The sequence below is a fragment of the Emydura macquarii genome, unplaced genomic scaffold, assembly GCF_026122565.2.
Source record: "Emydura macquarii macquarii isolate MOO-44397 ecotype Brisbane River unplaced genomic scaffold, CSIRO-AGI_Emac_v2 contig_839, whole genome shotgun sequence".
NCBI classification, from domain to species: domain Eukaryota; kingdom Metazoa; phylum Chordata; order Testudines; family Chelidae; genus Emydura; species Emydura macquarii.
The window spans coordinates 1642135-1757468 of NW_027130976.1; the positions used below are offsets into that span (position 1 = coordinate 1642135).

The 115334-nt window shown below is 45.8% G+C and overlaps 3 protein-coding genes across 3 annotated transcripts; 2 read left to right on the plus strand and 1 right to left on the minus strand.

Annotated features, from left to right (window-relative positions):
* Nucleotides 1–432: 432 nt before the first annotated feature.
* Nucleotides 433–107366, plus strand: PHLPP2 (PH domain and leucine rich repeat protein phosphatase 2). Its single transcript, XM_067543414.1, is given in 20 exon segments — nucleotides 433–601; nucleotides 4678–4925; nucleotides 30250–30383; nucleotides 38986–39176; nucleotides 39804–39929; nucleotides 43400–43554; nucleotides 46586–46732; nucleotides 54726–54956; nucleotides 55807–56009; nucleotides 58056–58116; nucleotides 69435–69532; nucleotides 75033–75186; nucleotides 78051–78251; nucleotides 80334–80496; nucleotides 81319–81449; nucleotides 86685–86795; nucleotides 87411–87605; nucleotides 88012–88243; nucleotides 101517–102054; nucleotides 102057–107366. Coding segments are annotated over 20 exon segments (4017 nt in total). The 5' UTR covers nucleotides 433–502; the 3' UTR covers nucleotides 102656–107366.
* On the plus strand, nucleotides 63275–67214 carry LOC137149805 (zinc finger and SCAN domain-containing protein 29-like). The gene is made up of 2 exons (XM_067543413.1): nucleotides 63275–66018; nucleotides 66668–67214. Exons 1-2 carry the CDS (start codon nucleotides 65328–65330, stop codon nucleotides 66751–66753), a joined length of 777 nt encoding a protein of 258 aa, XP_067399514.1. The 5' UTR covers nucleotides 63275–65327; the 3' UTR covers nucleotides 66754–67214.
* A 2246-nt stretch (nucleotides 107367–109612) lies between the features above and the next one.
* MARVELD3 (MARVEL domain containing 3) lies at nucleotides 109613–115103 on the minus strand. The gene is made up of 3 exons (XM_067543417.1): nucleotides 114959–115103; nucleotides 114579–114706; nucleotides 109613–111235 (listed from the first exon to the last, which is right to left on the minus strand). The coding sequence occupies exons 1-3, from the start codon at nucleotides 115096–115098 to the stop codon at nucleotides 110625–110627; spliced, it is 879 nt and encodes a 292-aa protein (XP_067399518.1). The 5' UTR covers nucleotides 115099–115103; the 3' UTR covers nucleotides 109613–110624.
* Nucleotides 115104–115334: the final 231 nt, after the last annotated feature.

Genomic DNA, 115334 nt, shown 5'->3' on the forward strand with positions numbered 1-115334 from the left:
ACCTAGGAACCCCCACTCTTCTCCCCCTGCCCTGCCCCGCCCCCATCCTCTCCTTGCCCCCTAGCTAGGACCCCCCCCACTCCTCTCCCCCTGCCCCGCCCTGCCCCCACTCCTCTCTCCCTGTCCCCTAGCTAGGAACCCCCCAGCCCTCTCCTCCGGCCCCCAGTCCTCTCCCTGCCCCCTACCTAGGAACCCCCACTCCTCTCTCCCTGCCCCGCCCCCATCCTCTCCCTGCCCCCTAGCTAGGAACCCCCCAGCCCTCTCCTCCGGCCCCCAGTCCTCTCCCTGCCCCCTACCTAGGAACCCCCCAGTCCTCTCCTCCGGCCCCCCCTGCCCTGGCCCGCAGAAGCAGCTGTGGGGGCCCCTCCCAGGCCTAACGGTTCCCAACCGCCCTGGCCGGCGCGCGGGGTGCCGTTATGCTAATGAGCCCGTGGGCGCGGCTGACTCCGGAGCCCCGCCCGGCGCCGCGGCTGAAGGGGGAGGCTGGGGCCGAGCCGGGCCCATGGAGGCAGCGGAGCTGGAGGAGGATGAGGCGGCGGCGGGAGCCGGCAGCGGCCGGGGAGGCCGGGCCGGGAGCTGCGCGGGCATCCGGGTGCTGAAGGTGAGAGGCCGGGCGGGTCCCCCCTGCCCGGGGAACGTCGCCCCCGCCCGCGAAGGGCCTGTTCCCCAGCCCAGCCCTCGGGCGGCGCGCTCTGAACAGCCCCCTCGGCGGGGCTGGGGTCCCGGCCCGAGGTGCAGGGCGGGGCCCGCTGCAGCGCTCCGGGGGCCGGCGGGGCGAGGCGGCTCTGAGGCGGCCGGGGCCCCGCGTGCCGCGGGACCGGCACCGGCACCTCTGTTCCCCGGCGGCTGGGGCGGGGGCCGCCTGCCTAGGGAGAGGGCGCTGCGGGCTCCAGCCTGGAGGGCCCGGGCGTGGGTCTGGGGGCGAGGCCTTCGTCGGCGGAGGGGCAGGCCGGCGCCTGGATGGGCTGTGGGCTGAGGAGGGCAGGTACTGGCGAGTGCCCCCAGCCGCCCATCTACATCACTTCTCCGTCCCTGGCTTGAGCTGGGGCAGCACCTCTTCATCCATCTGCTGCTCTCACGCGCTGGGGCATCTTGGGGATGGAGGCTGCACCGGGGAGAAGATGCTGTCCAGCTGTCATCATCTGTGGATGGGTAGCAGAAGAATCCGTAGCATCTGTCTCCCGAAGCAGGCTACAGATATTAGAAGAAGGGAATCGACCCTGCCGCAGCCCAGGGGTGGAATTTGGATTATGTGAATTTCTCCCCTAAGACCTCTGAAGAGAGAACCCCAACAAACTTCTAATGAAGCCATATGTTGGTTACACTGGTTCCTTAATCATGCTGTGGTCAAACGTTCACAGTGATTACCGCAGTATTGGCAGGACTTAACTATAACTATGACATTCATTGCCCCAGAGGTTGAGAAACAGGTTGAGAAACACTGATCTAGCTAGCTTTCTGTCCACCTTATAGTCCATTCATCCAACTCATACTCCTGTAACTTGCTGGCAAGAATACTGTGGGAGACTGTATCAAAAGCTTTGCTAAAGTCAAGGTATATCATGTCTACTGCTTTCCCCACATCCACAGAGCCAGTCATCTCATCATAGAAGGCAATCAGGTTGGTCAGGCATGACTCGCCCTTGATGAATCAGTGTTGACTGTTCCTGATCACCTTCCTCTCCTACAAGTGTCTCAAAACTGTAGCCCAAATTGTTAAAATTTGGCAAAGTTATAGGCAGTGGAAACAAGGTCTTATAATGAGAAATGTTAGGCAACCTTAATAGACAGTGCTACCACTCCTGCATTTAATACAAACAGGTTCTGTTTTTCAGTCAGGGAATACAGAAGTTTTTTCTTAGTGATACTAACCTGGCCACATTGTGCATCACTGAAAACTATAGAAAAAATTGTGCTTAGACTTCTTGAAAATAAATACAAATAAAGTCCTGGCTTGGTCATAACCAAGAGAGCAAAGTTTTCAGCTACAAAAGAGAATTTTTGAGCTTGTGAAAATGGGAGGGTTGTAATGAAAGTCCCAATGTGTAACCTTAATTATAGTGATGCTTCTAAGCACCTGCTATAGTAACTTGCTGAAATGTCAGCTTTTATCAAGAAGTAGTTTCAGGACACAGCTACACCTCGATTACAGCCCATGTTCTCTATGCTGCTTTCCATCTAAAATAATAGTATGTCCAAGAGGCAGACTTGATGTGGTGAGTAACTTGCAAGTCAGTGATGTGAGGGAGGGTTGAAAGCACAAAGAGTATGTAGAAAGTCTATTTAATAAAGAAGGATGATAACCTAGACTTCACATCTTGAAGGATCTCTCAGTGCTTTTGAGATTGAGCGTGAGGATCACTTCATCAGCACTGAAAAGCAGCCACTTCTGATGAAAACACAGCAGCGGTCTAACGATGTATATCTACGTAAGAATTTAGGGCAGGCAATGAAGTAGCCTGTCATAACAATTTGAAATTAAGGAGGCTAATGTAATTTCTCAAGTTGGACTGTGAAGAGAGTGAGTATTTTCAAGATCCATCTTTCTTGCATTGGCAAAGGAGGATTGAATGTTGAGGCTGGGTTAGAATTTGTGGTGGGAAGAACTTTTGGTGGATTTCTGGATTATGCAAGTGGACTGTGAAGAAAGGACTGACTTGGTTATGTATTTTGCCTGATCTCTGCTGATTCCCCAACCTTGATATCTTTGGGGCAAGGATTGTCTCCTATTTGGGCCCTGATTCTGGATAGAACCGAGGTGCATTGCCCCAGCTGGGAACTAACTTGTAAGAATGTTATAGATAGCCCTATTTTGCCCCCAACCTTTCACCCCTTGTCTGTCATAGGTATGAAAAGGGTATAGAAAGGAGTGGGGAGTGGCTGGAATGGCTGTTCCCCTGCTATTCTGGGATGGCAGATTGGCTCACAGGCAGCTGTTCAAAGCTGCCATTGGTAAGAACAGCTGGGGACTGGGCTCAGAATCCTAGAGGTAAAAAGTTGTCTTAAAGCCATATTTGCATCACCCTGCCCCACTTCTTTTTCCAGGGTATATCTTCTGAGATGCAGAACAAAGAATTGGAGCCTAAGTTTCTGTACAGTGCCAGCACAGTGAGGTCCTGCAATAGAAATATAAACTCAGAAGATATTGGTTTAGTTGATGTTCCTGTCATTTTGAAGCATTTCCCTGCGTGTATCTTCTTCTGCTGTGAGATAATTGGTTGCTGTGTCCTGAGAAGGATCTTAATTGTTTCCTCTCAGTGTGGAGGCCCAGCAGCTTCTAGAGAAGGAGTTCTCAATATTTTCCTTTCCAAGGCGCCGCCGCCGTCCGTCGTCGTCGTCCGTGTCCCCCCCCCCCCCCTGCTATAAAAACTCCATGGCCCATCTGTGCCACAACTGTTTTCTGCATATAAAAGCCAGGGCCAGCATTAGGGGGTAGCAAGCCGGGCAATTGTCCAGGGCCCTGCGAAGCTCAGTTGCTCAGGCTCTGGGGCTTCAGCCCCAGCCCCATGAATCTGATGCCAGCCCTGCTAGGCAGATCCCCTGAAACCTGTTTGCAACTGCTGTTCTGGAGGATGAAGTGCTGCATTGCTTGTGAGGTGACAGATGCTCATGGGAGTCTGGCACCACCATCTGGAAGCAGAGCAAACCTTAGAAGGATTTTTTAGGTACCATGATGAATCTGTCCCTCACCTAATAGAGGAAAATCTAGTTGGTAGCTAAACTGTTGCTGACTGCTAAAGTGACCAATGATTGTAAAAATTACTTTATGTGGAATATGCATCTGGCACTTTGGGACTCTGAGGCAGGGCGAGGAAACCAATGTAATATTGTCTTGGCTAACACTTTATTATGGTAGGCTTATGGTATATTCCTTTGTAGCAGTGGCCTTCAGTCTTCACAGATGATGAGTTTGAACACCTGCTGTGGAATGAGCAGTTAGCATAGTGAGATTTGAATCAACCCATGTTGCTTTTTATGGCACTAGCTTGTTAGTTGCAGTGGTAGAGCCAGGCCCATCAAGAGAAATTTGGAGCCCCAGTACATAATGTTCACCCCTGCAATTTCACTTTATTTACACAGACATTAGACATTTTGGGAGGGCCCTGGGCTTGGGGCCCTGATACAATGTCTCCTTGTCTCTCCCCCCCCTTTGTCAGCCCCGGGTAGAGCTTTATCTCTAGGCAAAAAGGAATGAGCATGACTATGTCTGTCATTAAGGAGACAATTCCATATTCTAGTGAGTCCTTGTTTTTGAATCATCAAAACATCAAACCAGTCAGCTGGGACAGAGGATTTGGTTCCATCTCTCGTTTAATTTTCCTGTTAATTGTATGCTTCTCTTTAGTAAATGGGTGAGACCCAAAGAGGTGAAGAAAGTTTCCAGATTATAGAGATACAGGGTGTTGCAGATGCTTTCCCAGCACAATCCAGGGACCATTCCCAGTCTTACCTTAGTTTTATGCAATCTACCCACCTGTCTTGTCCAGTGCTGTTTACAGGATGACTGCAGCCCATAAGGGATGGGGGAATTTAGGGAAGCAGAAAGAGTGGTTGGTGAGGGGTGGAAATTGCATTTGGCTGGTCACTGGAGTTGACAGAGACGGAAAGCAGGAGGGCAATCTGTTGGATTTCAGTCTTAGTGCCAGCAACTAACCATCTGCTTTTGATGTCCTTTAGAGGAACATGAAGCGCAATGGGAGCAGAAACTGCTTGAACAGGAGGAGTCAGTTTGGCTCCCATGAGAGAGACTGGCTGAAAGAGGATGTTGGGCGAGGCTGTGTATACATTTATGGAGCAGACTCTACAAGTACCACCTCTTCTGACCTGCACTTGGTCCTCTGTACAGTGGATACCCTGGCATCTGAGATCTGTGATGGAGAGGGTAGGGAGAACCTCTATTTGCAGCTCCAAGGAGACCTGGTCAGGTAAGGACAGAAGGAAAAGGTAAATCCCATTCCAGAAATGAACGGAGGGCAGTGCTGTCTGACTATATGCAAAAGGGAGCGAGTGAGTAGGGTTGATTTGAAGTAGGCAGGTATAGCCTTATAATTAATTTGGGGTGCAAGATGTACTAGTCACTCATAATAGGTTTGGTCTTTGGTGGCTACTTAGAGATTAATTAAGATGATGAGATCCTGCTGAGGGTGAGGTTTGAGTCCCTTTTTATGCACCTATTCCTTACACATGCCTGTTTCTGAGACCATATTTAATTGAGTGTTGGCCTCTTGTCCATATTTGTCTTTCCTGCTACCCGTTTTTCAGGTTCTGATAATTGTCGTAAGCATTTGTGCGGATAGAAGTTTCTCTGTGTAAAGCGGTTAGAGTGGTCCATCTAAATAAAGACTGTCTAGACTATAAAATCTATTACAAGATTATATATCTACTGGAAAATCTTCTGACCCAAGGTTACTTACTAATGCTAACTTTTTTATTAGGCCTAATGTGGCTTTATGCTAACTATTACTGCCACTTGGCCTCAAGCTGAATACTAGGCTTCAGGCTCACTGCAAAGCCCATTTTAAAATGATCTTTGTTTCTTTTATTATTCTTACTTGCATCATAGCTTTAGTTTAATTTGCACTAATTAAGCAAGCATATTATCTTTTTCTAAAATATAAGTGGTTACTTACCTGATCAGCTGAGCTCAGGTCATGGATCAGCAAAGGGGTTCTGTATAGCAGATGGACTCATCTCTGAATATATAATGCTATAATTCATGGACAGAAGCTGTTATGCTCAGATAGGAAACACTCATTGGTATTTTGGCTGGGAGGATTTGACAGGCTGTTCCATTAGAAGCACCTCCTCTGAGTGTATCTTCTGACTGTGTTAAAAGCCTGTTCCACTTCTAGTTGGACATGGAATATGCCCTGACGTAAGAGAGATCCCTGTTTATAAAATACTGCATCTTTTTCTATATAAAGGGCTAAATTTTACTCCCAGTATATGCTACTTAAAAAACACTATCCTTTATTCATCTTTATAAAACTGGTATCCTAAATTATAGCATATTTGTTAGACAAATTATTCAAATATATTCACCAGAAAAAGACCATAGAGAAAAGGGTCAGAGTTAAGGTCATGGGAATGTCTAATGTGAATGTTCACAAGTGTAGATTTTCTTGAGAATGCATAGCTCTGAGTTATCTTCTGTGATCATTTCTGTACCTTAACATCTACATTTTATTAACTGAAATGATCTTGGTATGTACTTTTGTAATGGTTGTGACTGAGCAACTTTATAAGTTAATGCTTTTTTGCTGGGAGTATCCTTTTTTAAAAAAATGAATTGCAAAGTAAGCTTGTCTATTTATACCTTTAGCAATAAAGTTTTATGTACAGAAAACTTGGACTTTAGTGCATAAAGTGTTTTGCCTTAGGCCATTATGCACTGAAAAGAGACTTCAGCTCATAAAGTTTAATGTGCACAAACTTTGTGTTGAGAAGGTCATGGATTCTTCATAGCTTTACAAGCCATAGACTCCTTTCAGATTTAGACTCTGTGTCGCCACCAGTGAACTTTGGATTTCAGCACGTTAAAGCTGCCACTCCTTTTCCCAGACAAAGCTAAAACCAGTGTCTGTAATCCACTGTTTTTTCTTCACAATAAGGTAGAGATGTATAAAACTGTGTACACTGAATTATTTATTGTATAATGTCTTCATGAGCTGAAGGGTACCTGATCCTTCTAATTGCCTCAGACCAACAGTAAATCCATGTTCCTTGTTCCACACTCTTTCATAGACTCTCAGCAGGGATTAATCCTCAAGCCAGCATAGCTCACTCAGCATAGGTTGGGTGTACTGAACATCTGAGTTCCTGAGATTCCAGACATGGTTTTATCTAGGGAGAAGTGTGGGAGCAAGAAGGAGGCTAGAACTGTGATACGGTGGCTGATAAAATTTTATGTGCAAGTTTTGCAGGGACCAAACTCCATTCAAATTCACTGCACTAGAAACTTTCCCTGCACAAATTGCTCATTTGGAATGCTTAAAAAACTGGAGTCTTGAAGTTTTAAAAGTTTAATAGAAAATTTTTCTGCTGCAGTGTTGGGATTCCCTTTGCAACCTTTTCCACTCAGCTTATCCAGAATACCTTGTCCAGTTCTTGGAAGACACTTTATCTGGTTTTCTGGGATCCAAAAAACTGAATTCAACTCCAGATTTTGTCACTCAGGTTCCTTTATTTGGCAAACAGCAAAACTATGCTGATCAGACTCAAATGTGGAGGTGGGCATAGGGTGCACCACAAATCCAGAGTAACACAGAAAAACCTCTTCCTTTACATACATTTACACTTTATATTGCTTATATTACTTTGCAGGAACCAATCCCTATGTGGCATGCTCTGTCCATGCATGCATTGTCTACAGTCAACCTAGTCTTTACCTCATCTCTACATTCTAACTGTTTTGTCCATTGTTAGTAAATGGTTCCCTGGGTGTTCTCCATCTTATTTTAGCTGGGTCAAACATTCTGTTTTTTTCAATTTAATAATCTGTTTAGCTCCCTAATTCTGTTATCCAAGAAATGAGGCCTCCCTCCAGATGTTAACTACTCATGTCAGGCCAGGTCTCCACTACATGTAGTCTGCTCACAAATCTTGTTGTGGTTTTGGCATAGAAAGTTTCATACAGAGGAATTCATGATGGAATTTTATAAACTCTGGCTTGTACGGTTTGCAAACATGTAACTCGATTTAAAAAAAAAATTATTAGCTGTCTTCAGATTATATTTCATTGACTCTCAGTTGCTGCCTCCCTTTTCAATACTGTAAGCAAGTGCAATTTCAGTGAATTCAGTGATGTTGCACTCCCTTTTGCAAGGTCTGCATTTGGCTCTCAGATTTTTCTGCTGTTGTGCATTGGGTGCTGAGCGTGCAGAATTCAAGCAATGCTGCAAATTCTGCATGCTCAGCACCCAATGCACATCGATACAGGAAAAGGAAAACAGTGCCATCCCCTTCTGTATTCAGTGAGGCAAGTAAGACGCAGCTTATAGTGGAGTTTTCCCTTCACTTACAGGGTTTCTCTTGTAGGTGTGTCTGAGTTGCAGGAACCAGGTCTAGGTCAGTTACAGTAAGGATAAATATAGCTGTTGGCATGAATTCAGCTGATAAACTGTGTTCATTGGGTGAAATGTTTATAGGAAAATGGTTCATTACTGAGTTCTTTAGTGATCTTTCAGTGCTCAGAGAAAAGCACAGACCCTTTACTACAGAGCCCTGGTAAAGTTAGGCTTCAGAGATGCATTTGTGGAGCAGTTGTAAGATTGTGTTTTAATTCCTCTTTTGAACTTTTGTTCCAGCCTCTCTCTCCTTGTTTTTTGCAGCATTACTTCCCTTTGATTTGTGGCTTATTGAACAGCTAAGTTAATTGGTCTTGTGAATGATACTTTGAAACCCAAACCTGAGCTGTAAACAGATTGCTGCACGTCCCACTTCCACACTTGCTACCCTCTCAGTGCCTTTAGCAACTCAACAGGCTTGATCTTGAAATTCAGTTCTTTAACTATTGCATGTCTTGTGCAAAATTCTGAATGTACATGGAGCGAGAAGGTCCTCTAAATGCACCTCAAAGGGAGAAGTCTCCATAGAGATACAGGAAGGATAAAATTCTCCTAAGTAGTCATCTGGTCAATTCTGTTGAGGAAGATGACACAATATTTAAGGTCTCATCATTCCCAAGGTCTCTCAAATGCCCTATTGAGATAATTCCATTTAGCATACTATCTGCTGATCTAAGTGGTCACTTGAATGTGAACACAAATAATCCAGTCAAGCATCTGATTTAATTTATACTCCAGATATGTTGGACCCCCAGTAACTCTTAATTCTCCACCATTTGAATCCTCGTAGGTGGATTTTGCCCACCTCTCCTGAGTCAAGCATCCACATATTGCTCACCCTTTTGGGGCAGGAATGGGGGCAGGAGAGGCTCCCCATGTATTTATCCTGAACTTCTAGGAGTGTTCTTGTGGTGTTACTCCTCAGTTGAATTAGGTCCTCCCTCAGTTGAATTAGGTCCTCCCTCAGGCTCTGTGATCCCCATTAAGTGCATACATATTTCAGGATATGGACCCTGGACTTCAGAAAAGTGGACAAAAACAGCAGGATATGAATGCTGGACTTCAGAAAAGCACACTTCGACTCCCTCAGAGAACTGATGGGCTGGATCCCCTGGAAGGCTAATATGAGGGGGTAAGGAGTCCAAGAGACCCGGCTGTATTTTAGAGAAACCTTATTGAGAGTGCAAGAACAAACCATCCCGATATGCACAAAGAATAGCAAATATGGCAGGCAACCAGCTTGGCTTAACAAAGAAATCTTCAGTGAGCTTAAACCCAAAAAAGAAGCTCACAAGAAGTGGAAGCTTGGTCAGATGACCAGGGAGGAGTAAAAAAATACTGCTTAAGCATGCAGGAGTGAAATCAGGAAGGCCAAAGCACAATTGGAGTTGCAACTAGCAAGGGACTAGAAGGGTAACAAGAAGGGTTTCTACAGGTATGTTAGCAACAAGGAGGTGGTCAGGGAAAGTGTGGGTCCTTTACTGAATGGGGGAGGCAACCTAGTGACAGATAATGTGGAAAAAAGCTGAAGTACTCAATGCTTTTTTTTGCCTCTGTCTTCACAGACAAGATCAGCTCCCAGACTACTGCACTGGGCAGCACAAAATGGAGAGGAGTTGAGCAGCCCTCAGTGCTCAAAGAACAGGTTCAAGACTATTTAGAAAGGCTGGACATGCACGAGTATATAGGGCTGGATGCAAAGCATCTCAGGGTACTGAGGGAGTTGGCTGATGTGATTGCAGAGCCATTGGCCATTATCTATGAAAACTTGTGAGGATTTTCAAAAAAGGGAAGAAGGAGAACCAGGGAACGACAGACCGGTCAGCCTCACCTCAGTCCCTGGAAAAATCCTGGAGCAGGTCCTCAAGGAATCCATTTTGAGTCACATGGAAGAGAGGAAGGTGATCAGGAACAGTCAGCATGGATTCACCAAGGGCATGTCATGCCTGACCAACCTGATTGCCTTCTCTGGTGGGATGACTGGCTCTGTGGACATGGGAAAAGTGGTGGACATGATATATCTTGACTTTTGCTAAACTTTTTATAGGGTCTACCACTGTATTCTTATCAGGAAGTTAAAGAAGTATGGGTTGGATGAATGGTAGATAAGATGAATAGAAAGCTGACTAGATCATCTGGCTCAATGGGTAGTGATCAATGGCTCAATGTCTAGTTGGCAGCTGGTAACAAGGGGAGTGCCCCAGGTGTCGGTCCTGGGGCTAGTTTTGTTCAACATCTTCATTAATGATCTGGAGAATGGGGTGGATTGCACCCTCAGCAAGTTTGCAGATCAGACTAAGCTGGGGGGGAGTGGCAGATACGTTGGAGGATAGGGATAGGATACAGAGTGACTTAGACAAATTAGAGGATTGGGCCAAAAAGAATCAGATGAAGTTCAACAAGGACAAGTGCTGCACTTAGGACAGAAGAATCCCATGCACTGCTACGGACTGGAGACCGACGGGCTAGGTAGCAGTTCTGCAGAAAAGATCCTGTGGTTTACAATGGACAAGAAGCTGGATATGAGTCAACCGTGTGTTCTGGTTGCCAAGAAGGCTAATGGCATATTGGGCTGCATTAGTAGGAGCATTGCCAGCAGATTGAGAGAAGTGATTATTCTCCTCTATTCGGCACTGGTGAGGCTACATCTGGAGTATTGTGTCCTGTTTTGTGCCCCCCACTACAGAAAGAATGTGGACAAATTGGAAAGAGTCCAGCGGAGGGCAACAAAGATGATTAGGGAGCTGGAACACATGACTTATGAGGAGAGGCTGAGGGAACTAGGCTTGTTTAATCTGCAGAAGAGAAGAATGAGGGGGGATTTGATAGCAGCCTTCAGCTACCTGAAAGGGATTCCAGGGAGGATGGAGCTAGGCTCTTCTCAGTGTCTGTAGATGACAGAACTAGGTCTCAGGTTGCAGTGGGGGAGGTCTAGGTTGAATATTAGGAAAAACTTTTTCACTAGGAGGGTGGTGAAGCATTGGTTACCTTGGGAGGTGGTGGACTCTCTGTCCTTACAGGTTTTTAAGGTGTAGCTTAACAAAACCCTGACTGGGATGATTTAGTTGGGGTTGGTCCTGCTTTGAGCGGGGGGTTGGACTAGATGACCTCGTGAGGTCCCTTCCAACCCTAATCTATGATTTCACTAAGTTTCCCCTGAGCGTTTACCTCTATAAACTGTATGGTCTAAGCTCTTCAACCTCTTTCTAGCTAAGAACCTCTGTTCCTTAGAATCTCTTTGAAATTTCTTCAAAATTTATAACTCTCAACAAAGGGCAGGTTCCCAAAACTATAGGGACAAAACTCTTTTCTGTACGGATGACCGAGGTAATCATAGGCTCGTCTCACGTTGATTCCAGGCAAGATAATGGAGTTGCTGATGTGTAACTTGATTAATAAAGAATTAAAGAATAGTAATCTAAATAATGTCAACGAACATGGGATAATGGAAAATAAATCCTGTGAATTAAATGGATATGTTTTTGATGAGATTACAAAGTTGGTTGGTAAAAATAATAGTGTTACTGTAATATACCTAGTTTTCTATAAGGAATTTGATGTGGTACTGCATGACATTTTGATTAAAAATCTAGAATGATACAAAATTAACACGGCACACATTAAATGGATTAAAAATTGGATATCTCATAAATCTCAAAATGTAATTGTAAACGGTGAATCATCAAGTGGGTGTGTATCTAGTAGGGCCCACAGGGATTGCTTCATAGCCAGACGCTATTTAACATTTTTATCAATGGCCTAAAAGAGAACATAAAATCATCACTGATAAAGTTTGCACATGATACAAAAATTGAGGGAGTGGTAAATAATGAAGAGGATAGGTCTCTGATCGAGAGTGATCTGGGTTGCTCTGTTAAGTTGAACACAAGCAAATAATATGCATTTTTAATATGGTTAAATGTAAATGTGTACATCTGGGAACAAAAATGTGGACCATACTTACAGGATGCTGCACTTTCCTCCACATGGTTAGCATAACAAGTCTCTAGGAAAACAACTCTAGAAAGGCAGACATATCTTATCATATCCATAGTGTACCCACAAAACTTGAATTTGATTTAAAATGCTCCACTTTTGTAGATGCATTCAGCGCTTTTTTGGATTCCCATGCTACAGTTTTCACTGAAACTGAATTTTCCACAGCCTCTTCAGGCTCTGATAGTAAGTACTTTGTATTGGCACACTGTATACACCATAGACTAGCCTGTTGTAAAGAATCTAATTTAACAGCATCAAATTCACAATGTTGGGCAAGCCTGTCAGATTGCCATAAGTTGCAAAATAAAAAAGAAAGTCCCTTTCTCTTGCTTTCTTTTGTGAAACAACAAACAGGGTACTCTATCCTGGGAAGCAATGACTTTGAAAACAATTTGGGGTCATGGTGGATAACCAGCTGATCATGAGCTCCCCATTTGATAGTGCAGCCAAAAGGGTCAATGTGATTAGATGCATAAAAAGGAATCTTGAGTATGAGTGTAGAGATTATTTTATCTTGTATTTGGCACTTGTACAATTGCTGCTGGAATACTGTGTCCAGTTTTGGACCCAGTTCAAGACGGATGGTGATAAATTGGAGAGGATTCAGAGAAGAGCCACGAGAATGATTAAAGGATCGGAAAACATGCCTTATAGTGATACTCAAGTAGCTTAATCTATTTAGCTTAACAAAGAGAAGTTTAAGGAGTGACTTGATTACAGTCTATCAAATATTTGTTCCCCACATAGGTACATGTAATAGTGTTTTTTAAGAATGGTGTTTTTAAAAAAAAAATCTATGCCCTAGGAATTATTTTGGGAAAGTTCTGTGGCCAGTGTTATACAAAAGGTCAGACTAGATGATCACAATGTCGCTTCTGGCCTTGGAATCTATGGATACATAAAAACTGGCTGCTATGCATGGGCATTAACTAAAGTTACATTAGTGTCTGTGAAGTTATTGTTGCTCTCTGCTGGCCTCCTGTTCCCTTCCATGGTTTTTTCTTACCGTGATCTGATAGTGCGCTCTCACTGGCCTAGCTGAAGTAACCAGTCCTTAGTATGTAATGCTGAAGACACTAGACTGGAGGGTTTGACCCAACAAAAAGGAGAGGAAGTGTTCTCAGTGAATTGCTGGTATATTTCCCAACAATGCTAACCCTCAGTATGTACTGTACTATGTGTAGGAAAGACCATGCCCAAGTACAGTCTCTTCAGTTGCATGTGTCTGAATGTGATTGCTTTCAGGTTTAGTATGTTTACAGATTGCACTGCTTTGTGTTGGGGGAAGTTGCACATTTTCTGTATTCAGTTCAAGGATGAAAGGATGTATCGTGTAATGCACTGTCTTCACAGATACCATCTATTTAGATCCTGCATCTTGTGTTCACTAGTTCTGTACAGGCTGAACTCCTCAAGTCCTCACATTTTTTACCCTTAAGGGCAACATTAATAGGTCAAGTTGCAAGTGCCTTCACTTTCTGTTGGTTTTGCACCACCCAGGACTCGAACCATTGCCCTTGAAACCTTCCAGTCAGTTCCTCTTTGACTAGGGTTTGTAAAGGAATTTCTTGTAGGAGCTGTGCTGCACCAGCAACTTACTTGCTTTGGTATCTTTTTTGGTTTGAAGACACTTGGAGCACATACCACACTCCAAGGTACCACTGATGGAGTTAGGGGCTTCAGGCACCTTTTTGTCCAGACACCAGGCATCAATTTCCCTTTCTCAGCCACAGCCAGAAAGCTTAAATGATAGGGTGTGTGTGGGGACCTGTAGAAGTCATGCCAACACACTCAAAGTCTGCCTTGAAGTCTACAGTGATGCCTTGGTGCTTCCCTCTCACCCTGAGTTTGGAGTCTTTGAATCATTTGGTGCAGTCAGAGCATTTTGCAGCAATATTAATACCATCCCTGAGTGGGCTCTTTGTGCCTCTTGCTCCATGATTCTCAGCACAGTGAATGTCTCTGCCTCCCAAAGTATTGTTGATGTTCCAGGCTACCCCATCATTTTGCTAACTCCAAGTGCTTGTGTGGAGACAATGGGGCTGATTAGGACAATGAGGTGATTGAGGAGTCCGGGGAACTTTTTGATGCTAAATACATCTCCATGGTGAAAGAGCAGCAGGATGAGGGTTTTTTTTTTTTTTTTTTTTTGGAATCCAACTTGCCTACAGTTGTTTTAAAAAAAAAAAAAAAAAAGCTGCAAAGTTGCCAGTCCAGGAAAGTGCAGAAGCCACGATTGAGAGATGCACAGGCCAGGCGCCCAGTGCCTTTCTTTCGCCAACTGGAGAAGGGTGGCAGACAACCCCCTTTCCCTCCCATGCACACCTATTGGGGCATAGTTGACCAGAGGAAAAACCAGACAAATTCAGTGTAATGTGCCTCAGAACCTTGAGCTTCAACACTAGGCTCCCTTTGGATGAAGCATTTGCCATTTTGTATCTAGAGCCCTTTGTTGTAGACTACCAGGCCTCATTCACTCAAGAACAGGTCAAGTTTTGGAAAACGATCTTTGTCCTGGCTAAGTCTCTTCCTGAAGGTGAATGTTAGTGAGCAAAGGCATGGTCTGACTGGGCATCAGGTCCAGGCAGCCTTTGATGAAAATTATGCAGTCAATAATCTGTGTTATGGGTGGACACCTGTAGATCTACTCTAGCTCTGGGCTTCCAAGTCCCATCAGCAGGTCCAAAAAAAAGATGAGAACCTACCCTGCATTGGAGAGAACCTCTTTTGGACTCAGAAATCTCTCTACAGAAAGCAAAGCAGTCAATAGCTCTGCACTCTTTTGGGCCTGTCTCCTTTCTTGGGTCCCTTTCACGAAGGAAAGGAAAGCATCTACTTTTTTTTTTTTTTTTTTTTTTTTTAAAAGCCCTCTTTCATGATGACTGTAGAGGTTACTTGGACTTAGCAGCAGGAGATGCCAGAGGATCTTATACTCTCATACCAAAAAAGCCAAAGGGTGTTTAAAGGATTCCTAAGCATATAATCAGCCAACACTTTATGCAGCTTTCTTGTTGGAGGCAGGAAGGAACCTGATGGACCCAAGTTCATCTTGAACACATGATTCTTCTTTGAGTGCTTGCTCATGTTGATTCCATGTTAGGTGGGTGCATCCCCACATGCATGGCTGCCGGAAATTTTTTTTGGCTTAGTGGTATCCGTAGGACCAGCTCTGGTGCCCTCTGGAGCCCTGTGTGCATGCAGCGGTATAGGAGGTGCCGCCAGCCCCATGCCTTCTCAGTTCCTTCTTTCCACCAGTGACAGTTGCAGGAGCTACTTTCTCCCTTCCTATAGCAAGTGCTTTAGTAATTGTTTATCTTCTATAAACTATTGTGTATAGTTCTCGTAGTTACATAGTAGTTGAGTAAGTTAGAAATAGGGACATTTGCCCAGGGACGGGGCATACCCTAGTCCCCGGGTTTCAAACCATGTTCCATGTGTCACAAACCCTTTCCACTTAATGACCCTCATGATAGTTGCAACTGCCTGGATGTGCCTCAAACTACTAGGCCACATGGCAGCTTGTACTTATGTGATCTATGACTCTGGCCCCTGCAGTCATGGCTAGCATCGGTCTACACCCCCGGCAGGCACAATTTATACATTGTGGTCATAGTTCCCCCACATGTCCTGTGATTCCTAACCTGGTGGACAAACCCACATTCTGTATTGGAAAGGATGCCTTTTAAGGAGCTATTCCCCTCAATGACATTGGTTTCCAACGCTTCAGATTTGGGGTTGGAAGCCTACCTCAACAATCTCAGCACGCAGGGGTACTGGTCTCAGGAAGATCGCTCCCTCCATATAAATATCAAGGAGCTCAAGGCAGTACATCTGGTTTGTCAGGCGTTCCACCCCTACCTGTCGGTCAGAATTATCCAAATCCTAACAAACAACACTGAGGTGATGATCAACAAGCAAGGCAGAGCCCGTTTGTCAGCCTTGTGCCAAGAAGCCCTCTGCTTGTGGGATGTTTGTATGCAGAACGACATTCATATCATGGCTTTCCATTTCCCAGGTCTCCCATTTCTCATGGCACCAGGAATGGACTGGTGGATCTCCTCGGCAGATCCTTCTGATCTCACCACAAATGGTCTCTTCACCTAAAGGCTGCTGCCATGATCTTTCAAAGATGGGGCACTCCTGAAGTGAACCTGTTCACATCCAGACAGAACAGGAATTGCCTTCGGTTTTGCTCACGCCATGGGCTTGCCAAGGGCTCTCTATCTGATGCCTTTCTGCTCCCATGGGAAGGGGCACTGCTATATGCCTTCCCATCAATAGCATTGGTTCACACTGAAGATCAAGCGGAACAAGGCGAACGCGATCTGATAGCCCCCGTGTGGCCACGACAGCACTGGTTTGGCATGTTATTGGAGCTTTCATCAGCACCCCATGGAAGCTTCCACTCTACCAGGACCTCCTCTCCCAGGACCACAGCCGGTTACTGCACCTGGACCTGGCATCCCTAAATTTTGACAGTGTGGCTGCTTCGTGGTTGAATACACAAGAGTGGGCTTGCTTGATGCAGTTTCAGCGGGTCCTAATGGGGAGCAGAAAACCGTCCACCAGAGCAACATACTTGGCCAAATGGAAGAGGTCTTTCCTGTTGGGCCTTGGATCGCAACCTTCAGGTCTCAATACAGGACATATTGGACTACCTATTACTTCTCAAGCAGCAAGGCTCAGCCCTCTCGTCACTGAAAGTTCACCTGGTGGCTATTTCAGCTTTCCATCTTCTGGTCCAAAGTAAATTAGTTTTTTTTCACATTATATGATGATCAGGTCCCTGAAAGGCCTGGAGAGGCTGTACCCCTCAGGTCAGGGATCTGGTATCTCCTTGGGACCTGAACCTAGTACTATCAAGGCTCATGGGTCCTTCCTTTTAGCCGTTGGCTTCCTGCTCTCTTTTGTTCCTTTCGTGGAAGGTTTCCTTGCTGGTGGCAGTTCCTTCAGCATGAAGAGTTTCCGAGATTAGGGTGCTCACCTTGGAACCAGTTTACATGGTGTTCTATAAAGATAAAAGTCCAGCTGCATCCCGACCCAGTCTTCTCACCAAAGGTAGTGTCACAGTTCCCCAATAACCAGGATATATTTCTTCCAATGTTCTTCCCGAAACCGCACTGTTCCAGTGAGGAGCGTAGGTTGCACACCCTGGATATTAGACAAGTCTTGGCCTTCTACATCTAAAGGACTGAATTATTCCATAGGTCGACGCAGCTCTTTGTCGCAGTAGCAGACAGAATGAAAGCCTACCAGTCTTCTCCCAGAGGATCTCCTTGTGGATAACTACCTGCATTAAGTTCTGCTATGAGCAAGCAAATGTGCCTCCACCAGTGATTGTAATAGCCCACTCTGCCAGTGCTTGTCAGCAGCCTTCCTGGTACAGGTGCCAATCCAAGACATCTGCAGGGCTGCTATTTGGTCGTCTGGCCATACCTTCGTGACTCATTACACCTTCACCCAGCAGACCAGTATAGCAAATGGCACATCCGTGAACTCTGAGCCCATCTCCAGGCATACTGCTTGTGAGTCACCTAACATGGAATCGACATGAGCAAACACTCAAAGAAAGAACGGTTACTAACCTTTTGTAACTGTTGTTCTTTGAGATGTGTCGCTCTTGTCCATTCCATGATCCGCCCTGTGTCCCCGCCATCTGAGTTGACAGCAAGAAGGAAACGCGGAGTTGCGGGGCTGACAGTGCCTCATAATGTTGCCACATGAGCACGAGGCTCCAGAAGGCGCCGGAACCAGCTGTACAGATACCACTAGGGCAAAAAAATCTCCAGCAGCTGTGTGTCAGCGTGCGCACACTTAACATGGTATGGACATGAGCAATACATCTCGAAGAACAACAGTTACGAAAGATTAGTGATAGTTCTGTCCTGAGCATTGCTCAGAGGGCCTACAAAATATTTCAGAAAACCCTTCATCTTCTCTAAGAATGTTTTTGGGGTCCTCAGCATAAGGAAATTTTGCTACATAAAATCCAGTTCCTCCTGACAGAAATAGCCATTGAGCCAGTGCCACAAGACAAAACAGGAAAGGGAATTTCATTCCAGATACTTCCTGATAAAAATGCAGACAGCTTTTGACCCATCCTGAATCATGGAAACTGAATCAATATCTGATCAAAATTCCAGAAGGTCACCCTGGGAAGAATCATGCCTCTTTTGGAGGAAGGCAGCTACATGCTCTAGACCTTATGGATGCTTAAATGCGCACAAACACTTCTCATGCACTTAGGATAGCCAAGATTAGCCATAGTGGAAGAGCACTGTCAATTCTGTCTCTTGCTATTTGGTCTGGTGTCAGCTTCAGGTATTTTCTTGAGGTGCTGCATGGTAGTCCTGGCCAACCTGTACCATCTGGAAGTGCACAAGTTCCTTTCTTGGACAATTAAAGATGATACTTGTATTGTGAGAGGATTAGTCTGTGTCATCACCAGGATGTTGGCATGTCTGGGGCTCATGACAATCTACCCAAAGTCTCAACTTGTCTCCAGCAGACAGCTGAAAGGCAGAGTAGCTCTGCTAGACTCAGCTCAAACCTTCTGTCCTCAGGACAGCATCCAAGACTTCAGTCTGGCAGAAAGGATAAGTCAGAGTCAGCAGGAGATGGCTTAGACCACACTACAAATGTTGGGTCCCGTATTTACACTATAGTTGTAGTACCCGTGACAGGTCTCCATATGGGACCATCTCAGTGGACCCTGAGCTCCCAGTGGAAGAGAACATTAGGGGATGTGCATTGCATACAAGTGTCACATGCCCTCCAGGTAGGGTGGTTAGATAGCAGATGTGAAAAATCAGGATGGGGATGGGGGGCAATAGATGCCCATAAAAGAAAAAGCCCTCAATATCGGGACTGTCCCTATAAAATTGGGACATGTGGTCACCCTACTTCCAGGCCTCTTTGCCACTGCAATGCCATTAGGATAAACTGCACTTAAGAATGGACTTATAGCAACTCCTTTCTCAGTTAAACATAGCATAAGAATGGCCATACATGGTCAGACCAAAGGGCTATCTATACCAGTATCTTGTCCCTGAGAGTTGCCAGTGCCAGATGCTTCTGGTAGTTGGAAGCGTAGAGACACCCTGAGCATGGGTGCCATGATGTCCCTATCCTCCATGAACTTATCTAGTTCTTATTTTGAACTCAGTTGGGCTTTTGGCCTTCACAACATCCCATGTCAATGAGTTCCACAGGTTGACTGTGTTGTGTGAAGAAGTACTTCCTTGTGTTCGTATTAAACCTGCTGCATGTAGGTGCGCGTGCGCTGTGTGCACCACTGCCAGAAGCTTTTTCCTAGTGGTATGTGCTGGGTTGGCTCTGATGCCCTCTGGAGTGGTGCCTTCATGGTGTGGTATATAGGCAACTTGCCACCCCATCTGTTTCCTTCGGTGATGGACGCTGGAATGCTACTCCTCTCTTGCTCTGCAAGCAGTATCTTTAGTGGTTGTGCCTGTAATTAAACTGTAAATAGGTAGTATTGTAGTGTGAATAGTTAAGTACCTTAGATTAGATTAGTTAAGCGTCTTCCTCCACTGGGGGCATGCCTTGGTCTCAGGGCTTCAAGTGGTGTGCGACCTGCCCCAAGAAGATTCCAGTGAGCGATCTGCATGAGAATTGCCCGAAGTGCCTGGGAGAGGGATGTGTCCCAGCGAAGTGCAGAATCTGTAAGAACTTCAGGCCCAGAACTAAAAAGGACAGGGACAGCAGACTGAAGTTCCTCCTCATGGAGGCTGCACTTCGCCTGGCATCAAAGTGCCAGCTAGACTTGGTGCCGAGCACTTCTTTGGTGAGAAGCGCTCCACTGTCCATTAGGGAGCCACAAAGGGGCAGAGAGTCTCTAGCACCAAAAGCTCCCTGGCACTGTGACCATTTCATGATGGCTGGAACATTGCCGCCATTGGTGTGACACCAATCAACATCTCCGGTGCCAAGGAAGAGGTCTAGGAAAATGGACTGCAGACGCTTCCCAATGAGGAGGAGCGCAGAGAGGGAGAGGACATCAGCGGCCACCTCCCAGGCAGCAGTCTGCCAGCCAGCACCGTTGACTCCGGCCCAACAAGGGGTACCATCAAGTCCGATGCACGTGCACTCCCTGTTAAGTGTGAGCTAGGAGGGAGATGTGACCCTGGGAGAGCCATTGACGCTGGAAACGTATGAGGCAGCGACGTGTCTCTTGACCCTCCTGGTGCCTCCTTCTCCCCTGTGCTGGGGCCCACGGGACGTGGCCCAGTACCTCAAGACCACCTTGCAAAGACCGTCCTCTACTCTGGGCAAGCTGGCAATGATGGTGAGACACTGGTCTCTGTCTTGCCCGGACTTGCAAGCACCGATGCTGTGACAACATTCACCGGGGTGGTGCAGATCACCTTGGCATCTTAGTACTGATCATGGTTGCCACGACGCTCTGAATCACACCACTGTTTCAGAGCGCGACACCATTCTGGTTTGGGATGCCTATCGCCATCTCGATGCCGCTCACCATCTCGGTCCCGGTCATTGTCTCAGTGCTGATCAACATCTCAACACTGAGGGCCATCTTGGCACCAGTCACAGACCTGGCACTAGTCACTGCAACAAGATCGATCTATATCATGGTACCGAGCCTTATCACAGTACCGTTCCACATCTCTGCACCATTCTGCTTCATGGCCCCGGTATATAGCATCATGGGGCACAGCAATTCCATTGTCACCCAGAAGTGACTCTTTGGGCTCAGGACCCGTGGCTAATTCCCAGGGATCATGGTGGAACCAACAGAGACCAGCCAAAGGGTACGAGGCATCTCACGGCCTGGCCATTGCAACATGGACCCCAGCCCAATGGCAAATGCCGGCATTATGGTTATTGTGGGCACCGTGGATGTCCCAAGCGTTCCCGGGCTCCCATGTGGGTAGGTTCTACTCGGTTCCTTCAAAAGCTACAGCTCATCCTCCTCTTCCTCCCCATCAGAGAGGGGCTCTGAACCGGGAGCAGAGGGCACGAAAGCCCATGGAACCCCGGCAAGGGACCCGCCAGTGCCAGAGGAACCCCAGACCCCAAGATGGCCCTAGCGATTTCGTCATCCTCCCCAGACGAGGCAGTGGCTGGGATGGCCATCAGCCCCATACAGGACCATTACATACAAGGCTCACCAGGAGTTCTTGAAAAGGATGGTCCAAAATCTCCGCCTCAAATCGGAGGAAATTGAGAACTCTGCCCCGGCTTAGGTGGAAATTTAACATCTCCCAGCTCATCTAGGGAGGCATTACCACTCAATGAGGCAATCTCAAAGCCAATAAAGGCATTGTGGCAGACCCTGCATCCCTCCAATCCACAATCAAATGGGTTGAGAGAAAGTACTTTGTTCCCCCTAAGGGGTACGAGCGCCTATATACACACCCACCCTTGGGCTCCTTGGTGGTAGCCAAAGCCATTGAGTGGGAGAGGCAGAGGCAGCAGGGCCCATCTCCCAAGCCTGAAGATGCCAAGAACTGGACTTCCTAGGGAGAAAGGTCTACTTGATGGCGGGGCCTCCAGCTGATATCTAATCACCAGATCCTTCTCAGACTATATGACTTCAACTCCTGGTTGGCTATGTCCAAATTAAAGGAACTCCTCCAATCAGAGTCAAGGGCAGAGTTCGAAGCCTTAGTGGAGGAGGGCAGAGCCATAGCTAAAGGGTCTCTCCAAGCCTCCCTGGATGGTGCAGATGCAGCAGCCCGTGTCTTGGCCATGGCAGTGGTAATGAAGCGTAGCTCCTGACTCCAATCTTCAGGCCTCCCCTATAAGGTACAGATGATGATGCAAGATCTACCATTTGAAGGGGGTTCCCTCTTCTCCGACCAAACAGACGCTTGTCTGCACAGCTTGAAATACTCTTGAGCCGCTTTGAAGTTGATAAGTCTCCACACGCCGGCCCTGTGGCAGAGACATTTTAAGCCTGAACCTCTGGGCCATCTTCCACAATAGAGACAGGACCTTTGGAGACAACGCAACAGGAGCCTTAGGAGGCACATGCACCACTCCTCGTCAGCTCTCACAGTTGCACCCTCTTGGCAGACTTCGAGACAGAATTTTTGATGGTGCTGTCGAGGACAATGCACCAGTTTGGATCCTGGATCTGAACCTGACATTTGAAAATACTCTCTCCCATTTTTACCAGGCACGGGTCAGCATTACATCTGACTGTAGGGTGCTTTGCACGGTGGAAGTGGGATACACCCTACAGCTTATCTCCTCCCCACTCTCTCATCTCATCTCCCCATCCTCCTTCAAGGATCCTTCTCACGAGAGAGGTACAATCCCTATTAAGGGTAGGAAGTGGAAGAAGTTCCATAGGACCTAAGGGGCACAGGATTCTATTCCTGCTGCTTCTTGATCCTGAATCCAACAGGGACCTCAGACCTATATTAGACCTGCGAAACCTCAACAAGTTCATGAAGAAACTAAAGTTCCGCATGGTCTCCCTCTCCTCTATCATCCCTTCTTTAGATCCAGGGAACTAGTATGCTGCCCTTGACCTAAAGAACGCATATTTCCATGTAGCGGTTCTTTGGAGCCACAGGAAGTTTCTTCCATTTACAGTTCACGGTACTACCCTTCAGCCTATTGGCAGTGCTGGCGGCCTCCTTAAGGAAAGCAGGGGTACAGGTCTATCCATACCTGGACAATTGGCTGATCAAGGGTCACTACAGGGAGCTGGTGGAAAGGCACATAAGACTCGCTCAGTCCACTTTCTCAAACCTGGGACTTCTGATAAGCCAACAGAAGTCAATTTTCTTCCCAGTGCAGAGGATAGAGTTTATAGGGGCTGTCCTCGACTCAACCCAGACAAGCGCCTATCTTCCAGAGAGTCGTTTCAGAGGCATCATAGCCCTCAGAAAGGGTCTAAGAGCCTTTCCTGTCACCACAGTGCAGAATTGCCTGAAATTACTAGGCCAGACGGCATCCTGTACCTATTTGGTGCAGCATGCCTATCTCAAACCTAGACTCCTCCAGACATGGTTGGCATCTGTATACACGCCAGGCTGTCACCCCTTGAGGAAGGTGGTCACAGTGACTCTCGCTGTGACTCTTGCCCTGCATTGGTGGCTCGACCAGGACACAGTGTGCGAGGGTGTCCCGTTTTCGAAACCAGTTCTGTCAATGTCATTAGTCTCCAATACCTCAGATATGGGCTGGGGAGCCCGTTTGGGAACTCTTAGGACACAAGATTTGGGTGCCAGATGAGCTGACTCTTCATATCAATGTCAGGGAGCTAAGAGCGATCTGCTTAGGCGTTTCAACCCCATCTACAGGGCAGATGCATATCCATACTCCGAGACAACACCATGGCTATGTTCTACATAAACAGACAAGAGGGAGCCTGTTCATTCTCTCTCTGTCAGGAGGCAGTGCACCTGTCGGACTGTGGCATAGCCCAGTCCATTTACCTGGAGACTTTTTCTATCTACTAGGCTCAGAGAACAAACTAGCAGACTACTTGAGCATGTTATTTGCCAACCATCACGAATGGTCCATCTGTCTGGACATTCTCAGAGTCATTTTCCAGAGGTTGGAGTTTCCCCAAGTAGACTTATTCACCACCAGGGCCAACAGGAAGTGCCCTCAATTCTGCTCAGACGTGGGGCACAGCCCGGGATCCCTCAGGGATGCCTTTCTCTGCCCCTGGGGAGGAGGTCTGATGTATGCATTCCCTCCAACGGCTCTGATACACAGGGTGTTTCTCAGTCAGGAGGGACAAAGCAAGAATGATCCTTATAGCCCCAGTGTGGCCCCAGCAGCATTGGTTCTCAACTCTTCTGCACCTGTCAGAGGACAAACCCATTACCCTGCCATTGCTCCCGGACCTGATCTCACAGGAACACGGCCGCCTAATTCACCTGAATCTTGACTCCCTGCATCTGACCGCTTAGAAGCGCCATGGTTGAGTGAGGTGGAGTGAAACTGCTCAGCCCTGGTCCAGATGGTCCTTATGACTAGCAGAAATCCATCAACCAGATTGGCATACGTGGCTAAATGCAAGAGGTTTTCATTGTGGGCATCATAAAAAGGGCTCGAGGGTGAGGCACCCCACCACTTATTCTGGACTATTTACACTATTTAAAGAATGAAGGCCTTTTGATATCGTCCATATGAGTTCACCTGGCTGCAATTTCAGCCTTGCATCTGCCAGTCTTGGGCAGATCAGTTTTCACTAAGCCACTTTGCTCCTGGTTTCTGAAAGGCCTGGAGCGATTGTACTTCTGGGTACTTCAGCCTCTGCTACCCTGGAACCTCAGCCTGTTTCTGTCAAGGCTTACGGGGTCTCCATTTGCGCCTATGGCAACGTGCTCCTTGCTGCATGTTTCATGGAAAGTAGTCATCTTAGTTGCTATCATCTCGGTGAGAAGAGTCTCGGAAATCAGGGTCCTCACCGCCACCTTATATAGTCTTCTTTAAGGACCAGGTGAGACTCCATCCGCACCTGGCCTTCCTGCCAAAGATGGTCTTACGTTTTCACAGCAACCAGGACATTTTTCCCGGTCTTTTGCCCAAAGCCTCCTGCTAACAGGGAGGAACAAAGGCTTCACTCATTGGATGTCAGGTGGGCTTTAGCTTTATATATAGAAAGGACCAGGCAGTTTTGAAAGACCACTCAGTTCTTCGTGGCTATTGCAGAAAGAATGAAGAGGAATCCGGTGTCTGAGGATCTCCTCATGGATCACATCATGCATACGCATGTGCTATGATCTGACAAAAGTCCTGCCTCCTCACCTGACAGCTCGTTCCACAGGGTCACAGGCTGCTTCGGCAGCATTTGTGCTACAGGTCCCAGTCCTGGACATCGGCAAGGTGGCAACCTGATTGTCCATTCATACGTTCACTACTTGCTATGCCATCACACAACAAGCAAGAAATGACGCTGCTTTGGGTCAAGTAGTCCTACAGTCCGCATCAGCACGGAACTCCGCCACCACCACCTGATTTGTGGCTTGGGAATCATTTATATGGGAATGGACATGCACAAGCACTCAAAGAAGAAAGACGGTTGCTAACCTTTCCATAACCGTTGTTCTTTGAGATGTGTTGCTCACGTCCATTACGAATCCTGCCCAGTTACCCGTCTGTCGGAGTAGCTTGCAAGAAAGAACTGAGGGGACAGTGGGATGGCAGTTGCCTGTATATTGTGCCATGAAGGCGTCGCTCCAGGGCACACCAGAGTCGACTCAGCACATACCACTAGGAGAAGGCTTCCGGCGGTGGTGTACGCTGCACACACACACCTACATGGGAATGGACCCGAGCAACACATCTTGAAGAACAACAGTTATGGAAAGGTTAGTAATAGTCTTTTCTTGTGTTATGTGAAGAGATAAATAACACTTCCTTATTCATTTTCTCCATACTATTTGTGATTTTATAAACTCTGTCATATCTCCCATTAGTCATCTCTTTTCTACACTGAGCAGTCCTAGTCCTTCTAATCTCTCCTTATACGGAAGCTGTTCCATACCCCTGATCATTTTTGTTGCCCTTATCTGTACTTTTTCCAATTCTAATATATCTTTTTTTGAGGTAAGGCAACCAGGACTGCACACAGTATTAAAAGTGTGGGCGTACCATAGATTATGTAGTGGCATTATGATATTTTCTGTCTTATTATCTATCCCTTTCTTGAGGGTTCCTAACGTTAGCTTTTTTGACTGCTGCTGCACATTGAGCAGATGTTTTCAGAGAACTATCCATTATACCGTCAAGATTTCTTGAGTGGTAACAGCTAATTTATACCCCATCATTTTGTATGTATAGTTGGTATTATTTTTTTCCAATATACATTACCTTGTATTTATCAACATTGAATTTCACCTGCCATTATGTCATCCAATCACCCAGTTTAGTGAGATCCCTTTGTAACTCTTCACAGTCAGTTTTGGGCTTAACTATCTTGAGTATTTTTGTATCATCTACAAATTTTGCCACCTCACTGTTCACCCCTTTTTCCAAATAATTTATGAATATGTTGACTAGCATAGGTTCCGGTACATATGCTTGGAGCACCCTGCTATTTACTTCTGTCCATTGTGAAAACTGATAATTCATTCCTCCTATTTGTTTCCTATCTTTTAACCAGTTACTGATCCATGAGAGGACCTTTCTCTTATCCCATGACTGCTTAGTTTGCTTAAGAGCCTTTGGTGAGGAATCTTGTCAGAGGCTTTTGAAAATTCCCATGTACACTATCAACTGAAGCATCCTTGTCCACATGCATGTTTACCCTCCCCAAATAATTGTAATAGATTGGTGAGGCCTGATTTCCCTTTACAAAAGCTCTGTTGACTTTTCCCCAATATATCATGTTTTTTTTGTGTCTGAAAAATTGTGTTGACTACAGATATACCCGGCCTCGGCTGGGGAGTTGATGCAGAGGAACTGCATGCTCTGGGAATTTTGTTTTTTGAGAAATAGCAGATGCATATATTCTGACCTGAGGGTTGTCCTGTATACACTAAGGACCTTCAGTGACCTGCTATTCCAAAAGGTGGTTCTGGTTTAAAACACTTTGAACCCCTGTAGCTGTGAGAGTGGGATTTTTTCTGGACAGACATTCCTATCTGCCACAAACCTGGCAGGGAATGAGAACATGATCACAGACACCTGTGAGCTGTCTTCATGATTGGCCTTTTGAGTGGCAGATCATAGAAGAAATTCTGAACTAAAGCTTCTTACATGTATGAACATTTTCCTGATGTTTGCATGCACATCTTGATGATGCCTTCTCCATTTGCTTGATGTTAAAAGGTTCACAAGGTTCTACTTGGAGTAGACTAAACCCCTTAGAAAGTCCACCCAGTCTAATGCCAGTTTGCTGAGCAGTGCTGTTCCAAGCAGTCCATTTCCAAACTCTCTCTCTCTTTCATATAGGTGCTCAGATACCAAGTTGATGGGTGGCAATATAAGAACCTAGATAGATTCTAGATATGTCCTGGCTGGCTTGAAACTAGAAGGGCGTGTCAGGACTCATTTGATTCAAGGTAAGGCTGCCCCCATGACCTGTCTTGTTTAATCTTTCCATCTCAGATATATACAGGGCAGCCACGTTGTCCTCCTTCCATGTTACGAAACGTGTTACTTGGATTCAGTATCCAGGGAGGAATTCCTCTTTACTCTCTGAAGAATCAGTTTTTTAAGGAGAAGCCACATTCACCTGTACCTAGAGTTTTGTTGAGTTACGGATGTCCCTTATTTGAGTTGAGATTTGACATTTTATTTGTTTGGATCGTTTTGCACACTACTGAAGGGTTAAACTTAGTTAAATTTATTATATGTAACAGAATATAGTCTGGCCAGTTGTATATATGTACACACTCAAACCTGTCGCTTCAAAAGTTAATTTCCTAAAGCTGGAAACAATTATGAGCAAAATTGATTGGGAGGAAAATTAAATATACGTGTGAATGATACTTGGGAATTGTGTAACTTCTCTAGGTGCCCCAAACCCCCACAATTCTGCAATCATAAAAGCAGACTTCATCAGTGTAAAAAAAGTACTCCTGGTAAAGAAGTGAAGTCAAAGCAGTAATAAAAAAAAACTTGAACAAAAATGAAAATCTAACATATGGAGATAGAGGGAAGCTGATAGCAGTGACAGTATATTAAATCATGAAATACAGACACCTAAATATAAGTGAAATATATTAATGAAAAATAAATGGCCAATAGGATTGTTGTACAGTGTATCAGGAACGTAAGAAATGATAGCAATGGTATCTATTAGTAGACAGGGACAATAAAATTGTTAATGTTGCAGAAAAGAGGTGTTAAATGTTTCTGTTCTGTATTTGGGATGAAGCTGAACGACATATTCACAGTTTACAGCAATAATGAAATACTTTATATTCTGACATATGTTAAATGATGGTACTACAATTAATGCCAGTCATGATTTTATGGAAAATAGGTCTTGTCAAACTTGATCATGTTTTTTTGATGAGATTAAAAGTTTAACACATTTCTTTATCAACACAGCAGGCTTTGGTAAGGCATTGTAATATTTAACATTATGAATAAATAATTACTACTATACAAAATGTAATACATTAAATGGATCAAAAACTGGCTAAATGATCAATCTTGAAAAGTAATTGGGGTGACAGCCCCATTTACAGTGGGGGATATCTTAGCAGGGTCCCACAGGGATCTAATGATTTTGGCCCAGTTCTATTCAATATCTTTAACAATGATATAAAAGTAAATATAAAATCATTGCTGGTAAAATTTGAGATGACACCAAAAGTTGGTGGAATAGTAAATAAGGACAGGTCAGTCATACAGAACTCTCTGGATTGCTTGGTAAATGGGGCTTAGTTAAATAGCAATATACCTAAATACAATGTTGTACATTTAGGAACCAAGAGTGTAGGTCAATCTTATATGATGGAGAACTGTGGAATTTGGAAAGGAGTAATTCAGAAAAGGATCATAGGGTCATAGTAGAAAACATAGCTTGGTGTGCCCACTTCAACAAGGATGTTGAGAAATTGGAAAGGTTACTAGAATGATTTGAGGTCTGATTAGTCTCTCACTGTAAAATGGGTTTAAGAAGCTCAGTCTGTTTGTTTGAAGAAAGAAGATTGAGGCAACGAAATCATGGTCTTTAAATATGTGCATAAGGAGATTTCTGATAGTAGATGGCAGCAGACAAAGGCATAGCAAGGTCCAAAGGTTGGAAGTTGAAGCTAGACAAATTCAGATTAGAAATGAGAATTTTTATCAGTGAAGATGATTAATCATTACAACAGCTTATCTAGGGATGTGATGGAGTCTTCATCACTTGAAGTCTTTCAGTCATGATTGGCCTTTTTCTGAAAGCGTTGCTCTTGCTTAACCAGAAGTTATGGGCTTGTAGCAGAAATTACCATGTGAATGTCTTTGGCCTGTGTTATGCAGGAGTTGAGACTACCTGATCATAATGGACCCTTCTGGCCTTAAAATCCATGAAGCTTGTTGTTTTGGAAAGACACTTTGCCTCCCCCTACCCCCTTTTGTTCAAATTGTTAGCACTAGGGATGTAAAAATTAGTTTAGTTAAAAATCCATTTAAATATTCTAAAAATGGAACATTTTAAAGGGTTAAATGCTGGGGTAGGGTAGAAGTAGCAAGACAGCTCTTGCTGGTGGGGCGTGGAGCTGGAGGTGGGGCAGGGGACGGAGGGTAGATGGATTTGCTGTGCTCCTTGCCTCCCCCTCCAGGGGAGCCGAGCCCAGCTTTGACTACCCACGCTGGGCTCCAAGCCTCCCCACCAGGGAGAGCTGCCCAGCTGCTTTTGCTGGGGGAAGAGTTCCAGAGGGGTAGCCGTGTTAGTCTGTATGCAGCAAAAACAACGTCACAAACGTCACTTCTACCAACTGATTACATTTGTTAGTCTTTAAAGTGCTACAGAACTCATGTTGTTTTTGCTGGTGGGGAGCTGAGCCCAGCTGCTGCTTCCCCCCACACCCCCAGTTTAACAGTAATCAACTGTTTAAACAGCTGGTTAAACAGCTGGTTACCATTTAAACAGTTACACTTTTACTTTTATGCTAGCTAGCACTAGCATAGTTCCTGTTGCAGTTATGGGACACTTTTTCTTTGGGAAAATCCCTCAAGCTGCCTGATCTCTAGGTGTGAAAATTCTGATGGATGGGGATCATTGGAGAAGGGGGAATGACTTACCTTGTCCTTCCAGTTCTCTGAAGAAACCTTTTCACAGGATTCTCTCTTGTGCTCTTCTCCTAGCTGTATTTGGAAGGGAACTTTCTTGAAATGGGGTTTATTTCATTTTTATACATGATCTTTTTGAAGCATTATTTTTAAATCCTTTTTGGTTTGTGACAGGCTGCTCTCTCTTTCTTGGAGTTTCTGCTTTCTGCTCAGCCAGAAACTGTCTGAAAGACTCCTGGATGGTGCAGGATGTCTCAGGCGGCTCCCCTTTCCTCCCGGCCGCCATTAGTGATAAAAAATCATTAGTACTTGAAGTGTTAATTTATCTCTCACTAGTGATCACAAGTCCCAGGAATAAGTCCTTGCCAGATGATATCTTCAGAGAAGCAGAATGACCAAATAAGTTGTTGCTCCTTTTGCATTGTTACCATCATCATAAATGTTCTTTTTTTTTTTTTTTACATACTTTACTAAACTAATTTTTTCATGTGGATTGCGTCACTAGGAAGCTGGAGCCCACAGAGAAACCCCTTCAGATTGTGTACGAGTACTTGGCTGGGCTTGGCTTTGAGGATCTTGAGAGAATACAGGAAGAGGCAGCAAACCGTGATCTCAGCTGCATGATTCGCTTTTACAATGGTAAGAAATTGCATGTGCTTGTATGTCATTCTGTAACTAGCAGTTCTAACTGTAAGAATGTGTGGTATCCTCACGGAAATTAGCTAACATAAGTTACTGGTTATTGGGTATATAACAGATCAGATCTGACACCTAACATGTCTCACGGAGTACTGCTTTTAGAAATAAGCTGCCAAGGTTACTAAGAGAAACATTTTACAAACCAGATATTTTGTTATTCTCTCAAGAGAGCATTTGTTACATGGTTGTGGGATGAAAGAAACCCCTTAGGGAGTGATATGTTGACTTCTGTTTTTATTTGTAAATGTTTGTTACCCTGGTGGCACAAAGGCCCACTGCACAAGATGTTCAACGTAGGAAGGTGCAATTCCTGCCCTGCAGAGCTTACAATGAAAAAAACCTATGAGTCAAGGGAAAAGAGGGATGCGATAAAATACTTGTTCATAATTTCAAAAGGTGTGAAATGGCAGTTAACTTCGTCTGATCCCCAAGTCTTCATTAGTCAGTTGATATAAGTAAATCATAGAGATGAGTCTTGAGAGCTTTAGAGGAATGGATATAGTGGCCTTATGGATCAGTTGGGGAAGAGTTAGCGAGGAAGAAGACACAGTAGTAAGAAGCTGCCAAATAGGCAGAAGAAACTGTGTTCATTGGTGGAATAGGAAGTCTGGAGGTGAAGCAGTTGGGAATGGTAGATGCAGAAGAAGAAGAGAATGAGGAAAATAGTTACAAATTAAAGGGTTACTTAATTTTCTCACGCATTAACAGCTTCTCCTTTTTATGTGTTTCAGTAAAAGTTTAAAATGTTTCATCATAGACACTGTACAGTGGATCACACACAACCCATTTATATTTAAAAAGGAAAACATGGTAATTAACGTAACCGTTTGGGCCTGAGACCCTCTCCCTTACCAATACCACAGGAAGGAACAATGTTTAAGATAGGAGATGGAGAGGGCCTGCCCTATGGGTTTATGCTGTCTGGATAGAAAGAAGGTGGATCTTAATGTAATCTAGGAAGTAGTAATAAGATTTAGACACAGTCTGGATTTGTGGAGTGAAAGAGGGAAGAGTCAGAGAAAGTGACTGAGAAAGATATCATTAGTGACAGAGTGGAGAGGAAAGATCAGGAATTTGGTTTTGGGTATGTTAAACATCAGTTGGCAGTTTAACATTCAGAAGGAGATGACATAGGCAGAGATGTGGCAAAGAATGGAGGCAAACAGTCAGGAATGGAGAGGTAGCACAGAGTCTTTGGCAAAAGATGGTAGTTGAAACTGTGTGGATGGGTAAAATAGCCCAAGAAGAGAGCATAAAGGAAAAAGATGAGGGGACTGAGGATAGAGCTTTGTGGGACCATATGAAGAGTGGCAGAAGATCAATTAAAAGACACTGCAGGAGTGATCTAAGAGTTAAGAGAATCGTGAGAGAACAGTCACAAAAATCAAGATGGCAAGGTTTCAAGAGTGTGTGGTGGAGAGTGTCAACCAGAAGAGAGGTCAGAGGATGAGGATTGAGTTACAGGCCCTGGATTTGAGTCAAGAAAAGTCAGAGGAAACATTGCGGAGAACAGTTTTGGTGGAGTCATTTCATTCATGTGGGGCAACGCCTCCCGGAGGGCACATTAGGCTTGCAGTGATTTTATTGATTTCCTCTTTCCCCCTTCTTCCCTTGTGACTTGTTTCCCTTACCCCCCTCCTATTTCCTTCAAGTATTAGGGACAGCTCCTTTCCAGTTGGTAACAAGTCCCACCGTCAGGCTATAGGGGATGTAAGAACACGAATGGGGGAAGCTGCTGGTAGAGAGCCTTCTATGCTGGCTGGTAAGGTGGGTACAGAGATGCTAGTATGATGAATTTGCTGACAGTGAAGGCTCCCATGATTAATGGCATAGTCACAGGGACCTGGGAGCCTTACTAGACAGGCCTGTAGAATGGTTCCAGAGAGCATGAGGTGGGGGCTGCCTCTAAACTAGCCAGCAGGATGATGGAAATCAGGGTACTTCCTAGACTAGATAGGCAAGGATAGAACTTGTAAGTATTTGTCAGGAAATCTTCTGTGCTGTGACAGCAGCTCACCTGCCAGTAGAAAGATAGCATCTTGCTGAGTCACCATGCTGGGCACTGAGATCATGGTGGAATAGATAACAATGACTCTCTTAGACAAGTGGGATAGACACAGCATGAGAAAGAAGAGGCATTTTCTATCCTGGGGATTTGCCTTGATTGTAGCCATTGGGGGATCTCCTGCTGGTACAGATGCACCAGTGCAAACTGTGGTGCTTATAGGCAGAGTTGATAGTGCTGCTGATAATTAAAATTGGCCAACATTTCCCATTATAAGACTGTTTTCAGTTGCTTATAACTTTTCCAAACTTTAACCATTCTGACTTAAATTTCTCATAAAAGGCATCTTCCTCAGGCTGATTGTTTTTTAAAAGTTTCAGCAGTAGTTCAACCACTTCTGTGAAAGAAGTAATGGAAAAATACATTTTGCCAATGTAAAAATAAAAATATTACAACCGTTTGGTTGAGAAGCTCTGGAAAGATGTTGCCCTTTACTAGTATCCCCTGCCATGTTTGCCCTTGTATCTTGATTAGCAAAATAGGCTAAGTAGGTGTTGTGAGGATCTTATCTGCTGCTGAAACCTGTCAGGCTGCTCTTACAAGATGTCTATAGTCTTGGCCCAAAATCTCTCAAGATTTTGATTGCACCTAAGATGGAAACTACTCTTCAGGATTTAGATCCTCCCCAGAACCAAACATCTGCATCTGAACAGCTTAGCCTCTCCAGATTCACTGGGGTGCCGTTTCTAGGTTCTGTGGCCTGATCCATATGTAAGTCTGGTTGGCTCACAGATTAGTTCCCCAAATCACAATGAAAAGAGTCATTTTTCTGAATTTCTCATCTGTTTTCTTTCTTTGCTGTTGTTTTGAGTCCCAAAGAAACCAGAATTTGAGTCTATGAGCAGTGATAGGGCTTACATATATCTGAAGTGGCTAGGTAACACAGCGCTAGAACCTCATTTGACATTTGGGTGGCCTTGCAGCATGATTTGGTGAAGTTGAAGATTTTATTTTTTTATATCAAAATATTATGATACAAACCACCAGGGAATTCATCACAAGTAATTTCACTGTAGGGGGATCAGCGTTGTCTGAAAGAATAAGATTTTGAAATCTTTGGTTCGGGCATTATTCATAATCTACAAAAGAGGCTGTGCTGAAGAGTAAGTCATGGGCATTACTAGAAGCAACAAGGAGAAGTTAGGAGCCTGACTGCAGCAGAGAGCTTTAAGCTGTCAACTTTCCTGATTCTTATTCAGGTAGCAGTCAACTCCTTGTATTGGGGAGTGTTTGTTCATTGTTGGGTGTAGCCATTTTTTGTCTTCTTTAAAAACTTTTTCATAAAACCTTACCTGGTTATTCACCAGCAAGATGAAGGTTAATCCTTTGAGAGGAGCCAGTGCTGAGAACAGAAATCCAGGGTGGTGGCGATAGCAATGTGTGTTGATAACCAGATGTGCTGCTGTGTAGTACTAGCGAGCATTGTGTTCAGATTGTGTAGTTGCAATTCATATTTAGAAATGAAGTAATCAAGTCTGGATGTCATGAATCCCTGGCTCTTCTTGGTGATGTATCTGCACCCATCCTAATAGGCAACCCTCTGCTCAGTTGCAGATGGAAGTGGGGTTTTTTGTTTTTGCTGCTACAACTACCTGTGCATCCAGTAGCACTAAGACAAAAGAATCTCAGGGCTGGGGACAAAGTTGATGATGTGAGGGCAGATGCCCTCAATTGGAGAGGAGTCAAGTTCTTGTGATGCTGGTAGGAAGAGGGAAGTCTTTCCTGGTTTCAGCTTTAGCCATCTAGAAGCTGATTTCATTTTAGTCATTAAGAGAATGCGGTTTACATTTGGCCTGAAGAAGATGTAGAGCTTGGTGGTGATTGTGTGCTGCTGACACTTTGGTCTGTGTTGTCTTGCCAACCTTCCCAAGAGGATTGAACTTTGTGGGACTCCACAGGTGTGAATATGGAGTGGAGGAACCATTGCTCATAAGAACCCTATAGTTTGTCTGAGAGAGAGATCCTGAGCCATATCAGGGAATTACTATTCATTCCTGCAGTCTTTTGGAGGTAGGACAGGAGGATTTGGTGATGAGTAGTACCAAATGCTGCAGAGACATCCAGCAGGAAAAGTATGGGTGAAGACCATGGATAACAACTGCATTCTTCAGGCACAGTGGAACACTCTGAAACCTGATGCTTGGGGGGGTGTCTCCCCACCAGTGCCACATCAGCACAGTGCTCTGTGTGAGGCTGGAGAAGAGTGCACTGAGCTCAGCCCATCTTCTCCTAAGTAGACACTCCAGCAGCCAGGGTGTAAGTATTGGGGTGTCCTCTGCCACTGTTCCTCCCTCTCTGGGGCAAGCAGCAGAGAGGGATCTTTGCTGCTGCTCCTGGTGGCAGAGAAGAGGGTCCTATGCAGAATTTTAGATCATAGAACTAAAAATTAATGGTCTCTTAGATACAAGTGATTATGACTTGATCACATTTATAGTGTGCAAGCAGAATCAAGTCCAGACCAGTAATATATATCATAGGCAACAGTTGATCCAAACTGGATCATGGTATACGCATAAGAGGTCTAATTAAGTGCCTGATGAATCCACTTGATGCTTTAATAGTGCCAATTCCACAAAGCTGAAAATTAATGTGAGCCAAATCAGGTGGGATGAAGAATTTAATCAGAAAAATCATCTCATCACTGATAAAGTTTGCAGATGATGCACAATTTGTGGGGAATGGTAAATAAAACAAGGACAGCGCACTGATTTAGAGCAATCTGGATTGTTTGGTAAACTGGGAGCAAGCAAATGATGTGCATTTTAATACGGGTAAATATAGAAACCAAGAATGTAATTCATGGGGCTAGAGTCGCATGGGAGACTCTATCCCGGGCAACAGTGACTCTGAAAAAGATTTGGAGGTCATGATAAATAATCAGCTGACTGTGAGCTCCAAATGTCATACTGTGGCCAAAGAAACTAATGCAATGATGTATGAAGAGGGGAATCTCGAGTTGGAATACAGAGGTTATTTTACTTTTGTATGGTGTGACCACTGCTGGACGTTGATCAGTTGGAGAGGGTTCAGAGAAGAGCCACAAAATCCAAGCCCAGTTCCCTCAGCCTCTCCTCATAAGTCACGTGCTCCAGTCACCTGATAATTTTAGTTGCCCTCCGCTGGACTCTTTCTAATTTGTCCACATCCTTTTTGTAGTGGTGGGCCCAAAACTGGACACACTACTCCAAATGTGGCCTCACTACTGCCAAATAGAGGGGAATGATCACTTCTCTCAATCTGCTGACAATGCTCCTATTAATGTAGCTCAATATGCTATTAGCCTTCATTGCAACAAGGGCACACTGTTGACTCATACCCAGCTTCTTGTCCATTCTAACCCCCAGGTCCTTCTGTGCAGAACTGCTGCCTTGCCAGTCGGTCCCCAGTTTGTAGCTGTGCATGGGATTCTTTCATCCTAAGTACAGGACTCTGCACTTGTCCTTGTTGAACCTCATCAGATTTCTTTTGGCCCAATCCTCCAACTTGTCTAGGTCACTTTCTCTATCCTCCAGCTTGTCTATCACTCCCCCCATCTTAGTGTCATCTGCAAACTTGCTGAGGGTGCAATCCACTCCATCCTCCAGATCATTAATGAAGATGTTGAACAAAACCAGCCCCAGGACCGACGCCTGTGTTAGAACCTCCCAAGTCCTTTCAGTTCTTAGTTTGCTGACAGAAGCAGAAGTCCAGAGTCCAGGTTTATTTGGGATCTTTTCAAGCAAGCATCCATTAGGACCCTCCAGTCCTTTACACCAATAAATCTTCCTCCTCACTTCCTGTTTTACCTCAGTTTTTATAATGTATATTAACCAATCATTTCTTTAACAATATTACAAGATGTTTCTTTAACCAAGCCTAACATTTGTAACATAATTCTTTAACCAGTCATATCCCACCACCTTAACTGATCACACTTTGTTTTTGTCTGTTGCATAACTATCAAAGAACCAGACAGAAATCATTCAAATAGATAATAGAAAATTGGGTACCATAAAGACAAAACAATGAGTGTAGATTTTACAGCCACAACTGTTGATAAGTAATTCTTTTGCCAGACAGAATGCTATCAAACCAAGTTTCCTTTAAACGTTCTAGGATCTTTTCTTTCTCTGGAGGTGTTAGACTGGATCACCGTTTTAACTGCCTGATATTAGATGTTATGCTGGAATGTGTGTATGTGACTACACATTTCCCAGCTTATGGCCGCCACTCCTGCATCTGAGCCAAAGTACAAGGCCTCAGACTGTCACAGTGAGAGAAGGCCTGTGATTTTGATTCTTTGTTTTATACCCCTATAACCTGCTAAATTATAAGGATATACTTACAAAACATGGGCCTTTACAGGCAGGCCTGAATATCTATATTCTATATACTAGCACCCTGGGGCACGCTGCTTATTACCAGCTGCCAATTAGACATCGAGCTGTTTATCACAACCCGTTGAGCCTGGTGATCTTGCCCACTTTCTATCCACCTTATAGTCCATTCATCCAACTCATACTTCTCTAACTTGCTGGCAAGAATACTGTGTGAGACCGTATCAAAAGCTTTGCTAAAATCAAGATATATCACATCCACTGCTTTCCCCACATCCACAGAGACCGTGATCTCATTATAGAAGGCAATCAGATTGATCAGGCATGACTTGCCCTTGGTGAATCCATGCTGACTGTTCCGGATCACCTTCCTCTCTTCTGAGTACCTCAAAATGGGTTCTTGGAAGACCTGCTCCATGATTTTTCCAGGGACTGAGGTGAGGCTGACTGGTTTGTAGTTCCTTAGTTCCTCCTTTTTCAAAGATGGGTACTATATTTGCCTTTTTCCAATCATCCAGGACCTCCCCCAGGCCCCATGAGTTTTCAAAGATAATGGCCAATGGCTCTGCAGTCACATCTGCCAACTCCCTCAGCACCCTCGGATACATTGCATCCAGCCCCATGAACTTGTGCATGTCCAGCTTTTCTAAATAGACCTGAACCTGTTCTTTCACCACTGAGGGCTGCTCACCTCCTTCCCATTCTGTGCTGCCCAGTGCAATAGTCGAGGCAAAAAAAGCATTGAGTAATTCACTGATGTCAAGAGAAATATGTTCTGTTTTCCAGTACCTATAGATGAAACACTATGCCACACACAAATCAAGGACTGAATAATTTTCAGGCTACTGAAGATGAAAAATGGCCCTGCAAATGGGATTGTAGCCCAAAAAAGCCCCCAAAACACCCAAAGCATTTTAAAAACTCCCAACAAAGGCAAGAAACCCAAATACCAAAAAGAACAGGAGAGAGATCTTGTGGCAGAATTTTTTAGAAAACATGTTTGGTTAATTTTAATCCTTTAGGTTTGTCTTTTGATACAATAAAATAGCCTTTCATATGTCTTAGAAAACCAAAATACATTTTTAAGTTGTTGTTTAATGGGAAAACTGTAACTTCTTTGCATCTTTCAGCTCTTTCTCAAAGGAAAAATTGTTTGACTAATATTAAACTCTTAAGTATTTCTGTTATGCTTTTGATGTGCATGGTACTTTGCATACAGCACCAGGTCTCTGTCCCAAAGAGCTTGCATTCTAAGTTAAACATTGAAATATCAAGGAAGAGGACATATGCTTTTTTTTTTAAAATACCATAATTTATCTCAAAATATATTGTCACTTCTTGGCCTGAGTAGTTAGCCGTATTTGGGTCCTTGCCAAGTTGTTTCCTTTAGGAGCAGAAATTAATGATACAAGTCCGGTATTTCTTTGATGCAATCCTGTTCATTTGCAAAGAATGTATAAAGTCCTGTTTCCATGTGGACCACAAGAACAAAAAGTAGCAGAACAGTTACCTTGCTCAAAATTTCCAAGCCTGCCTTTCCAGCCAGTCTTGTGCCCCAACGAGCTCTGTCTCTGTTCCCTCTCAGAGCCATGCTCATAACTGTTTCTCTGGTTTTCTGGTTGCTTCCTGTCTCTTCTATTCATGCAAACACTGCTGCAACCAATCAATGCCTCTTGCCTTTGCAATCAGTTCTCAAGGAAACCCCTCATTTGCCTTGAGATCTGGCTCAAACCTTTCCATGTGGCCCGGTGCCTTGGGAAGTGGTGTCAGCTCAAGGAGCTCCATAAAGGAGCTTAACTGCTTCTTCCATTTAGCCTGAATGGAAGATGGCTAGCACGCCCATCAGCTTTAATGATGTCTGTGATTGCCTGTAGATATGACGTGCTTGATTACAGCCATTGACACCTTCCAGCATAACAACATATAATCATTCATCTCTCTACAAAATATTTGTAAATATTACTGCATTGATTTGAGGGCTGTTTATCCTGCAAACCAGACTCTGTTCTCAGTGTACCAATATTTACTCTGCCTTGATTTACCTGTATTTGTCTGTTTTAATAGCTGAGATTGCATGTGGTTTTATGGTGCTGGTTATCTCCCTAAGCTGGAAATGAAGAATCAGTGAAAAGTAGATGGTAATGTGCCATTTTCTTTTCAGAAAAGCCATGTCAAGTGGAACAACTTGACCGAATCCTTCTGTCTGGGGTTTATAATGTGCGCAAAGGGAAGACGCAGTTGCACAAGTGGGCAGAACGCTTGGTGGTTCTCTGTGGCACCTGTCTCATCGTATCCTCAGTGAAGGATTGCCATACAGGAAAGATGCACATTCTACCTCTTGTTGGAGGGAAGGTGAGGCTCTTGGACCTAACTAGTTCTTCGTTAGTTTTCTGTAGATAATAATATGGAAATGAAGGAGCCACCATCGTTTGTTACCCACAAGAAGTCAGTCGAGGCCTTTTTAGTGAGTTTCTCTGTTAAGATGTTTGAATATGTCTTCCTGACTCATCTCTGCGTATTTACTAGGCAAACTTTAGTTTAATAAAACTGTGAAAGGAATGCAGGTTCTGTGCTTCAGTCATAAATTACATGGTACTTTTACATGTATTGGTTCTGTCCAGCAATTCATCATGGCCCAGAAATAATTACTTGTTGTGTCTGTTCCGTAGGTGCTGGAACTAGGGATGCTGGAGGTGCTGCCTAACCCCTGGCTTGAAGTAGTAGTAACCCAAACACATGATTTCTACCTTCCACATCCCCATTATAAAAATTGTTCCAGCACCACTGGTCTGCTCTAACAGAGAGGTTCTGAAAGGGAGCTTTTGCTGCATATCAGCCAGAGGGGACTAACTTAGTAACTGTACTTTACCAAGTGTCTTGTGTTGGTTTTGTGTAACATCCCCAACAGCTGAATTTCAGATTCAATGGAATTGGTGACATTTAGCCTGGGCTACTTTGTTCTTCTTTCTCCCATTTCAGGTGGAAGAAGTGAAGCGTCGGCAGCGTTCACTTGCTTTCAGTTCTGTTGGTGCACAAGCTAAAACCTACCATGTTTGCTTTCGAACGCTGGCAGAGTACCAGAGATGGCACCGGCAGGCATCCACGGTGAGGCCCAATAAGCTATAGGAGCTAGTGCTCTGATGAAGGGCAAGAGGAGAGAAAGTTTGCAGAATTTTGGAACAGGCTTACTCCCGAGACACAGCTTGTAACTCATATTCTTAGAGGGTATTGAGATCACATGAGGGCTTCCCTTGAACTATGATATCTGTGGGGTGGAGGCTACTCAGACACTGCATGTCTCTCTGATCTGCTGGATGCTTCATTTCAGCATTCTATGAGCTGCAGCCTATACAGCAGCTATGCGTTGTAGTTCTGCGCCATCCCACACTGATAGCACTATTCATGTTAACCAAGCATCTGACGTTTATTGCAGTCTTCAAAACTAATCCCAGACGCTGACTCCTCTTTCTTCCCAGCAACAGCAGTCTATAAGCCCTTTCTACTGCACTGGCTGTTCCACCTGAACAATGTGCTAGACTCCCAGAGAACTTCTCTGATGGATTTGAATTAGCACAGAATCCAAACACTAGCAGAGGAGGTGGATTCTCTTCAGTTCTACATGCTTATTCCACATCAGAGCGGAGTCAGAAGGGGATGGCTTCAGCACTGAGCTTCAGTTCAACTTCAGCATCCAGTTTATGTGGCAGGCCTATTAAATCCTGAAGGGATTCCATTTCTGGCATCATTTTCTCTCTTTGCAAGTGAGGAAGAAGCAGAAAAAATGAGCATGAATCTCACAACTCAGTGCTGTGGTCAACGTGGGTGTCTGAGACCCTCTTCATTGTTGGGTTTTTGGGCATCAGATACTTCAGGTGCATTGGCACAGACTCATTTGGTATTGGCTATATCAGACTTGTGTTTTGTGTTGGGCCTTTTGGCTTCGGTACTTCTGACATTGGAGATCTCTGCATCAGGATCTTCAGCACTGGGCTCTTTACTGGGCATGTTGGCATCCACTGTTTTCTCCATCTTGGGTTTGCCATTATCAGGTCTTAGTCCATGACATTGCTGTTACAGCATCACCTGTTCCTTTTGTTCCAGGCTTTGGTAGTGAGTCAGGTTCCAATGTCTCTATCCTTGTCACCACCTCCTTAGACTGGCTTTGTCATCGTATTCTTCCTTGGCCCCTACCAAGGAAGCCTCTCCTGCTTTTCCGTTTTTATGTTTCACTGATGCCATACCCTAGTGGGGTTAGTCCTGAGACTCGGAAGGCCCTAGAGTTGACCTTACTGTTGTCTGGGCAAGAGGACTTTGGAGCAAGGGATCCCACTGTGAAGCTCAAACCCAATCCTAGATGTCAGTGAAGAAACTAGTGATAAAGCAGAAATAGCCAGAGAAAAGGATGAAAATGATTAGAGGCCTAGAAAGTCTGCTGTAATGGGGTGTTCCTGTTGATAATTTCTCCGATTACAAGAACCAGGTGACATTCAATGACACTGAAAAGCAATCAATTTAAAACTAATCTAAGGAAATACATTTTTATTTAACCAAAAGCCAAGAGCTTACCAGGATTCAACAAAGACTAAATGCTTATACAGGTAGTAAGGACACACACAGTTACTTTAGGTAGGATTAAAAAATGGGATATAAACCATCAAACTTCAGTGCATGAGCCAGTCTTTAACTGACAGGCGGTGTTTCTCTGTGGACAGGTTATTGTATTGTCCACTGTTAAAGATAGGATTCTGGGTTACATGGAGCTCTGGTCTGATCCACTATGATGATTCCTGTGTACTACATAGCATGTTTACTGGTGATTGATAACTGTGCTAACTCAGGCTATAGATAGTAACAGCTTCTGGTGTGAAATACAGGTTGAGAGAGAAGGTCTTATGTTTGCTTTGGCTGTATAAAGAATCCAATTTCTCTATGCCAGATCTTCTGTGTGTTTGACTTGCATTTGTTGTTCTCTGCTTTACACTGATTGTTCTGAATGCTAGCAATGGCTTCTTGTATAAAGTGAACGGCTTCCACTATATAGGCCAATGTATACATGTTTTCACTACTAAAGACTTTGTTCCTACCTGCCGTAATAATTGTGAAAATAATTCAGAAGCTCCAGCTGGTACAATGTGCAGCTGTCTGCCTCTTTTACTGTCAGTTTAAGGCAGAGGTTGCAGTTGTCAAAGCAGTTCATGGATCATTCCCCAGTGTAGTAGAGACTTGCCAGCATTGGGCCCATCTGCTGCCTCAGTTTAGCTCCTTTCTCCCTCTCCCCTCAGTCAAGCCAACCACCTTATCTGGTGCTTTTGAATTACTCTCCCCTTCTGGGGTCTGGTTTATTCACAAAATAACAGTTAGCTCAAAGCCAGAGTCTCCCGACCACCTCCCCCCCGGCTCATCAGTTCCTTTGAGACTTTCCTAGTGCTTAGTAGTCCTTCCAATCCTTTACCAGGGCTTTGCCCTCTTTCAAGAGCTTCCCAGTCCTTTATAATCCTCTTGCATCTGAGGTTTTCTTCCCACAAATCTCTCAGCTGAGTGTTTTTTTCATAGTCATAGAATCTAAGGCTAGAAGGGAGCATTGTGATCATCTAGTCTGACATCACCTCCCTAGCAGGCTTCTGCTCCCTGCAGGTTCCTTTCCCTCTGCCTGGGAACTATGGAAAATTGTCTCTATCCTGATTTCGCTGTAGTCTTCCTAAAAGAAAATAGGCTGCTCTTATATCTTTCAGCATGCCTTTTTACATAGTCACATGACCTTCCTATTCCTTCAGACCCCTCACCTGAAAAGCAATCCAGTCTTGGAACAGTTGCACATGCATCCCAGGACCAGTGCCTTGTTACACCCAGCTACATAAGAGACCAAATATCAATCTTTGAACTGCTGAGAGAGTTCTGCTCCTGTGGGACTGTGCAGATCATGAAGCACATGAGTGCCGGGGACAAAGTTCTCTGAGTCAAAGGCATAATGCTATGAAATTAACTTCCAAAGGAGATTGGATGTTTACAGAGTCTGAGCACCTTGAGAAAATATTGCAAAACGACCTTTGATAGTACCTTTCCAGCATAACAAGAATGGCATTCACAACACTCCAAAAACAAGCAAACTGAAGAAAAACCAAAAGAAACCCGTATCCCAAGAAGAGTTACTACAACCTACAAGGGAGAAGAGATTCCCTGGAACCTAGAAAGTACTCCACTGTTACCACTCTGATATGGAAGGTGTTCAGATATTATGTTGATAGGCAGCGGTATAAACCCCTAAGATATGTTAGATATTTTTCTCACCCTGGATTTCCCCTGCAATTTGGGTTGGCTGGTATTCTGAATAAAAAAATGTATGCAAGTCAGAGTTGTGCCTTTCCTGTGCCCTTCTCCATGGTCAAATCCCAAACCCAGTTTGTAAACCTGTCCTAGGTATGCAGAATCTGCCTCTGGCAGATACCTGAGAGGTGATATTTTCTTGTGCTTTGTTAGCACTTGTCTAGCTTGTTCTGTCAATAAACTATCATTGAATTAAACTGGAAAGAAAATTCATTGTAGCTGTAGCTCTTTTGCCCTTGTCTTTTTTTCAGGTGGTGTCTCAGCAACTCAGCACAGTTGATCTATCATGTTATAGCCTTGAAGAGGTACCTGAGCATCTCTTCTACAGTCAAGACATTATCTACCTCAACCTGCGACACAACTTTATGCGACTGGATGGATCTGGGGGTCTTGACTCTCTCTGCAGGTCTGCAGAGAACTATTTTCTATTACATTTTGGAGTTCTGGATTATACAATCGGGTCAGGAGGAGGGAGTGTATTGAGGGTCCATGGTCTTTGTGGGAAGTGGGCATACTGGTAAGAGATTGGTCTTTGAAGGGATTCTGCCTTCCTTAAGGTGATGGGGACTGGGAAATCTAATTTTTGTCTCTATTCACTGTCCAACTGCCAGCAATTTACAGTATGTACTAGCTGTCCTTCCATATGTTCCTTTCATATTAAGGAGGATTGTGCTGAGGCTTGTGTGGTGATATGTTATTATATAGAGAAGATATGGTGGTGATTATAATGCCATTTGCTAAACGGTCTGGCAGCACTGTTAGACATAAGAACAAATGCTGAGAGAGAACATGGTACTACAGTCAAAAGTAAAAGCTTGTACTAAGGAATGCAAGTATAAAAGAAGCCTGTTTTAATTTGCCTATAATGCTGTCGCACATTCAGACTTGGCAGTGTTCATGAGACTTCAGCTTTATACTGAGAACTTGTAATAAGCCATTTACTGGGTAGTGGGAGATGCATGATGGGTTGTACGCTAGGTACAACGAGCTCTAATAAATAGGAGAGTGTAAGGACCCAAATAGACCTAAAAATAAGAGAATCTTCAAAAAGAATCCCAAAATAAATCAGAATCCATTGTAAGGGATGAAGCAGAGCAGTCTTTCTTCCTGCAGGTCTCTGCATTCTTTTACTTGCTAACAAGGGGTTCAGGCAGTCACTTTGTGAATATTGAAAGCCAGCTGGAGTTCTGCAGCAATGTAATCAAATAGCTGTGTTCTGTGGCAGAACTGCCTTGAGAATCTGCAGAAATGCTCCTTTGATTTCTCCATGTATTTTTAGATGTCCATTTCCATGGTGTTTTGTCTACCTCCTCCTACAGAACAATGAAATATTCAGATGACTGTCAGTTTAGATGAAAGCTGATGCCTTTACTGTGCAATTTCATCTGGGGCTAGAGTCTAGTCTGTTTTCCAAGTTCTATTTCTGAGCTTGTCTTGATTTCCTACCTGCTTAGTAGCAGTGATAATAGTAAGTTCTCTTGCTGGAAAAACTGTAATGGTCCTTTCAGGTCTATGGCAGTATTTGAAAAGCGAGACAGGAACTAGACAACATGACATTAGAATAAAGAGACTTCCTGGGCTGTTTTCAAGATGCTGTTTTCCTGGTCCCTCAGGGCAGCAGTGTGTATGATCCTTAGATTTATTGCTATTGGCTATGCAACTAAGTCTGCTTTCTAGACCCGGTATGTCAAAACCTGGGCTTCTTAACTCTCTCCCTGGCAGAGGTCATTGTCCATTGAAGCTGAAACTCCCCAAAAGAAAGGAGTTTAAGGAGACCTGCATCTCACTAGCCAGCAGCCAAGCTGGCATAAATGTCTAGGCTAGTACTATAGAGCCCAGGATGCAGTTTAGTGGGCAGTGCCAGTTTTTGCCTTTTAAACTTATTTCTCATGCATGGTCACTAGATATCCACATGTGTTAGACCACAGCCTTGAGAAAGGAGTGACACACCTTACAGAAGAGGAGTCCTTAGTCTGTATCCCTGAGACTGAGAATGGCGAGCAGTGGAGTATCTTGTTAGAGGTGGAACGTTTTAACGCTCTGAGGTGGTCTGTGACATTCCCAAAGAGTTTAATTAAAAATCAAGATTTAGTGAAAAAAGAGTAAGAAGATCCAAATACAACAAAAGAAACAGTTTGTATGTGCATCTATTCTTCTCCTCACCAAGAGCCAAACTGGGTAGGTACCTCTTCTGCTTAGTTACAGTACGGTATTAGCTTTCCATTTTTAGAGCCCTTCTCTGCCAGCCTCTCCAGCCTTGTCTTCACAAGTGGAAAAAGGTGTATTTTAGCATGTGTTAGCAGATAGAGCCAATCTGTGGAAAAAACCCTGGGGGGAGCCTAGACAGCTAACGTGTCAGGTTTACCTTGACCAGTTAACACATGTTAAAACTACAACAGCCTTATCTACACTAGAAGTGCATATATGTAGTGTTCTTTGAGTGATCTGTGCAGATTGCCACTTATGGGCTGCATGGGCAGTGCATCTTGGATGGTGGAACAGTCTTGTAGCAGTGCCTATTAAGTGCTCTCGTACCCCCTCTTGTTCTCCCCTCACTGTTACTGAATGTTCTGAAGACAGAACTGTAAAAAGGGGGCAGCGCACACCAGCTATGTGAGTTCCTTCCAGCCACACTTGCAAACAGACAGGGAACCTGGCTGTTTCAATCTGACGTGGATTGGTCAATCAAAACACACAGCCTTTGATAGTTTCTTAGTTTAATTTAAAGTTTAGTCTTAGCCTTATTATTTTAATACATTCATTTATTTTGATGTTGAATAAGTTAATTTATTGTATTCTGTTCCTTGGCATGGATTTGCAAATCTCATGGTGGAACCACAAAGGAAGAGGGCAGAATTTAGAAGGAGAAACTCTTGTTCTACTGTGTTCCCTGCTTCAGATGCCTACGTTCGATGTCTAGCCTGCTTGGGAGCAGGCCATTATCTATCGCACTGCTCCGTATGCAGCACCTTCACCTCATGTGCTAGAAAGGAGCATTAGAACAGGCTGCAGGACTTGCTGCTACAGGTCACAACTACAAGCAGTTAAAGCCTCCAGTTCCAATCCAGTAGCATCCATAAGAATGCATGGGCTGGCTTCAGCCCCCACAGAGGCTAAAAAGCATTCTAAAATTCAGACGACGTTACTAATCTCCTTTTTTGGGAGCTGACTGTAAAGCCATAGTACTGAGGAATCCACAGCCATCTGATCTGGCCAGCCAGCAGAGCAGGACCCTTCAGGGATTGGCATCTATCAGCAGCATTAACATTAAAGCCTGTTGGTGCAGGAAATGCCATGCTGTAGCTGATTTGAGAAGAGGAGATACAATGTTTAAGAAAGAACTTGGACTATTTCAGAGAAATCTTGAGCTTGCCCTTGTATATATATTTGTCACTAAGCACTGTGCTTTATGAATAATTTGTACGCTTGTCATTTAGGTTCTCCCAGCTGAAGGGCCTAAACCTGTCCCATAATAGGCTGGGGAAATTTCCTGTGTTACTTTGTGAGATCTCCACTCTGACTGAACTCAACATTTCCTGTAATGGACTTCATCACCTGCCAAGCCAGATTGGCAACCTATTAAAGTGAGTGTGTGATTTTTGTCTTGTCCTTTAAATGCCTCTTATCTGTGGTTGTAGACTTGCCCTCTGTCTTGGTTTGAGTGCAGACTGAGTAAAGGCATCACTGGTGAGATAAGTCCTCTTGTTCTGTGGCCCTTACTGAGAACCTAAGAGTGGCTTTGGCAGCATGACCCAAGGATCCCGCTAGCCAGGAGGTTACAGGCATGTCCCAATTTTGGGACGTATATTCTGGTGCAGGAAAAAATGTCATGTGAGGGCTTACATGAAAGCCAGGATCACACTGTTTATTAATATCGTTGTGAAATGTATGTACAAAAACTGTAAGGAGTTTTGTGTATATACATTGAAAATATATGGTATGAATCACCACCAGAAGAGAAAAGTTTTCTATAGTTCTCTGTCAGACAAGGGTAAATTAAGCATTGTAAATGGATGCCCATTTACATACAAAGTTATCAAAAGGATGTGAAGTCAACAGGGAAGGACCACACAGGAAAAACAAGTTACAGGTAATACAGTCTCTGAATACAGACAGTGAACTTTGGGAAGTATAAGTAGAAGGTAAAGAAGACACTCTCTTATCCTGCACCTAGGAAGTAAACAGGCAGCGCATTTACATTCATGAGAATGGCATCTTAAATGCTGCAGAGTTATCCAGTTAGTTACGTTTAGTTTCTAGAAAATCTGTTATTTTGTTTCTGAAAAGGTATGTGCCAGACTTCCATTACTTCACCTGGACAAAGGATATGCAGAGCTCATGAAGTACAAATGGCTCCTGGAGAGAATCATTGCTCATATTCATTAAATTCTTTACAGCTAACTTGGCCATACACACACACGTATGTGCAGAGCGGTCTTCCTTACCCACATACAAGCTCAGTGAGGAAAAGGCCTATGTAGGATACAGTTTTCATAGGGTTGTAACTTAGTCAAATAGGAACCTTCTTTCCTCCATAACCCTCAAAGGATCTTCTCCTCCACTAGGGGTATGTCTACACTGCAGAGTGAAGTCAACTTACTTAAAGTCGACTTTCACCCACCAATTTTTAGAACTTGCTGGATCGTGTCCACACCACGCTCCTTGCACCAGGCTCGTGTGTCCACACTTGCCACAATTGTGTCGGCAGTCAAAGCAGTGCACTGTGGGTAGCTATCCCACAATGCAACTAGCTGCGGTGGCTGTTGGGACGAGATTCATCATTCCATGATGCAACACTCCTTCCCCTTCCGTTCTTCCCCCAAACAAACAGGAAACCAATTTTCACACTGTTGGCTTATGCCGCGTGCTTGCCATTGCTGCGGAGACATGAAGCCAACTCAACTCTGCACTATAGTTGTGAGCATCACAAATACATCTCAGCTTATCATGGAATATTCTCAAAGAAGACTGAGAATCCAAGACACGGGCAACAACTATGCCACCGAGGCTGCCCTGCTACAAGTCATCGAGCAGAACAATTCCCGATTGCTGCAGGCCATAACGCATCATTTGCAGTCTCTGGAGTGCCGGTTCTGGTCCCAGGAAACAAGCACAGAGTGGTGGGACCGCATCGTTATGCAGCTGTGGGATGATGACCAGGGGCTGCAAAACTTTTGTATGCAAAAGGCCACTTTCCTTGAACTTTGCTCAGAGCTGGCCCCGTCCCTGAAGTGCATGAATGCTCGCTTGAGACAAGCTCTGACGGTGGAGAAGTGAGTGGCCATCACTCTGTGGAAGCTGGCAACCCCTGACTGTTACCGCTCGATTGGGAATCACTTCGGAGTCGGTAAATCTACAGTTGGAGCTGCTGTGATTCAAGTGTGCAAGGCCATTAATAGACTTCTGCTATGAAGGCTAGTGACTTTGGGAAACGTGCAGGACATAGTGGACGGGTTTTCCGCGATGGGGTTCCCAAACTGTGGGGGGGCTATGGACAGCGCACACATCCCTATCTTAGCTCCTGCCCACCTCTCTACCGAGTACATAAACCGCAATGGTCCTGCAAGCCCTTGTAGATCACAGGGATCGTTTTACAGATATCTATGTGGGGTGGTCTGGAAAGATGCATGACGCATGCATATTTCAGAACTCGGGGCTGTTCTCTAACATGCAGGCGGGCACTTTCTTCCAGACCAAAAAATGAACATCGGGGGTGTGGAAATGCCAATAGTGATCCTGGGAGACCCTGCTTACCTCTTGCTCCCTTGGCTAATTAAGCCGTACACCGGGCACCTTGACAGCAACAAGGAGCGTTTTAATAACAAGCTAAGCAGTTGCAGAACGGTTGTTGAATGTGTGTTTGGGCGTTTAAAGGCCAGATGGAGAAGTCTCCTCACTAGGCTGGACATGAGTGAAAAGAACATCCCTCAGTGATATCTGCGTGCTGTGTTCTTCATAATGTGTATGAAGTGAAAGGGGAAAGGTTACCCTAGGGTTGGGTTGTGGAGGCAGAAAGACTGGCCACCAATTATGAGCAGCCATATGCCAGCAATACGCTGAGAGCTAACCACGTAGTGCTTTGCATTAGGGAGGCATTTAAAACCAGGTTCTGCAATGAGATGCAGTAATGATTTCTGTTCCTGTATGTTATGTGCCTTTGCTTTAAATCCCTCCTACCATGTACGTCATTACCCTTCAAATCCCTCCCAAGCAAGATATGATTTAATAAAGGAACGTGTTGAAACGATGCAAACGTTTATTTATGAACATTCAAGTCGGTGGGGCGGGGGTCTGGTGTTCATTCACAGTCTCAAATGGTAGTGTGGTTGCTTGCAGGCCAGCTGTTAGCGGAGCCGCTGCTGCTTTCTGCTCACCTCCACCAGGATGGAGTGCATCACGTACTGCAGCCTGGCCATTCTCCTCTGAGATCGCTTGGGCGTTGGGGAGGGGGAGGGCAGCAAAGCCATAGGCTGAGGAGCATTGTGGAGGGGCTGCAGCGGCACTCTGTCCAGCCGCCGCTCCTCCTGAAGTTCCACAAACCACCAGAGCATGTCTGCTGGTCGCGCATGATTTGCAGCATCTCCTGTGTGGTACTGCCGTGCCAGTGTAGACGCAGGCTTTCAGAGATCGACGTAAGTGATATTACGTCAACCTCTGTTGCCAGTGTAGACCAGACCTAGGACTATCTACTCAATTTCTACCATTTGCCTCCTACAATTTTTCATTTGTAATAATGGGAGAGAGGATATTTTATTTTTCATTCTCAAAAACAGTTGAACTGTTTTTGCGCAAACTTTAACACAAAAAGTCACCCTCAAGCAGGCCTTGAGAACATCATTGTGAAAGTTCTGACTGACCGAAAACAGGTGATGGAAACAGCTCTGCAATCTTATCAGTGGGTGTCACCAGTGCTTTAGCTATAATAATATATTTGGTTACTCTTTCTAATACAGCGACTGTAGTGCTCTGTGGGATTCTGAGAATTGGATGGGGAGGTCAGTTAGTTCTTATGTTTACGTTACTGAATTATTTGATTTGATTGGAGATAATTGATAGGTCTCTTATTTGTATTATTAAAAGATTGTGATGGGTGCCTACAGCATTGGATGGCTTTTTAGTTTGTAGAAATCCAAATCCAAGTAAACAAATAAATGTTCATCCATTTCATTCTCACCCATAACAGTTTTACATTCAACAACAAACTTTGTCCAAGCCATGGGAACAGCCTTGGGTACTAGGATAACTCCCCAATATGCCAGCCTCTTCATGGGCCACCTTGAGGAAGAATTTCTGGACAAACGCATCACAAAACTAATGATATACCTTAAATACATCGATGATATCCTAAACTCTCTCATAGATTTCCACCACAACTTCAACAACTACCACCCATCCATCAGATTTTCTCTCGGACATTCACACATTAGCATCAACTTCCTGGACACCATGATCAGCTTCACAGTAGAACCCTACAGGCAAATATATACAAGAAACCCGTGGATCACCACACTTACCTTCACAGATCTAGTAACTACCTGTGAAGGGAGTTTCATTCAGTGCTAGGGGCACTTCCTTGTGGCTACATATGGGAATTAGTTCTCTTCCAGTCTGGCACCACTTCCCTTCTTTGGGTTGCTCGCCCCATAGTCTCTCCTCCTTTCTGGGTTCTAGGTGATTCCTTTTGTGTCTTGGTCCTCTAGCCAGGTCACTATAGTCCTCCCCTTCCAGGGTGCATCAGCCCTGCTAGACAAACCATCAATCTGCAATGTCAAGCAGTCTTCTAATCCACTTCCAGGTCTGTGCCCCTTTCCTAGCCTCTGGTAGAGGAACCTGGGCCCATGCACTACTCCAGTTTCCAACCCAGGGGCCCTGTTCCCAGCAACCATGATCTGCTTAAGTTCTGACCCTGTTGCTATTTCCCTGGACTCTTTCTTTCTTCTTTTCTCTAACTTTTGGCCTACCTCAGGGTTTATCACTGGCGGTTCTTCCATTCCCCATGGCTACTTCACCCCGTTTGGCTTCTTGCCAGAGTCTTTAGTCCAAGAGAAGATCCCAGGGCCTACTGTCCACCTAGAGCTCATCCTTTTACCTAGCCAACTCCCCTCTTCTCTAAGAAGTGACTGTAGAGCTCCTCTCTACAGCCCTCTTTTCCTACCACCAACATCCTCTCTTTATAAGCCTATCCCAGCTCCCTCCCCCAGCTGTGCTTCATCAGTCATTAGAGCTGGTCAATCCCTGGCTTTCCTCCAGATGCAGTCTGTAAGGCTAATTGGCCTATTTTACCTGTGCAAGCCTTCTATTGGGTAGACATCACATCACCCCAAACACATCAAGAAATCTACAGCTAGGCACACTAATACCACAGAATATGCTCTGAGGAGACAGTGCAAGATACATGCCTTAACACACTTAAAACAAGGATGCTCCACCAAAGAAATAGATCACATCATAGAATGGGCCACCACAATACCTGAGAGAACCAGCTTCAGTTTGGGGGGGAAAAAACTCAAAAACCTCTGACTCCACACCTCTTGTCACCTAGCACCACAGAGTGGAACCCACAGGGGTATCATTAAACTGTTACAACCCATACTCATTGGAGACCACATCCTTAAAGAATCTTTCCCAACCCCCCTAGTTTGGCCTTTAAACAACCCCTCAATCTCGCCAAACTCATCATCAGAAGAAAGCTCCTCACTGACCAGGACTCACCAATTCAAAGCAGCACCAAATCCTGCCATAACAAGAGGTGCAAAATGTATAGACATATCTCTACTGCTATGCTGATCAATACCCCACACAACACATCTTTCAAGATACATGCCTATCACAACATGTGGTGTACCTTATTCAGTTCATTAAATGCCCCAATAACAACTGTGTGTGTGAAACAAGAGAATCACTATGCTCTTGGATGAACTCACAGTAAGATGCTAAAAGACAAAAACACCAGATCACGTGTGGCTGAACTCTTTTCACAAAGCAATCACTCCATATCTGATCTGTCAGTCCTCATCCTTAAAGGAAACCTACAGAGCACTGTGACAGAGTGCTGGGAACAGCTGCTGGACCAAGATTCTGATTGCTGGATCACCAGTTAAATCCCCCTGCCTGGAGTAAACCTGATGGGCAAAGCTGTGCCCATTTGATAGAATGGAGATGGACTGGAGAGAGCTACAAGGCTAATTAACCTAGACAGTAGAAAAGGCACTGGAAGGAAGTTCCAAGTGGAGGGAAGAGAGAGACTGAGAGGCTTTGTACAGTCAGAGCCAGGAGAGATCTCTCAGTGGGAAGATACTATCTGATTCTCTTCCCCCTCCCCACCCCGGCTGAGTGAGCTAAGGAATGTATGCTACTGGAAATACGGAGCTGCACAAGTTTGTAAGGGTGTTTGACCAGAATTAAGTCTGTGAGCGGCTTGTGGCTAGAAAAGAGGTAGGAACTGGATGATGCCCTCCCACACTTAAGAGGCTTGTCAGGGATTCATTGGTGGTATGAGAATTCAGCAGCCTTGACAGTGGAGGAAACTCTGAAGTGGCTGGAGAAATAGCATGAGGAGATGCAGAAGACTGCAAAGTTTCCAGCAGTCACACCACATGGAGAGGCGTTGTTCACTTAGCAGGCAGAGCAGTGAAAAAGCCTGTAGGACTTCATTCAAGAGCAAGTGATTGTACAGCAGCAGTTACTACAAAGGATGGCATCAGTGAGCTAGTTTAGATGCAGCAGTTAAACTGATGGAGGAGTTCATGGAGGTAGACCTTCCCAGGAAAGAGGACCAATCATTTAGGAGAGGGGATTGGGAAAGAAGTCTGGTGAAGCCACTGACTGGAAGGGTAGAGTGAAAAGCGCCGAGGAGCTCTGACAGGAACACACACCCTTCGCTGTCACAAGTGTGAAGAGCAGGAACACACAAAAAGAGACTGCCTGTATATGGGGAGTACAGTTTTGCCAAGTTCTGCAGTTGTGCTGGGACTCATGGGCAGGGAAAAGATAGGAAACTGTCTGCCATTTCTGTGCTAGTCAGGAGGAAGCATCAAAGGGTCCTGGTAGACATGGCCTCAGCTTGCTCTCTGCTCAGTGAGAGTTGGTAGAACTTCACTGAATGATTTCAGGACCAATTTGACATGAGTATATGTCCATAGGGATAAAAAGTGCTGCTCTATGGCAGAGGTACATCTGGAGGTCCAGGGGAAGGTTCACTTGGAAACAGGTTGGAGTAGTGGATAGGTTACCTCACCCTTTTTTGTTGGGTACTGACTGGAAGTCCTTCCTCTTGGGAAAACAAGCTGGGTTTGGGGAAAAATAAAAGGTGGGAAAAATAAACTTTTGGTGAGAGGTAGTGATGTCCAAGGGAAAGGGAGGGACAAACCAGAGGCAGATGCCTCTAAACAAGAAGTCACAAGCCAAGACAGAAAGTAGGAAAAGAGTGTTCCTCCAAGGAACGGAGGAAGGAAAACAAGTTATACTGTTTAGATGCTACTAGATAGGAGAATGCAAGCCAACTCGTAAGGGGAGCCCCCCCGCCCCCCCCCCCCCCCCCCCAAAAAAAAAAAAAAAAAAAAAGCCTGAGCAGGAGGGGAAGGAAAATAAGGACATAGACCTGGTCAATAAAGATTACCTGTTGTCATTAATGGGCATTGGGTGACTCCAGAGCTCATTCCCCTGCCCACTGATGCACCAAGGGGAAAAAAGCTCAGGTGCATTTCAGAGGGTTAGCAGAACCAGGAACCCCGAATAACCGGAAACATGGGGCCATGAGCCTTACCACAAGACCGAAGGGTGTGAGTAGGGAAAGTGCACCCTCAGGGTGCCCATGGTGTGTGGACCTGTGAGATGAAACAGAAATTGTGGGGGCGGGGCAACCAGATGATGAAAATGTCATCAATGTAGCATAGGTAGAGGAGGGGCACTTTGGGACGAGAGTTGAGGAAACATCGTTCTAAGTCAGCCATGAAAATATTGGCATACTGTGGGGCCATGCGGGTATCCATAGCCGTGCTGCTGACTTGAAGGTATAAATCATCTCCAAATCTGAAATGGTTGTGAGTGAGGACAAAGTCACAAAGTTCAGCTATCAGGTGTGCCGTGGCATTATCAGGGATACTGTTCCTGATGGCTAGTAGTCCATCTTTGTGTGGAATGTTGGTGTAGAGAGCTTCTACATCCATAGTGGCCAGGATGGTGTTTTCTGGAAGATCACCAATGGATTGTAGTTTTCTCAGGATGTCGGTGGTATCCCGAAGAAAGCTAGGAGTACTGGTAGTATAGGGTCAACATAATTACATTTTGCTTATGCTAATTTCCCTTGATTCATATAACTAGAAGCTTAACTACACAAGTGAAATATTAACCTTGAGCTTTTATACTTTTACACATCCAATTTGAGAACTGAAGCATATTAGTTGAATAATAAATAATCATGTAATAACCTTACAAGTATAGGAAGAAGTTATAATTAGCTACTGGAAAGAATAATCAAGCTGTAATTATCCAGTGTATAAATTCACTGAAAACATTAAACAGGTGACTCTCTTCTCCATCCTTGAATGTTTCTTTTCTTCCGTTTGCTTGCCACAGTCTCCAGACCTTCGCTCTTGATGGGAATTTCCTCACATCTTTACCAGAAGAGCTGGGAAACCTGCAGCAGCTCTGCTCCCTTGGGCTTTCATTCAACAACTTCACTGAGGTGCCAGTGGTCTGTGAGAAGCTCACTGCCTTGGACAAACTGGCCATGGCAGGGAACCAACTGGAAACCCTGAACCTTGGGGTGCTGAACAGGATGAGCCACATCAGATACGTGGATCTGAGGTAAGTGGATTCTAGCTCCTTGCAGACACATCAGCCGGAGTTCTCCCTGTCCCCACTTCCAGCAAAGGCAGCTGTGTAAATGCTCTAGCATGTCTCAGGTGGCATCTTGGATGGTTTTGTTCTTACAGGTATTTTCAGAGGTTGGGAAATTCCACTCCGGAGGGTATTGAAAAGAGGCCTAGAAAGGCAGGCTAATTGTGCTATGGCTGAGGTCACTGATCAGTCCTCTGGTGTTTGGTGCTGCTTCTCTGTTACTCCTTAGCAGGGAGCTCACCAGCTCACCTGGTCTGGCCTCGTTTGCTTCTCTGGAGATGAGATGGTTACTGATTTCTAGCCTGTAAATTCCTGCAGCAGTTCTGCTTAGGAAGAGACAGAGACTTTTGATCAGTTAAGAGACACATGAAAGCTCTATAGCTGCATTAATATGTATGGCAAGTGCCTTCCCGGATTCCTGTGTGACCATGCACAATACAGTTCTCTGTCCCAGAACCAGGCCTTTCATCTGTTTGCCTCTGGAAGCTGCCTTCAGCATCTCCTGACTATTAAAGGTGCTCAGAAACTGAGTGGAGCCAATAATGTTTAATGCAATAATGAATACTGACTGAACAGACATAAGGACTCCTTCTGTCTGTACCCCTCCTGGAAAATCTTCTCTCTCCTTTCATCAGGACCCTTCCTTTACCCACACAGCTCTCCTTTATCCTGGGTTTGGGCTCCAGACTCCTCTATGTCCCACCCTTGGGTGCAATCTCCAGCCTATCTGTTCCCCACTTCGTCTTGTCGCTCTGTCCCCCACCTCCCAACAGAACAAAAGTTCATTGTCCTTTATCTCTTATCTCTGAGTGTTTAGGCTGAACCACTTGAGGAGAGTATATGTTGACAGCCTGGAGGGGAACAAATCTGTTACCCACATGGATCTGCGAGACAATCAGCTGACTGACCTGGATCTGAGCTCCCTGGGCAATCTGGAGCAGCTGCACTGTGAGCGGAATCAGCTGCGGGAACTGACACTGAGTGGCTTCTCCCTTCGGGCCTTCTTTGCCAACACCAACTGTATGTCTGTTTTATCTCCTTCACCTGCCTGCTCCCTCCCCAGACCCAGGAAGAGCCGCCCTACTGCCACCCCCACACAGAAACATAGCTGCTGCTAAACACAAGTTGGAGGCTCCCTGGAGTTCAGCCCTACTCTTAGTTTCCTGTGGAGCTGTAGCCACTTCAAAGATGGAAGCAGTAGCAGCCCAAGAGCTTATCCAACACAAGGTTGTTCTGCATCCTTCCCTCCGTCCAGCACCCCATTTTGCAAAGTGCTTTTCAGACAGAGTAAGAGAGACTCTGTCCTGAAAAGCCTGCAGTTCTGGTTAAGGTTATCCAACAAGTGGGTGTAACTAAGCGAAGGAGAAGGAGGCTGTCAGAGTAGCAGGCATGGGAACATGTCCAGCTTTCAAGTTTTTTATTTTTAAAGTTATAAAACAATAGGTGCAGTTTTTAGGATCTTAACGAGATCTGTAATCCCCATTGGCCACCTGCCTATTCATTATTTCTTGCTGCCAGGGAAGTCTTGTTTCAATAACGTTGCCAAATATGCAGCTGGATGTTTCACACTAAATCAAGCTGAATCCGTTTGCTCCATCTGGGCTGAAAAATGGGAATCTTTGTAGTTTCCACACAGAGCAGCAGCAGCTCACTTTATGTATACAGCAACATGTTCCTGGGATCTAGACAGGCTTATTCCTAGGGGTAGAAAGCCATCCCCTTCCATCGAAGGGGGCTCTGGAAGTCTGGTTTAATCCTTTTCAGTAGCTGTGGTGTGAGCATGATATGTAGTACAACCAATCGTGGCTGGTGACTCTTTTCACAAGTGAAACATGTATCACAAAGTCTCACAAATTCCAATATACATCGTTGTCCTTGTAGTCATGACCAGGGGTGTCTGCCCTGCCCTGCGAGGACCGCGGCCTCTCCCTTATGCCTGCAGGAATCCAGTGTCCTTGGCTCCATGGCCATGCAGTTAGCCCTCTGCAGCTTTGCTGTCACGGCCCCTCTCCATTGCTCACCAGCGAGGAGTGTAGGAGCCATCCCTGGGCAGGAACTGTTGAGCAGCGGGGTGGCTTCCCCCATGGCCCGGGGCTCGTCATCTTCCTTGGTGTCCTGGCCAGGATGACTGCAGTCTCCCCTGCACCTTGCACTCTAGTATCTTGTTCTCCTCAGTTGTGCAAGGAGTTCCCTTCAGCCCCGCTGTGTCAGTGTCAGGAGGGATCCCCCTGCATCCCTGCTTCCAGAAGCACTCCTGATCGAGGCCATAGTAAAAGGTACCAAGTCTGATCTCGGTACCGACACAAGGCCTGAGTGCCTTATTAGAAGAGCTTTGAGCCTCATGTCTTGTTCGCAGATTTTGCACTTTTCACAAACGTGAGTTTCCCCCAGACACTTCAAACAACTCTGGTGCGGGTCGCTCAACAGCATAGGCTTCTTGCATGAAGCACAGGATTTAAACCCCAGAGACCTGGGCATGCCCCGACCCTGAGTAAACAACTAACTAATTAACTACTAACTAACAAGTTTAAATAACAACTAAATACACTATAAAAACAGAAATACCACTAGGAATACCAAGACTTGCGAGAGCAAGAGAGTGTTCCAGCACCGTCACAGGCGGTATGAAGGAAGTGGAAGGGAGGGGGACTGGCAGTGCCCTATATATGGGCACATTCACACGCTGCTACAGAGGGAGCTAGAGCTGCCCCCATGGATACCAGTAGGGGAAAAAAATCCGACACCGGTGCATGTGGCACACATGCATGTAATTCAGAATGGACACGAGCAACACATCTCGAAGAACAACAGTTACAAGTAAGTAATGATTCTTTCTGATACCTGAGAAGGGAAGAACTGCAATCTGGCTCTAGGCACCATGGGCTTTTCCTGACAGCAGATGTAACAAATGTCTGTCTGGGCAATGGAGATTTTCCAGCCCTATCTGGCCATGCTGAAGGCTTGGCACTTGGTCTCCATCCTAGCACATTTCTGGGAAACTGTTTGCATCTCTGCTCTTCCCCCTCTAGAGATCTGGACTCATTACTGTTTGCTTTATTTGATCAGGTCTGACGACTGTAAATGTTTATCCAGTACCTAGTCTGCTGACCTGCCTACAACTCTCCCGGTAAGTGACGGCACACAAAAGAACACAAAGTGAAATCCTGGGGGGCCTGAACCACTTCCTGCAAATTCTCTGGAATCCAAGCCCTGGGCCATGTGTATTGAGTGACCCAGGAACTCTCTCTAGCCACTTGGGCAATTCCAAGGAGAAACTTGTTCATTACCAAATCTGTATTTTTGCACAGATCTGTCAAAGGTCTTTGTATAGTGTCTGCCACTGTTGCACAGGATCTCTCTCTTCAAAAACTTCTGCTCTTCTGTCCCTGAAACGAACTGGGCAGGATGCTCAGTTGTATTTTTCTGTCCATTCAGTTGACTGTTCATTTTAAATGCCACTTTGTTATTTCAGGCTATTTCCATCCCCAAAACTTACATTAGTTTTAGTTAGAGCAGGACTAACTAATGTAAACTGAGCAGGGGGTTGGACTAGATGACCTCCTGAGGTCCCTTCCAATTCTATGATTCTATGATTCAGAAGGGAAATGTTTGTTCCTTATTGCTCAGCCCTATATCATGCCCATTACCCATGTGACTTCCATGGGAATCCCACCACAGTGCAAGGGCTCAACATAAATCCCAATGCCTGAGTTTTCGTGCCTCAGAAGCTGTGTTCTTGTAGGAGGTGAATATGCTTCTGGAGTTAGTCACAGCAGTGACCGGATTGGGCTTATCTGTGATGGATAATTTTGTCAGTTATGCTGGTATAATTAAGCCAGTGTATATATCATTATAACTCCTTGTTAGGCATTTGTATTCCAGAATGAGAGTGGATTTTTTCAGTTTACTTTAAACCCCTTCCAAAGCAATATCAGCTAAACTGGAAAAAAGGCACTCTTGTACTGGAGTAAGTGTGTCCACATGAGGAGTTACATCGGTAGTGCTATATCAGTTTGATTCATACTGTAGCTTCTACCAGTATAACTTTCCCATGTGGACCAGCCCTCAGTCCCATTTCCTGGTGGTGTTGGGAGCTCTCAGTTCATTAGCTGATTTTTCTGAGTTAATGAAACAACTTCCAGAATGTCCGAATGTCCCTCTTCCTGCCTTCTAGAGGAAATGGGAAGGATATAGTTCTTCTCTGAGTGATAGTCTGATACATATTCAACAGCTGGTGTTTGCTGTCCAATGTGCATGTCACAACTTTCTGTTCAGCAGTGTCCACTGGGTGGTATATGTTTCCTTCACATCCCCACTTGCTCCAATGAGAATAAGAAAGGTGGAGCCATCCGACCGTACCCAGTTCCTCCTTCTTGCTTGTGGCACAGATCAGAGCAGCTCACGTTTGGAGCAAACTTACCTGTTTCTCATGGTACACAGTTCTTATAGTTGGCAGTTAGTGATAGTGCTAGCTTTTTATTTTCTCCGAACTTGAGTTTTTCAGTGAAGAAAGGACTTTTCCTTCACTGAATGCTTGGTACTGATTGCCTGCATGGGAGACCATAAGTCCACAGACTTTAAGAGCTGTCCCTCCTGTAAGGCCATTATCTCCTGAATGACGGTCGTGCAAGGGATCTGTTCCACTTCAGCAAGGGACATATTTCAGACCATTGCAAAATCTGTATGTCCTTCTCAATGTCAACCCAGGAGTTGAGGGAGTCCCACCTGACGGCCTTCCTGATGGAGCAGTCTATGCACCCAGACTACAATCCTGTGTTCCAAGCACTGAGAATCTCTGGGGACTGGAGGTCATCAAAGTCAGTACTGGTGGTATCTTCAGCATCCCAAGGTACCCTTAAAATCCTCTCATCCTTTAGGAAGTCCCAGAAGAAATTGGCCCCCAAAAAAAGTCTTCAAAGGAGAAAAGGCGCAGATCTCCATCTCCAAGTTTGGCTCCTACCTTTGATATGTCCTCTAGGGTAGCAGATATTAAGGGTGAATCAAAAGTTAGAAAAAGTTCCATGAGGAGTGGTTCTATTACCAGCTGAGTTGATGCAAATATACCGCACATCTTGCCTGGCACCATCTTATCTACGTGGTCATCATCAGTAGTGAGACCTTCAGAGCATCCTCCTGCACCAGAGCCAGGCATAGGCCTAACTCCATCACCCTGCTGAGGTCAGCATCCCTGCCTCTGCAACTTCAGATATTAAGACTCTCCACTAGGGATTTACCGGATTTTGATATAGCCCTCACCACTGCTGCTGTCTCAGTTCCTGGAACTGACAGTCTCAGTACTGTTGTCTCCATGATTCTCAGGGCAGCTAGATCGTTACCTCCAGCACCAATTGAACACAAGAACCAGGGATCACCCAATGAAATGAATAGGCAGCTGATCTAAAACAAACATAAGGAAGTACTTCTTCACACAGTGCACAGTCAACCTGTGTAATTCATTTCTGAGATGTCGCAAAGGCCACAAGTATAACTGGGTTCAAAAAAGAATTAGATAAGTTCATGGAGGACAGGTCCATCATGGAACCCATGGTCACGGTGTCCCTAAACCTGTGACTGCCAGAAGCTGAGTGTGGATGATGGGATGGATCACTCGATAATTGCTGTGTTCTGTTAATTCCTTCTGAAGCACCTGGCATTGGCCACCATCAGAGCCAGGATACTGGGCTAGATGGACCATTGTGTCTGACCCAGGCTGACCATTCTTATGTTCTTATCCTCAGTCTCAGAAGTGAGCCGGCAACCATCCTCAGCCAGATTCCAGGACTCTGGTATATCATTTTCTCCTATATGAGAGAAGGATACTTGCCTCTGGCCAAGGCATGAGTATAATACCAACCCTTACTGGTACCAGGACTGCTCATACTAACAGCTTCTATGGCTTCTAACTACACGTGCCTATATCTGGTTGATCATTTGGGCTGCATGGGCGCCATAGTACTATACAAGCCTGATTTCCCTGACCCAAATGAGGTGTACATCAACGTCTCCTCAGTCAAGGGGATATCACTCCCCACCCTCAGTTCAGAACCACAAACAGCGGCAGGCTTCTCCCATGCTACAACTGCAAGAGCCAAAGTGTCTGATACCAGCTAATACCTCTTCATCGACCATAAATCATCCTAGACTTGATGAGGTGTATGCCAGCAACTGTAGAGATTCCCCCCAAAGAAGTGCATGATACACTGCACAGATTGCTCAATATATTACATATATCGGTACCATATTGCATAGTGATTATGATAAACAAGGACCTACTAGATCCCACAGAGACGCTGTGGCAGACACTAGCATCATTAGCACCAACCTTGAGTAGGCCAATAGACAGTACCAGGTACTGACCACAGCGTACGAACAACTCTAGTCACACTGGTACGGGGATCACTAGTAGAGACTGTGGCAAATGAGAGAATGCATGGCTACCAGAATTCAGCTTGCCAGGGGAAGGAGCAAAAAGCCTAGACATTCTTGGTAGGAAATTGTACTCAACCTTGAGCCACCAAATAAGGATACTGAACTATCAAGCAATCCTAGTAAAATATGACTACTGGTATGCCATGAGATGTTTTATTGACAAACTGCTGCAGGAATTCAGAAGTGTAACTAGTATAAATGGTGAATTTTCTGTAACTTGAAGTCTTTAAACCATGATTTGAGGACTTCTTTAACTCAGCCAGAGGTTGAGTCTACTACAGGAGTGGGTGGGTGAGGTTCTGTAAGCTGCAATGTGCAGGAGGTCAGACTAGATGACCACAGTAGTCCCTTCTGACCTTACAATCTATGAGTCTCAGTGAGTTCCAAGCCATTGTGACGGGGGCAAATTGGTCGCCAAGACAGCTCTCCAGCCAGCATTGAACCAGGGCCATGTCAACAGCGGTTATAATGCTCCATTCCTCGTGGCTGTCCTCATCTGAGTTACCTAAGAAGTTCCAGTTGGTGAATGAAGATCTCCCTTTCAAGGGATACTCTGTGTTCCACAACAAAATTGATGAAGCCATGAAATTGCTTAAGGACTTGAGGGCTACCCTCAGGTCCTTGCGGGGGGCTCTATACCTACCCTTCAGGTCCCAGTTGTAACAGGAGCAACCTCCTTACTATCAGTATAGGCCATGTGAGAACCCACCAGAAGGGGACAAAGGCTCTCAAAGAGGAAACACTCAACAGATGCCAAATCCTGTGGGACCGAAGCTCTTACCTGCAATTGTACCCTCTACCACAAGTAAGGACTTGCTTCAAGTTTGTGGGTCTCATGGCATCTTACACATTTGTTATGTGTGAGATTTCATCTGACAACTTCAAACATGACTATTGTTGGCTTATTGCCCAAGCTGGCACCACCTAGACTAGATAGATTTGTGTCCCACCATCAGTCCTCAAAACCCTGGACTGTTGGAAGGATCCCCACAACACTTGCAGGGGAGTCCCAGTCAATCCCAGTCCACCATAATTACCATAATAATCTACACCTTCACAATAGGCTGGGAAGCACATGAGAGCAACAACACACCCCAAGGCCTGTGATTGGCAGAGAAAAACTTGCACATAAAAGTACTAGAACTCAGAGCCATCTACAATGCATATATGTTCTTCCTACCAGAGACATTCAGTGCTGTTCTGTTCAGATAATCTTGGATGACACAGTGACTCTCTTTTGTCTAAACAAGTGTGTGTGTGGTGGGGCGGCAGATCTTCACAACTGTGTTGAGTGGTTCCATGCCTGTGGAACTTTGCTATAGCACAGGAATCACCTTATTGGTTGTTGAGGGGTGGACAATGTTCTGGCAAATGTTAAGCAGACACTTTTCCAAAAATCATGAGTGGTTGATACATTAGGATGTGCTGTACTATATCTTGGTGAAATGGGAGTGTTCCACACACAGGCCTGTTTGCAACAAAGAACAACAACAAATGTTGCCAGCTTCTGTTTTGTGACAGGTTGGTGTCCCAGGTCACTTTTGGATGTGTTTCTCCTTCCTTGAACCCATGGGCTCTTCTATGTGTTTTCCCCCATCTCCTTGTTCTCAAATGTGTTGCAAAAGACAGGTGTGAGGAAACCATATTGAACCAGATGGCCCCCTAGCCTGATGCAGATCTTGTGTTCAGACCTGCACCCCTGATCATATTTAAAAGAATCTCAGCTACTGTACAGGTATCTAGATCTCCTGGTTCAGAATGAGGGCAAATTGCTTCACCCGAGCCTCCATTCTCTCACATCAGCCATCCAGCTGCCAAATGATCAATCAGTTTTTTCACACCTAGTGGCAAAGAGATTCCTGAGGGGCATCTCTAGACTGTCCACCAGGTAGGGATACACTTCCTTTGTGGAATCTTTACTTGGTGTTCTCAAAAGTCATGGATGCTCTCTTTGAGCCAATGGCCATGTGTCCCCTGCCCTATCTGTCCACAAAAGTTGCGTTCCTGCTGGCAATTACATCAGCCAGGAGAGTTAGGAAGATCCAAGCATTGGTGGCAGAGCCTCCCTACATGATTATTCACAAGGACGAAATCTTGAAGAGGCCTCATGTGACGTTCCTGTCTAAAGTCATGTTGGAATTCCACATCGAGGCCATCACCTACCTATGTTCTTCCCAGACTCCATGCAGGGAAAGCAGAACAGAAATTACATGCCCTGGACGTATGGAGGGCCTTCTTGTTCTGTCTTGAAAGGATCACGCCTTTCCTGAAGTCCCAAGGCTCTTTGTGGCATGTGGGAAGAGAGTTAAGGGTCAGGCAGTGTCTATTGAAAGGATATCTTGTTGAATATCCCAATGCATCAGGTCATTTTACTAGCTTTTACTAGCATTTACACGTCGCCTCCTGACAAGATGTTAGCCTATTCCACAAGAGCCCAATCCACTTCAGTGACCTCTCTGGTGTACCTACCCATCAAGAACATCTGCAGAGCAGTGACATGGTCTTCTGCCCGTATGTTCACGAAACACTATGCACTTGTGCAGGCTACCAGGGCCGATGCCATATTGGCAGGACTGGGCCGTAGTCCTTGTTTGCATAGGCTTCTCACTCCTGGCTCCAATGAGAACTACTGCTTGCGAGTCGTCAGCTGTGGAATATGTATACAGGCTATTACTCAAAGAAGAAAAGAGGCTATTTACCTGTACAGTAAACTGAGATTCTTTGAGATGTGTAGTCTGTGTCTGTATTTCATCACTCTCCTGCCATCCTGACTGCTTCAGAGTCCTCACAAACCAAGGCTGTAGAGGTGGCAAAGAAACTGGGTGTAGTCAGGTGACTCCGCCCTTTATACTGTCATCAGCATGTACGAGGATGTGAAGGGCACATGTGCCACCCCAATGGACACTGCTCATTAGAAAGTTTTTCAACGCATGAGCATTGGGCATGCAAACGCTAGCCATGGAATATGAGTACAGGCTACACGTCTCTAAGAACGTCAGTTACTGTACATGTAAGTAACCTCTTTGTACTTCATGTTAAGTGTTCCCCTTGCGTGAGGGGTAAATACTTTTTTTGAAAAGTGCTTTGAACATGGCAGTTGCTATATGAGGTCTGGGTGTGGTTAGGGATGAATATTTATTTGTAAAGTTTCCAGTAGTCAGACAACCCTGTGTTCCTCCTCCCAGCCAATTTGTCTCAACAGAGGGGGAATTGGTTCCTGACAGGTCTAATCTAATCTCTGCCTCAATTTCTTAGGGTTTATAGCAAGTTTAGCTTCATAGAGTTGGCCCTCTTCTAACTGCTCACAGCTAGGCTGCAAAGTTCTGAAGTGACCCCACCCCGCCATCCCTGAATAATGTCAGAATAACAATCTCTCATTTTGTTGATTTCTACTTTCCCTTATTATAGAGGCAACTGAGAAAAATAGAAGGAAGGTAGATTTGGCCAGGCTGAATTGGTGACATTGAGACTGTAGCTCCTGGATAGAAATAGTCTGCCTGGACTTCCATGAACATAAAGTAGAACCTGATGCCAGTCTTAGTTTAGGATTGATTTAAGCCTCTGGGTAAGAGGAGTGAGAGCAAAAAATTATCCTGAGGATGCTTCCTGAAACACAGAGGCATCCCTGTGCTCTGAAGGAAAGTGCAGGGTGCATTTCTATTGCTGGATTCTCTTCTTAAGGGACTATTTTCTTTTCAGCCTCGTCTCAGGTCTGGTCTACACTGGCGACTTAGGTCGACTTAAAGTCACTTACGTCGACCTACTGGCACCACTGTTAATTCGAATTAAGGTGCCTAATCGACTTAATAAAACCACCTCTGCAAGTGGTGTAGCGCGTAAATCGAATTTGTTAAATCGATTTAGCATCAGTGTAGACACAACATTAAATTGAATTTATTGACCTCTGGAATGTATCCTACAATGCCCCGTTTTGACCGCTCTGGACAGTCACATTGTGCTGCTCAGTGGTCATGCTACCAGGAAAAGTCCCCTCCCCTCAAGCCCCAGGAAGATTTGAATTTTCATTTCCTGTGCTGCCAGCGTGGAGAGAGCTTTGTCACTGTTCTCCGCATGGCTACTGCAAAGCCCAAACGCGCTCCAGCATGGAATCGACCAGAGGTCTTAGATCTCATCGGGCTATGGGGTGAGGAGTCCGTTCTGGCTCAGCTCAGAGCCAGCAAAAGGAATCTGGACATTTATGGGAAGATATCCCAGGGCATGCTGGAGAAGGAACACAAGAGGGACGCTCAGCAGTGCCGCGTGAAGATCAAGGAGCTGCGTCAGTCATATCAGAAAGCCAGGAAAGCTAACAGCCGTTCTGGCTCCTCGCCCAAAACATGCCGCTTCTATGATGAGGTGCATGCAGTTCTCGGCGGCAACCCCACCACGGTGCCACCACGCAGCATCGATACCTCCGTAAGATCACAGTCCATGGTCAGTGATGAGGACTCCGTGGACGAGGAGGAGGAGGAGGCTGAGGAGAGCAGGGTGCAGGAGAGCGGGGTGTCCATTTTCCCAGAAAGTCAGGACAGATTCCTGACCCCTGAGCAGTCCCGCAGCACACATGACATCACTAATAATCCCGGGGATGGCACATCTGGTGAGTTTTTTTTTTTTTTTTTTTTCCCCCCCTTTTTATAATTTCGGTCCTTTTACGTTGGGGGGGGGGCACAAAGGGGATTTTAGGCGTTTCGGTGACTGTACTTTGAGGTTACCCAAGGAACAGTTGATTTATGTGATGTGAAATGCTACATTTATCATAATTTGATATCTCATGGAAACTTTAATGTATGTAATCTGTTATCCTTCGCAAAACGTTTCAGGGGAGGGCGGCCTTGTTCCTCCCTCCACTGTAGGATACTTCGCTGCAATCAAGTGTCCAGCAAATCTGTGTTTTAAGCATAGACTCCACCCCTCCTCCCCCCACGCTCTCCGCAGTTCCTCTATGTATGGGTTTAAAATACCAGCAGAGCTTCTCCTCCACCCACCACGCTGTCCTCAGATCCTTTCTGTAATGGCATAGCAAGCAGACCCTTCTGGGACGTCAGGAATGGAATGAGGCTCTGGGTTTGCCCTATGCACTGCATGGGGATTATTGTCTGTATTGTAGCAGGATTCATTGTCTACATTGCATCATGGGATCATTTTCTACATTTTTTCAGGGGATCATTATCTACATTGTTACAGTTGTATCATTTTCTTCACTATGCTAACAGTGGCTACCTTGTTATTTTTCTTTCATTCTGTAGACACCTCAGCATTGGACCGACCCACAAGAAATGCTACGGAAAGACTATCTCAGATTAGAAAGAGGGGAAAAAAAACCAAGAGATGACATGTTTGGCGAGCTCATGAACACCTCAGCTGCCGCAGAGACAGAGCAAAGAGCGTGGAGGCTGACCTTGTCCCAGAATATGGACAGGGAGAGTTGCAGAGAAATGATGGAGCATGATCGCAGTACCATGCAGGAAATGCTGCAAATCATGCGGGACCAGCAGACATGCTCCGGCGGCTTGTGGAGCTTCAGGAGGAGCAGAGGCAGGACAGAGTCCCGCTGCAGCCCCTCCATAATGCTCCTCATCCGAGGGCTTTGCCGCCCTCCACCTCCCCAGCCCCCAAGAGGTCTCGGAGGAGATTGTCCAGGATGCAGTACGTGCTCGCCTCCACTCTGGTGGAGCTGAACAGAAAGCAGCGGTGGCCACGCTAACAGCTGGCCAGCAAGCTACTACCCTACCTCTTGAGACAGTGAATGAACACTCTCCCCTTCCCCCATGACTTGAATGTTCAGAAATAAAGTTTTGCATCATTTCAACATGTTTCTTTATTAAATCATATCTTGTTCAGGAGGGATTTGGTAGGCACAATATTGACTTTTGGGGGTGGGGAGATTGTTCACCAAAGGCAAACAACATACAGGAACAGAAATCAGTCCTGCATCTCATTGCAGAACCTGGTTTTCAAAGCTTCCCTAATGCAAAGCGCTCTGCGGTTAGCTCTCCGCGTAGTGCTGGCATCTGGCTGCTCATAATTGGTGGCCATTCTTTCTGTCTCCACAGCCCAACCCTGGGGGAACCTCTCATCCATCGCGTCACACACATTATGAAGAACACAGCAAGCAGATATCACAGAAGGGAGGTTCTTCTCACTCGTGTCCAGCCTAGTGAGGAGACTCCTCCATCTACCCTTTAAATGCCCAAAGGCACATTCTATAACTGCTTAACCTCTTATTAAAACACTCTTTGTCACTGTCAAGGTGACTGGTGTACGGCTTCATTAGCCAGGGGAGCAAGGGGTAAGCAGGATCCCCTAGGATCACTATTGGCATTTCCACACCCCCGATGTGAGTTTTTTGGTCAGGGAAGAAAATGCCTGCCTGCATCTTAGAGAACAGCCCCGAATTATGAAATATGCATGCGTCATACACCTTCCCAGACCACCCCACATAGATGTCAGTGAAACGACCCCTGTGATCCACAATTCCCTGCAGGACCATGGAAAAGTACCCCTTGCGGTTTATGTACTTGGTTGCTAGGTGGGCAGGCGCAAAGATAGGGATGTGCATCCCATCAATGGCCCCCCACATTTGGGAACCCCATCCTGGCAAACCCCTCCACTATATCCTGCACATTTCCAAAGTCACTAACCTTTGTAGCAGAAGTTTATTTATGGTACTGCACACTTGATTCACGGCAGTGCCCACTGCAGATTTACCGACTCCGAATTGATTCCCAACCGAGCGGTAACAGTCGGGGGTTGCCAGCTTCCACAGAGCGATGGCGACTCTCTTCTCCACCGTCGTAGCTTGTCTCAAGTGAGTATTCACGTGCTTCAGGGATGGGGCCAGCTCTGCGCAAAGTTCGAGGAAAGTTGCCTTTCGCATACGGAAGTTTTGCAGCCACTGATCATCTCACAGCTGCATAACGATGCGGTCCCACCAGTCTGTGCTTGTTTCCCTGCACCAGAACCGGCGCTCCACGGACTGCAGATGACTCATTACAGCCTGCGGCAATCGGGAATTGTGCTCCTTGATGGCTTGTAGCAGGGCAGCCTTGGTGGCATCGGTGTTGTCTCTGCTTCTGCTTCTTGCTCTATTTTGAAAATAATTGATGATAAGCCGCGATGTATTTGTCACACTCACGATAATAGTGCAGAGTTGAGCTGGCTCCATGTCTCTGCAGCAGTGGCGATCGCGGAGAGTTAAAAAAGGTGCAAAAATACTTTTCCTGTTTGTTTGGGGGGGGAAATGGGGGGAAGCAGTGTTGCATCATGGGACGATGACACTCGTTCCCAACACCACCGTGGCTAGTTGCACTGTGGGCTAGTTACCCACATTGCACTGCTTTGCAATTCAAATTAAGGCTGGTCAGTGTAAACGCAGGAGATCTGCGCAAACAGCGTAGTGTATACACGCTGCTGCGATTTCTAAAAATTGGTTGCTGACAGTCGACTTAAAGTAAGTTGACTTCTCTCGGCAGTGTAGACAGGCAGTGGGAGTTAAAAGCTGTTACTGATGGCTGTTTATTGGACGATCAAAATTTGGGGAAGGGAGATGCCTTAGCCCAGTTGTCAGTGGGCAGGCTACCGTTTTGTTCAGTGCTAATTTGTCCCCTTGTTGGCAGGTCTCAGCAGAGAGACCAAAGAGTCAATGGACTATGAAATCTGCCCCCCCTCCCTAACTCTGGGGTGTGAAGTGCATCAACATTCCCATGTAGAGAAGCTTGCACTCCTGCCACAGCTGTGGATAAAACAAGGCTGATCATCATGGCCATAAAGCAGCACTTGTTACTAGCCCTACACTCACTGGTTTTGTTTTAAATGAGTTGAATGAGATCTGGTGTGTGTGACTGATCTTACACTCTTGTTTCTTTTCCTGTGGGTTTGTCTCTTGTGCTATTTTATATTTGGGAGTCACTGGAGTGATCCAGTAAAATCTCCACATGCTGGGTTACAGCTTCAGTGGAATTCTGGTGTCTTGCTGTCCTTCCTCCACTTATGCTTTCCATTGCCTCTTCTCAGTAACCAGCTGCTATGTATCCCGGACTGGGCCTGTGAAGCAAAGAAACTTGAGGTTTTAGATCTGAGCTACAATCTCCTCACAGAGCTTCCATCAAGGTAATAGCAAACCCCCTTCTTGCCCAAAGGTGGAACTCCCTCCAGGGCGTGTATTGGGAGAAAAGAGTGGTGGTACTCTTCTATACTTCACCCACAAGCAATGTTCGCTTACGAGTGATGCCAGTATGTGGCGCCACTCTGTCTGGATTGTGCATATGTTCACATTTGTTCTGTTTGGACTGTGCATTCATAGATTTTAAGGCCAGAAGGGACTGTTACAATTATCTCATTTGACTTCCTGCTTAACACAGGCCAGAGAATTTCATCCATAGTTTCCTTCATCCATCCCAACAATTTGTGGTTGAACTAGAGAGTATCTTGTAGAAAGATAATCCAAGCTTGATTTAAAGGCTTCAAGTGCTGGAGAATCTACCACATCCCTTGGGAAAATTCCAGTGGCTGATTATCTTCAACAATAAAATGTATGCCTTATTTCTAGTTTGAATTTTCCTGACTTCAACTTCCAGATGTTGGATCTTGTTTTGCCTTTGTCAGCTAAATTAAAGAGCTCTGTAATATCTGGTATCTACTGCCAGTGTAGGTTATTATGGACTGTTGCCTCTTATCCAGGTTGCTGTTAAAAATTTTTTTCAATTAACTAAATATGATCACTGAAGCTGTTCTTGTCTCCTCAAGCTTGTCTTTATCTCAGTGGGGTTCAAATATCCCCAAATTAAGTGAGAGGAAATATTTAAACATCATAATGCAAATGGTAATTGGGAATTGTTTAAGAATGGTTTATTAGATGCTCAAAGCCCCACAATTCTTCAATCACAAAAGAAGACTACTTCAGTTGAAAACAATAGGGGGGCGGCGCGGGTAAAGAGGAAATTAAATAAATAAATGGAAAAGCAGAGAAACTGATAGCAATGAGCACAAATCAGCAGTTAGGAAATACAGACAGTTGATGAGGGAAGCTAAAGGTATCAGTGAATAATCTATGGTGAGTAGGGTTAAGGCCAATAAGAAAGCATTCTTTAAATATATCAGGAACAAATTAAATCCTACCAATGGTATAGGTCTAATACTAGACATGAATGGTAAAACTGTCAGCTGTGATGCAGAAAGAGCAAAGAAATTCAGTAAAATATGTGTTCCATATTTGAAAAGAAGCAGGATGATGTATTCTCATATCTCAGTGTGATGATGAAATATATTCTGTTCTATCAGTATCTAGGGAGGATGTTACACACCAACTGTTAAAGTTAAACATTTTTAAATCTGCAGGACCAGATATCTTGAACCCATGAATATTAAAAGAATTGTCCAAGGAACTCTTTAAACAATTTGGCTTGATTTTTAACAAATCTGGGAACACTGAAAGAGGACTGAAGAAAAAGCCAGTGTTGTCCATATTTTAAAATGATAAACAAGATAACCCAGAAAATGATTGATGATGAACCTGGACAAAATCATGGAAAGGCTGATATGATATGCAATCAGTAAAGAATTAAATTATGGTAGCATAATTAATGCCAATCAACATGGTTTTATAAAAATAGATTTTGTCAAACTTGATACCATTTTTGCTGAGATTACAAGTTTGACTGATAAAGGTAATTGTGTTAACATAATATACTTAGAGTTTTGTAAGGCATTTGAACTACATGACATTCTGATTTTAAAAAAAAAAATAACCACTATACAAAATCATATTAAATTGATTAAAAATTGGTTACCAGATACAGAGAAAAAAATAATTGTAAATGGGGAATAGTCATCAGTGGAGGTGTGTCTAGTGATATCCCCCTGGTATCTATTCTGAGTGAAATGGTATTCAAAAAACTGTATCAGTGACTGGAAGAAAATATAAAATCAATGATAGTAAAATTTGCAGCAACACAAAAAGTGGTGGAGTGGTAAATAATGCTAGGGACAGGTGAATTATACATGCCAATCTGGATTGCTTGGTTTGATGGGCTCATTTGAAGAATGTGTTATAACAGCCATTTGCAAGGTCCTGCACTTCGTAACAAAGTCAGTTTTTCACATTTATAAAATGGGGCATTGTGGGGTCATGGTGGATAACTAGTAGAACGTGAGCTTCCAGTGCAATCCAATAATTGAGTGTGAATGAAATCCTTGAATTTATAAACAAGGAAATATCAACTTTGAGTAAGCAGAGGTGAGACCATTACTGGATACTGTATTCAGTTCTGGAGTCCACACTTTAAAAAGGATGTGGACAAATTGGAAAGGCTTCAGAAAAGAGTTAAAAGAATGATTTGAGGTCTGGAAAATGTGACTTATAGCCAGAGACTAAAGACATTCAGTCTGTTTAGAGAGACCAGGTGGGTGAGGTAACAAGTTTGTCTCTTTCACCAACAGAAGTTGGTCCAGTAAAAACTATTACCTCACCCATCTTGTGTCTCTAATATCTTGGGGCCGCCACTCCTACAACAGCTCCTCAACCTATTTAGTTTATTGAAGATAAGGTTAAGAGGTGACTTGATCACTGTATACAATACCTACAGGGAGAGGAGATGTCTGGTAGTAGACAGTCCTTTAGTCTGGCAGAAAAAGGTTCAACAAGATCCAATGGCTGGAAATTGAGGCTAGGCCAATTCAAAGTAGAAATAAGGTGCAAATTGTTAACAGAGAGAGGAATTAATAGGAACAACTAACTTACCAAGGGATGGTGGATTCTCCATCACTTGAGGTCCTTAAGTCAACATTGGATGTCTTTCTAAAAGATGGGCCTTAGCTCAGACACAAGTTACAGAGTTGGAATTTTGGAGTGAGGTTCTATGGCCTGTACAGTGCAGAATGTCAGACCAGTTGATCATAATGGTCCCTTCTGGCCTCCATGTCTGTGTATGTTTTTGGGAAGAGCTGCTTTAAGATTCAGGTATGATAAGTGCATGCCAAGGGCCCATGTGCCCAGAATCATGGTATGATATCAGAATCTCAACTGTCATTTCAATTAAAGTTATATTTAAGTCAATCTAGGGTACTTAAGGAACTAGTTGAAGCATGCTCAGAACCATTAGCAGTTATCTTTGAGAACTCCTGGAGGATGGATGATGTCCCAGAAGAATGGAGAAGAGTTAAAGGAACAAAGAGGACCAGGGGAATTATAAACCAGTCAGACTAACTTTAATATCTGGAAAGATACTGGAACAAATTATTAAAGAATCAGTTTCTAAGTACCTGGAAGCTATTATAAAAATAGCCAGCATGGATTTGTCAAGAATAGATCATATGAAACCAACCTTCTGTAATAGGGTTACTGCTTAGGTGGGTGGGGGGAAGCAGTAGATGTGATGTATCTTGATGTTTAGTAAGTCTTTTGACATAGTTCCACATGACAGTCTTGTTAGTAAACTAGGAAACTGTGGTCTATAAGGTGGATATATGACTGGTTGAAAACCTGTACTTGGAGAGTAGTTATCAATGGTTCACTGTTAAACTGGGATGTTGTATCTAGTGGGGTTCTTCAGGGGTCTGTCCTGGGTCCAATACTGTTCAATATTTGCATTAATGACTTGGATAATGGAGGGGAGAGAGTATGCTTATAAAATTTGCAGATGACACCAATCTGGGAGAGGTTGCAAACACTTTGGAGGCCAGGATTGGAATTCAAAATGACCCTGACAAATTAGAGAATTGATCTGAATTCAACAAGATGAAATTCAGTAAAGACAAGTGCAAAGAACTTCACTTGAGAAGGGAAATCAAATGCACAACTACAAAAGGATCTGGGGGTTATAGTGGGTCGCAGATTGAATATGAGTCAATAATGTGATGCAGTTGCAAAAAAGGCTAATATCATTTTGGGATGTGTTAATAGGAGTGTTGTATGTAAGACACAGGAGGTAATTGTCCAGCTTTACTTGGCACTGGTGAGGCCTCAGCTGAATACTGTGTCCAGCTGTGGACACACTGGAGAGAATCCAGAGGAGAGCATCAGAAATTATAAAGGGTTTAGAAATCCTGACCTATTGAGAGAAATTAAAAAAACTAGGCATGGTTAATGTTGGGAAAAAAAGACTGAGTTGCGAACTGACAAGTCTTCAAATATTTTAAGGGCTGTTATAAAGAGGAGTGTGATCAATTGTTCTCCACATCCCCTTAAAGAAGGACAAGAAGCAATGGGCTTAATCTGCAGCAAAGGAGATTTAAATTAGATATTAGGAAAAGCTCTCTAACTATAAGGGTAATTAACTTTGGAACAGGTTTCCAAGGGAGGCTGTGGAATCCCTTTTGTAAGTTTTTAAGAACTGGTTGGACAAATGCATATCAGGGATGATCTAGGTTTACTTGTTTCTGCCACAGCACAGGAGGCTGGACTTAATGACTTCTCGAGATCCCTTCCAGCCCTACATTTCTATGATTCTATACTTCTTGTTCTCATGGTGGCAAAGAAAACCTTGAAAATATGACCCAAGTGTAACTGATGCAGTAACGTGTCTCAATCTGCAGAGAGTTAGAAACACTAGTTCTGAGATGGAGAGCTGCCTTGGCTGTAACTGATGCAGAGGGAGACCAGCAGCCTCTAGAGACAGGAAGTAAGTGCCTGGCCTCTCGCCTACTGCTAGAGCTCCTGATGCCCTAAGGGTAATACACTCCTGTCACTGCTGGAAGAAGGGGGCTTCTGTCAGTTGTACAGAAGCAGGTTTCTCCAGGCTCTTCTGAGTAGATGAAAGGAGTAGACCACTGACAACTGCTGCTGGCTGCTCCTGGAAGCTGGAGGAGAAGGGTGCACCCCACAGCAGATGTTCTGTGAGGAGAATTGGATGTTACACCTTCATCCTTGGAGCAGGAAAAAAATTATGCTGATATTTCCCTAGCACCATTCACTGATGATTTCCAAAGAAGCTGTCACCTGCAATAGCTTGCAGAGCTCCCTAAGGTGATGATCTCTTCTTTTCCTATATGTTGTCATCAGCGCTGAAATAGATACCAGTGTCAACACTTTAACTGAGTGATCTCATTGAAATGAATGGGGCAGTTTACACCTGTCTGTTGTTATTCCTGGCTGTCTGCATACTCAGGTAGACATCATCCACTCACATTTCTGAAAATATCTTTGCAGCCATTAGGGCTAGAGACTTGGGGGTTTTTTTAAACAAAAGCTGAGATTTGGAGAACATGATGCAGTCTCAAAACCACCCTGTGTTGTTGATCCCTGAATCCCTCAGTCAGTACTGAGAATCGTCCATCCTTTGCTCTTCCCTTCTCCATCATCCACTCTGGAGTATGCTCAGAGTGTATCTATATGCCCACGCCTACAGCCCAAATCCATGATACACGGGTACAGTAGCCTGGATAGAACTGCAGGGGCACTGTCCAAAATGTGTGTACACAAAGATAGGGGCTTGCCTGATCACATATGCCTCCCTGTCTCATTGCACTGTTTAAAATTCACAGCCCCAGACAATATAATGTTCTTCAGCCCTAATTTTGTTTAATAACAGGATTATACACCAGGATTTTTCTGCTGTGGCACTGTGAAAGAAAGGTGAACCAAGCTAATGCAATAAGCTCTCTGTCCTTCTCGGGCCCTAAGTAGTTTGAGTCTTCGGAAGCTGATGGTGGGGCACAACCACATACAGAGCCTTCCGCCTCTGCCGGAATACATTCCCCTGGAGGTGCTGGACCTCCAGCATAACCTGATCACTAAACTCCCGGAGATGTTCTTCTTCAAGGCTCTGAAGTAAGTGGCAGCAGAATGCATCTTGCTGGAATGGAATCTTTTACCTGACTCTGAGTGAAAGATCACTTTCCTCTGGCTGATTCACCTTTGGAACTGTAAAGGGTTATAATACTGTTTGCGTGACTGACCTTGCCAGGTGTTGGAGCTTAATTGCCTGTTGAGTAATAGGGCAGATTTGGGTTTTATGAAGCAGTAATTCAGGTGCCAAGGGGAGAATACACCAAGCTGCTGAGGGAATCTGGTTTCTGTACAATAGCGGGAAAGGTGAATGCAATCTAATCCACCAGCCCACCAAGGAAGTTGCCTGGAGTTAGTGTTATTTCTCTACCATGATTCATATGGAGATAGGAATGCAAGGTTCCTGCCCCAAGGAGTTTTCATTCTTTATAAGTTTCAGTTGCAAGGGAGAAAGCAAACAGGCACTTGGATATCACTGTGATAGGTTCAGTATAAGGTCATGGGGCTGGTCTACACTACAAAGTGAGATTGATGTAAGGCAGCTTATGTCAACCTCATGATTTCAGCGTCTACACTACAGCCTTCCTCCTGCCAATGTAAGGACCTCACTACACCGACATCATAACTCCACCTCCACAAGAGGCCTAAGGTTTATGTCAATGTAGTTAGGGCTAGGGCACTGCATTACTTGCATTGGCTGTCTTATCAGTTTCACGGCTGGGCAGCTAGAGCCCAGCTGCCCCTCGCTGGAGCCGGGGTGAGAAGCACCAGCAGCTGGACCCCCGCTCCTGGCTGGGAACCTTGGCTGCCTTATCAATTTCATGGTTCCAGGCTGAAGCTATGGAATTAACAAGGCTACCTGGCTCCAGGGTTGCCAACCGTCTGTAACTTTACAGACAGTCAGTAAAAAAAGTGCAATTTTACAATTGTCTGTAAATCCACAAATAAATAAAATTGTCCTTAAAAATAGAACCTAAGGTTTGCCAGAGTGGTCCATCCATGAAGATATGGCATGCACCCCCAAGTCTCTCGCCTCCTGAGTCCCAGGACTCCCAACCAGTAGGGAGGAGCGGCAACTCCATCTGAACTCTGTCTCCCAGCCCCGCTGGATGCCCCTAGCTGCCGGCCCTGCCCAGCTTTGCGCCTGCACTGCCAGCTGACTGTTATTTCCTTTTTTATGGCCACTCTGTTACCAGTGTTTGTCAACTTTAACAAGCTTTGCCAACAGAACTCTCCAAATGTTGCTTTGCTGCACAATGAATGCATAACACTGTTAAAAACAATCTGGCTTATTTCATTGTGCCCTCTGCTGTAGTTAATCTGAGAGCAGAGGATCTGCAACATTTTGATGTCATGGATTCAAGCAACTATAAAGCACAAGAGAGCATTTCATTGGAACACAAACAAGAAGACAGCTACAAGAAGTAGAGAACCAACATGCCATAGACCTGTTCATAGAGAATGTGCTGCAGTTTTATTTAAAAGTGGTGAACAGTGTAAGAAAATGTATGCCAAATAACAGCAAGATGCTGAAATTTGGTACAAGCTCTTCAATCAGGCTGTAAAAGTACAGCAAGTTCAGAAGACATTGTCCAGCTTGCAATGCTTTTCCCACAGATTGTAAATGAAAATGCATACTGGAAAAGGAATTCATGGAGTAACAAGTGACAGACTTAACAGACTTTCAACGAGATCTGGCAATTGATGAATACTGGCACCAAATTTCACTTTTGTCAACACCCAGCGGAGAGCCATGCTTCCCTACGCTTTCTAGGTTCTCCATGAATATGTTAGCTTTGCCACACAGTACTGCAGAAATGGAACGCATATTTTCTCAAATTAATCTCATAAAAACAAGCATAAGAAATCAGCTGTCCACAGAAATGCTGGATGGAATTCTGACAGCGAAGACTGCAATTAAAAACAGCATGAACTTCAAACCAAGTAAGGAAATGATCGAATAAGCAAACGTGTCCATGTGTGACCATGAGAGGCAACAGGAGACTGTGATGTAAAGTGACATTATGATATGATTATAATATGGTAACATTTTATTGTTTACGGTATTTTTAGTGACATCAGTAAAAAGATTACCGCATCAGTAAAAAAAAATCAACTTCAGATCTTCATGTCAGTAAAAACTAAAATGCAAGGTTGGCAACCCTGCCTGGCTCCCCTGGGGAGTGAGTGGGGGGAGGGGCTGAGAAGCCCCTGGTGGCTTCCCCCCAACTCCTGGTGGGGAACGGGGAGTGGAGGGTGGAGCACCCTACTGGGAGCCTGTGGGGCAATCAGGCTCCTGGCAGAGAACTGCCAGCGGAGCTGAGACCAGGTTCTCAGCTCTTCACAGTGCCCCTCTTAGGTCAGTTAAAGCGCTTCTGGTAAGGACGCGCACCAATGACCCAAGAAGAGTAGTATGGACATGCACCACGGTAGTAATTACTGTGGTGGCTATAAGTCGACCTAATATAGGTCAACTTCAGTTTCTAGTGTGGACATACCTTAGACAGACGGATAGAGAAGAAAGCCTCACTGGAATGGAACAATCCTAAATAAAATAAAATGCAAGCTTTACACTCCCAAGTGACTGTGAGAGCCTCCTGCACTCAGATTTTTCCTGTCATTCCCTGTGGTATCTCTCAACTTAGCTTGCAGACTCTTCAGGACAGGGACTCCCTTTTTATTGCAAAGCACTATGTGCATCTCTAGTGCTAGACAGCTAGTTATTTTTAGAGTCATAGATTTTTAAGGCTAGAAAAGACCATTATACTCATCTGGTATTACCAACTTTATGATAATGCTGCCTTACCTGTCTGGACAGGTTCTCGCTGGGCTCCCATCACTGTTGTATCTGCTGGAGAGGTTTGGATGGGATGGAACCTAATGTTTCTGAATCTTGTTGTTGTTAGTCTCAGGTACCTGAATGCATCTGCAAATAGCCTGGAGTCTTTGCCATCTGTTTGTCCAGGGGAAGAGAGTCTCAGCATGCTGCAGCTGCTTTACTTGACCAATAATAATCTCACAGATCAGTGCATCCCTGACTTGGTGGGACACCCAAACTTACAGGTCCTGCACCTGGCGAACAATCAACTACAAACCTTCCCTGCAAGGTAAATGCACACAGCAGGTGGGGAGAGGTAATGCTGAGCTAAGAGGGCTAGCATCAGTCAGCTCAATTGGGTTAGAGTGAGTGGGTTTCCTCCCCTCATTGGGAAATGATAGGAGCTTGTCAATGTCATGGTGAGATACTGTGCCTCTGATATTGTGACTGAAATTCACTTCCTTCCAACCATTCGTAAGATCTTTCAGCACAGCACTGTCTGCTGAGGTTCCTGTACTCCTTCTACGTGTTGCGGGGGGAGGGGGATTGAGAGTGCTAATAGCAGTGAGAAGTGCACTTTGCTGGAGCTGTTGATATGCAGGCTGTTGAATTATGCTGTTCATACAGTCATAGATTTTAAGGCTGGAAAGCCATTTTGATAATTTAACATCCTACATACTTCAGGCCATGTAATTTAGTCCATTGATTCCTACATTAAGTTCATAATTGGTGGTTAAAGTAGAGCATCTCATTTAGAAAGACATCCACTTTTAATTAAGACTTAGGTGACTGAGAATGGTTAATGACCCTCACTTAAAACAAAAGTGCCTTGTTTCAAGTCTGAATCTGTTTAGATTCCAGTTCCCACTGTTGGATTTCATAATGCCTTTGTCTGTCAGATTAAAGAGCCGCATAGTATCAGAAATCTTACCTCCTGTAGGTACTTGTAGACACTGATCAAATCACTTCTTAACTTTCTATTCAGTAAAGTTAAATAGATTGACCTCAAATCATTTGGTTGGCTATACTCTGAACCCTTTCCAGTTTTTGAATATCCTTTTTGAAGTGTGAACACGTGACTTGGACACATTATTCCAGTAATTGTCTCACCAGTGCTGTAAGCAGAGGTGATGCCATTTTCCTACTTCTACTTGATGTTGCCTGCTTATACAGCCAAGGATCAATTTGCCCCTTTTACCCACAACATTGGAATTGGCAGCTCCTATTCAGATGGTTATCTACCACGACCCCTTTCAGAGTCACTACTTTCGAGGATACAGTCCCCCATCCTGTAAGTGTGACTTGTGTTCTTGTTGGTAGATGTATGACCTTGATTTGATTGTATTTGAACAACATGCACTTTAATAAACCCAGTGTACTAAGTGATCCAGGTGGCTCTGAAGAACTGACTCATCCTTATTATGATTTACTAGTCCACCCATTTTGTGTTGTCTGTAAATTCCACCATAAGTGAGTCTATATTTTCTTCCAGATCATTGATAACAGTATTGAATAGCATTGGGTCATCAACAGACCCCTGCAGGACCCAACTAGAAAAGCTCCTACTGGATGATGATTCCCCATTTACATTTACTTTTTGAGATTTATCAGTTACCCAGTTTTTAATGCATTTAAAGTGTTAATTTTTAAAATCAAAATGTTGCATATATGTCTTACAGAAGTCTATTAGTCAACACATTTATCTGTGTTATCCAAACTTGCAATCTCATAAAAAAACTGTATCTAGTTTGTTTAACAAGACCTATCTCCATAAAACCATGTTGATTTACATTAGTTATGCTACTATTGTTTAATTTTTTATTGATTGCAGCCTATATTGGCCTTTCCTTGATTTTTGCCTCAGGTCAGTGTCAAGCTAATCAACCTGTTGTTTAATGGGTCATGCCATTTATCCTTATTAAATATACTGACACAACAATAGCTTGTTTCCAGTCATCTGGCACTTCCCCAGCATTCCAAGATTGGTTAAATATCTATACCAATGGCACAGAGAGCTTCTCAGTCAATTCCCTCAAAATTCGTGGATGCAAGTTGACTGGTCCTGCAGATTTGCCTGTGATGACTTTCTCTTCTGCTTGCATGCATATAGGAGCCAGGAGAAAAAGGAACAGACCACTGGGCAAATCCTATCCTGTTCCTGTTCTCACTGCCATGTCTCCTTGGACTTGCTGGCTGTCGCCTATCCATAAATCAGAAATAGAGCTAGTAAGCAGCTGAATCTTTCCTTCAGCTGCTTCCCTAGTTTCTCCTGTCCAGGGAGCAGATTAACTCTTTGGGTCCTGTGCCTATGAATTCTGAAGGTGGCAGGTTCTGGCTCACAAGATATGCTACTTTTGGGTTTCCCCTTCAGCAAACTGAGCAAGCTGGAGCGGCTGGAAGAGCTGAACCTGAGTGGCAACAAGCTGAAGACGATTCCTACAACGATTACAAACTGCAAGCAGCTGCACACACTTATTGCACACTCAAATGAGATCAGTATCTTCCCAGAGATCCTACACCTGCCTCGTATTCAGGTATTCATGAAGGGTGAAGGCTTCAGGAATAGTTGGGCTCTAGGGATAAAAATGGAATTTCTGGGAGAGGAACGGCAGGCTTCAGCATTAGTGATGCAGGTCCCAGAGAGGGTATCGTATGTGCCTCCTGTATTTATTCTAGTCCTTATTTGTTTCCTCTCTAAATTCAACAGTCCCAGTCTTTTCATTCCCTCCTTCATATTCATCTCAGAATCCTCTATTGTGTCATTTATGGTACAGTAGGAGCAGAATTGAACACCCAAGTCCAGCTGAGTGTGTCCTGCACATATCTGTATGGGGGCCAATCACTACATTTCCCACCACCTCTGATCACCATCCCCCTGGAGCCTTGTTGCTACATTCCCCACCCTATTTTGGATCTCCCCCCCTTTCCTAGGGGTCCTGTTGCTATATTCCCAACGCCATCCCATCGCTGATCTGCACGTGGGGTCAGGCTCCTTCGCTACCTTCCCCATCCCACTGCCAATCAGCTCTCAGAAATATGTCATGGAAATGGAACTGACAGGCCTGAGCTACCAGTGGAAGAGAAACTTAGAAGCTGCTACGGCAAATAACTAGTAATCTGTGACCCAGAGCTGAAAGAGTCTGTCTCCCTAAAGATATTATACTGTCCTTATAATATAGACTAGGACATATAGTAACAGGGCCCGTTGGGGTTGGAGGGAGAGCCAAAATGGGATGGGAAATGGAGTGATGGGGCACTGGAAGGGGGGTGATCAGAGATGGGGGAAATTTAATAACAGAGCCCTTGAGGGCTGCAGGGACGGGATCCCTCACTGTTGTGCTTTCTCTGTTCTGCAGTTTGTAGACTTGAGCTGCAATGATCTAACCGAAATCATGGTCCCTGAGGTGCTGCCAGCTACCTTGCAGGAGCTGGACCTGACTGGAAATATGAACCTGATTCTAGAGCACAAGACCCTGGATGTCTTCAGGTGAGTTGTGAGGCTGCCAAGCCAGTGAAATAAGGAACTCTCTGGGAAGGGCTTACCAAGCTGGGCACAGGTACACAACATGAATTTTAATACAGACAAATGTAAAGTCATACATCTAGGAACACAGAATGCAGGCCATCCATGGAAGGTGGGGGGACTCTATGCTGGGAAGCAGTAACTCTGAAAAAGATTTGTGGGGGTCATGATGGATAAGCAATTGAACATGAACTCCCAATGTGATTCTGTAGCCGAAAGGGCTAATGCAATCCTTTAATCTATAAACAGGAAGTAGAGATGTTGTTTTACCTTTGTGTTTGTCATTGGTGTGACCTCTTCTGGAATACTATATCTAGTTCTGGTGCTCATAACTCAGGAAGGATGTTGATTAATTCAAGTGGGTTCAGACAAGAGCCATGAGATAATTAAAGGATTAGAAAACATGCCTTATAGTGATAGACTCAGGGATCTTAATCTATTTAGTTTAACAAAGAGAAGGTTAAGGGGTGATTTGATCAGTCTCTAAGTACCTACATGAAGAACACAAATTTGATAATGAGCTCTTCAGTCTAGGGCCTGGTCTACACTAGAGAGTTTGTCGACAAAACAATCCTGGTGTACACACTGCAATGACCCTTTTGTCGACAAAACTGCCATTTTGTCGACAAAATAAAACCACCTCGACGAGAGGTGTAGAGCTTTTTGCAACAGTGTTTTAGTGGCAGTGTAAGCACTGCTGTATGTTTTTGTCGCGGTAATTGGCCTCCGGAAATGTCCCACAATGCCAATCCTGACCACTCTGAACATCCGTTTGCACTCTGCTACTCTGCAGCCACCTGCCTCTCTCCTTGGGAAGTTTTGAAATTTTTATTCCACTTCCTGTTTGGTCAGCATGGAGAGCTTGCATCTCATCTTTCCAGCTGACCATGGCGGTTCCACGAAGCGAACGCTCTCCCGCTTGGAGCACATCAGTACTGTTGGACCTGATCAGCATTTGGGGGGAGTCTGTCATACAGTCCCAGCTCCACTCTAGCCAAAGGAACTTTGATACCTGCAACCAGATTTCTTGTGCCATGGTGAAGAACGGCTATGAGCGGGACACGCTGCAGTGCCGAGCAAAATCAAGGAGCTGCGGTAGAGCTACCACAAGGCCAGAGAGGCAAACTGGTGCTCTGGTGCGGAACCAATGAGCTGCCACTTCTACAAAGGGCTGGAATCTATCCTCAGTGGTGAACCCACATCCATCCCCAAGACGCCCATAGACACCTCCATGGCCCCAGGGCCACCAGATACTGGACTGAACCCCAACGAAGAGGTCATCGACGATGAAGTGAAGCTGGAGGATGAGCCGGGGAACAGTTTGGCTGCTGAGGTTGGGAGTCAGGAACTGTTCTTGACCCCAGAAGGCTACAGCCAGCCCCAGCCCTTTAGCTCAGGCACTCAGGATGAAGGAGAGTGGAGGTCCGGTAAGTGTTTGGAAGCTGATGCTGCTTGTGTACTGGAGCCATGGGGGTCATTAGCTTGGCTAAAACATACAGGTAGTCGAAGGGATAGAAATGCACAGGAGTAGCTGTGTTTGCATGTTCTTTCCCATTCCCTTGCGCATCTAGACAGTATGGCTGAGAAGCACGTTAATGCATGCTGAGATTTCGCAGGTATCCTCTGGTGTGACCTCTAGGAAACTTTCTTGGAGGTACTCCTGAATTCTCTGTTCCTGCCCCCGTTGTAGGTCACTTTCCCTCGCCAATTGGTCACTTGAGTAGGGACCAAAGCAGTGCACAATCGTGCAGCATAGGGACCCGGTTTGAAGCTGCTCGCATGCAGGAGATGCATCCTAGCATCCTTGCTGACTCTAATGAGCAAGATATCTGCTTCTATGGCCCCTGCATGTGGAGAATGGTGGCACAATTTGAAATTTGTTTTCCCTATGTACCTGCATTTATGCCCCAAGTGAGCATCCACCCAGAACCTAGACCTACTTGGATGGTCTGTCGTGTCCCCCCCCCATTCACCCCCACAACTCATCATTCTCAGGCTGATGAAGGAACTGTAGTCGGTGCAGGGGGACAGTGAGAATGAGGTGTATTTCACAGTGATTCATGTGTACAGTTAGGCACTCACAGTAATGTTAGGGCACTCACAATAATGCTTTTGTTCATTGTTTCTTGTTCTTAAACAGATGTGACCTTTGCAGCCAAGGTCCCTACACCAGTGGACCACCTACGACTGATAACAAAGCGATCCTGGAGAAGCAAGGAGGAAATGTTCCAAGAACTCCTCCTGTCCTCTGCGGTGTCCAAAGGAAAGAAAAGGGCATGAAGACAATCAATGTCAGAATCTCAAAAGATGGACAGACAGGAATGGAAGGAAAACTAGGAGAGGATTTTAGTGGCCATGAGCAAATGATCAAGGCCATGGAGGATTAGACAGAGCTTCTAAAGACAATAGTGTCACTGCAGACATAGTTCATGCAAGCTCAGCCCCCCACCCCACCCTTCAGCCACAATAGAACTTCTTCCCCTGCCCTCCACCAACTACCCCTACACATTCCTACCAAAGTCACAGACCATCTTGCTACCCCCTTCATTCCACCCCCTCAGACAGCTATGAGAATGACAGCTGGACTTACACGCAGCTGTCATAGCAGGCACTGCCACCCACTATCTCCCAACACCCCCCCACCACCCCCCCAGGATTTGTTTGTGTTGTGTGCTGTGTTGTGTTCAATAATAAAAGTAAGCTCTCAAAACAAGAAGCACTCTTTATTTATGTGTTGAACATGTGTGTACCTGCCACTGACACGTGTAGAGCTGTATATCAGTCTTAGGCTATGGCTACATTGACGGCGGCAAATTCGCCGCCGTCAGATCAATTTCTCTGGATCGACTGAGCAGTCAGTGAAGACCTGCTCAGTCGATCCAGAAATCGACATATTAAGACCACCTCCACAAGTAGCGTAGCGTGTTCCCGTCGGCTCAGCGCAGTGAAGACGGAGCGCAAAAGAGAAGCAGGGAAGTCGACGGGAGTTATGCAAGTTTTTTGCGTACTTTACGTAACTCCAGTCAACTGCTGCCGAATCTTGCAGGTAAGTGTAGACAGAGCCATAGAATGTTACAGCTCCGTTTCAAAAAATACCTGGTGGGTTCTCATTGTCAAAATGGGATCTCAATGCCTCCCTTATGTGTATGGCCCCCCGTTGTGCCCCTCTAAGACCCTTGGCATCTGGCTGCTCATATTCAGATGCAAGGCAATCCGCCTCGGCGGTCCACCCAGGGGCAAACTTCTCAACCCTAGCTTCACATAAATTATGGAGCACACACAGCAGGCACCTATAACCACAGGAATATTGTCCTCATTTAAGTTCAGCCTCCCATAAAAGCATCTCCAGCACACCTTTAACCTGCCAAATGCACATTCAACAGTCATTCAGCACCTGCTCAGCCTGTTATTGAAGCCCTCCTTGCTGCAGTCCAGCTTGCCTGTGTAAGGCTTCGTGAGCCATGGCATCAGTGGGTAGGCTGGGTCTCCCAGGATCACTATGGGCATCTCGACATCCCCTATTGGAATCTTTTCATTTGGAGAAAAAAGTCCCTGCTTGTAGCTTCTGATACAGGACAGTGTTCCTGACATACGAGCATCATGCACCTTTCCTGACCAGCCCGCGTTGATATCAGTGAAATGCCCACGGTGATCCACAAGTGCCTGCAGTACCATAGAAAAGTACCCCTTTCTATTGATGTACTCTGTCGCAACATGGTCTGGTGCCAAAATTGGGATGTGTGTGCCATCTATTGCCCTGCCACAGTTAGGGAATTCCATTGCTGCGAATCCATCCACTATTTCACGCACATTGCCCAGAGGCACAGTCTTTCACCACAGAATGCGATTAATGGCCCTGCACACTTGCGATAAAACAGCTCCAATGATAGACTTGCTGACTCCAAACTGATTAGCCACTGACCGGTAGCAGTCTGGAGTTGCCAGCTTCCACACAGCAATTGCCATGTGCTTCTCCACAGAAAGGCAGCTCTCATTCTGGTGTCCTTGCGCCACAGGGCAAGGGCCATCTCTGCACAGAGTTCCATGAAGGGGGCTTTGCGCATTCAAAAGTTCTGTAGCCACTGCTCGTCATCCCAGACCTGCATAATGATGCAATCCCACAAGTCAGTGCTTGTCTCATGCGCCCAGAAGCAGCAGTTCACCATGTGCAGATGCTCCGTGAATGACAACAGTAATGAGGTGCTGTTTGTCTGCATGTCACTCAGCAGGTCAGGCTCCTCAGATTCCTGTTCCGATTTGGAGTTCATGATGTACTGCGTGACCAACCATGACGTGCTCAGAATGCTGAAAGCAACAGTGGAGAGTAGCGCGGGATCCATCTTTTCAGACCGAGATGGCGGGCGCTCAGTAAATGGTGGGGAGCTGTTGAAAAAATGGCGCGAGTTGTTGCCAACAATGCAATGAATGATGGCACGGAAACGCAAAGCACCATAGGACATTGAGCCAGCACCCATGCTGCTCTGTACTCCTCTCCTCCATCCCAGAACTCCTAGTGGCAGAAGTTGCCAGGTTGCACAGTGGGGTAGCTGCCCATGATGCACTGCTCTCACTATCGATACTTCAGCACCAAGTGTGGACATGTTTTTGTGACAAAATGAGTGCTGTGTGGACGGGCGTGAGCACTGTAATTATAGCGCTTTTTTTATCACCGAAAAGCCTACCGTCAACAAAACTTTCTAGTATAGACAAGGCCTAGTAGACAAGTATATAACAAGATCCAATGGTTGGAAGTTGAGGCTAGACAAATTAGGACTGGAAATAAGATATACTTTTTTATCTTTGACGCATGTACCAGATGTGAAAGTAATGTGTTGACTGGGTCACTGACAGCACAAGTCCTTACCATCCCCTCCCCACAATCATTCATCCATGACTGACTAATGCTATTTATCTGCCTTCTGGCAGTCCAAGTGCAGATGCTGGTGCTACATCAGCAGAGCAATGTCAGGCAAAGAATCTGTTGGCTGCCACCTTGTTAAGTACATAACAGCCCATGGCAGGCTTCGTCCTTAATCTTCTTTCTTGGGCTCAGCTTCTTCCAAGGAGCTGCTTTCTAGGAACTCTAGACTGATAAGGTGAATGGGCATTGACTGTTGACCCCAATGGTTAAGTGAAGATGCCCCAGGCTGCTGTGCAGTCTGTGGGAGCAGAATGACCTTTGTGGTCCTCTCTCTGTAGTCACATTGCCACCCTGAGGATTGATGCCAAGCCCTCCCTCACAGTGGACTCAGCATTCTCCTCTACACTCTGGAGTCATGGATTAGCCGAGATGGCTGGTCAGAGGAATAAGTGAGTATTATTGCCTGATGTTGGGCTCCCACATGGATCCTGAGACACCACTTTTCTTTGGAGCAAGAGGCAGCATACATTGCTGAATGACCATTCAGCCACCAATCTGCCTGCTGTCCCTAGGAGTTAACCAGCCTTCTCTGGCTTCCTGGATCATTTGCCTTCTCCTGGCAACTGGGTCTCCCTTCCCCATTCCCTTTCTTGACTAAAGTCCACATGTTCTGCCCTGGGAAACTGCCCATCCCTGAGTAGAGCTGCCTTTGCTTTCCCCTGCATGCATGCACACAGAACTACCTCTGCACTCCCCATGCAGGTTCTGTGCATTCTCCTACCCTTGCACTAGAAAGGAAGGCTGGCCCATTGGTCAGGGCACTAGCCTAGGACTTGGGAAACCTGAATTTATGTCCCAGCTCCATCACACACTTTGTGTATGACCATTAGCCTCTCTGTGCCTCAGTTCCCAATATGTACAATGAGAGACTAGCACTGCCCTACTTCACAGCGGTGCATTTGAGAAGAAATATCTTTGAGATTGAGAGTCTCTCATACACTACGGGAATGGGGTCATAAAGTACCTGAGACAGATTAGAGCTGCTTTTTACCCTCCCCCTATAGGCTTTGTGTGTCAGCCCTGGCTCTGGGGAGCTTTGCAGACAGTGTGGAAGCTGTGTATGGCATGTTTGACGGTGACAGGAATGAGGAACTGCCTCGTCTCTTGCAATGCACCATGGCAGACGTGCTGCTGGAGGAAGTGCAGCAGTCAAACGTGGACTCTGTGTTCATGTGTAACACCTTCCTGGTCTCCCACAGGTAGGCCAGCAGGTACTTGGGGCACCTGCTGAGACTGGTGCATGGAGATGTGAGAAGGGCACCGGAGGGATCTTCTCCTAGTGCCGTGTAGGGAGGCTGTGCCTGTGACCAAGGATTTGTTTGTTCTTGCAATATGATAAATGGGCAAGAAACGTGGGGGGGAGGCTTGAGTGGATGGCTGGTTGATTGAGGGAGAGAGGGAATCTCACTTGCTGATGCAGGATCAAGTGTGGCTGATCTCTGCGGAGTGTTCAGCAGCATCTCTCCCAGTGGGGTAGGGCTTCAGATCGTGGGTACGCTCATCAGTCTGATGTGCTCTGTGTGTGAAGGAGAGGCAAGGGCCTGTTTATTAAGTACCTGTCATTGGCAACTGTGTTCTCTTCATGCTGTCTCCTCTTTCCAATAGGAAGCTGGGGATGGCTGGCCAGAAGCTGGGCTCCTCTGCTGTCTTGTGCTATATTCGACATGATACTGCCGACCTGGCTGGCAGCTTCACTTTAACATTGGCCAATGTGGGCACATGCCAAGCCATTCTGTGCCGCAATGGGAAACCCCTGCCCCTTTCCAAAGTCTTCAGCCTGGAACAATATCCTGAGGAGGCAAGGAGAGTCAAGGAGCAAAAGGCCATCATAACAGAGGTTGGTTCTGCCTTTCTGTGGCTCAGCTTTCACCCTGTAATATGCCCACAGCACTGGGCTCTAACCTGCTGCAGAGGACATCGCAGCAGTCTGTAGAGAAAACTATTTGCATTTCTTTTGTCTTTGCTGCGTCCCAGCTCTGCTCCTGCTGCTCCGAGTTGAGCTACAGGCTTATGGATTGTTGTGCTATTATGTAGCAAAGGGGCCCAGTCCTGAAGGGGCTTGTGGAGCTGCTCAGATCATTTTGACCCTGTCTCATAATCTGAGAGGGTCACTCACTTAGTGAAACAAGTGAGCTGCTTCACCTGTGCACTCCCTGCAGCATGGGGCTGGAGACTTACCAACGGGCTGGATTTTAAAATGGTCATAATTTACTGGGTTAAAGTTAAGGTGATTTGGACCTAGTGCAGCAGGGCTCTGACTGAATACATTATTTTGGGGGTGGGGGTCGCACCTTATTCTGAAACATCTACTCTGTCGGCTACAAGTTGTGGAAATGATGATACAGAAGAGGCAGAAGCATTCCATAAATATTTCTGTTCAGTATTCAGAGGAAGCAGAATAATGTGTTCATATCTTGCAATGGTAATGAAATAAATTCTATTCCATCAGTAACTAGGAGGAAGTTAAACAGCAGCTATTGAAGTTAAACACTTATAAATCAGCATCCAAGAATATTATAAGAATTGGCCAATGAGATCTCTGAGCCATTCATTGATTTTTAACAAATCTGGGAACACTGAGGAAGGTCCAAAGGACTGAAAAAAGCTAGTGTGGTGCCACTATTTAAAAAGGCTGAACAAGATGACCCAGAAAATGATAGGTCAGTTAGCCTGATGATAAACTTGGGCAGAATCATGAAACAACTCTATGGGAAGCAGTCAATGAAGAGTTAAATGATGGTAGCACAATTAATGCTAGTTAACCTGGTTTTGTCAAAGTAAATATCATTTTTGTATGAGATTTGGTTGACAAAGATAAATGTTTTGACATAATAGACTTTGGTAATGCATTGTACTGTGCAACATTGATTAAAAAATTAATACTATACAAAATCAGTGTAACACTTAAATAGATTGAAAACTGGCTAAATGATAAAGCTAGAAAAGTAATTGTAATTGGGAATCATCATCCAATGAGGGTTTTAATGGGGTTCCACAAGGATTTGTTTTTGACTCAATACTTTTCAATATTTTTATCAATGATTTGGAAGAAAATATAAAATAATTGCGGGTAAAATTTGCAGAGGAGACAAAAATTGGTGGGGTGGTAATGATGAGGATGAGTCAGTTATACATGCCAATATGGATTGCTCAGTAGGGTAGGTTCCTTTGAACATGCTTTTTAACATAAACAAATGTAAGCCCTATGTCTAGAAACAAAGAATGCAGCTTTTACCAGCTAAGAGACTGTGTCCTGGAATACAGTGACAATGAAAAGGACTTTGGGGAAATGGTGAATAACCAGTTGAACATGAGTTCCAAGTGTAATTCTGTAGCTAAGACACTGAATGTGGTTCTTGATAAGTAAGCAGGGGAATCTCAAGCAGAAGATTACTGAGATAAGAATGTAAGAATGGCCATATTGGGTCAGACCAGTAGTCTTTCTAGCCCAGTATTTCTATCTTCCAACAGTGGCCTGTGCCAAATGCTTCAGCGGGAATGAACAGAACAGGGCACTTTATCAAGTGATCCATCCCTGTCATCTAGTCCCAGCTTTTAGCAGTCAGAGGTTTAGGGACTCCCAGAGTATGGAGTTGTGTCTCTTACCATCCTGGCTAATTGCCACTGATGGACCTATCCTCCATGAAATTATCTGATTCTTTTTTGGACCCAGTTATACTTTTGGTCTTCAACATCTCCTGGCAACAAGTTCCACAGGTTAACTGTGCATTGTGTGAAGAATTACTTCCTTATGTTGGTTTTAAACCTGTTGCCTATTAATTTCATCGGGTGGCTCCTGGTTTTTGTGTTATGTGAAGGGGTAAATAACAATTCCTTATTCACTTTCTTCACATCACTCATGATCTTATAGACCTCTATCATATCCCCCTTATTAATCTTTTTTTTTGAAGCGGGACAGTCCCAGTCTTTTTAACCTCTCCTCATATGGAAGCTATTCTGTATTGCTCATCATTTTTCTTGCCCTTCTCTGTACTTTTTCCGATTTTAATATCTCTCTTTTGAGGCGAGGCAACCAGAACTGATTTATATAATGGTATTATGATATTTTTCCCTCTTATTATATATTCCTTTCCTAATGGTTCTTCGGTTAGCTTTCTGTTAGCTTTTTTGACTGCTCCTGTACATTGAGTAGATGTTTTCAGAGAGCTATCTATGACGACTCCAAGATCTCTTTCTTGAGTGGAAACAGCTAATTTAAACCCCATCATTTTGAATGTATAGTTGGGATTATGTTTTCCAGTGTGCATTGCTTTGCATTTATCAGCATTGAATTTTGTCTGCCTTTTTGTCACTCAGTTTAGTGAGATCCCTTTGTAACTCTTTGCAGTCAGTTTTGGACTTGATATAATTTTGTATTGTCTGCAGACTTTGCCACCTCACTGTTTACCCCTTTCTCCAGTTCATTTATGAACACATTGAATTGCACTGGTCCCGGTACATATCCTTGGGAACCCTGCTATTTTCCTCTCTCCACTGTGAAAACTGACCATTTAGTCCTTGTGTAGCCGGGAGGGCTGGTCCCCCTCTGAGGAGGACCCAGAGAGGGAGGCAGACCCACCCTGGCTGACAGAGACCTACCCCAGGGAAGCACCTGACCGGAAGCAAGGGGCCGGGTCTGGGCCTTTAAAGACCCCAGTGGCCCCACCTGACCGGAAGCAGGGCGGAGCTGGCCTTTAAGAGCCCGGCCGGCGAGCTCAGTTGGGAGGAGGCGGCCGAAGGGGAAGGACGCATCTCCTCCGGAGCTTAGCCAAGGCCGGGCCGGGGAGCCGGGCTGAGAGGGAGTGGCCGGCCGTAAACCCAGCCCGGAGATCGACCGAGGCCTTCCCCAGGTACCCAAAAGCCTGGGAGGCGGAGGGACCGTCGGAGACCCCCACGGTCTGGGAACCAGGAGAGGGCCCGTCAGGGCTCCCCGAGGACTACGGGCCTCGAGCACCCCCGGAAACACCTGGGGCCTGGGAGCCGGGGACAGATCTGCCCGAGCCATGCCGAGCCTGGGACCCCGAGGACCTACCGGCCCTGCCTGAGGCCTGGGGACCGCAGGACCTAGAGGAGCTACCCTTCGAGGACGAGCCCATGGAGCTCCCCGATCTGCCGCCTGTGGACAATGAGGGCCTAGCCGGTCTACCCGACCTCAGCGACCCGGAGGAGACAGGTACCGGGGTTTTTGGGGAGGAAGAAGCCCAGGGATAGCCGCACGATAGTGGCTGAGGCAGGGGCAACCTGGGCGGTGTGTTGCGGCTGGAGCCCCACCGATCCAGCGGCAAACGCTGTTGCCGCTATCAGGGCCCTGGGCTGGGACGCAGTGGAGACGGGCGGGCCTGCGTCCCCCTCCCCCCTTCCCTATCCTCCGTGAGGAAGCCTTCCCCACCGTGCCGTTCCCGAAAGCGGCTTGCTCACCCGCCAGCCCTGCTTGAGGGCCTGGCTATAAACTGCTGCCTCGCCAGCCCTGCTTGAGGGCCTGGCTATAAACTGCTGCCTCGCCAGCCCTGCTTGAGGGCCTGGCTCTAGACTGCTTGCCTCGCCAGCCCTGCCTGAGGGCCTGGCCTCTAGACTGCTTGCCTCGCCAGCCCTGCCTGAGGGCCTGGCCTCTAGACTGCTCCTCGCCAGCCCTGCCTGAGGGCCTGGCCTCTAGACTCTTGCCTCGCCAGCCCTGCCTGAGGGCCTGGCCTTTAGACTGCTTGCCTCGCCAGCCCTGCCTGAGGGCCTGGCCTTTAGACTGCTTGCCTCGCCAGCCCTGCCTGAGGGCCTGGCCTTTAGACTGCTTGCCTCGCCAGCCCTGCCTGAGGGCCTGGCCTTTAGACTGCTTGCCTCGCCAGCCCTGCCTGAGGGCCTGGCCTTTAGACTCTTGCCTCGCCAGCCCTGCCTGAGGGCCTGGCCTTTAGACTGCTTGCCTCGCCAGCCCTGCCTGAGGGCCTGGCCTTTGACTTTGCCTCGCCAGCCCTGCCTGAGGGCCTGGCCTATAGACTGCTTGCCTCGAGAAAGGCGCAAGACGGCTCCCCGTGAGGTAGCCGGGAGGGCTGGTCCCCCTCTGAGGAGGACCCAGAGAGGGAGCCAGACCCGGACGCTGCTCTCCGATTCCAGGGGCACGTCCACACCTACCCTTTGGTTCCTATCTTGTAATCAGTTATTGATCCATGTGAGGATCTTCCCTCTCATCCCATGACTGCTTAGTTTAAGAGCCTTTAGTGAGCAAGCATGTCAAAGGCGTTCTGAAAGTCCAGGTACAACTGGATCCACTGGATCACCCTTGTCCACTTGTTTAACATCCTCAAAGAATTTTAATATATTAATTGAGGCATGATTTCCTTTTACAAAATCTGTGTTGACTCTCCCACAACATGTTATGTTCATATACGTGTCTGATAATTCTGTTCTTCACTAGTTTCAACCAATTTGCTTAGTACTGAAGTTAGGCTTACCAGCCTGTAATTGCCTGTGGAGTCTTTTTTAAAAATCAGCTTCAGATTAGATAGCCTTTGTACCGGATGACTGGAGGATAATTTAAGTGATAGGTTACGAACAACAGCTAGTAGTTCTGCAGTTTCATATTTGAGTTCCTTTGGAACTCTTGGGTGAATGCCATCTGGTTCTGGTGACTTACTACTGTTTAATTTGTCGTTTTGTTCCAAAATCTCCTCTATTGACATCTCAATGGGGACAGTTCCTCAGATTTGTCACCTAAAAAGAATGGCTCAGGTTCAGCTGTATTCACCTCTTGGACCAGATCCTATGTGCCATTTAGGATTTAGGACTAAATCAAGGGTTTTTTGTCTAACTGGAGTTGGGGAGTTTGTATTAACTTCTCCCTAGGGATTCCACAGAAAATTCGCTTAACACTTACTGTCCCAAAAGTCCATAATTGTCTGGCACATTTTCAATAGTCTTTTGAACTCCCAAGTCTTGCATCTGTCACATCTCCCCCACCCCAGAGCGGTGACCTACAATCCCAGTTCACGATAATACTTTATTGTATGAAGTTTATTGTATTAAGGATATTGCACGAAATTGCCATATCTGTCACACTGTGTGTACTGGTGTGCTAGGAGCAGGACTGTGATCATCTGGTCTGATCTGCATAACTCAGGCCATGGTACTATGCTGAATTATTTCCTGTTTTCACCAAAGCATGTTTCTTAGAAAAACATCCAATCTTAATTTTAAAATTATCCACCATAACTCTAGAAAAATTGTTATTTAACCTGTTTGCCAATAAATCTATGCCTTATTTCCTAAATATGCCTAAATATGTCTAGCTCAACTTCTAACCATTGAATATTATTATATCTTTTCCTGTTTTAGTCTAACTTCTCTTCTCTGTATAAGTACTTTATAGATTGTGATCAAGTCATCCCTTAACCTTCTCTTTGTTAAAATAAACACACTGAGCTCCTTGAGTCTGTCACTATAAGGTAGGTTTTCTGATCCTTTCACTCTTCTTGTGGCTATTCTCTGAACCCCTCCAATTTATCAACATCCTTCTAGAACTGAGGCCAGCAGAATTGGACACAGCATTCAGCAATGGTTGCACAAGTACCAAATACAGAGGTGATACAATCTCCATAGTCCTACTTGATGTTCCTCTATTTATACATCTAATTATTGCATTAGCTCTTCTGGCCACAGCATCACACTGGAAGCTCCTGTTCAGCTGATTATCTACCATGACCCCCAACTCTTTTCAGAGTCACTGCTTCCCAGGATAGAATCCCCCATCCAGTAAGTATGGCCAGCATTCTTTGTTTCTAGATGTATATCTGTGTTTTAGTGTGGCCAAATGTATATTGTTTGCTTGTACCCATCTATCTAGATCACTCTTTGTCAGTAGCCTGTCCTCTTCATTATTGACACTCCTCCAATCTTCGTGTCATCTGAACGCTTTTATTAGTAATGATTTTGTTTTCTTCTAGGTCCTTGATAAAAATGTCAAATAGAGTAGGGCCAAGAGCCAATCCCTACAGAATCCTACTAAAACACAGCTGCTTGGTTATGGCTTCCTATTTACAATTATGTCTGAGACCTATCAGTTAGCCAGTTTTTAATTCATTTAGTATGTGCCATGTTGATTTTGTATTTTAGTTTTTTAATCAAAATGTTTTGGGGTACCAAGTCGGATGCCTTACAGACATCTCAGGGCTTGTCTATATGAACTTTTAGTTCTCCTTCAAGTGATTGTGCACTTATACATTCCACTAGGTGACCTCTGCTCTCCTTGTGTTCTCAGACAAGAGCATAAAGGGGGGGCATGTCTGCCCCATCCCTCTCAGTTCCTTCTTACAGCACATGGCAAGAGTTGAAGCTCCCCATGGCATTTGCTTCAGTTGGCCAGTATTTCAGAACTCCGTTAGTGTAATAGTTATAGTAGTATTTTGTGTAGTATAAGTAGTTAGTTTAGGTGGCATTTAATAGTTACCTGGAGGATTTATTGTGGGGAAAAAATCCCCAGGTTTTAAGCAGTGTGGCACATGAAGGGCTGTTATGCCTATCTGTGACAGGGATAAGAGCTGCTTGATTTACCTTGGTGAGGGCCATTGAGGAACAAATGCCCTATTTGTACATCCTTCCCCACCAGGACTAAAAAACAGAGGGATTTCTGCCTCAAGGTTCGCCTCATGAAATTGGCGATGCATCCTGTGTCAGAACTGAGCCCTGACTGGAAGGTAGTAGATTCAGAATCCACAAGAAGCGCCTTTCCAGCTGTCCCTGATTCAAGGCACAAGTATGGTGAGAAACATCTCACGTCTTCAAAGCAGTCTAAGCATTCCGATGTTGACGAGCGTGTAAAGTCTTAGAATTCCCCTAGAAAGACTCCTAGTAAGTCTACTAGGACTGATTCAAGACATCACAAATCTAGAAGCTCACCAGCTCTGTCTGAGGCTGCACCATCGACACAGGCTCTTTCAGGACTGTTGAGACTGGTGTCTTAACCCATAGTGGCTCCTTCTTCATCTTTCTAGCTGATCCAGTCTACCTCAGCTCCACTGGCTCTGTAGGCACCAATACACAAACACTTAACCTTTGCGGTGCCCTCTACTCTGCAGGCCTTCTTGTTGGCAAGGGATCTTCTCTGTCTTTCCCGACTGGACTCTCCTTTGCTGCAACTGGATCCGCTTAAAGGCAACTCTGGTGTCTTCAGCCCCACCAGTGCACAGTCCAAAACCTTGAAGTCATCCGCACGACTGGCTCAGTGAGCACAGCAGGAACATTTTAGCCATCAGCAGTGTTGACACATTTTGCTTACCCAAGGCTATTGGGGCCATTGGTGCTGTCGGCTGCATTGTAGACAGCACTATTTCTCTGATCTATTATGCTGGCACTAATCACTTCATCAACATTCTGACCACCTTAACCCTCAGTTTTGTTGGATCTCAGTGTGTCTCCCATACCCAGACCACTGTGAACCCCAGAAGGCACTGCTTCTCCTTATTCTGAAGAAACCTACATTTATTCTTCAGACTCTGAAAAGGAATAACCTGTATCGTTTTCAAGATCGTTTAGATCACATGATAGGCCTTCTTCCATGGTTACAGGACCTAAGGACCAGGACTGGGTTTCTTATAAGCGAGCTCCAGCCTGGTGTCTCCCACCGTGAATGGCTCAGACTATGTAGTATCCTTCATGGCCTTACTGGTCTTGGGCTGCTCTGAGAGATTCTAGACCTCCATCATGGTCATACTGTAGGAGAAAGTCTCCTCCTCCCCTTTTGCAGGAAACCGCTACCCAGGATCTTGCTACCATCATTCCATCCACTGTGTTGGACCCCATAAAGGAAGGAGAATTAATGGAGGAACTCATGTATGTCCCCCCCCCCCATATTTTCTTTTCTTCAGAGGAAGCTGTTATTCTAGAGTTAAGGTCGCGTTCTCTCTCTCACACACCCACACACCCCATATCTCCTAAAGGACTTCAAGGTCTTTTAAAACCTCATGAGGTGGATGGCCAGTTCCCTAAGTGCAGGCAGAACTTGAGCAAGAAAATCCACTCGGCTTCTTTTATGTTACAAACTCCTGACCCAGGAAGGGTTTCACTGCCCATCAATGAAGCCTCACTGGAGCCAGAGAAAACCCTCTGGCAGACCCCAGCCTTTATACCTTCTACGGCCAGCAAGTGGACAAATGATATCATGTCCCTCGACAAGATTTTGAGTATTTTTTTTACCCACCCAGTTCCTGATTACTTGGTGGTCACAGCTGCTAATGAGTGGTCTGATGAATCCAATCCTAAAGCCACTCCCGGGACAAGAAATTTAAAAGACTGGATTCATATGGCTGACAGGCTTATTCCACCACTACTGTTCAAACACGGGTGGCTAATTATAAGGCTATCTTGTCTAAGTATATTTGTATGGCTTTGTCTGCATTTTCTGAGCTTGCTGACAAGTTATCACAGGAATATAAAGAACCGTTTCTGGCTCTAGCCTCAGTATGCTTCCAAGCATTTATTGACGCTACTGATACAGCCTTGTGTTCCATGGTCACTGCAGTTCCACAAGGCACCCTTCCTGACTGCAGGCTTCTGGCATTCCAAAGGAGCTGCCAAACACAGTGGAAGATTTACCCTTCGAAGGTTCTAAACTATTTTTCAACAAAACAAACAATGCTAAGCACATGCTGAAGGACTACTAGGCAATACTTTGTTCCCTAGGAGTTTACACTCTAGTTACAAAGAGGAAACCGTTTAGGGCACACTCTTGCTCTAGACCCTCTTTCCAACAGAGGTTACAGACTCTTCTAAGAAAAGATCAAGACTTCCTTGACATCACCAGCTGCCTTTGTCTATGGCAGGCCCTTTGCACCACACAATTGCAGCCTTCAAGCAGTCATTTTGGCTTCTCAATCAAAGACAGCACACCCAACCGTATCTCCTCCCTTAAGAACACATCTGTCCCTCTTTCGTTGTGCTGGGGAGAACAGCACATCAGACAAGTGCTCAGCATGGTAAAGGTTATTCAATTCACCACCCTACCTCTTTCCAACCCACTTTCCCTGTCCCTTTTCCTGCTCCTAGTTCTGTATTGCTTCAAGAAGTGCAGGGTCTTCTGAAGTTAGGAGTGACAGAAAAAGTTCCTTACCAACACAGAGGGAAAGATGCTTCCTAGACATAAAGAAAACTGGTGGTCTTCACCACATTCTAGAGTTAAGAAAGCTGAACTTTTTTCATTTAAAAAAACTCAAGTTAAGGATGGTCACCCTCATTCTGTTATCCCTTCCGTGGAGATTGGTCTGCTGCTCTCGATTTGCAGGATACCTACTTCCACATAGCAATAAGTCCTGGCCACAGGAGGTGTCTTCGATTCATAGCAGGCAACAACCATTACCAGAACTCAGTACTTCCCGTTAGGCTATCATCAGTCCCAAGGTCTTCATCAAGCGCATGGCATGGTAGCAGCCCACCTCCACTGTTTAGGTGTTCACATCTTTCCTAACCTGGACAATTGGCTAGTTCATGGACCATCAGGCACGCAAGTCCAAAATGACATCCTTGCCATCAGACAGTTATTCTCTCACCTGGGCTTGAAACTAAATTTGGGCAAATCACAGTTACAGCCAATACAGTGCATAACCTTCATAGAAGCAGACCTTCGTGCCATGACTGCAATGGTATGCCTTTCGAGAGAGGCTATAGACTGAAAACCTTTCTTTCAGAAAGCCTCAAGTCCAACCTAATGACATCAGTGCGAGTGTGTAACTCCGCATGCCAGACGTCATCTTCATTGTTTGCAGGCCTGGATCCATTTGGTATATCGTCTTTCCTCTGGACATGCGGATTGGCATGCCTGCACATGTGCTTGTCTCTCAGTTGGTGGTTGGATCTGTGGAATGTGTGCAAAGGAGTTCCATTTCTGTCTCCAGAACTGGCTGACTCTAGTAACAGATGCATCTACCAAAGGCTGGGGGCCCATTTCAGTCAACTTCAGGCACGAGCTCTTTGGTCACCCCAGGAAGTCTTGCTCCACATAAACGTGCTGGAGCTGCGAGCTAGTCTTCAGACCTGCAGGATATTTGTTGACCATCAAGAACCAGGTGATATATGTTCTTATGGAAAACACTACTGCCATGTTTTATCTAAACAATAAGAAACAATGTCTCCCTGAAAGTGTTCCACCTTTCAGGGGTGAGAAACACCTTTGCAGATTTCCTCAGCAAGATTTTCATAGATCAACATGGATGGTCAATCAGAAGGGACATTCTCCTTCAGATTTTCCACCACCGCAGGTACCCAGGTTCACAAACAACCTGAACAAGTGTAAGATATTTTGGTCCAGGGCAGGCCACAGCCTGGACTCCATCACCAATCCCTTCCTTCTCCCTTGCTCCAGTCATCTTCTTTATGACTTCCTGCCAGTTCCTCTTATTATGAGGGTATTCAGGAAACTGAAACGAGACAAAACAACATTAATCCTGTCACACCAGCACGGCCGAGACAGTGTCAGCTCTCCATCTGGTTGCCAATAACTTTTATCTCTGGTTGTGGATCTCCTGTCTCAGAGCCAGGGCAAGCCTCTACATCCCAACCTCCAGTCTTTCCAAACTCATAGCGTGGATGATCTCTGGTTAAATTTGAATGAAAAATTTTGTTCAGGCCATCTTGATGAGTAGCAGAAAAGAATCAATTAGAGTTGCAAAGTGGAAGAGATTAAGGGTCAGGCCTTTCAATTAGTTCCGTGAGAGTCCACTGGTTTCCATTTCTGCACTACATCCACCAGGAGAGCAGTTTTCCATTTTCTCTCATCCTTTCATTTCACAATTCTTGAATCCTGTGTCCGATTCTGTACTTGCATGAGATCTCAATTTAGTCGTCTCCAAACTGATAGGACACATTTCCTATTGTTGACGAAGGCAGCGTTTCTGGTAGCAGTTACTCCCACAAGGAGGGTTTCAGAATTTCAAGAGCTCCTGTCTGACTCTCCTTTCACGATATTGCATAAAGACAAGGACATATCCTAAGTTTATAGTTAAAATAATGTCATCTTTCCATCTGAACCAAGCTAGTCATCTTCTGGTATTTTTCCCCAAAACCTCATTCTTCCAAAGGTGACAAGTCTTCATGCTTTGGACATTCATAGAGCTTTGGCATTCTGCCTGGACCAAAATCGGTCTTTCAGAACCTTTCCCAGGCTTTGTGCAGCCTATGCAATGAGAGCCAAGGGTCAGTCAATGTCACCTCAGCAAATCTCAAATTGGATTTCTGACTGCATTAAGCTGTGCAGTGATCTTACTAATGTCTCTCCTCCATTGAGAATAACAGCTCACTCCACCAAGGCTTAGCCCCCTTCATCAGCCTTTGAGCAACATCTCAATAACTGATACCTGCAAAGCAGCAAAATGTTCGTCTGTGCATACCTTTTTCCAGACATTATACACCATCACTCAAGCCTCTTGTGATGATGCCAACTTTGGCAAGCCTGTATTACAATCTCTGTTTAGATGATCTGAAGTGACTCCACCTGTACAGGACCTTCTGATGAGTCACCTGCAGAGGAATGTATATGTGCACAATCACTCAAAGGAGAAAAATGGTACCTATCTGTAGTTACTGTTGTTCTTTGACATATGTTGTGCAGTTATACGTTCCATGACCTCCCCACCTTCCCTTCTGTTTTGGACATTACATACAGCAGTGTGAAGGAATGGAGCGGGAGGTGATGGATGTGCCCCTTGTATGGTGTCATGTGAGAGCATTAGGCGCACAGGGACACATGCACACCAAGTGGTATTGTTGGCAAAAGTCTCCAACTCTAGTGCATTAGAACATGTACATCTGCAGTGGAATGTGCACAATATATCTTGAAGAATTACATGTACTGTACAGGTAAGTAACCATTTTTTCACGGCAAGCTGGCTGTAAAACTATCCTGCACTAGCTTGCGGCACCTTAATTGTCCATGTGCAGTCTGGTGTTATCCAATAACAGTTAGTTAGTGTGCTTTGATCTAATGCTTTTTCGAAGTGGGCTAGATTTAATGTGCATCAGCAGGGTCTACACAGATAGTTAGCATATGGCGGGCTAGCACAAGGTAGATTCACATCCCAGTTTGCCATAAACTAACTGTTCTTGTAGACAGATTCCTAAGTATATTACATCAACACTATTGCTTGTATCAACCAAACTTTAACCTCACGAAAAAAGTGTGTTAGTTTGACAGCATCTATTTTCCATAAATCTGTGTTGATTGGCATTCATTTTATTATCCACCTTTAGTTCTCTATTACTCAAGTTTCATATCAACCATTCTGTTATTTTCCCTGAGATCAATGGCAAGCTGACAGACCTAAGATTACCTGGGTGACCCCTTTTATGGTTTTGAAGTATTGGTACAATATTAGCTTTCTTCCAGTCCTCTGAAACTTCCCCAGTGTTCCAAGACCTATGAAAATAATCATTAATGGTCCACGAAGCTCCTCGGCCAGCTCTTTTAAAACTCTTGAATGCAAGTTATCCAGACCTGCTGACTTAAAATTGTCTAACTATAATAGCTTGCAGCTGTTTAACATCCTTCTAAGTTATATTGGAATTGGAAGTATTTCATCATCATATGTTATGGCTACATCATCTGGCATTTTCCCAAATACAGAACCGAAATATTTATTGAACAGTTCTGCCTTTTCTGCATTATTATTATTAAGGTTAAAATTCTGTCACAGGTATTTTTAGTAAAAGTCAGGGGCAGGTCATAGGCAATAAACAAAAATTCGCAGAAGCTGTGACATGTCCTTGACTTTTACTAAAAATACCCTGGGGGAGGGGGAGAAAAACTGAGCTGCTGGGGCTTGCAGTTGCTGCATCCTGTTGCTCCAGTGGGCTGGCTGACCAATCAGCTGGCTGTTGGGTGGCAGCTCTGGGGCTGACAGCTGCTCTAGCCCTGCCCCAGAAGTTCCAGAATCCGTGATCTCTGTGACCAAATCATATCCTTAATTATTATTGACAGTTCTACCATTTCTATCTAGTAATGGACTAACCCCATTGTGAGAGAGAATATAGGCCCACCTCCTTGAGGGCTCCAGGCCAGTGCCGGGTATGGACAGAATGTGATCAGAATGATCCGTCTTTGTGTGCATAATGCGTGGCCTTGGTCTTCTCTTTGACTGCAGGACAACAAGGTTAATGGAGTAACCTGCTGTACTCGGATGCTAGGCTGCACATACTTACATCCTTGGATTCTGCCCAAGCCCCACGTCTTCTCCATTCCCCTGACTGTGCAAGATGAGCTACTCCTACTGGGGAACAAAGCCCTCTGGGAACACCTTTCTTACACAGAGGCCATAATGGCTGTCCGCCACCTGCACAACCCACTAGCTGCTGCAAAGAAGGTCTGCACTTTAGCCCAAAGCTATGGCTGCCAAGACAATGTGGGAGCAGTGGTGGTGTGTTTGAACATTGGTGAAGACAGCTGCACATGTGAGATGCATGGCCTCACCTTGGCGGGCCCTGGGAGCATTATTTCCACCGCCAAACCAGCAACGCCTTCTTCAAGTAGTGGAATTGCCTCAGAATTCAGCTGTGAGCTGTCAGCCTCAGAAGTCAGCAGTGAGGTGGGCTCCACTGCCTCAGATGAACACAGTGCAGCTGGTCTGGATGCAGGTTTGATGCCCCAACCAGAACGACGCTGCAGCCTCCATCCTGTGCCCCCTCCAGCATCTTTCAGCGCCAACCTTCCTGTGCCACGTTCTCTAGTAATCAGTCTGACAATGGGCTGGACAGTGATGATGAGCAGCCTGTGGAGGGTGTGATGACCAACGGCAGCAAAGTGGAGGTGGAAGTGGACATCCACTGCGGTAAAGGAAAAAGCCCGGAGCCTGTGCCTCCTGCTGCTGAGGAGGGATCTCCTGCTGCAGGCTCAGGGGATGATTTGGAGGGGCTCTTCTTCAGGATTCGGAGACAGAACAGTATGAACAGCAACATCCTCCTCGCAGGAACCAAGGAGAGGTGCGAGTTGCAGAAGTCTCCTTCTACATGCTGTCTCTATGGGAAGAAGCTTTCCAATGGCTCCATAGTGCCCCTGGAGGAGAGCCTCAACCTTATTGAGGTAGCCACAGAGGTGCCCAAGAGGAAAACAGGTTATTTTGTTGCTCCAGCCCAGCTGGAGCCAGAGGATCAATTTGTTGTGCCCCCTGACTTGGGCGAGGAAGTGACCAAACAAATTAAGCAGCACCGTGAGAGTGGTGCAGAGCAGGTGCCCAGTGAGAAGGCTGCAGCAGCTCTTGCAGAGCAGTTTGACACAGCTTTGTAACCCCCTCAGGACAGCTCTCGCACTGTCTATTGCAGGAAGCTCCAGAGTGTCAGGCTCTTTCATCCTCTGGGGAGATTGGCATCTGCAAGGAACAGAACAGACGTCAGCTCCCTCCTTATGGGAGGGGATGATGAGCTTCCTGAGGCAGTGTCCTGGCTGTTCTGTAAGCCCAGGGTACTCAGGCCAGCAGCCAAGCTCCATGGCAGACTTCCCTATGTGTGGTCCCACCACCTGCCATTAACCCGTTCCCTCCTGAGGCTTTGCCTGCTTTGCCAGGCAGTGGGCTGGTTTCTGTGTGGGAGTTGAGAAGGCAGCTGTGATTTTGCACAGTATCCAGATTTCTGTGAAATGTCCAATCCAGCCATCATGATGGAACCAGTCACTTGGCTTTATTATTAAGAGACTAGAACCTGTCACAGTGACGTTTACTGGAGACACAGAGCCAGTCACAGAACTGATTCTTATACGCATTGCAAGCACTTTCATTGACTGCACTCGAGCCATTTTGCTCCCCATCTGCCCAGCACTTTACTACGTAGGGAGAGGGAGGTTTCAACACCCTTGCAGCAGCAATGATGGGGGGATTCCTACCAGTGGTACTGGGAAGGGTATTGATGCCCTCCTGCCAGGTACACCCGTGGGTATTAGGGGAGCTGATTTGTCACCCCTCCTTGATATGAGGCTATCCAGGGGCTCCCTTCCCACCTAAAGGGTACAGCTAGGAGCATGAGGATTGGGACCCCCAGTGACAGATATGACCATGGGCCACGGAGGAATTCCAGGAGGGGTTTGGCTGTCTCCATAACAAGGATCGTAGGTAGGAGGTGGAGCTAGTACGTACAACTGTAGGGCACTACTGGGATTAGGGGTTGGCCACCCCTATGATGTGTACTTCACAGCAGAGACATATCCACAAGACATGGGATCAAGCCAGAATACCGTGCAAAGCACGAAGTCTGCTCTGTGTTGTGCCCTCAGTCCGGGAGAAGCTAAGAAATGTGAGTCGGGGGTACTTCATCTTGTCCATCCGGGTGTTTTGTTTGTAGCAGTGAAGGCTAGTGAGCAGCCAGAGTGCCCTGCATGTACCAAGAAGGTCTCTGGTGGTCCATTACACACGCACTCCCTCTAATACACACTGAGAAATGTGATGCTACACTGTAGCAGCAAAAGCACCCTTGCCTGTCTCTGCAGAAGCAGGGAGCAGAATCGGTGTCCAGGGCTTGGCCCATGCTTCAGCTGCAAGTGCCCAGACTAGGAAGTAAACAAGATGAAGCCATGTGGGTTTCTGTTTAGTTGTAAACTTTCCCAATTACAAACATTTTGTCAGCACACGTGGGAAAAGGGACTTTAGAACAACTCTGGAGCGTAGCAATGAGCTAGTCAGCAGATGTGCTCCAGTTACCACTATCAGGCCTGCAGTGGGCCAGTATGCAGTGTGGTGCCCTGCTAGCACTTTTCTGGCTGTTTCTTCAGGATTTAAGCATTCATCTTTAAAAAAAGGTTGCAAAGACAACCTTCCATCTGTGATCCATGCAGATCATCTTCGTAAGTCTGCAGCCCATGAGCCAGAAAAAATAGCTCTGAGGTGGGAGCTGCCTCCATCATCTCAGGCTATGTCTACACTACAATTAAACATCCCACTACGGGGCTGTTTCATTGCAGTGTAGACATTCGGGCTCGGGGACTCCACAAGGGGACAAGGTCCCAGAGCCTGGGCTCTGGCCTGAGCCTGACACAGCCCAGTGGCCCAAGCCTTGTGAGCCTGAGTTAGCTGGCCAGGGGTTTGATTGCTGTGTAGACATACCCTCAGTGGTGTGACAACACTTGCCTAATTATGACATTATATTGGGCTAGCGCCTTTCTCGTCATTTTAGTTATTTATTATGTCTAGGAAGAAAGTCTGCAGGGTTTTTCCAAAAGAGTTCTGGGGTATTTTGGGTGGGTTTAGTGGTTTTGTTTTGTTTGGTGTTTTTTGCTGATCTTTTATATCCGAAATTCAGGTCTTATCTAACCTGGAATACTCAGTGGACAACTAGTGGAATTCTGACATCATAGATCCTATGAGAAAACTTGATAGAGGAGAAGTGGCTATTATTCAGAATGGCTTGGTCTTCACTAGGGAAGACAAGTATCTTCTTACCACATGGTAGCTAACATCATAGCCCAGCTAATGTGTATGACAAGAACTGGCTAGTCCACACTGGGATTTCACCATGTGCTAATACCATGTGTTAGCTAATGTTCTAGAAAACACCTCTTTCCCATAAGGTGGACTCAGTTGGGAGAAAACCTTTTTGTTAAAGATTTGAAACCTCTGCTAGTTCTACCACCCTAGAGAGAATCAAGGGACAAGAGCACACCCCAACCACTCTCTGTTATCCAAGGAGTCCTTGGATAAAGGAAATAGGAAGGCTAAAAATAAAATTCTTTCAAAAACAAAACAGAACAAACCTTTCAGGTTCTCTTCCTAAAGACGCAAAAAGGCTTATGCCCTGTATATCTGTATCTATAACATGTATGGTGGGTCCCCTTTAATTCTTTCACTGTGGATCATTTTAACCAACTTCTGAGCCCAGCCCCATAGTTTCAGAAATAGTACAAAAGAGCTGCAGTGCAGCCTCTTGGCTGACTTAGACCAATACACTGACATGACAGTGTGCCCTTCTTCCTGAGTGAAAATGTGAACCCAATCCTCGCACTAGATCTCTGTATTGGAATCCTTGCACTGATGTGGAAAATCCAGCATATGTCTCAGACTAGTAATTAGATTCTGAATATGATAGCTGGGCTCCTAACTAGCAGGGGCTGTGAGGGAGTGTTTGTAGCTGTCATTTAGAGCACTGACATTTATTAGCCCTGTCTGGCTCAGTGGAAAAAGTGCAGGAGAAAGCACAAGAGACAATTCCCATGGAATGTAGAGATGCAGCCTCCGTTCTCGCAGCCCTACAGAAGCAGTGGCGTGAAGCTCCTGAAGTAAAGGCTAGTTGTGTACAGTGATCACCACCTAGGATTTTCTTTAACCCAGTTTTTGTACTTGGCGCAGAAAGAGGTTCTAATGTGTCCAGATCCCTCCCTCCAAACACTGTGCACTCATTGGTTAGTGGACGTGTCCTTGTACAACATGGCATGTTAGCATAGACACCAATCAGAACACAGGGCTTCCTCTTGCTCTCCTACATTGCTTAGCACACATCTAAATGAGCAGAGTGTTTCAGTCCGGGCTGTGCAGTCTGAGCTACCCCTTTCTGTCCTCTTGGTTTCCCACTTTCAGGGTCCAACAAGCTTCTTCCTTGTCTTTCCCAACTTACTTCTTAATGTTTTCTTTTTTTTCAAGCTCCCTAGGAATCCTGCCACCCATGTGGGGACAGACTGGGCTGGTAGGGGCAGCCCTAGTGATGGGTTCTCAGCTGAGGGTGAGGCAGAATACAAAGAAAGAGGAGTTTCCCAGGCTGGTTGTTTCAGTTTCCATCTGACCAAAGTTCTCCATAGCCGCCTCTTTTCCCTGGTGGTGATTTCAGGCCATTGCACAGATGCCGTCATCTCTGCAGGAGTGCAGCAGTGGATGATTCTCTGTAATTGCCTGGATAAACACAACATAGAAGAGGGTTATCATATAGAAGGTTTCTTGACCTGGGGTCTTGGTTACTCTGCTCTTTCTCTAGTGATAAAAACATGGAGAAGGTTGAGAACCACTGTCCTAGAACATCTGCGTAATAAGGCGACTGACCTGGAAGAGACGTTGGAGCCACCGTTTTCCCAGGGGGGCTGCAGTTTGCCTGTAGAGAGGGCCAGTTAGTATTCTTCCATCTATCAAGTCTCAAGTAATTCTCTCCTTCTTGGCACGCACTTTCAGCAACAGCAGGTACTCCTAGGGCATTGACTTATCTGCTTTACTTGTTCAATAAGATCCCAGCAGAAGGAACTAATGAACAAAAAATATCTGATATAAGAGCAGATGAATTCTAAGGCAAAAATGATTGAAGATAAGAAATTCTTGGCCAGTTAGTAGTTGCCAGCTGCCTAGAGCAGTCAAGCTGGGGGGTGCCACTGTCTGCCTCATGGAACCTGCCAAGACTTCTAAACTGTGGGGCTAGAGTTCATCTCATTCCAGAAAGTGGCAAGTACTTTAGGATACTCTTCCTAGCTTGGGATAGATTGCTCTTAAGACCTGTCAGCCTGTTTACAGAACATTCAGCCACATCCAAGGTCCTTGTAAACGAGGAGTTTCTCCACCTCTCCAGGAGGCTGTAGATTTTTGTGCCATCAGGCACTGCCTTCAGGCAGAGGGTTCATATCCTAGGTTTCGTGCATTCATTGTCCGCTGTTCTTCTGCAATCTTCAGACTTGTATCTTTTTTAAATGTGTTACCTTTTTAACTTGTCACATGAGCGAGAGCACCTTAAAGAGAAATTGCAGCAAAACTATTTTTCATGCCTTTGTTTTAAAATGGAGCATGTACTATTTCCTGTACCTGACTCTAGTATGCAGCTATAACAAAGCCCCTTTCATTGTGTGGGTAAGTAGATTGTCATACTGAATGCACTTGCAACATCACCGCCAGTGTCTGTGGCTTTGGGGAGGCAAAAAGAGGAAGATCCTTGTGGTTAAAATGCAATTCCACTGATTCTTTACTAAGATGTACAGAACAGTTCAGGAAGGAAGAATATTTTTGATCAACTTTTCAGCAAACATAGCAATAAAGATTTTTACTTTCCTCTAAGTGTATATTCTGTTTGTGTTAATACACTGGAAAGAACTTGCATAGGGCCACAATCATACCCTGGTGTGAGCACAGTTGTGACCAGCTTTATCCAGGATGATCTCAGTCATCTGGCTTTTCCCACCCAATAGGACCACTTTCTTGTAAATTACTTGTAAAGCATCTTCAAGGTGGAGTTTCCTACGTGTGAAGAGGAGTTCTGGCCAATAGCTTTACCTCAAAATTGCTTTGTTGTGCAGCTCTCCAGAGGTATCTGCAAGAGATACGAACAGGCGAATCCTTTGCCTACTGCTAGGAACTGGCACTAGCCAGGATGTCTAGATGGCGCTATGCAGTGAATACACTACCTATTTGGCTGCTAAAGGTTATACAGGTTCCAGGAACAGATTTCTCCTCTCCCTTTGGTTTAGGATTAAGGGCGGGCAGACAACTCACCTCTTGCCTTGCAAATTGAGGGAAGTGTTTGTTAATAAATACCATTTCCACTCCCAGCTATCTAAAGGATGAGTGACAGGTGCCAAAAGAGTGCACTACCAAGCAAATCCCAATATGCTTCAACTGACTTTTATCAATCTTTTTCTCCTACCGCCGTATCTCTGGCTCCATCCCCCTGATTTGTGAGCGCATGTGAAGCTTTAGACAAAGGTGCCAGTTTAGCCTCTAGTGTTTCTCTCACTTAACACTTGTATTCACTGCTGTTTTTCCTACGCAATGCTGGCCAGTCAAGCAGCTGCTCTGTCCTCATGTTGGTTCTGCATGTTTGCTGTGTGGTCAGTGCTAATGAAGGGGAGGGGGGATGCTATACACAGAGGCAGCTGTGAAATGACATTTCACTGAGGTCTGTTCACCGTTTCATAGGGCCACCACCCCATTATCGTCCATATAAAAATGTCAGAAACAAACTTTTAAGGTTCACCTTTAATTGTTCATAAAGAATACAAGCAAGAGCTCTACATTCAATATCTTTACTCAGCTGTACAGAATGGAAGCTTTACTGTGAGATCTGACAGCATAATTGTCATAGCTGAACTCTGTTTTCCAAAGTTTCAGAGCTTGCTATCTCAGCTGATTAACCTCTCGCTAGGCCCTGACCACACACATTTTACATAGAAAGGAGCCCCTGTGCACACCTCAGAAAGTAAGAGCCAAACATAAGAGCATAGGAGTAGAGAAGATCACCTGGGGCACATCTAGTCCCCTGGTACTGCAGGTCACCCCCTCGTAAAATCCGCCCATCTAGCCATAAACAAAGAGAGGGGTGTTATGCCCTCCCAGCGTGAGAGCTGCTCTGCAGTATTTAGGTAAATGCCCATCCACCCAGAGCTCTGCTCACACAAGGCCATGGCCATTTCTTGACCTCTTGAGTTGTGGAGTGCCTCTACTAGAGGGGGCGAGAACACAAACAGCCTTCCACACTGGAGAAACAGTGCAGGGGGAAAGTAGCAACACGAGGAGGGGGGAAAAGCAACAGCAATAGATTACATCAGAAATTGGTCTTCCTGCCCCTCTCACCCACAGGATGTGGCCTCCTGCCAGGCAGACTGGTCAACTCGCCACACTTAAAAGAGGGATGTTTCTTTTGCCATTAATTACTTCAAGGCTACGTCTATTTCCCACAAAGGGCCTGAGTTGTCTGCCTCTGGGCTTCCATCCTGTCAGCTGAGCACTATACCAGGGACCAAAAGCAACACTGCCAGCACTTTGCCTCAGAATCCCACTGGTCTGAAGCGGCCATTAGGGTTGCCAGTTTTGGTTGGATGTATTTGTGGAGGCGTCTTCAAATGATGTAATCTTTACTTAGAGATTACTCTAATTTCTGGATCCTCCAGGACACAACCTTAGCCATTGTCCCTTTTACCGTTCTAATCTGTAGGGAGCCTCGGAGCACCTACGCTTTGGTCATTGAGCTACGTGCTGAAGGTGGCTGGGAGGCCGTCAGAACGGCCACACCGGGTCAGACCAATGGTCCATCTAGCCCAGTGTCCTGTCTTCCGACAATGGCCAGTGCCAGGTGGCTCAGAGGGTGAACGGCACAGCTAACATCAAGCGATGAGTGTTCCACTGTAGTGGTCTGAGGCATAGAAACTATTTAATAGGCCAGTTTCTCTTGTGTTTCCACTTTGATCCGTTTCATTCCCAGGTCTCCCCCTGGCTTGTTCACAGGCTCAGTACTAGGTGGCATTGAAAGTGTAAATCCATTTGCTCAATGCTGGGGGCCAACAGGCTCCTTTGGCTGCAGCACGGAGTTCTTCAGCACAGCCACTCTCTGGATAAACACACGTGTTCCTAGCTTGTAAAGCGCTCTGGGGCCTCTCCTCTAGGCTCGGCACAGGCATGCAGCACTCAACTAATAACTCGGTTCACACTCCAGACATGAGCATTGCAGCTGCTAGTGCCTTACTGCCATCACTGTGCTTTATGGGAACAATGGCTGGTGTTTGTCCTCGCCCTACCCACCTTCTGTTCATACGTGGGGTTGTAGAATCATTTTCTTATCAGATCAATTCAGTTTTAAAAAAATAGGAACCATCCTTTAAAGGTGTCCTTTCTCCCCCTCTCCCCCATCCTACCTGAGGAAGCACAGGCTCAGCGGAGAGCATCTGAACTAGTGGCAGGTTTAGAGGCTGAGCCTGCACGTTCTTCCTGTTCCATCCTCTCCTGCTCCCTGCACTGCTGCTCTAACAGGAATCCAAGTTGTTCAGACAGGCAGTGATGGGAGAAGAGACTTCACACTGAAGTCCAGTGGTGTTTGTTTAAGGTCAAGTGAAAAGCTCAGTCTTAGCTAATGAACACAAGGTGCCTTGTCAACATCAAGTAGTTCTACCTTGCAGGGGAGGAACAGACTATGGCCAAGGAGCGCTGGGAAATCTCGCTTGGGCAGAGTGGGGGATGGAGGGGGCACTCTATTCCCAAGATACTGAGCTTGGCACAAGCCATAAGCTGGTCACTATTAAAGAGCCAGAGCCACAAGGCAGCTGTGGGTTATGGGATTAAGAACTCATCAGTCCTGCTCCCACTAACAAAAGGTTTAAATGTGAGGACTGGTTCAGAGCAGCATGGTTTGGCTCTGTCTAGTTCTTCTCTCATGCTAGAGGTGCTTGTTGTGGCCACTGCCCTGTGTTCTGATTGTAGCAGTGCAGATGCAATGGCCTGAGACAGGGAAGGTGGTGCTGCCCCTTCTTGGTGTCCCGACTGGCAGCCAGGGAGCGAGATGAGCTGCTAGGACAGTGTGGATGTGCACCAGCCCCCCTAAAACTCATACATTTGCACTGGCTTCTCTCGCAGCTGATGAACTGTTTTGTACCCTCTGACAGCTAGGCCAGCACTGACCAAGAATGCCATGATGGCAATGCAGCTAAAGAGCACCGCTGCTATCTCTGCCCCATGCAGACTGCAGCTGAAGCCTTGGTATCCTTTGCTTTGGTAGAGATGCTCTCTGTCTTTGCACACTGGTGAATCATAGGCATCCAACAGATGGTGGAAGTAGAAATACAGAGCAGGCAGGAAGCCAAGTGCAATCAATATGTCCAGGATGCATTCGAGTAGCAGCCAGGCTGGGAAATGCCATGGCAGCCGCAGTACACCCACCAAAACCAGAAGGCAAGAGAAAGCCATAAGGGCCCCTCCCACAGCCATCGCTCCCCTTGCTGTTGGCAGCTTTAATTGGTAGAACTGGGTGTCGAGTTGCTGGGCTTTTTCCCCCTCTGCACCATCAAAGCCACTATATGCCCCTCCATACTGGTAGTAGTAAATGCCCCCCAGGCTGGGAATGCCAGTGTAACCCCCTGTCGAGCTGTAGGACACGGAGCTGCAGATCAGGATCAACATGGTCAGCAGAACTTCCACCAGCTGGCAGCAAGCTGCAAAGAGGAACAATTCAAAGGTCAGTCAGCACTGGGTCTCTCATTTAGAAGGTTTTCTCCCCTCACTTATCAGAGGGCTGGCTTCTCTAGCAGCAGGGCAGGGGCACAAGGGAAAGGCTGCCTGTTGCTGCCCATTACCTCAGTAGCTGAAGCTCCCTTCCCCTGAGGGAAAGATGACAACATGCAAGGCCCTTTTCCCCACCAGTTTCATGACAGCACTAACCTGTGCACCCTCCCATGATGGCAAAGTCCAACTTCTTCCTTAGGTGTCTGATGACAGGGCAGCTATCCAGAATAGTGGGGAACTACTTGTTGATGAGCGAGTCACAGTCTTACTGTCAAGTGTATTTAAATTGTTGTTAAAGTCCCTGGAGCTCTGAGGAGGGGCTTGCAGTGGTTACAAATCCAAATCAATCAATCGATACAAGAAATCAGCTCTGTCCTCCAAATGCACGTGGCAGTTCAGAACGAGAAGCCAAGTTCCAGCCAGTCTGCGTTAGGAGGGAGAAGGAGAGCCTATCTTGCATTGATCTTTATATTTTAAGGGTGCTTTTTCAGAGCTGCTGAGCCTCACAACTTCAGATAAATTCCCGGGACCTGTGGGCACTCATTGTCCTGCTGAGGAGTATGACAGCTATCTTGACAAACAGGCTCAACAACTGCAATGCAAACAAGACAGCAACTGCAGAGCAGGAAATGAGGCAGCTGTTAGTGGGCTCTGAAAATCTGATTTGTTTTTAACTTGCTTCAAACCCCACAAGGCCCACAGCCTTCCCAAGGAGCATCCCTCCTCAGGGCAGCATGCCATGGAGAGGGCAAACCTCACAACTTGGCCAAGCCCTCAGCCACTGTGGGGTGTAAAGGAGGAACCCAGTGGAGGAAGGGCCAGCTGGGAACACCCTGTATTCCAAAACGAGGGAAGGGCCAGTGATCTGGCTGGCGGGGAAGATCCTATACTCCTAGCTTTCTTGCTCCCTGACACTGCAGAGCCAGCAATAACTGCACAGGCTGCTGGAGCCAACTACTTCAGAATTACTCTAGCCGCCTTGATGTCCATGGTGTCGTATGGCAAATTAACTGCCAAACAGCTCAGTCCCTACATCCAAACTGACAGGCTACGCACTTGCTCCAACGCAGGGAAGAGTCTTAAGAGTTAAGGGTGCACAGAAATGTCACCCTCAGTCCTGCTAAACCAGCATAAAGGAACCTGCTCATACACCCTCCAAACTGTCCAGTCAGAGAAGGTAGCACAGTGCCCATGATGATGGCTCAGTACTGGATGCAGGCCCTGACTTTACCCCTGAGCATTACATGACAGCGGTGGAGGATATGGGAGGCAAGCTGCTGTGCGAGGGTGGCCAGGGCCCCAGTTGCTCTAAGACCGTATGAAGGAAAAAAGGGGCAGCTTTTTGAAGTAGGAGACTTGACAGTAACTTGACCTCTTCTCAGCAGCTAATTAACCCATGCAAAGGCACCAAAACCCTCCTGTTCTCTCGCCCCAGACTGGTTTCTGGAGGAGTTTTATTGCCTGATACAGGGCAAAGTTACATCATCCACTGCTACAACTCCTTTCATGAGCTTGTAATAAATACCTGGCCTGCTTTATCTAGCCTCCTGTTCTCCTCTCAGAATCAGCAGCAAACTTCACTCCTGCTGCTCTGTGACTTCCTGTGTTGATGCCCATCACTCAGTCACAGGAGCAGAGCCATATGCAGCTGGACAGAGGCCTCACCTCAATAATCCAGCCTCAGCTTAAGGCATGAGCTAGAGTGAGAGTTCACCAGCCACTGGCCCAACCTCCTCCTTGCCCGTTCGCAGCACGCACACCCCCCAGACCCTGCTCCAGGAGCAGGATGTGAACAGCTTTTTCTGGAATCAAGCATTGTCTTTGTCTCAGAGGATTTGGGACCATTAGAATGAGGAAGATCCCCAGCCGGCAAGATACAGCCCAGCTATGGACCTTGCTGTAGGCATGACCATCTCTTGGGCTTAAAATGCATGAGTCAAAACACAAAAAACACAGGTTGAAGTGGGTCTGTGCGTGCACGCACACACGCACGCACACACAGGATGACGTGGGTCTGCATACACACATGCACACAGGTTACAGTCCACTGGATTGAAATAGGTCTGTGTACACGTGCGTGCACAGCTTCATAGATTCCAAAGCCAGCAGGGCCCATTGTGACCAGGATAAAGTGCACACACAGACACAGACAAGTTAAAGTGCAACGGGTTGCAGTGGATAGGTATCATGTGCACACACAGTAAGTGTGCCAGGTTAAAGTGGATTTGTACACCCCTCATCCTCCCTCCCACACACACACACAGTATGTTGGGTTAAAGTGGGTTTGTACACTCCCCTCTCACACACACAGGGTAAGTGTGCCAGGTTAAATGGGTTTGTATACCCACCCGCACACAGGGTAAGTGTGTAGGGTTGGGTCCGAGCTCCTGGAAATCACATTTCTAAAAAGGAGTTGTGTTGCTGAGGAGTGCATTATTAGCACCACTTGGGGGGGACCCTCCTCTGACTGGCTGTTTTCTCCACTGCCCCACTTCCTGAGATAAAGCAGCCAATCAGGGCTTATGCAGGGGGCTGGAGCACATGACTTATGAGGAAGGCTGTTTAGTCTGCAAAAGAGAAGAGTGAGGGGGGATTTGATAGTGGCCTTTAACTACCTGAAAGGTGGTTGCAGGGAGGATGGAGCTAGGCTGTTCTCAGTGGTGGCAGATGACACAACTAGGAGCAATGGTCTCAAGTTGCAGGGGGGGAGGTCTAGGTTGGACATTAGGAAAACTTTTTTCACTAGGAGGGTGGTGAAGCCCTGGAATGGGTCACCTAGGGAGGTGGTGGAATCTCTATCCAGCTTGACAAACCCTGGCTGGGATGGTTTAGTCGGGGTTGGTCCTGCTTTGGCCAGGGGGTTGGACTAGACACCTCCTGAGGTGCCTTCCAACCCTAATCACCTGTAATTCTATGGGCGATGGGGGGATGACAGAGCACATCGAGCACTGGTGTTTCCCAGCGCACCACATCTGCAGGGCTCAGCCGGTGCCAGGATGCACGTCCAGCTGGATGAAAGAGACTTTCCAGGTAGCAGTTGTAGGCCAGGCCTGGAGGGAACTGGAGCTGCCTCTGTGCCAGCCTGACCAGGATCAAAGGCCAAGAGGAAGCAGGGCAGGGGACTCCAGCAAGGCAGCAGGACCCCGCCTCCCACACTTTGCACAGGACAGGACAGGACAGCCGGCATCCTCAGCCCTGTGCACTGCGCACCATGGGAACTGGTGCAGACAGGCGCCTGCCCGCCCGCGGGGCCGGGCGCGGGCGAGCTCTCACCTCTGGCTGTGCACAGGTAGCGGCACTGGTAACACTCCAGCAGCCCCGAGGGCTCTGCCTGGCAGCGCTCCGGCCTCTCGCAGCTGGGCCCCGGTGTGGGGGACGGCAACACGGGCCGGGGCTCCTCCCTGCCGAGCAGAGACAGACTCAGAGACACAGGCCGGCTTGGCAGGGCCCGCGCCGGGGGAGGGGAGCGGAGGGGGCCGGGGCAAAGGGTCCAAAGTCAGGAACCAGGGGCAGAGGGCCCCGGGATGGGGCCGGGCGGGGAGATGTGGGGTGGGGGGCTGGCAGGGAGTGGGGCGGGGCGGGGCTGGGCTGGGGGCAGGGGATCGTGGGGGCTGGGGGCCGCTCTGGGTCTCGCCCAGGCTCCCCGCTCTCACCGGCCGGGCCGAGCTGCCCTAGGGGGGTCGAGGGGGGGGCGCCGCCCGCCGCTCGCTGCGCGCGCCCTGCCCGGCTGCCGGGGGCGCGGGGCTGGGGTCGGGGTCGGGGTCCGGGTCCGGGTCCGCTCGCGCTCCGCCATCTCGCGCCGCGCCGCGCCTCGGGAACTTGGGACTCACCTGAGCGCCGCCCCGCCCCGCCCGCGCAAGGACTCGCCGGGCGGGGCCGGGCCTGTAAGGGCGGGTCGGGGTCGGGGTCGGGGTCGGGGCCCGGGCTGGGCTGGGCCCTGAGGCAGGTCGGGCCCGGGCCCCGGCCCCGTGAGGGGGTTGTGCGGGCTCGGGTGGGTTCCCTGGCGGACGGGGCTGGTCTGCCTTAGAC

Excerpts from the sequence above, each read along its gene's own strand:
- LOC137149805 (XM_067543413.1), top strand. The coding sequence starts at position 65,328 with ATGTATCCTACAATGCCCCGTTTTGACCGCTCTGGACAGTCACATTGT. Across the intron at positions 66,019-66,667 it reads TCCCGGGGATGGCACATCTG|ACACCTCAGCATTGGACCGA; the intron begins GTGAGTTTTTTT and ends TTCATTCTGTAG.
- MARVELD3 (XM_067543417.1), bottom strand. The coding sequence starts at position 115,098 with ATGGCGGAGCGCGAGCGGACCCGGACCCGGACCCCGACCCCGACCCCA. Across the intron at positions 114,707-114,958 it reads AGGGCAGCTCGGCCCGGCCG|GGAGGAGCCCCGGCCCGTGT; the intron begins GTGAGAGCGGGG and ends TCTGCTCGGCAG. Across the intron at positions 111,236-114,578 it reads CTACCTGTGCACAGCCAGAG|CTTGCTGCCAGCTGGTGGAA; the intron begins GTGAGAGCTCGC and ends TCCTCTTTGCAG.